Source organism: Marmota monax, unplaced genomic scaffold, assembly GCF_021218885.2.
Source record: "Marmota monax isolate L192 unplaced genomic scaffold, Marmota_monax_Labrador192_F-V1.1 WCK01_AAM20220418_F8-fsc00211, whole genome shotgun sequence".
Lineage (NCBI taxonomy): Eukaryota > Metazoa > Chordata > Mammalia > Rodentia > Sciuridae > Marmota > Marmota monax.
Window position 1 is genome coordinate 2,107,580 of NW_026694080.1, and position 139,759 is coordinate 2,247,338.

Sequence of the window (139,759 nt, forward strand, 5' to 3'; positions counted from 1 at the left end):
CTCTTGGCTACCTTTGCCCCCAGGTCATTAAATGACTAACTAACCTGATTCAAGTCCAGGCCCACACTTTTTGGTAACATATCCAGGTATTGGAGCCAATGAGTCTCTCCAGCTGAATAAGTTGAAAGAGGAAAAATCAGGAAATCGTGCCCCACAATGAAGCTAAGTATTTAATTCCTTTTTAATGTTTACATTATTAACACCAGCATTACAAAACGATATTTTTACTTTCGAGCGATTTAAATGTGCAATTTAGTGTCTCAATTACTAGGATCATTATAACTTAAAAAACGGAAGCAGCGCCTCCCTCCTGTCTCCTCTCCCTGCGAATGCCTCCTTTCTCTAAAGAATAATCAGGGCTCCAGAAAGCCCAAATACCCATTCCAAATGGCTAGGGAGGGGCAGCCCTGGTGGGGGTTTTCAATAAGCCAGAGGAGGCTGCATTCAGAGTGGAATGAGTGACAGCCTGCAGGTGGGCGTTAAAATGGTCATCAACTCCCCGAGGGGCTGGCACCACTGAGCAGCATTCCAGGCAGTGCCTATTAATGTGCCCAGAATGGCACTGGGTGATTGACAAGCTAGTGAGCCCAGACTCTGGCTCAAACCACCCACAGCACAGTGAGGGGAAGAGGGGGCCTGGGTAAAACAAGGCCAGGAGGAACCCAGGGCCCCTTGGAAATGACAAATAAGAGCCGTTATAATTTGTTGACCTACTCCTGGCCAGCAGTGGCTAAGCCCTGTAACAGGCTTAGAGACACATGCTGGTGGTTTGCAAGGGAACACGGCAAGACAGGAGGAGGTAAGGGTGCAGGCTCTGGAGCCACCCAGTCTGGGTTCAAATCCTGGCCCTGCCACCTCCCAGCTGGTGACCCTGACAAGTCCTTCCTTTTCCACCTCTATAAAAATGGGGGTAATAGTGGTCCTTGAGCCATCTTGAGGACTAAATGAGTCAATTTGTGTAAGGCATTTATAACACTAACTGGCATGGAGCGAATACCCGGTTTTAATTTATCATTATAAGTCCCATTTAAAAAACCCATTATGGCCCATTGGCCTATATATAGGACACCTATAAAGACCTATTACATTTTACGGGAGACCTATAAAATTGTTCAAATTAAGTTTTTATAGGTGTCCTATATGTAGGACAATGGGATTTAATGGGTTTTAAGATGAAGCAAGATGGAGCTTAGAGTGACTGAGACGCCCACCCACCCAAGGCTGGCTGCTCTGAGGGCCTCGGCTGCCCTCCACCTGGACAACCTCCCTGGCCTACCTTCACGTGGCTGTCTCCTTGGTGACTCAGGTCTCTGTCAACCACAAGCCCTTCTGGGATGACTTCCAGACCCCATCCCCATCTGTGTGGACCCGGCCCCCTGTCTTGATCTTCCCCTGGCACCTATCCCATCTGAAATTACCTTCTTCACTCAGTAAGTGAGTTAATATGTATAATGCATATTGTTATTGTATGTTTGCTTGGTGGTTGACTTTCTCCCCATGCTTCAAAAATCATATGGATGGTCCTAGATGGATGGATGGATGGATGAATGGGTGAGTGAGTGAGCAAGCCCACATTCCAACCCAGGCCTGTCAGATTCCAAAGCCAAACAAGCCTCCCGATGGGGAAAGACAGGTGGACAGGGTGGTCTGAACCTGAGACAAAATAAACACAAGCTGAAGCTGGGTGTGGGAGGAAGAGCTGGAAGGAGGCATTTGTCTGAGCTTCCCTGGCTTCCAGTCATTCTCTTCAACTTCTCTTGCACTTGTATCTCAAGTGGAGTGAAAACCATTGCTGACACCTCACGTTTCTCTTCCTGTTGCCTAAGACAGAGGAAACTGTCCCTACCTCCCAGGACAGCTGGCAGCCAGCCGGATGCTCTTCAAAGCCACAGTTGTGGTGAGGCCTCAGGCAGCGTAAGGACTCAGGGGCCCCCAACACAGCCCTAGGTGTCTGGTCTAACAGCAGATAGACAAATCCTTTCCCTGTGGGCCTCAAGAAAGCCACCAAAACTACTCTGTGGCTATAAATAGGGCTGAAGTGAGGCTATGATTGGGCTGGGAACCTCGCTGGGTGAGCAGGGCAGCTTCCTGGAGGCTTCCCCCCCACCACCCCACCCCCCCACCCACCCCCCCCCCCGCCACAGCACCTCATTTTCCATCCCAGAACTCCCTCGCCTTAGGTGGGCATTGTACACCCTAAGGCCTACAGGTTCTCTTTGTACTGCCTTCCCTCCTAACACCTTCAGATCAGTGAGAAGTCCTTCCCTGTTACAAACACCCATAAACTCTACCCTTGTCCTCTCTCCCAGTGCTCCACATCCAGGCCAGCCTCTTGATGCTCCTGAAGCCACCCCTGATCTTTGTCCCCCTATTTCCCTGAATAGCTAGCAGTAATATTTCTTTCTCCAAATTCCATGTGCCCGAATGTCACGTGCTACTTCACAACCGAGATATATTCTGTGGATCACACAGTGATTTCATAGTGTCAACATCATACAGTGCAGGTTCATGAACTAAGAAAGCTGTGACATCACCAGGCAATAGCACCTTACAGGACCACCCTTGTATATGTGGTATTGAAACATCATTATACAGACCATGACTGTACTAAAAAGAAACTGTCCCTTTAACTTTGCATTTTGCTTATGCAAAGATTCAACAGTTAACTCATTTTTTTTCCCCTGGTCCCTGGGATTAAACCCAGGTGTGCTTAACCACTGAGTGAGCTGCATCCCTAGGCTTTTTATATTTTATTTAGAGAGAGCCTAAATAGTTGCTTAGAGCCTTGATAAATTGCTGAGGTTGGCCTTGAACTCCCCATCGTCCTGCATCAGCCTTCCAAGCCACAGGATTACAGGCATGCACCACCGCACTCAGCTAACAGCCAACTCTTTGGAAGCAGGAATCTCCTAGATTCACCTGTACAGAGATTCAGGGGCAAGAAGGGAGAGGCCTGGGGGAGGCAAAGTGTTGAATGCATGGTCTTGGCTCACTGGAGGACAGTGAAGATGCAGTACCTGCTCGCTTTCCTGAGGAAAATCTGGATGGTGGGGCAATCTTTTGAAAAGAAAAATCAGCCCATGTGGGTGATGAAGCGAGAGACATATAAGACTTAGTAAAACAAATCTTAATGGGAAAAAGCATTGGCAAATCATATATCTGAAAGGGTTTAATATCCAGAAAATAAGAATTACTAAAACTGAATAACAACAACAAATTTAAAAAATGGACAAGCAAGGTGCAGTGGCACATGCCGGGAACTCCGGATACTTGAAAGGCTGAGACAGGAGAACTATAAGTTCAAGGCCAGCCTCAGCAACTTAGCAAGACCCTAAGCAACTCAGTGAGACCCTATCTTAAAATTAAAAAAAAATAAAAAATAAAAAAGGGCTGGGATGTAGCTCAGTGGTGAAATGCCTCTGGGTTAAATTCCAAGTATTAAAAAAAAAAAGGATAAAGGGTTGGGCAGGGTGGTGTGTGCCTATAAACTCAGTTGCTTAGGAGGCTGAGGCAAGAGAATGGTAAGTTTGAGGCTACCCTGGGCAATTAAGTGAGATCCTGTCTCAGACGAAAAAAATAAAATGGGATGGGAATGCAGCTCAGTGATAGAACACCCCTAGATTCCATCTCCAGTACCACAACAAACAAACAAAAAAATGGACAAAGGACTTGAATAGACATTTCTCCAAAGAAGATGCACGAATGACTAATAAGCATATGAAATCATGCTCAATATCACTAATCATTACAGAAATACAAATCAAAGCTACAATAAGATACCAACTCAGGGCTGGGATTGTAGCTCAGTGGTACAGCGCTTGCCTGACATGTGTGAGGCACTGGCTTCGATTCTCAGCACTACATATAAATAAATGAATAAAATATGCATTTATCAACAATCAAAAAATTTTTTTAAAAAAGATACCAACTCATACCCAAAAGGATGGCTACTACCCAAAACAAACAAACAAACAAACCCAAAATAAACAATGTTGGTAAGGATGTGGAGAAGTTGGAACCTTTGTGGACTATTGCTGGTGACAATGTAAAAGGGTGAAACCACTGTGGAAAACAACACAGAAGTTTCTCAACAAATAAAAAAATAGAACTACTATATCATCCAGCAAATCCACTTCTGGATATATTCTCAAAAGAAGTGAAAGTAGGAACTCCACAAGATATTCGTAGATCTACATTCACAATAGTATAATTCACAACAGCTAAAATATGAAAGCAATCCAGGTATCTATGGACAAATGAATTATCCAAGCAATATGACAAGCACACACACATATCCACATCTACAAATGAAATATTATTCAGCCTTAAAAATGAGGGGAATTCTGACATATGATACATCATAGATGAACTTTGAGGGCATTATGCTAAATGAAATAATCCTGACACACACAAAAAAGACAAATAATATATGATTCCATTTACATAAGGTACCCAGGGTGGTCAGAATCATAGACACAAAATAGAATGGTAGCTGCCAGGGGCCGGGTGGGGTGGGGGGAAGGGAGGAAATATAGAGAGTTATTGTTTAATCAGTATAGGGCTTCAACTCACAAGATAAAGAATTGTGGAGATGGACGGTGTAATGGTTGCACAATATTAGGAATCTACTTAATACCGTTGAACTATATATTTAAAAATGGATAAGATGGTAAATTTTATGTTATAGGTATTTCACCACAATCAAAATAATAGATTATTAAAAAAAAAAAAAAAAAGTTTGTCCAGACCTAAGCAACCTAGCTTACATTGCTCAGTTAGGAAACTTGTTCATTCCAGGAAAAAGCGCCTGGCTTGGGAGATGGGGCTGGCGGCGTTTTACAAAGGATACTAATGGGGCGGTGTGGGGGCGGTAGCTGAGATTCGCAGAAGAAGGAACTATGGCAGAGTTCCAAGTGGTATTGACCGATGAGGGGGCAGTGAGGAGAAGGGAAGGGGGACCAACAGCATGTGTGCGCTACGAGATTAAGTTCAAACACATCTTCATCCAATAACAACCTGTATTTACATGCAAATGTATTCGCTTATGCAAAACAGCAGAGGTCTCTGAGGACAGTTCTTTAGTCTCAAGCTTGTGCAGTCATTGAAAAAGAAAAGAAAAGCTGTCCCTAGGGTACTCCGCGTCTGCCTCGCCCCCGGGAGCTGGGCGAGTTCCAGGAGAACGAAGACTGAATTGGTTGAGTTTGCAGATAACAGGGAAGCAGCGCCCCTTCCCGGAGAGCGGCGGGCCACCGCAGAGCTGCGCATGCCCACCGGGGCAGACCGGCGAGTTTTAGTGCGCAAGCGCCAGCCGGCCTGCTGACTCCTGCCCTAGGGGCGGGGACAAGCGGCGCCCAAAATGGCGGCTAGCCGCTACCGCCGTTTCCTTAAGCTCTGTGAGGAATGGCCAGTGGACGAGACCAAACGGGGCCGGGACTTGGGCGCTTACCTGCGGCAACGGGTAGCACAGGCCTTTCGGGAGGGAGAAAACACTCAGGTGACCGGTCGGGAGACGGTTGGGGCGAGGGGAGGAAAGGACGAGCCAGGGGCGGGAGAGTGGCGGTCCTGCGCATGCGCGTTCCTCCCACTGAGCACACGTGCGGTCCACTGAAGCCCTGGAATTAGGAGCAAAGCTCCCCCTCTTTCCACTCAGCGCTCCCACCTAGCTGCACTTTGGAATTACCGAGGGAGGCTTTTAAAAATTCAGATGCCCTTATTGAATCAGAATAGTTGGGGGTAAGGCCTTGGTATTTTTCAAAAGCCCACCACGTGATTCAAGATGCTATCAGCTTTGAAACCCCATAGCACCTGTCTCAGGTGGTGATGCAGTTTTCATAATATGGTGCGGTTACTTCGTAATGTGTACATTTTTTAGCCGATCCCCAATGATCTCCACTAGACCTTTGCTGCCTTCCTGAGCCCTTGTACACCTGTGCAGCAGGTTTGGGTCCTCTAGTCAGGATCTTGTCTGTGAGTAGTAGGCCTTCTTGCTCTCATGCAGGTTGGTGCTGTGCTCTGGATTTCATTCATTCGTTCATTAATACAGCATGGAGCACCTACCATGTGCCAGAAACTATCCTGAGTGCTGGGGAGACAATAGTGAATTAGGTAGGATCTTACCCTCATGATATTACAATCTAGTTCAGCACACAGTGAACAAGTAGACCTAAATAAAACAGTTCAGACAAGTACTGTGATGGATATAAAATAGGGTAGCATGATAAAGGTAATATTAGCCTCCATAGGCCTTTCTGAGGAGGTGGCACACGGGTGAGACCTAAGGAAGGAGGATGAGCCATGGTGTGCACTTGGGAGGGAATGCCGTTCTAGGCACTGGGAAGAAGGAAAGATTAGACGGACATGTTAACAGAAAGAAAGCCCAGATGACTGGAGAGTGGTGAGTGAGGTGGAGTTTGGTAAAATTTTGAGGTCCAAAGTGATCAGGAGCCAGGCACTAGAGCTTCTTAAAGGCTCTGATTAGGAGTTAGGTCTTATCACAGGGAAGAGAAAATCATTGGGGACATTTAGTCTGGAATTGATTTGACCTAATTTACTTTTTTTTCTTCCAGTACTGGGGATTGAACCAGGGGTGCTCTACCACCAAGCTACATACATCCCCTAGTCCAGCGCCCCCCGCCCTGCTTTTTTTTTTTTTGTAATCTTTTGAGCCATGCCCTGGCTAACTTGATGAATCTGACCTTGAATTTGGCAATATTCCTGCCTCAGTCTCCCAAGTTGCTGGATTGTGGACGTATACCACCATACCTGGATCTTAATTTACTCATTTTTTTAAAAGGTCGATTTGTTTGTATGGGATTATAGAGAGCAAGGACTGAAACACTGAGGCTGGAGGGAAACCCACTTTGGGACTCTAGGCAAGAGATGGAGGTGGCTTAGATGAAGATGGCAGCCCAGGAAATGGAAGTAGGAGGATTCGGGTTGTAATGTGCAAATCATGTCAATGTGACTTATTCACTTGTTTATCTTATCCCATGTGAGGTAAAAGGAAAGAGAGGACAAGGGTCAACACCTAGATTTTTTTTTTTTTTTTTGGACTGAGCATCTGGGTGTCGTTTACTAAAGTGGGAAAGACTAGAAGAGGAACATGTGGGGTGTGGCAAGAACATCAACAGTTTGACGTTAGAACATAAAACTTGAGATGCCAAGTGGATTGACTTCCAATTGGAAATGTCAAGTAGGCCATGGGATACTTGAGCCTGGACTCAGGCAAGAGGTCAGAGGTATGAAGTGAGATATATAACACATATAATTGGAAGAAATGACTTGTGGAGCTTGGCCTGTCAAAACAGGACATGATTTTCTGCACCTTAGACCTATACAGATCCAAACCAGCCACCTAATGAAGCAAGAGCACACTGATTGAATTGTGGCATGGATGGAACGTTTAGCCCAGGACTTCTGGGAGGTGGGGAGGGTCATGCTACACTCAGGATCCTTACACCATCTAGGTTTCACTGGCTCCCTATATATTTTTTGTTTGAACTTCCTGAGAATAGAAAGGATGCCATTTTTTTTAATGTTTATTTTTTAGTTTTGGGTGTACCCAATATCTTTATTTTTATGTGGTGCTGAGGATCAAACCCGGTGCCTCACACATACCAGGCCAGCGCGCTACCACTTGAGCCACATCCCGAGCCCCAGGATGCCGTTTTTATCTCCCTTACCCTCAATGTGTAGAATGGTTTTTGGTACATTAAAAAAAAATCATTAAATGTCTGAATAAATAAATAATTGATTATGGCTCAAAACTAGATGGAAAGAAATAGTGAAGAGTGAGAAGGAATATTTATTTCTATGTCATGAGTATTAAGAATCAGTTTGGGCTGGGTGTGGTGGTGCACACCTGTGATCCCAGTAGCAGGGGAGGGTGAGGTAAGAGGATTGTGAGTTCAAAGCCAGCCTCAGCAAAAGCAAGGCAACTCAGTGAGACCCTGTCGTTAAATAAAATACAAAATAGTGCTGGGGATGTGGCTCAGTGCTTGAGTGCCCCTGAGTTCAATTCCTGTTACCCCCCCCCCCCCGAAAAAAAAGAATCAGTTTGGAACTTTCATGTGGAACTGCAGGAACTACATAAGAGGGACAGCCTAATCCTTAGGAACAAAGATCTTATAGATGGGCAGTCAGAGGCTAGATTCCTGGGGAAGCAAGAGTATAACAGTCATCTATTTGATTGTTAGTGTAAGAGCAGCCAGCAAGGAGGGGAGAGCTTTCTCTTCAGGAGTTAAACATCACCCAGGAAGACAGTTCCTGATCAGTTGAAGGCCCACACAGATTTGAGTCATAGCTCCAGATGCAAGTCATGGCTCCGCTGATAGTTCCTTAGCAGTTGATGGATGCGTTCCTGGTAGAGTGAACCAGTGCATCATGATGGCAGCAGGCACATTACTCAGAACTGCTGTCATAGTACCTCATCCTGATGTCACCTGAAAAATGCGCCTGGGCTTAGTAAATCTTTGTGATCATTTTTGGAGAAAACAGCCCCTTGCTGGAGTTGAGAACAGTACTGTGAGACACACTGACACCCCCCAGGTCGTATATAAAGACCTTGAGAAAGAAAGGTGGTTCTGGTTGACTCTTCATGAAACTGGCAGGAAGTGGAGGTATGTGTCCCCCCCACCTTGGTTATGCCACTTGCCAGGAAAAGACTTCAGCTGGGAGGGCAGCTCTGTTGAAGCAATCTTTTTGAGGAAAGAAGCAGGCAGGCCTCTTCTTGGTGCCCTAACTTCCTGAGTAACTCAGAGGTGCAGACATGGAAAGAGATTTAATTTAATCCTTCGTGTAGCCATCTGAGGTAGCTACTACTATTCCCATTCTATAGAGAAGGGAACAAAATCAGAAAAATAAACCACTTGGGGTCCCCCTGTAGCTGGTCAAATAAGAAACGGGCCAGGTGTCCTAGCACTGGTCTGGCAGTGTCTCCGTTGAGCTTGGCCATTCTTCAGCTGCCACTTCTCCTGAGTTATATCTTGCTAGAACAGTCTCTTGTTCCATGAGCAGCAGGCCTCTGCCTTCCCCTCATTCCCTGCTCAAATCATTTTGGTCCGCGGTTAGTTTAGACAAAAAAAATTCAACATCTCCCTGCTCTTGCCCACCTGCTTTTCTTTACCACACCTACTACCTCCCCAATGTGGATGAGAAGAAAGATGGACCTCAGTGGGACACCAGTGAAGAAAAGACAGGCCTACTAGAATACAATAATTCACGAATACCACTGCCTCCATTTATTCCACCTCAGATTGCCCTTTGGGGAGTCTCATGGTCCACCCTGACCCACCAGGAAGGGAGGTAGCAGTGGGAAGCAGGAGCACATGTAACACCTCTTACACCCTTTATCTTATTGTTCAGTTTTTAAAGTGCATGCTTATGGGTTTTGCCCCCTTTAAATACAATTTCCTTAAAAGAATACATGTTCCCTGTAGCACTGAGAGCATCATAAAAGAATCACAACATGGGGGAAGGTGGCAGAACAACTGTGATTGTTGACTTAACAACAGGGAAAGGAGCAGATCTTTCTAATGAGCTTATTATGTGCACAAGCAGCTTCCTGAAAGATCTTGACTGCACACCAACCTCAGCACGGGCCAGCTCTGGGGACAGCCCGGAAATACTGCTGTCCAGAGAGGGCGTGCCTGCTAGGTGAGCCATTGCAGTTGTATTGTATCCAGGATTAAATAATTGGTGCTGTTTGAAAGAAGTTAAATTTTGTCTTGAGTTTCTAGCAAAATAAATGATACTTCCACCTTTTCAAAGGAGAATTTAAAGGTTTTTCTGTAGCTATCCAATGGAAGCCCAGTCTTTGACATCTCAAAGTGGCAGGGAACTTATCCCCCAGCTGCTTGGCACGTGCTGGCTGTAGTGAAGCCATCTCAGTGTTGCTCACTCCTATATATTGGCCCCTGAAGTCAGGTTTTTGAGGAGTGGCCTAAGAACAGGTTATGCTGTTTGTAGTTAGATCTTGAGCCCACTACAAAGTAGGATTGTGAGAAGAATCATCTCTAGGAATGAATGGAACCATTTCCGTCATTTTTCTCTTCCAACTCTGGGGGCAGAATGAGTAAGATAATATTCAGACCAAGAAGCTCTGTTCATCTGTGCATCTTTAAAGATGCAGGTGCTCCTCCTAAAGGGGTGAATTCTTGACCGCTTCTAGTGGTCACTACTTTACTCAAAAGAGCTTTAGAATCTGCTTGCTGCCTCCCAGACAAGTGGCAGGCAACTTTGTGAGCCTTCAGTGCCCTCTGATCCTTAATGTCCAAGGGTCCAGACTGTTTCCAGCCCTGCTTCTCACCACCCCACCAGAAGCCCCAACAAAGGTGTCCTCATTGTCTCCTAAACTGGCTGTAACACAAGTGGTTCTTAACCTTGGAGACTCGTACCTGTAAGCCACTCTACCCCACACGCCAAAAACCCAAACACACAAAGTTTAAGAAGAATTTTGTGGCATCTCAGGCCCTTGAAGTCCTCCCTGGATTCCACTTAAGAGCCCTGCCTACCTTGGCCCTTGTCCTGAGCCTCTTTGTGCCTTGTCTTCCCAGTCACTTCTCTGATCCACAGGTCACTCAGGCTGAAGTCCAGAGATAAGGACTGCATACCCCTTATTCTATGCTGTGATCAAACTCCATCCCTCCCACCCACCTGCCCAGTCAGTCTGGCCTGGCGACAGCTCCTGTCCCACCCCCAGATATGCAGTGCCAGTGTTGTATAGCTGTACCACTTAGTTCCACATAACCAGGGCATGGCTGATTTTTTTATGTATATGCATCTTCTATCCTCAACTTGACTCTCAGCTTTCTCTAGAGCCAAGGCTAGGTCTTTTTTGTGTCCCCTACAGTCCCCAAGCAGAATATTTTCTCCATAGTAGGTACTCAAGAAATAGATAATCCAATTGAATTGAAAGGATTAAGCTCCATAACAGAATGAACTCATTTCAGAAGTTCATTACCAAGTCATGAAAACCTTTTTTTTTATAGATCCTCCTGGACCAAATCCAGCTCTACCTTAATTAGCAAAGCAATTTGCAACACCCTTTCCCAAAAGTGCTTATGTGTCCCTTTGTGTGACTAGAATAGGGTCTGCTGTACCAATTGCTGTCACCACCCAAAATTCAATTTTGAAAATCGAAATCAGTGCCTGCGGCACTGATGTAGATTTGTATGTATAAAAGTTTAATATGGTAAAGAGAAATTTACTGACGACTGAGCAGGGGAAATGCAAAAGGAGCAAAAATAGAGCTATAAAGGACACTTTGTCAGTTGAACATCTATTTTATTCACATTTAGGGAGCAGTGCTGAATTTTTCATAATGTTCCTACTGCTACCTTTTTCAGACCCAGCACTGCTATTAGTCCTAAAAATGTCTGTAATCTCATTAGGTGTGAATGCAAAACCAGGTAATTTAAACCTTGTCAATAAGACTACTTCTAAGAGTACAGAATATATCAGAAAACTGTATATTTCGAAATTCAGGAGTGTTTGTGCTAGAGTCTGAATAAAGTGTAAAATGTGTGTGTGTGGCAAGGCTTCTGGAATCGGGTGTCTCCATTGATAGCCTTTTAAGTAGGAAAGGAGACTTGTTTAGTTGCTGACCTGGGGCTAGTGTGACTGTGGACCCATGGCCATGGCTCCATCTCTCCTTAGGCAACAAGAACTTCTAGAAATTGGTATACCTCAAAGTCCCATCATCTCCTCTGAGCATCTTTTAAAGCTTCATGTAGGCACTTTCTGACCTCAAATGGTACATTGGATGACAAGTCCATTTTTAGGACTCGGAGGTGTTTAGCTCCTTCTCAGATAATGAGTTGAGCTCCAGGCATTATGTCAACTGTCAAGAAGATACTGATGGCCTTTAAGAGGTTGAGGGAGTCCAGAGGGTCCTCTATTTTTGCACTTAGGCCTTGCAGTTTTCTCTCACAGGAACAGCTATCTGTAAGGGTGCACCCCCCCCCCTTGCGTCCCTCTTGTCTGCACTGCCACCAGTTAGAAGTGGGAAGGATGACACCTTCTTCAGCATCCTGAAAGTGTGGAGGGAAGGAGCTAGGCAGCCCTCTGGCACCTCACCAGCAGAGCAGTTGAAGGAGGAGCAGAGGGGCACCTCCGCGGTCAAGATTGCTGAGGCACAGATCTGGTTTGATCAGGAAGCAGGGGATGGGAGCCCCGGAAGTGCTGGAAGAAGGCAGGCAGCGAGGGATGCCTTTCCTGAGTGCTGGGCTGGGACAGTGATAGGAAGGTGCATATGAGTGGCCATCAGAGAGCAGCTGACAGTTGCTCATTCAGACAACAGGGATCACGAGCCTCTCGGGTCTGACCATGGAGTACCCAGTGGCCCACCAGGAGTTGTCTGGGTCAGGTCCAGACGAGGCCTCCATGGTTCCTCCATCTTCACTCCCTCCTCCAGCGCAGTACTCTAGTGTGCACCAGCCACTCTGACCCACGCCCTGCTGCCTTGACCCATGACTGCTGCCTCCTGCTTCACCTGGTCCCTGCCTGGAGTGCACCCTTTCTTCTTGGTACCTTTTGGCCATTCTCTAGTACCTCTCCCTTGGCTCTCCAGCAGGATTGGTGCCCCCCTGCACAGGCTCACAGCACCCCATACACCCCCCCTTTATGCACCACCACCAGGGTTGTTCTGAACAGCCTCTTTCCCCTTTTAGTTTGTGAAGTAGGGACCTGTGTCTGCTACTACAGCTGTTTACTGCTAATGATGGTAACAAACACTACCCCATCACCAGTGTTCCAGGCCTGGAATTCGGAACAGTCCAGGCATTACCTCATTTACCCTCACACCACCCTGGAAACAAGGTGCTATTATTATCTTTTCTTTAAAAAGAAAGGTTAAGTCAACCAGCCTACCTCAAAAATGGCAACGTATGGGGACAAAGGAGGACTGAGGACCTGTCCCGGATGAAAGGAGGCTGGAGGCGCATGACAGTGGAATGCAGTAGGGGGCCCTCTGCTCTGCAAGAGGTGGATGGAGTTGTTGGCCACAATTGGAATGTGGACAGAGGATTAGATAATAGTGTCAGGTGTCCTCAGTATGATCATCCAGCTGTGGTCACATAAGAGAATGTCCTTGTTCTTAGAAGATATCATGGGGCCAATTGGCCTTATGCTTTTACTCTTAGTGGATTTGCCAAAGAAAAATACATGTATTCAGATAGAGAGCAATAAAGGAAATGTGGCAATTATTATTTTTAAAGTACGTGTTGGTGTTGAGGAAGTGGTGCTAGTGATTGAACCCAGGTCCTGCCATGCCAGGCAAGCGCGTTCCACTGAGCTACAGTACCGGCGCTGTTTTAAATTTTGAGACAGGGCTGTTAAATTGCCCTGTCTAGCCTCAAACTTGCAACCTCGTCTGCTTGTACTTCCCAAGCAGCTGGCTACAGGTGTGCACCAGACCTGGAGTTCTGTTGTCTGTAGAGGCCCTTGGCTGTGTATACTTCCTGAAGAATTAATGTGCCAAAGGTGTTCCTCCAAGGTGTGGCTGCCCACTTCTGTCTTCTTGGCCCTTCCCACCCAGATGCCTACTGGCAGACACTGGCCTCACACCTCGCTCAGTTTTGTACACCCAGATCCTGCCTTTGATTGTTATTCAATAGACACTGTCCAGTGCGCAGCCATCATCCTTCTTCTTGTCATGCAACTTCCTGGGCTTTCTCCTGACTGAGTAGCCTGAACCAAGGGTGGGTCGGGCGGAACGAAATGATGGGCTGTCTTTATTTGCTGTAAAGTGGAACCTCATTTGACATGCACACAGAGGCAGAAGCAGAGCGGCCTTATTAAAACACTTAATTCCTGACTTATTCATATACTGTCTTCTTCAAGAAAGAATGCAAGTTAGGAAAAATCCATCATTTGAATTCTGGGAAAAAATATAAAAGAAAGTTTTGTTTTAGGGAGTTTTCACAATTCTTGACCAAAAAAAAAATGTAAGGAACTATATAGATAAATAGGAGCAAAGATAGAGGAATGGGAAGATTAAAAGAGGTATGAGGGGAGAACCCTCTTTTCCTGAGTACATTGCCTATCTTTCCAGGAATTTCCAGCAGGGGCACCGCTGCCTCAGGCACCCAGAGGACCTGTAATTTCTCCCCTCTTACATTGGATCTCTTACATTGGATCTCTTACATTGGATCTCCTCAAGGCCTTTGTCCTGGACCATCTCCTTTCTGGCAGGGCCCAGCTAGAGTCTCCATCTTGGGCCCCCTCAGCTCAACTGTCCCATCTGAAATCCTGCCTCCTGCAGGTTTCCCTCATAGTTTCAGGAGCTCCACTTACCACCAATGGAAGTGAAGGTGATTTTTTTTTTTTTTTGTCTTTCATTAAAGAATCTCTATTTTCTTCTTTATTAAAGAATCTCTGTTTACTACATTTCATATTGAAGGTTTAATGCAAAAAGCTTTCTTTTTTCAGCCTAGACCTCAGGTAGACTGGACTGGTCTGCGGTATACCCAGCATCCTGCCTCCCTAACCTCCTCCCCTCCATCAATGAGGCCTCCCTCATTCCTGCTAGGCTCTCTTCAGGATTCCCGGAGTCCACACTGCCCCTGGCATTCCCTTTGTTAAGTTTGTCTTTCCAAGCCTAGGGTTTTTGTTGTGCTGGCCTAGGGGGTCACTAGCCACAGATGTTCAGCACATGTTTGTTTGCTGGTCGATTGATGGGGGTCTTCTGAGGTTGGGAAGTTGATGAGGTGGAGCCCTTCTTCCAGAAAGGTGACTCCAAACAACAGGAGCTATAGGCCAGGTGTGCTCCCCACAGAGCAGAGAGGCTGTGCCAACTGCAAGCAGCTTCCTATGAATACCTCATTACCTATGGCCCTCCTTCCAGGTACAGACCTGTGTGGGGCTGGACTCCTGTGCTCACTTCTCTGGGCCTCTTTGTCTTTCAGATTGCAGAGCCTGAGGCCTGTGATCAGATGTACGAGAGCTTAGCACGACTCCATTCAAACTACTACAAACACAAGGTGAGTAGGCTGCGGGCTTTTACATCCCAGCCTCTGTTGGTGGGCCAAGAACATTGAAAATCTGATTATACAATGTTTTGTAAAGAATGGTGGTTTCCCTACTTTCAAATGTAACCAGCAATTTCAACCAGGCTAACAAAGGTGCCTAGTAGAGGTTTTAGGTCACCTAAATAAAAGCTTTTTAAAATTATGAATAACAGCCATATATTTTATATGCCATTGTGTGCTCCTGGGAGTGTGTAACAGCCATTGGATCTCTTACATATTTTCCCATCCACGTTGATGGAACTGATACTTCACACTCTATGATGAAGATGGGGTGGCTGGGAAAGCCCCAGCAGACAGAGCTGTGCTTTTGCTCAGCCCTGATGTGACTACTGTCGAATTCTACTTAGTACGGTTTTCCCAGACTTGAAAAATATGTTCAGTAACTCCACAAATAGACATGGCCAAATGGAAAGCCTACATTCTTCTCTAAATCCTCTCTACTCAAAATGTGATCCGTGAGCAGCAACTTGAGCATCACCTGGGAATGAGTTAGAAAAGCAGATTCAGGGGCCCCACCCAGAACCCTGGGCCTCACCCAAGGAGGTGAATGCATTTTCTAGGGGATTTGTTTGTACATTCAAGCTGCCTGCTCAGGACCCTGCTGGTTCTAGCAAGAACTAGTGTTGACCTCAAGATGGCGCTGCTCTTCTTGCCTCTGGATGTCCAGGGCCCTGATGAACTGTGGTCAGAGAGCAAAGCTGGTGTGCTGCAGAACTAATCTTCTCCCTCCATTCTTTCTCCTGCCCCTGTGCCAGTACCCCCGCCCCAGAGACACTACCTTCAGTGGCCTGTCCGTGGAAGAGTACAAACTGATCCTGTCCACAGGTATTGAAAGCACAGTTACCCTTTTTGGTTGGTTTATAAGTGATTCTTTTGAGTTTGAGACGCCTAGAGGAATTATTTATAAGACAAAGCCAAGGTGATGGAAAGCCTTTGTGGAATAGCCCAGAGGAAATTCTGAAGCTACAGGGCCCACGCTTTTTGGCTATAGAATGTAAAGAAGGTCAAAGACATGATTTGGAAAAGAAAATCTATCTTTAGTGCTGTTAATTTCAAAGCTGGGCAGCAGAGAGCAGGGGAATACTTATTTGCCAAATGGAAGTCATTGAAATCAGGATGGAAGGAAAATAATTTTATTTTTATGGTCCTAAGGGGGTCTTATAAACAATGAGGGTTTTAATTAAAACAAAAAGCCATTCAATAAACGTGTATGGGGATATCCGCTTATGAGTTATCTGACCCAGGGGACACAATCTGTGGGTTAGATAGGGGTCCGACTATATGTTTTGGAGTTATTGATAGACCCCAGTTAACAAGAAAGGAAACCCCCTGCCTAGCCCAGCCCCTCCCTACTTCCCCATATCCATTGTCACTGAAAGGAGGTGGGGGCGGGGGAGCCAGGGTCAAAGTAGGCAGGTACTGGAAAATTACTATTTTTATTGCCAAGGATATTATATACAAAAATAGGCTAACCTTTTCTGGGAGGGCATGGCCCTGAAACATTTGCCATCTGGTACTCTAGAAATTTCTTTTTCCTTCTCTTCTGGCAGCTTTCAGAAACTAAGTTTTGGGGATTTGACCTTCTAGAAAACTCTTACCCTTTGCAGCAGATTAAAATTTGGCGGTGTCACCTGCTGTTTGTTGTGTGTTGACTCTCAGAAAAATCAGGATAATTTTGACCAGGCAGAATCTCTTTATTGGTGTGTTTTCCCCTAATTTCTAAATTTACTTCTATGTGTCTGTCCATATAATTACCAGGTGCCCACTGTCACTGTGAAGGCCCAGAGAGCTTAAGCAAAGTTTGAGCTTGAAATTAGGATGGGAATAAGTTCCTGAGGCCCTGCCTCTGCCCGTTAGCCTTCAGGAGGCCTCCGAGTGGGCCACAGGCAGAAACAAGGCCTGGGAGATGCCGCTTGCCGCTGAGCTGCAGCCTTTTCTGGTGGGGAATTCAGCCCTAGGAAATTTGCTGATAATTTGTTTTCAGACAAGCCTCATATTTTTGTTGCAACTTTTTAGAGTAAGCTTATCAGATGTTTCTTCTGATGGGACAAGAAGAGACCTGTAGCACCGAATAGTGATAGACTTTGAGGGCCCAGCAGCCATGTAGGTGGACAGGGATCCTGCAGTGTCACCAAAAGTCCCCGGGGGAGAGGCTGTACTCACAGCTGAAGTATAGTGCATGTCCCAATTTAGTCAAGAGCCCACTGACCACAAATGGTAATGAATATTTATGTTGCCTCTTTTGTTCAAAAAAGAAATTATTTTTCTCTGGAAGCTTTGTTAACAGATGAAAATTTGGACTATGAGAGTCAAAGCATACTATGGGAATTAGGTTACCTAAATCTAAAATACAGGTGAAACTAGTTATCATGAAACAGTCCTGAAGACACCATAGACCAGGGACCTTCTGCTGGGGGAGAATAGTTGTCACAGCTGGTGAGAACAGGGATACAATGGCGTCTAGTGAGTAGAGGTCAGGATGCTGCTACACATCTTACAACATACAGGACAGCCAGCCACAAAAAAAAATTACCTGGTTCAAAAGTCAACAGTGTGAAGGCCGAGACCCTGCTAGGTGTGAGTGTGGGGGTGTCTTCTCAAACAAGGGTCCCCCCAGCTCTCGCCAGCCCTCCTGCTTTTAGAATCGTTGCCTCCAGTATTTCTTTAATCCTTACAACTTTTGATGTTTGTGCTTTGTCCTCATTTTATAGATCAGGAACCTGAGCCTCAGAGGGTTCAGGAATTTGCTTGAGGGCAGTGACAGTCAGGGATTCGGGTCCAAGTCCACTTCCCTCCCCATGTTGCTCACTCCGCAGCATGCAGTGGACCCACACTTCCAGGGCTGGATTCAGCTGCCCAACTTCCTAGCTGTGTGACCTGAACGAGTTACTTATCCTCCCTCTGCCTCAGTTTCCAATCTGAAGTATGGCGATAGCAAGGTCTATGTGGAGTGGGCAGGTGTGGCAATAAAGTCACAGGCTGCATAGCTGACACTACGGTACCATTTCTTTGCCTTCTGTGGAACAGGCATGCCCTGCTTAGATTCTGAGGGTGAAGAGGCACAGGTGGCCACTGTGTGTGCTATGCTCAGTCACCATGAGCAGTCATTTCCTTATTAATCCCATGTAACCTGGCCTTCAGAGGCTGGTCCACACTTCTCTTTTTAGGAACACACTCTGGAAACAGTGTGTGCTTGTCGGGGAAAGCACGAGGGGCCATCCACATAGTCAAGTTGTAGATTTCAGCATCTTTCTCTCTCTCTTTGCCTCCTTGTGCAGACACTTTGGAAGAGTTTAAGGAGATGAATAAGGGCATGTGGAAGAAACTACAGGAGAAGTTTGCCCCCAAGAGTCCTGAGGAGAAGCACAAGACCTGGGCCCGGGTCTTATCTCGCCCACGTACCTAAGTGGAGTTTCATATGTCGCCATTGTTAATAAAACCACCCGACTTCCCCTGACCCACAATTTGGAAATCTCACTCAGCTGTCACGAAAAGGAAGACCCCTCCATAGTAAGGCAGGTTTCTGCCCAAGCAGAGATGCTGTGTGAGTGTCCACCAGAAGGGGACGGGGAGGGAGGGCTCCTGGGGAGAGGAAGTGCAGGTCCCTCATGGGCCTGGGAGGGGGTTGGCAAGGCCTCCACATAGGTGCTTCTTGACAGCCCTGGGAGCTGCACCTTGCCAGCAGAGTCTGGTGGCCCCAGTGGGGTTCTCAGTTTCCCTGTTGTTATAGGAGCTGCTGGGAGGAAGCCAAAACCAGCAGCAAATATCTAAAAGGGCATCGTGCTGCAGACACAGCAGCTGGGAGAGGGACAGCCAAGAGATGTGAATCCTGTGTGTACCCGCTGCTGTGTGTACGCTCTGGCTCAGAGAAGGACGGAGCACAAACCTCTGCCCCTGGCCCGCATACTCAGTCGTCATAAGGGACAGCAAAGTCTCGACACGCCGTGGCCAGGTGGAGCCTCAGGTTGTGATTCAGTATAGGACAGGTTCCGTGGAAGGCCACAGGAAGAGGCCCTGCAGGCTATGGACAGAAGGCTGTACTACCCCAGGGTATCTTGGCTTGTACTAGTAGACATTCTCATTCCCACTGCTAAGAGGAGGGGCGAGGCAGGGAGTAGCACCCCTCTAGGTACAAAACAGGACTGGGCTCCTAGAGACCTTGGGGTGTTTTGAAATACACAGAGTAAATTACAAAGAATCCCAGTGGAAACCAGAAATATAGTTTTGTCCAGGGAGCCCTTTTAGAAATCACAGATGTCGCTCAGAGCATCTCCTAGAAGCCCAAGAGAACAGATCATGTTCCTGTCCTCTGCCAGTTAATCCCCATAGTCCCCAAGTGAGTACAACAAACACATCCTTTTCAATGGACTAGATTTCTATTAATTTATTTAAGGAAATTAACATATTAGTTCTTGGGATAAAGGCTTTGTAAAACATTACACCAAAAGGAGAAAAAACAAGCAGTCAAAAAACAGCCACTCTCACACAGGTCCGACCTTGTCCCCTGCACACAACTTCCCCAGGAAGCTCAGGGTGAGGCCCAGGAGGAAGGCCGTCCATTCTTGAGTCATCAGGCCGCCCAGACAGGGTTGTGAGGTCTGCACACTGTCCCAGCAAATCAAGGCACAGGGGGAGCCGTGCAGCCACTTGGGCTGGACACACATCTGGAATAAGTTAAATAACAAAGCCCTAAAATTGCTAGGAATAGCACTGCTACCACCGCCTGCTCAGGCAGGCAGCAACCAAAATGTAGTGCTTGGAGATAAAGAGGTGACCCCACTGCTAACCCGCAAAGAGGACTACAAAGGAATGTCAGTTATTGCTTTGAGGAACAGAGGTCTCAAGGACTTCCCCTAAGGCATTAAGGTAAACTGAGTCCCGGTGAATTTCCGAGTCTCTTATGGGCTCTAGGCAGGACTGTCAGCTCTAGGCTCCCCTCCTGCTGGTCAAAGCCTGGGCTAGAGAGGGGGCAACTGGCGGAGAAGGAGCAGGAGGCTGGGTGGGCACCTCGCCTTGAGAGGCTGGCGGGCCCATCAGGCACCTGACCCAAGGGAAGGGGCAGTGTTGTTCCCAGTCACAGTCTCCAGTGACAAAGATCCCCTGTTGGGGCTTCCATGGCTCTCCTCAGCGGCTCATGCAGTTCTGGACGTCCACGAAGCCCAGGCGCTGCCTGCGTTTCCGCTGCTCTGTCATCTGGGGTTAAACAGATGCCTGGTCAGGCCGCCCAGCGCCCCTCCCACTGTGGGCCCAGCTGCTGTTCAACACTGGTGACAGGCCAGGGCCACTCAGGGTGCTGCACAGATGTCAGCTTTCAAACCCTCGTTCTCAATTAGTGTGTCACAAACCCCTGATTTGGTGCAGCTGGGAGACCACCCCACACTGGAGGAGGCGTTGCCTTATCGTGCAGTCACTGCCAGGTGCAGAGGAGAAAGCTTTGGGCGAGGGGACATCTAAGGTGCTTCAGACCCCTTCACCAGCTGACCCTGGGAGGAACTGGCTGCTGGAGGAGGAGGACGGACCAGGAAGGGCCCCAAGCTTCCACTTGGCTTTGTCTTCCAGGGGCGTGGGGCAGGGGTGACCCCAAGCCAATTCACAAAGGAATATTTGGGATCTACCTTCACATCCCAAGTTGGGGAGGCGCTGCGACACTTCGCTCCCCACCCACTTTATAGCTGGGCTTCCATCAGACCCCAGAGCTGGGCAGGGCAGATACACACCTGCTCCTTGAGCTCATTGAGCTGGGCTGTGAGGTGGGACACCAGTTTCATGGTGGAGGTGAGCTTGTCCTGGAGAATCCGGATCTCATTCTGCTCCCCCTCGCCCTCATTGCTCACCAAGGACATGGCCCGCATCCGTGGGAACCAGTCCAAGTTCTTGTTCTGGAAGAGACCACCAGTGGGGTGAGCAGGCTTGAGCCTGGTGCCGAGGCCTCGCCTAGGAAAACAGTGTTTCCACAGGAGGCTTTTGCCACACCCTGGACAAACTGTTTGCCAGGGATGTGTCACGGGAAAATATGAATTGACCTCGGTCCTCCCCAGCCAGAGGGAGCCAGCAGTGAACCTCTGCCACCATGACAGTCGGCCTTCCATTAGCCTTGTTGACAGTCTGAGTCCTTTGCTGATATCAGTGCCATCTGTTACCCGAGGGTACAGCAAAGGCCTCTGCACCCAGAGCCCGAATCTCCTTCCTTCCTTCCTGACATACACACCCCAGGCCCCAGGAAGACTCGAGTCAGACAAATGGCCAACTAAGGGAGCAAACGGCTCTGCTGAGGAGGGCTGGCATCAGACACGTGCCAGGCAAAGCCACATTTCCAGGACAGGAGAAAGGGGAGGGAGGGGAGCAAGCCAGTTTTCTGGCTCTTGTTGCAAGCTGTGAATTCTCAGCCTAACAGATAAACCTGTACTCCAAGCCCCCTTCAAACCATGGACGCAAGAGACAAATAGAACTCCCATCTTTGCTGTCTGCACTCCCCCGTGACTGTGGAAATTGAACAATATTGGATTCTTCCAAGCCTGCTATTTTGAGCTTTTCCCCTACTCCTTCATGACCTGGGGCCAAGGAAGCTGCCCTCCCTCTTGCCAAGCTAGAAAAGGCCCACTCATAATCCCAGCAACTCCCAATGGCTGAAGCAGAATCACAAATTTGAGGCCAGCCTAGGCAACTTAGCAAAATCCTATCTCAAAAAAGAAAAAAAGGGCTGGGGATGAAGCTCAGTGATAGAGCACCTCTGGGTTCAGCCTCCAGGACCACCCATAAAAAAAAGAAAAAAGTCCCCCTCAGAGTGACCCACAAAGCAGCAGCCCCAGGAAGTCTTCCCACTCCCACAGCTGCTCAATATCACCAAACCCCGGGCCTAGGGCAACACTTGTCCTTGTTTGGGTGGACAGGTTTGCCATGGAGTGCTTTCTCCTGACACCAGAGAGTGAGAAGGTCCCTCACAGCAGTGGGCAGCTGGCAGGGCTCTGTGCAGCCAAGGGCTGGCTCCAGCTGCTCCTTGCTCCCTGCTGGCCTTCCAACAAGTGTCTACAGCTGTCACCCTCCAGGCCTCCCAGCACAGTGCAATCAGATGTGGCCACTCCTCTCCAGGGCCTGGGGGCCATGGGAAGCCGTGCGTGGCCAGGAGGGCCTCTGGTGCACAGCCATTTTGACTCTAGAAAGCCTGGCTTGGAGCCCTGGGACAGAGACCCCTCGGCCCCACACAGCCTTCCTTCTCACCTTGATCATCTGGGCCACATAGCTCTCAGGGCCCGTGTAGTCCGTCCTGTTCTTCACACGGACCAGCACGATGAAGTACAGGTAGTTCCACATGTTGTGCTCCAGCTTGATGTGCTCCTCAAAGGACACTGTCTTATTGTCAAACTTGTCCCTCTCCAGACCTGAGGGAGGGTGCAGAGAGTGAGAATGAAGCCATCATCCTCCAAGAGCCATGGTGGGGCCACCTTGTGGAGGGGACAGGGCCTCTCGAGGCAGTGGGGACATTAGTTCTTTCTATAAACACTTCCAGCAGCCCACTCTGGACTATTTAGGTCACTCTATTTAAAGCACCAGCCACTCATCCATGGAGATCCTCCCCTGCCCAGCTGCAGCCCTCCAGCAGTGGCCGCTGGAGATTCGGAGCCAATGCCAGAATCCCTGAGCCCAGGGGAAGCAGAAATAGCTGGGTAAGGGATGTGTCCTGCAGGATGTGTTTTGCCCCTCAGTCTCAGGTGGCTGGTGAGGGGAAAAGCACTGGACTGAAATCAGAAGCTCAAGGTCACTGATGGCTTCAGGTTCCTCATCTGTTAACTGAGGTTTAAAGCAATGGCTCCTGGGGCCCCTTTTCATTCCTTTCTGACTCCTAATGCAGACAAGGCCAGCTCTCAGTTTCAGGATTAGCAGGCAGCCTCAGGCCATCCGCTCATGACAAGCTCTCCAGTGGCTACAGGAGGGGTAGAACTGAGGCTGCCAGCAGCCTTAGAAGACAACCCAGCCCCTGGGCCACCAGCTGCGCAACACCGCAGCAGGAAGCAGGCCTCACCACAGATGAAGCATGTGGTCTTGAGAATCTCCTCCTTCTTCTGTTTCTCGCTGCGCAGGTCAGCAAATGTGTCAATGATCACCCCAAAGATGAGGTTCAGCACGATGATGATGACAATGAAGAAAAACAGGAGGTCGTACACCACCCGGGCTGGGAAGAGAGACTCCTGCAGAGGCGAGACAGTGAGGCTGGGGCAGTAGTCCCCAAGTTCACCAGGTCAGGGCTGTGGTAGTGGAGGACCGACAGGGGAAATGAAGGCCTCTGGCTCCAGAGGCTGGACGTATGGCAGTGGACCCCCATCCTGCTCTGTGGAGTGAGAACTGCAAGTAGAAGCCCTGAGTTTGGAGTTGGGAAGAGCGGGCCCAGACAGGACAGCAGGAGGGAGCCCTGCAGAAGGAGGCTGGCATAGGGAGCGGGGGCTGCAGGTCTAGGCTTGTTTCTGCCCCTAACTTTTAGTGAGGGGAAGAAGCAGCTCCGCAGGGCTGGGGCTGGGGCTGGGGCTGGGGCTGGGGCTGGGGCTCAGTGATAAAGTGCTTGCCTACATGTGCAGGGCCCTGGGTTCCATGCCCAGCACTGCAAAAAAGAAAAATATCAGCTCTGCACTTCTCTGCCCCACCCTCAGGATGCCTGGCCTCACACATTCTAGAAAGCTCTTTCTGGCTGGGAGGTAGCTTCTCACTCCCAAGCAGCTGGGGGTGGACTGCATTCAGGGCTGACTGCCTGAGCCAAATCATGAGGCCTCCTGATGAAGCCGACTCAGCTTCCCTGTGTCCCCACCCGCCCCCACCCCTGCTGCTGGCCTGCAGTGTGCCCAGCAGAGGCCACAGCCTGACTCACACCTTCCCTAGCCCTGGGGCGAAGTCTGTTTGCCAAGGTCTTTCCTTGTGGCATCTACAGTGAGCTGGGGGCGGGGCAGAGGTGGGAACTGGACAGCTCAGGAACAGCATAGCTGGAGTTGGCGGCCACAGAAAGCAGAGAAACTGGCACAGAACTGGGCGGGGTTGGGGGCGGCCACCACTGGCGGTTCCAGCAGAGCCGGGCTGCTGACTGGCTGTAACCCAAAGGCAGGACTCTTCACAGATGCTGATCTGGACAGGATTTGGGCCTCATGGATTCTGGAGTGGGGCAGAGGGTACTCACATCTTTGGAGGGCTTGCGGAGAATGTCACCCACGCCACCACCATTGCGTAGCCCGTGGTTCATGACAGTGACAATGCACATCAGCAGAGTGTCACAGGCCCGCTCCGTGCTATCCAGCTCCTCATCCTCTGTGAGTGGAGAGCATGCTCAGACTCAGGCCACCTGCCTCTGCCCAGCCCCCACCCAGACTCCACAAACATACCTCCCTCACCTTTGAGGGCCTCAGGCATTGCCACCCCAGAGACACAGTCCACCTGGTCCGCATGACACGTGCCCATAAATGCAGCCGCTCCATGTGGCATCCCTAGGGGACTGGCTATAGGGGATAAGGACAACGTCATAAGGAAGTCCAAATGCCCAGCCTTATCAGCCCCTTGGGTCTGTCCCCAGCATTACTTCCTCCAGAAGACCTCCCTTGTTTCTGTGTGCTCCCTACTGTGTCTGGCCACGCTGCAGGGTCCTCATGCCTCTGCCCCGACTGGGCTGTTCACTAAGCGCAGGGAGGCATCTCTGTACCCCTGAGCCTGGCACACAGGGAGCCCCTGCATACAGGCCTAACACAAATGACAGGTCATAAGGGGCTTCAGCACTCAACCAAGTGCCTCCCAAGGCTATCCCCTGCCTCCATCGATCAGATTGGTGTGAGCTAGACCAGTTGGGAGGCTGACTGGTGTGAGCTAGACCTTCCCAGAATCCATCAGCAGGAAAAGGCAGGGAGCCTGGTGGGCATAAGCACCTCAGGTCTGTCCTTCCCTGGATGGCCCAGTCCCTTCACACATCCCTGCCCTCAGAGGAAGCCCCTGAGACCTCTGGAGTGGTTGCCTGGCAGCCGGTCCACCTCGAGGATGAAGTCATCCTTGAGGAAGAGGAAGCCCACAATGGAGAAGAGGTAGACAAGGATGAGGGCCAGCAGGGCAGTCAACAGGATGGAGCGGCCATTACGGGTCACACTCTTGATGACGTTGAACAGTGTCTCCTCTCGGTAGATGAGGTCAAAGAGCTGCAGGGCAGGGAGAATCTCCCTGGGGACCTTGCCAGACCCCCAAGGGCTGCCTGGGCTCTGGATGATTTCCCACTGGCTCTGCCAGTGGGGCCTGGGCTCAGGCAGGAGTAACTGAGCTGAGTGGCCTTGTCAGGGGAGACTTCTGGAAGGAACCTGGAGTCCTAAGACCATGAAAGTATAGTGGCCCAAGGACACTGTGAAGGTGGCACAGGCAGGCAGATGCCAGCCAGAGAGGGAGAAGGACAGCCACACAGAATACATTCGCCATGCACCAGGAAATACTCTAAGTGCTTTTCAAGGATTAATTTGTTTCCGTGCATTCTCACAGTAATTCTAGAAAGTAGAGGCTGTCACCTCCATTTTACAGATAGGGAAACTGAGCTATGGGCAGATAAGAAACTGGCATGCAGACACATGGTCTGGCTCCCAAGTCCAGGCTTGACCCTCCTTGTTCAGGAGAGTGGGGGCAGATGGGGGCCAGGCTGGAGTCGGGTGCAGAAGACTCTGAAAATCCTCCCAGCCCAGAAGCAAAACGGCTGACAGAGAGATGAGTGCTGGGGACCCCCTAGCAGCTCATGAGAAGCCCCTCAACTGCTCCCCACCGCTGTCCAGCCCACCCAGCAGGCTCACCAGGATGCTATAGAAGAGCTCATGGGCAAAGAGGCCAAGGACACTAGTCAGGATGTAGCCCACGTGGTAGAGGAACTCCATGTCCATGACCATGGCCTTATAGCCCCGGATGAAGGTGCCACGGTTGCCCACGAAGCTCACCACAAACACGATCTTGTTGGTCAGCTGGGGACAAGTGCAGGGGACAAAGATCAGTGCCCACCACCTACCTGAACTCTCTACCCCTGCCTCCAGCTCACCCCATGCTCAAATCAAAGGCTGGGCCTCCAGCGTGGTGAACGGGAGCTGACCCTGCTCAGCATGGGAGGCGTGGCATTAATGGAACTGTTTCCAAAAATGCATGGGATCCTGGGACTCAGAGCAGAAGACAAGCCCCTGGGTGCTCCAGCTCCAGGAAGAAACTGAGGTTCAGGTAAAGGAGGACAGGGGCAGAGAAGATCTCCCTGGCCTTTACAGGGACTGGGTTAGTGCCTTGCTTAACACACTTTATTTATTTATTTATTTATGTCAAGAAATTGACATAATATATAAATTTTGATGGCTATCTGTGAGCAGTGGCTTTGAGCTGTGCAGAGCCAGCACAATGCATGACAGCCCGAAGCCACTGCTCCAAAGTGCTTCCTGTCTGTCTGTCTGTCTCTGAGTACCAGATTCCCCCAGCTGCTGAGGGAGAGAGAAAAGGTACAGAATGGACCTAACCACTGGTCTGCAGTGAGCCTGGGACTCCAACAGAGAAGGGGCGTCGAGCAGAGCAGGCCAGCCCCCCGGGTCTGACTGAGGGAGGGGCTCCCTCGGGCACTCACGTTGAGGGCACCCAGGATGTTGAGCGTGGGCCCAATGCCCAGATAGTAGATGGAGCGCAGGATGAGCGCCACAATCAGGGGACGGACGCTGTAGCGCTTGGTGAACAGAGCCGCGATGGAGAAGCAGATGAGGATCCAGAAGAGCAGCGAGATGAGCGGGGAACCCAGCACACCTGGGGGCGCAGCAGGGGTGAACCGGGCTCGTGCACCCCCACCCCGGCCCGACGCAGGTCCCAGGAACCCAAGGCTTTTCGGTTCTGAAAACCTTTCCTTTTAGGTTCCCGTTGCCTGGTTTTAGCCTCCTTTACTCCTGCATCTCTGGGCCCAGGGGAGGTGCCCGATCCAGCTGCAGCCTCCACATCAGGCTCTGGCTCACATGGTTGTGTGTATGCCTGCATGTCCATGTGCCACCTCCCAGGAGACCAAAGATGCTGCCTGTCCCTCGGGCCACACCTGACTCTCCAGGATGGCCCACGAGCCCAGAGGGCAGTGCAGGGCGTTTCCTCCCGGTCTGCACCTGGTCCCCTCAGAGCCTGGCTGGCCCTGAGGCTCTGGCCTAGCCCGAGGAGGGCCATGGTGGACTCCCAGGCCCTGCTGACTGACCCCTGGTCCTCACCTGTGGATGCCCCCTCCACATAAGGGTAGAAGAAGGCGATGATGATGTTGATGAACACCGCCAGGTTAAAGGAAATGCTGCCCCACAGGGTCATGCGGCGGGAGAACCAGTAGATCAGCGGCATGCCTGGGGAGGGTGTAGCACGCTGGTGGAAGGGGGTCTCTCGCTGACACCTGCCCACCCCGCTCCACGGGGGGCCCTCCAAGCTCCAGACCCCACTCTGGAGAGAGCTGTGATTGGAAGAGCCCCTCTCCAGGGTGGGGGTGGGGTGCCAGGGGGGCCTAGGGAGCCTCAGCGAGGGGCGCGGGGGCCGCCTGCCCTGCTCTGCCCCTCCCCGCCAGGTCCTTACTGCGGAGCTTGCGCTGCCACTCCATCTCGTTGTGCAGGAAGGAGGACTGGTCGAAGAAGTCGCTCACTTTGCTGCCCTGCTCGTCCTGCTCCGTAGTGGTGAAGAGCCGATGCTTGGTCTCCTCCGTCAGGAACTGGCAGATGCCGGGCACTGGGAACACGATCTGCTCCATGCTGCGGTCCTGTCTCACGATCTGGGTGCACACAGGCCCCGAGTCACACCTGGGCGAGGCCCTCCCTCAGCCCAGCCCCAGTGCCCTCTGGGCTCACCTCAATCTGTGAGGTATGGTTCTCGTAATAGGCCAGGGGGTCCTCCTCCTCCTCCTGAGCAGGCGCTGAGGACTTGAGCATCTGTGACAGCTGCTTGTTGTTGAGGCTGAGCTGAGGTCACGGAGGGTGCCCTGGTCAGGCCCCACAGCTCCCACAGCCAGGCCTGGCACCGACCCCAACCTGCTAGGCCTGAGTCCCAGTTCCAACTAAACCCCAAGGAATGCCCCCTGCCCCTGCAGCAGCCCAGACCAGGCCTTCCCAACTAGGATCCAGCTCAGAGCATCTAGAGGTAAAAGAACCACAGCCAGAGACTCCTACAGGACAATGGGCACCTTCAGTCATGTCCAGGTGTGACCAGACCCACCCCAGATCCACCCTGGTATTACGTGCAAGTTTTTTTTTCCAGCTCTGGGATTGAACCTAGGGGTGCTATTCCACTGAGCTACATCTCCAGACATTTCTATTTTTTATTTATAAATTTCTGAGGCTGGCCTTGATCTTGCAATCCTCCTGCCTCAGCCTTCCAAGTCACTGGATTACACTGGTGCTCCACAGTGTCAGCTTGCTTCTACTTTTAAATCCAGGTTTTATCTGGCCAACTCCCATCCCAAGCCTTGACCCCAAGTTGTAGCCCAACTCGGCTCCAAGCTCCTCCCTAGTACCAAGCCTCTCCTCTTGGTTCCAGGCCCTATACCTTGCTCTTCCCAAATTCCCACCTCAGCCCTCACCCCAACCAGGCCCCCAGATAGAGGCCATCCAATCTCCCGCCAGGCCAACCTGCTAGGCCTGAGTCCCAGTTCCTAGGTCTAAGCCCCACCCACCCCTACTTTCCCAGTACACCCACCATTGAAGAGATGCCCTCAGCCTCCTCCTCTTGGATGCGCCTCACGGGTCTCAGCAGGTGCTGCAGCTGTTTGTTGTGCCTGGAAAGCTAAGAAGAGGGCAGCGTGGTTATTGGCAGGGTCTATGGGGGCATGGCCGCAGGGGTGGGGCCAGGTGGGGTCAGTACCTGTAGGGCCAGGATGTAGATGTTGTGGCCCACTTCACGCGGGCTCACCTCCGAATTCTCCCGCTCCTCTTCCTGCAGGTAGGCCTTCTTGATGACGTCCACCTGGAGGGGCAGCGCCTGCTTGAAGGCCCTCCTCCTGCCCAGCACACCCTGCCCAGGGCTGTCATCCCACCTGCCCCCCTCACCAGCTCCTGGGGCCGCAGGCTGATGAGGATGCGCTCGGCATTTTCACTGTCATGGCGGCTCTCCATCAGAGCCAGGAGCAGCTTGGACGCATTGTCCTGGGTGGGAAAGGCCAGGGAAGCAGGCCCCAGTCTGACAGCACCCTCCACACCCCCAACAACCTTTCCTCACACTAGCCAGTCCCCAAGATGTGCCATGCCCTTCCCATCCCCCACCCAGGCCTGTGCTCACCCCACCCTGTGAAAAATGCACACCAACCCCCAAACAGCCAGCACACAGGAAGTCCTTGGGTGAACCCAGAATGCACCTGCCTCTTCAGTGTGAACCCAGCATGTTTACTCACATGTACTCTTGAGGAATGTAAATGTGCACATATTATAGGCATGTGTGTGCACATCATGACACACTCACACACACACACAATGCCCCCACTCCACTCCACTATGCACACTCAATGCTAAGCCACACACACATGTGCACAGGCATCCACCTGGGCATGCTCACGTGAGCCTGCCACGGGCCTCACCTTGAGTTGCAGCACCAGATCCATCCGGTACTTGCACAGGGGGCTGATGTCATTGAGAATCAGTGCTGTGATGATGTCTATGCCATTGGACTCGTGCGTCACGATGCAGGTCTAAAGGAAGCAGTGGGAGACACAGGGTCCAGACCCCTAGGAACTATGGTGGCTTCAGCGGCCTCAGCCTCTTTCCCTACCCCACCGGCTCCGCCCACCTACACGTTCACCTGCCACCCCAACTGCCGTCCACCCGGCCAGGCAGCTCACTTGGTTCTCGTGGCAGGGGCCCTGGCAGTACTCAGTGAGGGTCTCCAAGGTCTGGATGACAAGGCCCACATTGTCCTCATTGATGTAGAGCCCCAGCAGCCCCAGGCCCCCAGTGGTGCTGCCGCACATGATGTCCAGGAACTGCAGCGTCTCGCACACCAGGTTGTAGTTGGTCTTGTTGTTCTGACAGCGCAGGAAATTCTGCAGAACACAGATGGGCACGGCGGGGCTCCAGCTGCTGGGGGAGGCCCATCTGAGGACCATGGTCCTGTGTGCCACAGGGGCAGGGGAATTGCCAGCATAGAGCATGGTGGCCAGCCAGACGATGGGCACCAGCCACAGGGCACGGCCAGGGAGCAGGCAGGGCCCAGGGGCTGGCTGGACAGAGGGCCGGGGCAGGTGCAGGTCAGGTGCTCACCTGCAGGTCGCGGTTGTGGTTCTCGCACAGCAGCTGCAGAAAGCGCAGGATGGGCTGCATGATGAGCACAGACAGGCCCATCTCGCTGCTCTGCACGCGCTCACCCGCCTCATGCCCCCGGCCCAGGCTGGGGCCCAGGGAATAGTGGTACGAGGAGCCAGGCATGGAGAAGGAGGCCACGCGGCCTGCGGGGGAGACCAGGTGGGGCTGGGCCTCTGGGAGCTGCCAACCCCTCACCCTCACCTCTGTCCCTTGCCTGAGCCCCCCGCCACCATGCACCCTGTGCCCCTGCTTTGCACCCCTGACCTTTGGCAGTGGGGTCTGTCGGCTCACGGTCCTCACGGGACTGGCTGCCCAGGTCATTCATGTTGACGGCTACTGTGGATTTGGTCTCCTGCTGGGCCCGCTTCATGCGGTCATGCAGGACCTTGAAGAAGCGCTCTGATTTCTTGTCGCTTGTCATCAGGTTGTAGAAGGACTTCTGGAGGTGGACAGTGGAGGGGAGCAGCCTCAGCACTGGGCCTGGCTCTCAGAGGCCAGACCCAGGGCCACTGAGAGCCAGGCCCAGTTCCAGCACACTGAAGCGGGGGAAGCAGAGACGCTCCTGCCCTGGGACTGAGGTAGGGGCATCAGAGGGGGACAGGGAAGGGCCCGACGGCTGCTCTGCTGGAGGCCTACACCCCCTCCTCAGCCCCTGCAGTGCCTGTGGCTCCTGCGTTTCCCAACCCCCACACCAGCCAGCCAGAGGGCTCCCCTTTGAAGTCTAAGTCATGTCCCCGCTGTGCTTGAAACCCAGCAGAGGTTCCATGTCCCCCTAAGAAAAGTCATGGCCTCCCCCATGTGATGGCCCCACCCTCCTCCTCCTCTTCCACCCTTGCACAGGTGCCCATTCACCCAGAGTCTCCCCAGGTATTCCCAGGCTCACCTCAGGTCCCCATTCCTGTGCCCTCTGGGGCCTGGCCTGCCACTCCCTTTAACATAACCCCATGCCTGCACCCCAGAGCCCCTGGCCTGAGCCACGCCCTCCATCCTGCATGCAGTTAACTCATCACCCATGTCCTCTCTAGGACTCGAGCACCAAGAGAATGCAGATTTTGTCTCTTGCTGGTAAACCCTCATTGTCTAGACCACTGTCAGGCACACAGATGGCGCTCACCAGTTATTTATCAAATGGTGAGTGTTGGGATGGTGAGGCTAAGTGGGGAGGGCCTGTGGAGGAGCCAGACCTGGAGGCTGTGGGAGAAGAGGGAGGCAAGGAGGCCTGGGAGAGGCTGAGAGGCCAGGATGGGGGGACACCGTGGGGATGGGCAGTGAGGAGAGTGCTCAGGCCTGGTTCAGGGAGAAAGGGGTGCACATGGGGGAGGTGGAGACATCCTGGGTGGCCACCAGCACCCAGGCCTGCAGCCAAGCCCCCAAGCCTCAGTGACCCGCCTCCTCAATTGCACATGCCACCCAGAGGAGGTAGAGGTGCGGTCCCTGCCCACTGCACACCTGGATCTCGGTGTTGCCCCCATCCAGCAGGCGGATGGCCAGACCAATGCTCTCCTGGAAGATCTTCTCATTCTTGGTGCTGGTGATGAGGTCACACACCAGCTTGGTGGCCCCCTCCTTGTCCAGCCGGCACTGGGTGGCAGCGATTGCTGACCAGTCTTGGTCCAGACCTGGGGTGGGGACTCACTTGAGGGAAAGCTGGTGGGCAGGGGTGTGGGGGGAAGGGCCCAGGACTGGGAGAACAGGCCACCCAGAGACACAGGAGAAGGCAGCACTGACCAGTGCCCATGGGGTCTGGAAGGTCCCCCCGAGAGCTGGACTTCCGGTTCTGGAGGTAGTTTTGTAGCAGCATCTTGCGTAGCTGGTTGCCCTGGGGGAGGACGGGAGTGAGGCTGCCCGAGGGTCCCCCCGCACCCCTGCACCCTGGGCCTGGCCTGCCGGTGTCCAGCCCCCCTGGTGCACCCCAGCCCAGCACTCACCCGGTCCCCATACTTGCTCTTCTTGAGCAGCATCTGCTGCAGGGTCCGCAGCACCTTGATGCACAGCTTCTCCTCGGGCTCCATGAGGTCCTTCGTGTGCTGGATCAGCCTGGACCAGTGAGGGCGGCTCAGGGGGCCTCCCTCTCTCCAGCCACCTCCCCAACCAGGGCCCATCCGGTCCCCACCAGACCCTCCCCTGGCCCAGGCCACCATGCCACGGTGTCCCAGAGTCCCACTCACTTGGACAGGAAGCCCCCGCTCTCACAGCGCTGATAGGCCTCACTGCCCTCCAGGAAGAGCAGCTCGGGCCAGTGCAGGACGTCGACCAGCACAGACAGCTCTGCCTGCACCAGCGGCTTCAGCCTCTCCTCCAGGGCCGTGATGATGTCCTGGAAGGGCCAGGCAGGGTCACCGTCGCTCAAGAGAGGGTCAGGGCCTGACCACCCCTCCCCCACCTAAACACCAAACAGCCCTGCAGACGGGCCTGCGCCTGTCGGAGGGCCCTGCACCTCCAGACTCCCTGAGAGCCTGGCTGAGATCCCCAAGACCCGACTTATCTCCTTCTAGTTCTGTGTGGCCTTGCATCAACTCCTTGCCCTCTCTGAGCCTCAGTCTCCCTCCATGTGGAAACAATAGCCCCCCCCACCCCACTCCCCATGCTCCCTCCACAGACAACAAGAGAGAACCGTGGACACACAGGAAGGTGCTGTTGAGAGGTGGTCCCGACCCTCCAGGAGCTCCGGCCCCACCCACTCGCCTCTGGGCTCTGCTGACACCTCAGTCCCTGGCCACAGGGTGCGGCCCTTCATAGGAGGCCAGGCACCCACTCCCACCTGCAGCTTCTCGATGATGTTCTTGTAGTCCCACTGGTTGGCGGTGGGGGTGACCCGGGGGAAGGCCCGTGTAGCCGACTTGTAGTTGGAGGCGTTCCGCTGGGCGGCGGCGGCACAGCTGGCTCCGCTGCTGAGCAGGGAGCTGATGTGGGCGTCCAGGTCCATGGGCAGCAAGATGGCCCGGCCCTTAGCTGGGGAAGGGGAGGGGCTGGAGGCCAGGCTCGGGCTGCCAGGAGCTGCCACATGGTGGGACAGGACAAACCAAACCAAGGTGCGAGGATCCCGCCCTGGCTCCCACCCGAGTGTCTCTGATTCTGCCCACTACTGCCTCTTCTCCACCTATTCCTAACCACAGACTGGCTCCCTCTGCCTGAGATCATTTGCACATGCGCACACACACAACTCGAGTTGGGGAATGTCACTGCGCTGTTCCTCTGGGGAGCTGACTCAAGGAGAAAACAGCTTCTCTTAATTGCTGGGATGCCAGGTAGACATCCAGAAGGACTTACAGAATCACCTGGGAGCAGGTGATGGGAGTGGTTAGGGTGAGGTGCTGTGAGGCAGGTGCCCCTGTGGTGAAAGGAGGGAACAGTGGCCTGGAGCTGGCCCGCGCCTGGCACACTCACCCACCATGGCGAGGGTGCGGATGCAGGCCTCCACGGAGCCTTTGTGTTGCTGCTGCAGCCATGGGCACTCAAGCAGCCGCGTGGTGGACTGCAGCAGCTGCACCACGATCGTCTGGTGTGTCTACAAGAGGCCACACGACCCCTCGCTCAGCCACCCTCCCCTGGGAAGGCCCCGGCCCAGTGGCCAGGGTCCAAGGACTGAGCCTTCATTAGCCACCACCTACATCTGTACCCAACAGAGTCATCCCCAATTCCCAAACCCCAATCCCTAAATGTTCTGGCCAACGTACACAGCAGCTGAGTTACTCCATAAGGTCCAAATCTGGGCTCACAGTCACATCACTTACTCTTTTGTACCTTTTTTTTTTTTTTTTTTACTAATTTTTACTAACTTAACTTCTTTTTTGGTGGTGCTGAGGACTGAACTCAGGGCTTTGCACATGTTAGGCAAGCACTGTACCACTGAGCTATATCCCCAGCCCCCCCCCCCGCCAAAATTCTTAAATAAGTTAATTAAAGGGGAAAAATGATGTATTTACATAGTTCAAAAGCCAAAAGTCATTAGAAGGTACACTTTCTTTTTCTTTTTTTCTTTTTTGTTTTTCTTTTTTGGTACTGGGGATTGAACCCAAGGGCACTAAACCACTGAGCCACATCCCCAGCCGTATTTTATATTTTATTTGGAAACAGGGTCTCCCTGAGTTGCTTAAGGCCTCATTAAGTTGCTGAGGCTGGCTTTGAACTCGGGATCCTCCTGCCTCAGCCTCCCGAGTCACGAGGATTATAGGCCTGTGCTCCAAACCCTCCATTCTCATCCGCACTTCCCTACACCCCAGCCAGCCTCGTCCACTGGCGCTAAGAGGCTCACCTGCAGCGAGGTGCTGTTCTCCGAGAACGGGGAGCTGAAGAAGGCGTTGATGGTATCCAGCACCACGGTCAGCACGTACTTCTCCAGGGTGGGGTCTGCCAGGCGCTTCTCACGCTTGCTGCAGACCTGGGAGAGGAGAGAGGGGTCCCAGTGGTCCTCACGGGGATCCCTTCACTCCCTGGTGGGAGGCTGCCCCGGCCCCCCAGCCCCCACTCACCCGTGCCATGTCCAGGGTGAAGCTCTCAAAGAGTGTCCAGATGTGGTTGCTGGTATAGATCTCCTTCATCTCCACCTCCGTGTCCACATAGCAGTGGTTCACGAAGTTCACGTAGGCCATCTTCACCTGGGCAGTGGGTGGGCAAGGGTCAGGAGCCAGTGGGGCTGGGCCCAGGACCTCCCGCTTATGCGATGCCCACTCCACCCCTGGCCTCGTGGTGGCTGTCTACCTCACCCCCTTCCTCCCCACCTCGGTGATGCAGTCCTCATGGGTCACCACGGACACCACGTCCTCCAGCGGCAGCAAGGAGGTGCACTTGATCTCAGTGTAGACGTTCTTGCCCTCGGCGCAGGCGGCCAGCAGGTCCACCAGGGAGATGTGGTACATGAGGGGGCTGTGGTCCTCCACGCCATCTCGGGCAGCCTTCATCATGTCCAGCAGGTGGGCCAGTGAGGCCTTGTCATTGTAGAACACGACCACGTCGTCGCCTGCATTCGTCAGCTGCAGGTGGGAGGTGGGCGGGCATCAGACCCCTCAGTCCAGCAGGCCCTGGCCCTGCCCCGCTCTGCGCTTTCCAGGGAGAAAACCCAGCGGTTTTCCAGGGACCCAGACCCAGCGTTTGCCCAGCACCAGGAAAACCCTCCCCTGCCTGCATTCTGGAAGCTCTGACTGACAGCTCAGGCCCTCAGTCATCAGAAGCACTCACCAGGACCCGGAAAGCCCCCCTCCCCACTGTGGGAAAGATGCCCCACCCATGCTGGTCTCAGAGACCACCCCTCTACTCTCACCCTGGGCTGACCCCTCCCTCCCCTGGGCTCCCACAGCGGGTAATCAAAACCCTCACAGAGCACACACTGTGTCCCTCTGTGGCAGCAATTATGTGAAATAGTAATGGCAATTAGCAGTTAGCACTGCAAACACTTCCAGCCCCCCAGCCTCATTTCTGACGTCTCTACTCTTGCTGCGGTGACTCCCTTCTTCCCCGTCCCACACTGCAAGATGCTCCAGGGCAGAGACCACGGCTGTCCCAGATGTAGACTCAGCCCCGCAGGCTGCATGCCTTCAGTGAGCAGGTATTTGTTGAGTACCCACTGTGCCTCAAACGCCTGAGTTCTACCAGACACGCAGCCTTAGTTCTCCCTCCAGCGCCTCCCAACCCTGTCGGACTCCTAACTCTGCAGCCCGCCGCCCCATTTCCCGGCACCTGCCCGCGCCCGCCCTCACCTCGGTCATGATCATGTCCTGGCACTTCTTGACGTACTTGCCCTCGGCCTTGATGACGGTGTGCAGGAAGTCCAGGTACTGCACGTGGCGCCCGTGGGTGGCCAGCAGGTGCACGAAGTGCTGCAGCACGGGCTCGCTGATCTCGGAGCACAGCTGGTAGTTGTTGAGGAAGATGTGCTGCATGGTCTCCGCCTCCAGGAGCTGTGCCAGGATGGGCAGGGGTCAGGAAGGGTCTGGGCACCGTGCCCCACCTGCCCCGGTGCTCCCCCCGTGCCCTCACCCCCGGCGTGAGGAAGAGGTGCAGGTTCTTGTGCAGCAGGGCCTGGTTGCCGGGGTTCCCCGCGCAGAACTTCTGCAGGAACTGGTGTGTGTAGCGCAGGATCTCCAGCATCTTGGTGTCGCTCTGGGCGTGGGAAGGGGAGAGCGTGTCAGAACTCAGGATGAGGCTAAGACTGGGGTCAGGGGCCCAGTGGGCCTGGGGACAGATCAGGGGAAGATGTCCAGATGATGCTGGGGTAGGAAATCAAAAGCAGGGTTTGGGACAAGATCAGAGCTGATATCACAGGTCAAGGAGAGGATGGGTCAAACCAGGGTCAATATAGTGAAGTTAAGGAGCTAAAGGTCAAAGGTTGAGATGGAACTGTGATAATCAGGGTTAGCCTAGAAGAGGGGAAGGAAATTGGGGTCAGATTATGAAGTGGGATGAGGCTGGGTCAAATCAACATCAAGGTGGATCAGGATGAGGGGTGAAAGGGCAAAGGTGAGAGGATACTAAGAGTGGACTCAGGGTCAAGGTAAGTCGGGGCACAGGACAGAGTCAAAGGTCAGGGTGAGGCTGAGTTAGGTCAGCAGTGGGGACCAGTGCACAACTTGGGCTGGGTCAGGGTTCAGGATGGAGCTGGGCCCTGGAGCCAGAGGTCAGAGGTCAGGGTCACCTTGTCATAGGGGATCTGCAGCAGGTCCAGCATGACCTTGTGGGCATCCATGTTCTTGAGGAGCCGCTGCTGCTTCTTCCTCATCTGCTCCCCGACCCCACACATCTTGTTCAGCCTCTCCAGGATCTGGGGTAGGGGGAGACAAGTGGGCCCAAAGCCCTTCTCCCCTCCCCAGGACCCGTCTGCCCAGCCCTCCATGACCAAGTCCCAGCCTCATCCAGGACAGGAAGGGGGAAGGAGGTCACAGCTGTTGAATCAGTCCATCACAACAAGCCAGGGAAGCACTAAAAACCCCCATTCCACCCATAAAATAAATAGAACAATATGACTGTGAAATGGAATTTCATTAAATTCCTTCGGCTTTAAAATAATTCCATCTGGACCTTGGCAGGGTTGTTTTGAACATGCCAGAAAAGCTGGAAGATATCTATCTGGAGGGCCAGGAGGGCGGAGGCGGAAGAGCCAACCAGCTGAAGCCTTGGGGCACAGAGGTCTGCAGAGCCCAGATCCTCAGGGACCCTCTGCCACTCACGCCCTTGACGATCTGATAGTTCTCACTGCTCTTCTCCCCTGGTGGATGCAGAAAGCCCTCCTCGTCCGTGGGCCGCTGGGGACACAGACAGGATCGGGGTCAGCCAGGCCCGGCTCTCCCGGGCTCCCCACCCCAGCTTCCCGCCACCAGGCTCACCTCCTTCTTGTCCTTGGCGGTGCCTGCCTCCCCCTCCTCGCCCTTGCCACTGCCCTTCTTGTCCACCCATAGCTCCGATTTCTCCACCATCGTCCGCAGCCGGTCCAGCTCTGATTTGATCACCTTGTAGTTCTCCACGTCCTGGGCCGAGATCAGCAGCTGCACCTGAAGGTGGGGGATGGTCTTGCCTGGTGGATGGGCACCTCCAGGTCCACCTGGAGAACCCCAGGGCCTTCCCTAGTGTCACCCACCTAGTGATGCCTCTCCCAGTGCCACCCACCACCACCTGTTCTTCTCCATCAAGCCAAATCCTACTCCCATTTGCCATCCTGCCACAAGCCCACCACCTCCAGGAAGCCTTCTCTGGAGCCAAGGGCACTCTGCCTGCACTGCCACGTCACCTGGCTTCAGCTGCTCTGACTCATGTCACTATTACTGTGGCCTGTCATTAGCTCACCAGACCTTCCACAGGCCAGGCAAAGTGTATCCGTATCGATGATCACTGGCTGAAAGAGGGGGGCCTGCGTCTAACTCCCGCCCCTCTCACTCTGGGCCAGAAGGCCAGGATGAAAGACTCCCTGAGCCTCGACTTCCACCCCCCTCAAAAAAAGGAATGACAGTGGTGCCATACTGTCAGGCTACTGTGAGAATTCCAGGACAGAATGAGACGTCAAGTGAGCACTTGTCAACCACCAACCCCACCTGGCACAGGTCTCTCACAGGGAGCTGTCAAGGGGCCGTGACGTCAGTCACAAACACCAGGCACTTGGCTAGGGCTGCCTGCGAGCCAGGCAGGGTTCGGCATCAGCACTGATGTGCGTAATAGAGTTTGCACACTATCAAGGGCTGCCCACAGCATAAGAAGGGGCAGGCACTGAGCCAGGCCGGGAGGGACAAAGGTGGCCACAACTCAGTCCTTGTGTTGAAGGAGCTCAGCAAGGCTGGAAACCCAAATATGTACCCCAAGTTCCCCTGAGCTGTGAGCTCCTTAATCACTGAACCCCCAGTTGCCCAGGTAGGCCCAGGACGCAGTGCAGGCAGGGCCAGGGGATCCTCCGTCACCTGCTTAAAGGTGTGCATGGCCTCCTGTCGCTGGCTGAAGTGCTTGAAGAGCAGCTGGAGGGCTCCCGAGACCAGCGGTGCGTAGTCGTGCATGGTCAGGTGGATGAGCACACGCAGGAACATGCGGCCACCCTCGTCGTCCACCTCCAGCATGCTGCTGGTCTTCCTGCGGACACCAGGGTGCCGGGGCGTCGGTGTGCTGGCACACACCTGCCTCCCGAGGGACCCAGGCCTGGCACAAGCACGCTTTCTACCCCCATTCAGCAGACGCAGCACCCAGTGTGACATTTGTTCAAGATACTGATGTTTTTCCCACCTGTGTGCAAACAGCCCCTGGCCTGAGGCCCTCGAGGGATCTGTGTCCCCTGGGCTCCCTCAGGACCTCCCTGTATTAAGCAGGGAACCCTTCTAATGGGACCCACAGACCTCACCACCCCACCCAAGAGGATTTAGATGGAACAGAAGTGGGAAAACATGATCTTTATTTTTACCAATCTCTAACCAAAATGGAACACTTCCTTCCATGAGGAAATACTAGCCGTATTTCATGAGTTTGTCACCAATGAAAATCAACAGATGTTTTCACATCACCTCAGAGTTGTTAACAGAAATTGTGAAATATTGTTTACATTCACCACTGCTTCGAAGTGACGGCGCTAATTACACCCACCGGCGCAGCGTGCTATTTAATGTGTTAATAAAGAGGCCCATATATAACTGTCACTTCAACTTGGTTTGCTTCAATATTTTGATAACTGCTTCTCAACTGCCATAGGTTTCCTTTGTAATTTAATGTGCTTTATTTTATGAATGTAAAACACTGTCCTGAGAAGGGGCCCGCGGGCTTCACTAGACCTCAAGGAGGGTAGAGCTCACAAATGGCAGGAGCTCCCCGTGTCCCGGCCCATCCCAGACCACCAGCATGGGGGTGGGGCAGGTTGCAAAACCCCCAGAGGCCCTCCCTGCTAAGGGACAGGAGGACATTTGCCAGTCACCCGACCCAATTCCTGATGCACAAGTAGAGGCACAGCAGCCCTGATGGGAGGCAGGGGAATGACCAGGATGACTGAGACCCAGGTGGTCCCTACATGGCTGGGGCTGGGCAGGCAGGGGAGGGTCAGAGGGTGCACACTGGTGAGGGTCTGCAAAGGAAGAGGGAGCAGCCAGCACCCAGCCCCAGAAACCCTGACTGCCCCAGGAGCAGGCATCAGGCCTGAGTCCTCATCACCCACCCAACTCCCACCCAGCCCCCCACTCAACCCTCGCCTCACCCTACTCCAAACATGGCCTCCGCCTGCTCCCCAATGCGGTCCAGGTTCATGTTGGCAGCTGAGGGGAGTAAGAGGAGCAGGTGGGGCACAAGTCACAGGGGTGGGGAGCAGAATCACCCCCTGGCTGCACTGGCTGGCTGGCGGCCCCCCGCCTGCCCCTTCCCAGGCCAGGTGCAGTTCCAGGGTTGGAAATCATGCAGGGGAGGACCACAGCAGCTTGTCGCCCAGGGAGTGAGGAGACTGGGATCTGACCGGGCTCAGTCCGATCGGCTGTGACTTTAGGCAAATCCTGCCCCCCACAGCCCTCGTTTCCCCACCTAGGAGTAGGGAAGGATCCCTGCCCTTCCCCTCACGTGGCAATCAAATGGGACAATGGAGAGGAACCACCTGTTTAGGCTGGGAAAGGGCGGGGAAGGGAAGCTTCCCAGTGTCTGCGCTACCCTGTGTGTCCCTGGGCCACTGCCTGCAGGTGGGGCGGAAGCCAGGTACGCACTGGTGGAGTCGAAGGCTGGTGCTGTGCCATCGGCGCCACTGTCCTGCATGGGAAATACCTCCACGAACTCCTTCTTGAAGACCGACAGCAGGTAGGAGATGCGGTAATCCAGGCGCACGTTGAGGATGAACTGGAGAAGGGCAGAGGACGGAGGGAGGGCCGGCCTGGGGTCAGGAGGCCTGCCTGCTCCGTGAGGGGTGAGGGCGACCCTGACTGGCCTCTAGCACTCCAGGGCTTCTCGGATGTCACAACAAAAAAATCAAGATCCCTCTCCCAGGGATGCTCTTGCCCAAGTGCACAGGCATGTGAGACGGTTGGTACCTCCCCAGCACGAGGCAGTGAGTGCCCGACCAGCCCACCCAGGCCCTCCTGCCAGGCTGGACACTGACGGGAAAGCGAATGAAGCTCCCCAAGTCCAGGGCCGACTCCTGCACTCCCATCCTGCTCAGCCAAGCAGACCTGGGGCTCCCTAGCAGAGGAGAAACTGAGGCACGAAGACAAGATTTGAAGGTTCACCTGACTGGACTCTATCCCCAAGATGAAGAGTCTCTGGCCACACCCCTGATACAGACAGCCCCAGCTTCCAGAATGAGTCAGAAGCCCCTCCTCTGACTCCCCCAGTCAGATCCTGGCCAGAATAGGTCCCCCATGCCGATGACTGCATTACCCTCCTGTCCTCTGGGGGCCACAAGACCTCAGAAACCCATAAGCCCCTTCCCCTGGGGTGGTTGGGGAGTCTCAGGCAAGACCCAGAATAGACATGACCATATCTACCTCACAGAGAAATGGGCTCTCCCACCTCTACTCTGCTCCAAAAATCCCTGTGACCTTGGGAAGGTCGCCTTCCCCTTTACTTTCCTCATCCATAAAATGGGAGGATTGACCTAGATTTAGGCCCATTGGAGTCACCTGAAGGGCTTTTCACAATAGACCAGGGCCACACCTCCAGTGTCCCTGATTCAGTAGGTCTGGAGTGGAGCCTAAGAACGTGCACTTCTAGCAAGTCCCCTGCTGATGGTGATGCTGCTGGTCCAGGGCACTAACCCTGAGGACCACCAGGCTAGACAGCAATCACTGTAGAACCTTCCAGCATGAAATACTGAGATCAAAAGGGTTCCTCTGCATCTCCTTGCATCTGTCCTATTCCCAACACCTCCCACCATGGTCTTGGCTCAGCCACCTGCAGGATTTCCAGAATCTTCAGCTTGGTCTCCATCACCACAATGTCTTCATTCTCCTCAAACTTGCTTCTGTCCAGAGGTTCAGTGGCCCCGGCCCCAGCAGGCAGGTTGGGAGTGCCAAAGACAGACTGCTTCCGGCTCAGCACCATGGTGGACATCATGTGTCCCACGCCCTGAATGGACCTCCGCACATTCTTGCCTATGGGTTACAGAGGGTGCCCAGGAGGGAGTCACAGGGTGTGCACAGCAGGGTCCCCATGTGACAGGAGAGGCAGAGCACACACACTGTTTATGACACCCCTCGAAAAGACAGGAAGCAGGTGGCAGCTGAGGGTGATTGGAGAGAACTTCCCACGCTCAGAGGGGGCTGAGGAACCCAAGGGCAGCGGGTAGCCCGCAGGCAAAGCCTCACCGCCTGAGTCCTCGTAGGCCTGCAGCATGGCCGGGGGCCCCTGCACACAGTCGATGATGCCGAGCAGCGTGCGCGTGAGCCTCAGCAGCTCGCTGAAGCTATAGAAGCCGAAGTAGATGAGATTGTGCGCCAGGCTGACCACCTGTGAAGGGGCGGGGCTGAGGTGAGGGTGGGTGGGGCCAATGCATGCAGAGGCGTGGTTTCACGGAGGGTGTGGCCAAGACAGAAAAAGGTTATAATGAGGGTGGGGTTCCCAGGAGAATGGGTTCTTGGGAAAGGCAGACCCTAAGCTGATGAGGTGAGTGGACCAGGAAGAGACAGCCCTCCCCCAGGCATCAGAGCGGAAGGCTCCCGCTGTGGGAGTCCCAGCCATCTACTGGGGCACTGAGGAAAGTGGGATCAAAGATTCTACAACCCACCTCTGGGTGCAGACTGAGACCCAGTGAGGATGCAAGCCAGAGCCCCAGTAACCCCCAACCCTGGGCGCCCCCAGCGCACCTCATAGGTCAGCTTGTTCTTCTCCTCGTTGGCAAAGGGCACAGCCTCGCTGACCACATTGTTGAGGTAGTCCTCCACGAACTCCATGGTGCTGGCGAACTTGTTCTTCTTGTCGTCCCGGGAAGCGTTGAGGTTGGAATCATAGCTGGGGATGGAGGGGCAGAGGCATCAGGATCCCTGACCCGCCCACCCCAGCCTCTGCCCTTGTCTGCCCCAACCACTCTCTCTCACTCCTTGATGGTGATGGCTGTGGGGATCTCGGTCCAGAGGCGAGCGAACTTGACAGGCGTGACCAGCTCCTGGGGGTCCCGGTCCACGTGCACGTGCAGCATCAGATGACAGAAGGAGGCACGCAGGTCGAAGGGCAGCATCTCATCAGCCATGCACAGGAAGATCAGGTCCACACCCAGCTGCTGGGAGATTTCGTCAATGGCCAGGTACTGCCGGTCCAGGCACATGCGAGCAAAGAGCTTCAGCTGGTACCTACAGGACAAAGAGATGGTGAGGACAGCGGGGACCGGGGCTGCTAGCACTTGGGCTTGGTGAGGACTCCGTAAAGTGGCTAAGGGACATTGGCCACTGTATAGAAAGGACACAACTTAAGATGGAAGGAACCCCATCTGTGATGATGAGGATTGCAATACCTTCTTGGCTAAGGAGGAAAAGGACTTTCTGGCTCAGCCAGGAGAGGTGCTTACAGGAAGTGAGTGGCTGAGAGATGGGGGAAGGCTGGAGAGCGTGGGGAAGTGCGGTGGGAGGAACCAGCTGGAGAGAGATCAGGGCAGCACTGTAGGAGGCTTGGCTCTGCCCTGCAGTGGGTGAGGTCATGGCCTCTGCATCCTCCTCAGAGACCACACTGCCTCCCATGGAGGCAGCAGCCTGGTGTGAACCGAGGCTCCCCACTTAACATCTATGTAAGCTCTGGAGAGTTCCTTTACCTCTCCACTCTTTCATTTCCCCATTGTACACTGAGCGCAATGACGGCACCTACTTCCTGTGCTGTGAGGCATAAATGTGTGCTCAGGGAAGTGCTCAGAACAGTGCCTGGGCTACAAACAGCCACTCAGAGGGCCACCAGCACCATGCCTTAAAGTCCATATGTGTGGGCTGGGGATGTGGCTCAGTGGTAGAGCAACTGCCTAGCATGTGTGAGGCACTGGGTTTGATAAAATAAATAAAAGAAAGGTATTGTGTCCATCTACAACTAAAAATATTTTTAAAAAATAATGAAGTACATGGGCTGGGGCTGTAGCTCGGTGGTAGAGCGCTTGCCTAGCGTGAACGTGAGGCACTGGTTTCGATCCTCAGCACAAATAAAATAAAGGCATGCTGTCCATCTACAACTACAAAAAAAATTATAAATAATAATAATGAAGTGCATATGTTTGGAGACAGATGTGGTTTCCCTGAAGTCTGGCCGCTGTGCCAAGCCTGGCCTCGAGGCCACCCAGGGCTACTCAAGAAGACAGCGGTCCTTCTGTCACCATCCTGGGAAGAAGGCTGTGTGCAGGGCAGGGGCGTGAGGGTAGGGAGGCACTGCTGTGGAGGCAGGAGAACCCCACCACCTCCCGCAGCCATCGCCCACGGGTGCAGGACAAGCAGAGGGGCAGAACACCTGTAGTAACTGAGCACGTTCTCGTCGTGGGCGTTGCCGGCCCGCGCCTCCTGCGCCAGCTGCCTCACGCTCTTCTCGTGGTGCTCGTTGTTCTTGTCGGTCCACGTGAGCCACACTTCCTCCTCAGAGTACTCGATGCTCAGGTACTCGTGCGACTGGGCCATCTCCTTCACCGGCCGGAGCCTGCAGACCAACAGCACCGTCATGCGGAGCCAAGCAGGGCTCCTGAGCCACACGGAGCTCTCTCCCCTGAGTACCAGCTCAGGCGCCCATTGCCACCTCCGTGCCCAGCACAGCCTGTGAGCTCCTCGAGGGCAGGGACTGTGGCTCATTCGCCTCTGTGCCCGAATTCTACCTCCCACAGTGCCAGGCACAGAGCTGGGTGTGGCAGAGCCGCAGAGAGCAAGGGGCCAGCTCTCGCCTGCACCCCAGCGGGGCCCAAGCTCTAAGGCCGCTGGGTGGGCTGCAAGGGCTGTGGACAGGGCAGCGAAGCCACTCACTCAGTCTGGATGAGAATGTCGCTGTTCTTGGGGTCCAGCACGCACTTACAGATGAGCTCCTGGGTGACGGGGATAGCGATGTGGTTGGACACACACAGGTCTGAGAGGTAGTCCAGGAACCTGGGGTGGTGACATCAGGGCGAGGGAGGGGGCTCAGTGGCCACAGAGAGAAAACCTTCCCCTTCCCCAGCTGGAAGCAGCAGCCTCTTTGGAGCCAGCTGACCACAGCCCATGAGCATCACCCTGGGGCAGAGGGAAGATGACATGGGGGTCTAGAGGGGCAGGGGGAGGCACAAAGGCAGTGGCAATATTCAAAATGTTTAACCATTAGCTCAGTATAGGCACTGGTGTCACTGGAGAAGGTATGGGGCCTCCTGCTGCACCAGGAGGCACTCCTCCTGTGGCTAGATTGGGCCAAATTTGGGAGGATCCCAGAGAGGGGCTGGGGAGGTCATGATTTACCAACAGTGCAGGAGTGTTTCAGTATTTTAACAACCAGCACCAGCCGACTTTCCACACTGGGCGGGGAAGGGAGAGAGGGCAGCAGGGGTGGAGGGGAGGGGTTCCACCTGGGCTCCCGGTTCTTCCGCACAAGGCTGACGAAGGTCTCCACCTCGGTCTTGGTGATGTGCTTCTCCAGCAGCTTGCGGTTGTTGTGCAGCAGGGCCGTGATGGTGTCCTCCGCCAGGATGTCATAGCCAATCTGGGACTGCATCATCCCAAACTGCTTGGCGATGTGCTCCTGGGGACAGATGAGCTAGGGGTCATGGGGAGCCACCAACAAGGCATGGGGTAAGAACACTGCCTGGACCCAGAGATAGGGACCCAACAGGCAGGGGACCTGTACCTTAGAAGGGGGAGGTGTGACAGAAATAGCCAGCCCAGGCAGAAGGGTGGCTTTCTACTATATCATTATTCAGCTCATCGACTGTCTCCCAGCCAGAGGGAAACCTCCGGGAGGGCAGGACCAGCACACAATTTGTGGAGCCCAGTGCAAAATGAAATAGTAAATACTCTGTTCAAAAATTAAGAATCTCAAGATGGGAGTTGTAGCTCAGTGGTAGAGCGCTTGCCTGGCATGCATGAGGCCCTGGGTTCAATCCTCAGCGATGCATATAAATAAGTGAACAAAATAAGAGAGCCACTGGCAACTTAAAAATTTTTTTAAAAAAAGAAGAAGAATTTCAAGACAACATATCACTGAAGCCAGAGCAAGGCCCTTTGATCACCTGCCAAGTCATATGCCCATGAAGCCAGCCCTGCCTGGCACACAAGTGTGCACCAGGTGAACACAGAGTGAATGAGCACCCAGGTGGGGGCGGGGCGCACCTGGTTCTTGCGGTAGTCCTCCTGGGAGTGCCGCAGCACGCGGTAGCAGAGGCGGAACATGTGCTGGTAGGGGGCATTCTTCTGGTCTGACAGCTCCTCCAGCCGCACCAGGGGGCCCTCACCCCCCTTGTCCCGGAAAGGGGCCTTCAGGATGCCGAAGATCTGGGGGACACAGAAGATGAGGAAGGATTCTCCCACATGGGCTCACACCCCTAGTCACCCCAAGAACGCCGAACCCCAACAGACAGTCCTCAAAGGCACCCTTGACGTTAACCCCAAATGATTCCAAGCTGAACCACAATCCCAAACCCTCTCCATCACCCCCATTTTCACCCTAACTCTCCCTACTCCTGGCCAGATCCCACTGCCAACCTCAGCCCCCCCGCCTCCTTGCCAAAAAGAAAACTAATGCAATTATTAAAAAATTTAAAAGTTGGGGGCTGGGTGGATGAAAACCATTTCTAGAAGAGAAATGAAGGAGACAACGCAGCTAAAGGGAATGCAAAAGGCCATAGTTGGATCCTGGGTAAAACAACACGCTTTCGAGGAAAGACAAGACATTTGATGTGGACTAGAAATCGTTGCTAACTGTCTCAGGAGTGATGATGGTTCTGTGATAGAGAACCACGTCCTCATCAGGAAACGCACGGTGCGCAGTTTTGGGGTAAAGAGCAATCTATCTGGAAGTGCATGGATGGAAAGGGGGCAGGATGCACAGCAGAGGCACATAAAGTCAAACTGGAAATGCAACGAGAGCCAGGAGTGGACGTACCGTGCTCATAGTACTTCGTACTATGTACTCATTATATTGTACGTTGTACTATACTTCCTCAGTATTTAAAAATTCTCATAGTAAAAATTTAGAAAAATATTTTAAAGCACAAGTTCTGGATCCAACATCCATTAAGTTCAAATCCTGGCCCTGCTGCCAAGCTGTGTGCTCAGGTCAAGTTACAGCCTGTGTGCTTCAAGTTCCTTATCAGTAAAATGGGGGTAATGAAAATAGCGCCTCCTCCAGGCAGGGAGGACCAAGTGAGTCCATACAGGAGGGCACTTGGGGAAGCACCTGGCGTGTGCCTGGTGCCTCCTGCAGGCCCCAAGCCTTGTGCAGGCCCCAAGCCTTGTGCATGTCAGGCAAGTGCTCCACCACTGAGCCACATCTCCGGCCTGATAATCAGTTTTAAAAGTGGGTGCTGAGAAACCACAGGTGGAAACAGGAAAAGGCACACTCAGCATGTGTGAAGGCATGAAGCAGGCATCCTGTCCCCACCACCCAGCCCCTCCCTGTCGGTCGCATGCACACAGCACCTGTTTGAGGATGTTCTGCTCTCTCATCAGCTTCTGCCGTTCCCGGTTGGGCTTGGTGACCATGATGTCCAGGACATTCTGCCCATTGTTGGGGACGTCGCTAACAAAAAACACCAGGTCCTCCAGCAGCTGGATGACAAACCTGGTGAGAGACAAGAGGGATGACAAGTGCTGTGGAGAGTCTAGGCAGCTTTCCCAGGGCCCACCTGCAGGCAACCAGCCCTGCCCAAGGCCTGCAGTCACCTGCCAGCCCTGCTGCCCCAAGTACAGAGCCCTCATCAGCCTGCAGCCTCTCTCCCCGGCTCTCCCCAACACCCCAGGCCCCACACACCCTGGACTCCCAGCTGCTCCCAGACCCTTCCCTGCAGCCCACCTGCGGTCGTTCTGGCTGATGAAGCCCTCGTTGAGCTTCTCCACGGCGCTGGCCAGCATGGAGCTGGCGTCATTGGCAAAGTCCAGGTCTCGGATCTCAGAAACGGGCACTGACACGATGGCAAAAGCCTCCTTGTCCTCCTTGGTGGGGCAGGTGCCAAGCTGCAAGAACAGGGATCAGCAGGGCAGCTGGGGACAAGCTCCAGCCCTGTCCCCATCCCCCCAGCCCCGGGCGGCCCACACCATGAGCCTGATGGGCCGCTCCTCCTCGATGTCAATGGGCACGTTGGTGCTCTGGATCCACGTGTTGGTGCAGAGGTGCCGCAGGCGCACGTAGGAGTTCCTGCAGGCAGGGGGGAGGGCGGGAGTGTGTGACAGTCACCTCCCACCTCACTCCACACCTCAACAGCCATGGGGCAGGGCCCACCAGTGACACTGGGGGCGCCTGAGGCCCAGGGAGAGAGGAGCAGGCTGACAGCCCCTCCTGCCCCTGTCCACCCCCAGGCCCACAGGCCTCACTGCACTCCCCAACCAAAGCCTTCTGGTAAACCTGGGACTGGAACTCACTTGGACAAATGAGGCTATTGAGACTATTTATCCCATTTATTGTAAGATGCATTTGATTCATATAACTACTCATGTCTCTGATTATGAAATGTAAGGTCATGCTTCTGAGATGAAAAATAATTTGAATTTCAAAATGCACCAAGCCCCAAAAGTTTCAGGTAAAGGATGTGAGTCTACTTAATTGTGACTTGATTAATTAAGTGATTAATTAATTAATTAATTAATCACTTAATTAATTAAGTGACTTAATTAATTCTCTCAGCAGCCTGGTTGACAGGTAGACCTGATAGTCCCACTTCACAGATGAGAAGACTGAGGCAGAGTGATGTGTCAGCTGCCTGAGGGCATAGAGCTAGGAAATACTAAGGCCTGAACTGGTGCTCTGGAAGTTTCTTAATGTTATGTCCTGTCATCTCAGGGGTGGCAGAATCTTGCAGGTCGGAAGCCTGACCTCCCCAGACAGTGTTTGGGTTTCCAGTGCTTCTGGGCCTCGGATGAACTATGGTGCAGCCTGTGATTGATCACCCAGACTGTCTGGGGCAGGCCATGGATAAGTGACACTGGAGAGGAGGCTTGGTGATAATGGAACCAGCCCAGGGCAGCACCCACTGTGTGCAGAGCCATAGGGTTGGGCACATGGCAAGCAATGGCGGTCAGAGCTGCACCCCCAGAGAGGCACGACCTGCCGGGACCCCAGAGGCCCCAAAGACCTCAGGACATTCAGAGAGTCCTAGGGACAGGATGGCCCAGCCAGCCCCCAAGCACATGGCGCGCACCCACCGGGGCACAAAGGAGTCAGTTTTCTGCAACGTGGTGGGGTCCAGCTCAAAGAGCGAGGCGATGTCGTTGCCGTGGGGGACAGCTACCAGGCGGTACTTGATCTTCTCCCCCGCATTCCTGCGGCCTGCACGACCCTGGGGCCCCTGGGGTGAGAACTCCGTGTCACCTGGGAACCCACCTGAGAGACCTCCCTGCAGCCTGTCGCCCAGGCTCCATGGCCTCTCCTGCCCCCGTCCACCCCCAGGACAGGCTCACGCTTGCTGGGCTCGGCAGCCCTGTCTTGGTCCTCACCATTCCTGCTGCCTTGGGGTCTGAGGCATCGCCTTTGTAGCTGGGGTTCTCCTGGACACAAGTACAAGATCGGGGAGCTACTGGTCACCAGGCTATACTCCCAGGACCTCACCCAAAACAAGGTCATCCCCAGAGGGCAGACAATGCCCACCGCAGCCCCAAAGCCCATGTCACTCCTGAGGAGCCACCCTGGGATCTCTTCATGGCCCCTCTCCACAGACACATGTGAAAACACACACAGACAACCAGCACACACCAGTGTCCCCTACACACAAGCATATGGACAGACAGTTACTTTTGCTCCCTGCGGTAGCCCCAGGGTCTAGAATGGTGCCTGGTTCGTGGCCGGCATACACCGGCTCACCTGTAGTTGTACATCTCTTTGATCATATTTGATAAATAAATGCATGATGCAGCCAAGCCAGGACCCACAGGCACAGGCGTCTGGGCACACAGAGGTGTGCACATGCACTCCCGCATGCACCCGGGGCACACACGCAGCCAGAGCTCCCAGAATGCCCCTGCCTCCCCGCTCACCTCAGCAGCCAGGTAGTTGCCCGTGGCCAGATGCTTGAAGCGATACAGGCCGTTCCAGTGGCCAGCTCCTCCTCGGCAGGGGTCATGGTGGACCACCTGGGGACATGCAGGGATGAGAGGCTGACCAGGGAGCGGAGCCCAGACCCCAGGAGGCCTGGAGGTTGCTGGGCAAGTGGGTGCCTCTTGCTCCAGAGGGGCTCAGAGGAGGGGTGGGGTGAGCAGCCCAGCCTCCAGCATGCGGAGGGGAGGGGAGGGGAGGGTCCGGGTGCAGGGCTCTGACCTCCACCTCCCAGAGGGCGTTAGAGCTGGTGGCCGAGGTGGCGGACTGGCGCAGGGTGGTGCGCAGGAACACCTGCAGCTTGCCCTTGTACTCGTCACACGTCAGGAACTTCTCCTGCTCTGCGTGGAACAGCCGCACCACGTCTCCCTGCAGGCGGAGCGGTGTGGCTTTAGGATAGACACAGCCCCTGCCTTCTCAGTGACTCAGGGCCCTTCTTCCTGCTTCCAGGGCCAGCGTCAGACCGCCCGAGCCCAGCGCCACACAGCCAGCACTGTCCACAGCCCCCACAGACCCCCAAGCCATGTTCAAACTCACCCCTGACCACATCCCTACCTATCTGTCCCCCTAGACGCTCTGTCTCGCCTCTAACAGCCATCTCCAGTCACCTCTCCAAGAAGGCAGGCGGAATCCCACCCCCTGGTGACCCCAGGCCATGGCTGCCCTCTCCTAGGGACTTTGCTGCCCTAGGAGAGGGCAGCCATGTCATCAGAGAGGCTCTGGGGAGAGGGGGGCAGGGGACGGGCTCTGACTGAAGTGTGGACTGTGTGCAGACTCAAGGGAGGGAGAGAGGGAAGGAGGGAGGCGGCATCTGGGCAGTTCATGCCCATTGTTTCCTCCTCCCCTGAGCAGCTAGAAGGCAGGGGGTGTGGCCTGTCCATCTCAATAGCTTTGGAAAGAGACCAAAGCTTAGATCCTGGCTCTGTTTTTATAAAAGCTGTGTGACCTCCTTAAACCTCTCTGTTTTGGTTTTTTTTTTTTGTTTGTTTGTTTTTCCTAAGTACTGAGGATTGAACCCAGGGTGCTCTATCTCTGAGCTACATCCCCAATACTTTTTATTTTTTATTTTGAGACAGGGTCTCACTAAGTTGCCCAGGCTGGCCTCAAACTTGTGATCCTCCTGCCTCAGCCTCCCTGAGTTGCTGGGATTTCACGCGTGTACCAACTGTACCCAGCAGCTTAACCTCTCTGAACCTCACCTGCCTCTTGTGTAAAATGGGATTATTCTGCTCTCCTTGCAGAAATTGTGAGGATTAGATGTTTAATGAAATAGTACTGTCCCTTACCATGCAGTCCCTGTGCAAACACTGTTGAGGACTTCCGTGCCTGAGTCTATACAACTACTGGGTAGTAGGACATCATTCTCCCCATTTTATGGGTAGGGAAATTCGGTTCAGAGAAGATAAATGCCCTGCCAAGGGCCCCCTAGCTAGTGGCAAATGAGACATGATTTTCCCTCCTGGGTTCCCGGGCTCACATCTCCATCCTCCTGCACACTTCCTCTTCCCGTGAGCCTGCCACCCAAGGTTCTGGATGATGGCCACCATGGCATTAGCAGCCTCCCCTCCACTGAAGGTGGCACTAAACACAAAATACTCAGTAAAACCCTGTGAGTGGCCACGGTAGGGTGGGGTGAGTGAATGGTGACAGTCACTGGGGCAGAATCCAGTGACCCTTGCCCAGGCAGTGCAGGGTGAGTGCAGGGGCGGGAAAGTCTCTGAGTTGCCTGGAATCTAGTCACAGGGTCCTGACGACTCCCCGCCCAAAGCTGCTAGGGAGGAGCAGCCCGGTGAGGCTGAGCGCTGCTCCACCTCCTGAGGCTATGGTCAGGGCTGGCGCTGGCGGGGTCAGTAGAGGGGCTCTGGGGAGAGGGGTGCAGGGGGCGGGCTCTGAAGGGCAGACTGTGTACAGACTCAAGGGAGGGAGGGAGGGAGGCGGCATCTGGGCAGACCACAGGTGGACAGGGACAGCCTGGGAGGGTGAGGAGAGCGGGCAAGTGGCTGCAGTGCCAGGAAGTCCAAAAGAGCATCCCGGCCGAGGAGGGCGAGGGGAGCCACCATGGGCATGCTCTCAAGACTGTCACTTGTCCCTTGAACAGGTGTCAGCCAGGAGTACCTGCCTGATTCCCTAGCTGGGCCCCCACACCCTGCTGTTCCCCAAATCAGCTCCTCCCATCTGCCGCCCACAGGTTGGCTGCACCCCTGCAGTTACTGAGACCCTGTGCACTCCCCTCCTTCCCCAAGTCTCATTTTCAGGGTTTCTCTGCCCTCAGAGCTGGCCTTTGTATGCTGAATGTCCCAGGTCGCCCTGACCCTGCAGGCCCATCCCCCTTGGGCCTGGCAAGCCCCTCCTCTCCTAGAGCCCAACCAGCCTGTCTGGGACCAGGGGACCAGCAGCCCCTCCTCCTTGCCAAAGAGGGACACAGGTGGGAACCCGAATGAATAGTGGAGCAAGGAAAGAGGAGGGGACAAAGATCTGGGCTGCCCCAAGGTCGGGGAGAGAGACTGCAGTCCACTGACTCGGCCTTAACGGAAGACTGAGGTCAGCCAGGGAGGAGAGGAGGGGAGGAGAGCTGTGGCCAGAGACCAGGGAAGGGATTCAGCTAGGCGCTGTGTGGGTGCAGGGAGGCTGGAGGGGTGCAGAGTCAGGGTGGCCAGGGGCCTGGGGCCTGGGGGTGCAGGAAGAAGGAAGAAGAGGACAGACAGGGAGGGGTTGGGCAGCAGGATGTGGGGGTCCGCATCCTTACCCCCTTCAACACCTCCTCCAGGTGGTCCCGGAACTGCATGAACAGGTTGATCTTCCAGCTGGTGTTGCAGTTCACAGAGTTGACCTGGGGAGCACAGAGGCGCATGACAGCGGGCCGGACCCCGCCGCCAGCAGTGGCCAATGCTGAGGACCCAGCCAGGCTGCAGGGAGGAACAAGCCAGCCCCCTCTACAGCACAAGGACAGGTGGCTTCTCCAGCCAGAGTCCCCCAGGGCCCAGCCTGTGGTGTAGAGGACAGAGCCAAGACTGGGAGACAGGTGGGGGCGCAGTGAGGCCCCTCCAGCGGCCAGCCAGGAGGCAGAGTGGAGGTGGGAGGGGTGGACAGCCCAGGGTTGTGGGGTCCCTCCCCGCTCTGCCCCACTCACCTCCTTGCAGCCTGCATTGTCACTGAGCTCATAATTGCTGGCGTGCAGAGGTTGCCCGGCGTTGACAGGATTCAGGATCACCTTATCCCCCACGACCACCTTGGGGGACAGGCAGAGGGTGAGGGTGGAAAGGGCAGGGGCATCTCTCAATGCCAGGCCCCCAGACCTCCCTCGGGACTTCAGTCTGTCCGTCTAAGAAATGGGCACAGCCTCCTCAGCCTCTCTGGGGTGGCCCAGGATCCTGCTGTCCCAGCCCTATGCTCACGTTGTCCCCATTGCTCCGCAGCTTCCAGAAGGGCTGGATGAAGAGCCAGGAGCCCTCGTTGCCCGTGGCGTCCAGGGTCACGCGCATGGCATTCTTCTCCAGCAGGGCGGGCAGCCGCTTGTTCACGGTCAGGTACTTGTTGCTCTTCATGTGCAGGAGCTGGGGGCAGGTGAGGCAGCAGTGAGGCCACCAGGCCCCAGGAGGCCAGCCCCTCAGAAAGGAGGGCGCCGGGGGGCCACTGGACCCTGGGTCACAGCCTCAATGCATGTAGAGTCAGACACACTGTCACTAACACAGACCGAGGCCAGAAACGAGCACATCCCGCAGGGCAGCCAGGTGTGCACAGAAGAGCCGCTGATCTGGAAAGCCGACAGGCAATAGCACATGCAGTCTTACGGCAGCCCCAGGCAGACGGGGAAACAGAGGCACCAGGAGGGTAAGCCACTTGCATGAGGTCACACCATTAAGGTGGCAGAGCCAAGATTTGAGAGCAGACAAGGGAGCCCCAGATGTGTTCCCTGGGCACAGAGCTCAGGCCACACACAGCCTCAGGTGCAGTCCCGGAGCCACCCACTAGGGCACACACACACCCAGAGGACACTGTCTGCTGGCACCAGTCCCCAGCCCCAGCCCTGCCTCTTGAGCTCGGAGGGAGGGAGGGAGGGAGGGAGGGAGCCCCCCGCCCCCCGCAGCCGCACCTGGATCACACTGCCGTACTTCACCACGTCCCCGTGCACCTTCTTGTTCTCAGTGTCGTTTTGCTTCTGCTCCATCTGGGCCGCGTGCTGGACAGACACACAGGGAGGTGAAGGGGGCACGTTCACCCAGGTCCGGGGGCCCCTTGAGACTCCTCCCCTAACTCGCGGTTGATGAGGACTTGGGCTCAGAGGGCAGAGGGGCAGCCCGAGGCCCCAGAGCACACCCAGCTCAAGGAGCCACAGCCCTCACCTGCGCCAGCCCTGAAGGGGCCACGCCAGCAGGCCCTTGATCCCCTGATGTCCCCTGACACCCCCAGCAACTTAAACTATACCTCACCACCACCCCCATCTCACCAGACTTGACCCTGGCAGGGGCATGTTTGGTGCCATTTCCTGCCCCCCCCCATTTCCACTCCACCAAGGCCCTGAAGGCTGAGTGGCTCCCAGGCCATTGCCTCTAGGGAGAGTCCTGAACTGGCCACATGCAACTCCAATGCGTTCAGCTCTGGTGGCCGGAGGGATCTGTCTGGCCTTCCATTAGAGATGCCTTTTTTGTTCTTTTTTTCTTTTTTCTTTCTTTCTTTCTTTTTTGTGGTGCCTGGAGTGAACCCAGCCCTGTGCATGGGAGGGAGCTCTCTACCAGCTGAGCCGTGTCCCCAGCCCTAGGGATGCCTTTTTAAGCACTTCTATCCCATTAAAGGGAAAGCTGCCTGAGGATAGGTGCTCGTCTCCATCAGACTGGCACTCTCTGAGAGCAGAGTCCCTCTGTCCCCTCCTCCCATCAGTGGGAGCCACGCCACACACCCTGTGACATTGCACATAGCCGCAGTGTGTCTGCGAGCACGTGTGACTGAGTATGTGGCTGTGCAGGTTTGAATGCCCTGCCCTGGCCAGACCCCGGGGCCAGCCCCAGCCTGCACCAGCGTCTGTGACAGTCCTGCTCCCAGAAGAGAGATGGGTCACTTGGGCCAGAGCTCAGGCAGCCCCTCTGTGGCCCTCTTGCCAGCCCAGGTCACAGAAGGGCTGCTTGAGGAGCCAGGAGCAGGGGCCTCAGGAGAAGGGGACAGAGGAAAACAAGGTCTACGTGACGCCAGGCCAAGGGAGGGTCTCAGGAGAGCCACAAAGTTCCAATCACAGCCATCAGCACTTGGGGGACTGGGGACTGAGCACTGTCCCAAGAAGCCTGCCCAGGGTGTGAACTGAGCCCATCAGGACCCAGCAGCACGCTGATACTGTCCATGCGTCCAAGAAACCCAAGGTGAGTCAGAGACCTGGAGACACTCTTGGATCTACTGAAAATTCATAGATGGCTGAGGACAGACAGGTCCCATCTAAGGGCCAGGATCCAGCTCTATAAAACATAGTGGGAGGTTAAGACCAGACACAGGATTCTCTGGAACTACATCTCCAGGAGCCACTGATAAGTCCATGTACAGCTGTACACGTTGCTCACTGCGCTGTGGTCTCCGCACCCACTACCTGAGCCATGTGCCCTGGCATAGGACTACGCCAGCCCAGAGGAAAGGGCACCTTCTAATTGGTACAAAGGAGCTATACACACTACTGGTCACCAGAAGGGCACTCCGCTCCCCAGCCTTCCCTCATTCACACCAGTCTCTTTCACTGGGGTTTTAAAAGCCACTCTGCATCCTGGGGCCCCCACTGGCTCTGACAATCAAAGGCCCTACGTGCGCACCCAGACTCCTGGTGCCACAGGGGCGCACACACCTGCAGCTTCTGCAGCAACACCACGTCGGCGATCTTCTCCTTGTCCTGCTTGGTCTGCTTGGCCTTCCAGTACTGCTTCTGGGCCGAGTAGCGGTTCATGGGGCACACCTTGAAGAGGCAGTCTGCGGGGATGGGGGGTCACTGGGTTCATCTGGGGCTCCAAGCCTCCCTGAAGAACCCACAGCCTGAAGCCCTGTTCTCCCAGCCCTTCCCACCCTCCTGCCCCCTGGGACTAGAGAAGTGGTTGGGAGAATCCCATAGAATATGGAGCATCCTGGATTCTGCTGAATATAACAGCCCAGCCCCTGGAGGGGACTCTCTGAAGGACAGGTCACACTCCAGAGCTCCCTGTGGCGTCAGGCTGGGCTTGTCCTCCCCTGAAACCAGATCCCAGCCTGAGCCTACATGAGAGAGTAAGACGCTTCCCACTTTGGTCTCCAGACCCTGCAGCAACTCAGCTTCTTAGGCTCTTGACCACAGCAGGGAAAATCAAAATTCCATAAACTCATTCACTCTGACAACTTTTATTTTGGCCAAGAGATGAAATGCATATCATTTTCATAATCCCAACCTCCAGAAAGGATGTCAGATTTTCCTGCTCATCAAAAGGAAGCACAGTTGGACAATCCCCAAGTGTGGTGGGAGAGAGGAAAGACTCTGGGTGCTGGTGACGAGCTGGCCCAGGCCATACGCAGACCTGACGAAGCCCGGCTCGGCTGTGAGCAGATCCCTGGTACTTGTGCAGAGGAATTTTGGTTGTCCTAACAATGATCACAGCTGGCACCTTACGGGCAGGACAAGGATGCTGGACACCTACACCACGAGGTTGTCCTGCCTGTGAATGTCCTGCCCCAGACACCTGCAGGCGGGTACCCGTGGGCGAGGCTCTGGGCTGGAGTGATACACAGAAACAAACACTGAATTTTCCAGGAAGGTGGCTTGGCTATAAACGAGGGGAGACTGTCCTTTGCGTTGTTTGAACTTTACCAGTCGTTTTTTGCTGTTTAGAACATTTTTACACATGTGCATTTGTGGGTGCCACCCACATTCATGACTCAGGCAGGGGTGTAACTGCTTCGCTGGGGCTTCTAGTTGTGCCCAACATTTACTTCTTTGGTTTTGTTTCCCCTCCAATGATGGGGATTGAACCCAGGGCTCTCACCCATGCCAGGCAAGCCACTGTGCAGTAGCCCTAGCCCTTCAACATTTATTTTTTAAATAAATATTATCCTACCTGGCACCATGGCAGGAAGATGGCAAGTTCAAGGTCAGCCTGGGCAAGGTCAGCCTGAGCAACTTAGCCAGACCCTCGGCAACTTAGTGAAACCCTGGGAATGTGGTAGAGTGCCCCTGGGTTCAATCCCCAGTACCTGGGATGGGAGAATGTTATCTTATTATAAATTGCTTTTTCTTTATTTTATTTTTCCTCCTCTTTTGTCACATCTAGGGCATTATTCTGGCCTCATTTCTCCTCTGGCTCTAAGCTCACCGGCCCTGGGCTGATATCATTTCATATTACATAAGCATGGACATCTTTTATCATTTATGAATTCCACTCCATGATTTTAAAGGGAGCTCTGGTTCTGACAGGCTGATCTGTGTTCTTTGATGCCCTCACCAGACTCAGGGGCAGCCAGACAGGTCCTTACTGAACTGCTGAGCCTGGGGCTCAGTAAATGTCTGCCAGATTAAATAGATAAATCTAGAAACGATGCCCTCATATGGATGAGGCAAGCCTGAAGTAAGCTTTTTTTTTTTTTTTTTTGTACTGGGAATTGAACCAAGGGGCACTTAACCACTGAGCCACATCCCCAGCCCTTTTTTTTTACATTTTATTTAGAGACAGGGTCTTGCTTAGTTGCTTAGGGCCTCATTAAGTAGCTGAGGCTAGGTTTGAACTCGAGATCTTCCTGCCTCACCTCCCAAGGTGCTGGGATTACAGATGTGTACACTGGACCTGGCTTGAAGTTAGCTTTTAAGAGAGAAAGATGGGTTGGGCACAGTGGTACATGCCTGTAATCCCAGAAGCTGAGGAGGCTGAGACAGGAGGATTGTCAAAGCCAGACTCAGCAAGTTAGCAAGGTCCTAAACAACTCAGTGAGACCCTGTCTCTAAATAAAATATACAAAAGGGCCGGGCATGTGGCTCAGCAGTCAAGTGCCACTGGGTTCAATCCCCGGTACTAAAAAAAAAAAAAAAGAGAGAGAGAGAGAGAGAGAGAGAGAGAGAGAGGCAGGAAGAGGGATGGATTCTACAACTGGAATAAGGGCCAAAGGTAGGGAAGAACATGGCGTGTCTAGGAACAGGACAGGGCCCTCCTGGCAGGAACGGGGGCACATATGGGAACAGGGGTCAGGCAGGGGAAGTGGCAGAAACTGTAAACCTCCTTCTGGTCATCCATCAGATTGATGACCTGGGCTAAGGCGGTGGGAGAGGTCCAGGCCCTGAGTCTGGGAGAACCTGGAGCCAGGGGAAGGCAGAGCCAGGAGCCCAAGGCCTTGACCATCAATCATCCCTCCTTGGTCTGCACACATGCATCCTCCCATCACCTCTGATCCAGAGAGGAGAGAAGGGGCAGAGACAGGTGAGGCTCCACAGCAGGGGTCTCAAGCTCTTTGACTTTGTCCCACCTAAGAAACACACTTAAGATCACTGTGCCACAGAACAGCGTGCAGATTCCCTGTCCTGGTTGCATGGGGTCCGAGTCTGAAAGGGCTAAGATCCATGTTCACGATCTGTCTGGACCAACCCAACCAGATCACTAAAACCACTGGATTTTTCAAATATATGTTATCTTAAGAATTCCTGGATTGACAAGTTAGTGGGGAACTCTCCAGACAGAAGTGATGATCAAAAGGGAACCAAAACCAGGAGCAGTGGCGCACACCCAAATCCAGCCACTCCAGAGCTGAGGCAGGAGAATTCCAAGTCCAAGGCTAGCCTGGAAAACTTAGCAAGACCCTGTCTCAAAATAAAAGTAAAAAGGGCTGGGGATGTAGCTCAGTGGGGGGGGGGGCGCCCCTGGGTTCAATCCTCAGTATGGAGGGCAGTGGGTGGAAGTAGGAAACCAGACAGAGAAAACACCCTGAGGATACTTGCAGATTCCAGAAAACATACTTTTTTTTTGGTACCAGGGATTGAACTCCGGGCACTCGACCACTGAGCCACACCCCCAGCCCTATTTTGTATTTTATTTAGAAACAGGGTCTCACTGAGTTGCTTAGCGCCTCACCCTTGCTGATCATGATCCTCCTGCCTCAGCCTCCCAGGACCCTGCCAGAAAACATACATTTTGACAGCTTTCCTCAGGGAGAAGGACCAGGTTCTAACAGGAGACCGAGACCCTAGGGGGCTGTGCTCACAAGCAAGGCTGAGCCCAGAGTCCAACAGCCTCTACCAGCCCAGGTGGAATCTCCTGGATGGCTCAAGAAACCCCACACTGGAGCTGGGTTTCAGGTGGGCTTAGATCCGTGATGCCTCCAGGTGTGTGGCAGTGGGCGGCCTGACAGACCTCTCTGGAGGACAGCTCCCTTGTCCTGGTCCACCACCACCCACAGCCGACTTCAAATGCAATAACAACAATCAGACAACCAGAGCCCCTGGAAGCCGACTCCATCAGGGAGACAATCCGCAAAGTAGACCCAGAAACAGACGTGCAGAGACTTCAGACAAGACGTCCTGTAGAGCAGAGAGGCCTTCTCCACTCCATCAATAAATGAAGAGCTTGAAGATCCCTGCAGAGCACAGGACACTGTAAAAGTAACACCACAGACTAAAAAAGAACCAAATGGAGTTTCTAGAAATAAAAAAGCTCCAATAACCAAGATTGAAAACTCACTGGACATATTTAAGGAGAATAGCCAGAGATGAAGAGAACAATTAATGAAGCAACAGCAACGCCGAGTATGATCTGCACATTCTAAATCCATCCTACCCGATTCTTTAAAGGCCAGTTGAGCCCCGTTAAAGGGACTTTATAAGCCACTGAAGGGTCAGAGCCTGTATTTGCACGCAGAGACTTGCCCCACAGCATGCCAGGGAGAGGGCTGAGGCCAGAAGGGACCCCTCCTGCTCCCCACCTCTCTGCACTCGCATGGAAATTCACTGCCTGAAAGCTGTCAGCTCCATCTTGGCCTCTGCACAGGTCCTCGCTCAGAGCCCTGCCCACCCACGGTACATGTCAGAAGATGCTTATGGAATAAATAAGCAAACGAATATCTCCACTCTTCTACTGGGCTGTGTGCTTTGCCCACAGGCAGCTCTGTCAGAACCCCAGAAGCTTCTTTCTCATCAAACTGCAGGGCTGAAGGGCAGACAGAGGAAAGGGGGAAGGGAAGCCAGGAGACTGGGCAGGCAGGAGCCGCAGCATCAGGCCAAGAGAAACGGCTGAGGACTGCATGTGCCTGTGAGTGAGAGGCACAGCTTGTGAGGCTGCGGCAGGATCCACAATCACCCGAAACTGAACAAGACGCGTTGTACCCCAAAAGCCCATGCCTACCACACAGAACCATCCCTGGGCTGGGGAGCGGCAAACAACACAAACTCCCTAGTCTGAGGGACAGGCTAGGCGTAGCTGAGGGGTGGCTAGGCATGTACTTCTCTCTCTTCCTGTGCTGGGATTGAAGCCAGGGCCTTGGGCATGCCACAGGCACTCGAACACAGAGCTACATTCCCAGCCTTTGGGAACGGGCCATTTTAAAGGGGGGTAAATGGGATACTTGGATTTATAAAGGTGATAAGGACGAATCAGGATACTTTTGAGAGGATGCAGGAGTGGGGACGGAGAAGTGGGCCACACAAGCTAAATCTTCATCTGTCTTAGAAGGACACAAACAGGCCAGGCATGCTGGTGCACACCTGTAATCCCAGCCACTCAGAAGGCTGAGGCAGGACGATCGACAGTTCAAAGCCAGCCTCAGGTTCTTAGCAAGGCCCTAAGCAACTTAGTGAGACCGTGATTCAAATATATATATATTGGGGCCTGCTGGAGATGTGGTTAAGCACTCCTGGGTTCAATTCCTGGTACCAAAAAAAAAAAAAAGACAAGAATGGATGGATGCTATTTAAAATTGATAAATCAAGAAATAGTGGAATGAGTGTAACATTTGAAGATATGGGGTTAGCTAGCAGAACAATGAAAAGAGTTCAGAGGGGTTGTTCTGTTGCAAAGCTGTCAGGGGATAAGATGGCACAACTCTTTGGGTGGAGGTGGGGGCAGCTAGTGGTGGTACTGATGGGAATCTTGAATCTCCGCTCCCACCCTCTAGCCATAGTATGACAGACAAAGGAAAAGCAGTGAAGAACCGGACAGTGATACAGAACAGGGCCTTTGTGCGAGAAAGAGAAGAAATGTGAAATACGGAAGCAGGGCACGGTGGCACGAAGCTGTAATCCCAGCAACTCGGGAGGCTGAGGCAAGAAGATTGCAAGTTCAAGACCAGCCTCCACAATTTATCAAGGCCCTAAACAGCTTAGTGAAACCCTGTTTCAAAATTTAAAAAGAAATAAAAAAGGGTTGGGGATGTAGCTCAGTGGAAGCACCTCTGTTTTCAATCCCCAGTACCAAAAAGGGAAAATAAACACTAGAAGACACATAAGAAACTAAAATAATTCCCTGAAGGGGCAGTGGGGGTGGGCAGGGACAGAGCGGGAACAAGATTTTCAATGTATATTTATATAAATGCTTTTGTTCTTTTGTGGTATTGGGGATTGGAACTAGGACCTCACATATGCAGGGCAAGTGCTCTACCATGAAGCCACATCCCCAGCCATTTTTATTTTTTTATTGTTTTATTTCAAGACAAGAGCTCACTAAGTTTCCCAGGCTGGCCTTGAACCTGTGATCCTCCTGCCTCAGCTTCCTGAGTCGCTGGAATTATAGGCATGCACCACTATGCCTGGCTGCATAACATTTTGATGCTTTAATCATATAAATAAATTACCTAGTCACATTTTCTAATAGGGGGCCCCTGAGGATGGGAACAGGTTGAGGTTGGGGACAATGCTTTCATCTTGATCTTACAGCATATGTTAATATGGTTTTTATAAAATAAATCAAAACAGGGCTTTTGTTTTGTTTTTCTGTTTTTGTCTTGCAGAGCTGGGATCACATATGCAAAGCATATGCTCTACCACTGAGCCTACAATCCCAACCAGAGAACAAAAATTTAAGTGGCCAGTACCCGTGTAAAAAGATGCTCAACCTCACTATTGGCCTCATAAATTCGAATTAAACCACAACAGGAATTATATTTGACTGGGCACCATGGCGCACACCTGTAATCCCAGCAACTTGAAGTCTGAGGCAGGAGAATCCAAAGTTGGAAGCCAGCCTTAGCAACTTAGCAGGACCCTGTATTAAAATAAAAAATGAAAACAGCTGGGGCTGGGGCTAGAACTGGGGCTCAGTGGTAAAGCACTTGCCTAGCATGTGTGAGGCACTGGGTTCTATCCTCAGCACTGCAAATAAATAAATTAAATAAAGGTCCATTGACAATATATATATATAATTTTTTAAGGGGAAGGGCTGGAGATATAGTTCAGTGGTAAAGTGCCCCTGGGTTCAATCTCCAGCAACAACAATAACAAAAAAGAATGCACTATCAGACCGGAGGTGTGGCCCAGTGGTAGAGCTCTTGCTTAGCAAGTGTGAAGCCCTGGGTTCAATTCCCAATACACACACAAAAATTCACTATGATGGGAAATATTTCATTCTCAAAAAATTAACAAATTCTCTTCTTGCTCTTCTTGATAGTTCTGAACATTAGATTAATAGCCCCTCACCCCCTGCCACTCCATGGAGCCTAAAGATACCTAAATGTATGATATGAGTGAACAAATCAAATAAGTGACAGAAAACAGGTATTGGGGGGGACTGGGGTTGCAGCCCAGTGGTAGAGCACTCGCCTTGCACGTGCAAGGCCCTAGGTTCAATACTCAGCACCACATAAAAATTTAAAAAAGAAAATAAATAAATCTATTGTGTCCAACTACAACTGAAAAATAAATATTTTTTAAAATTCAGGTGTTGGCATTTTTTCCATTTTCATTCATGGGTGAATTTTTTTTGGGGGGTGGGGTAGGGGTGAGACAGGTCTCACTGTATTTCCCAGGCTGTCCTCAAACTCCTGGGCTCAAGTGATCCTCCTGCCTCAAAGTAGCTTGGAGCACAGGCCACTACCACCCCCCTGGACGACCACATGTGAATTTTTAAAAACTATAAATGCAGGGATGTAAACCATTCATGCAAGCCAAAATGTTTCCATGAACAAGTTTCAGCAGTTCAACTTTATAACAACTGTAAATTAATCTGTTAGATTTTTCTGGACAATGCCAGTGCCTGGATTTTTTTTTTTTTAAACAAGTAAATTTCTTATTGATGGCAACTGGAGGGCGTCTGCAGCACTTTTACCCCACAGGAGATTCCATCCACGCTACAGATTTTTCTGCCTTGTCCTAAGGACAAGTACTTGTTTTGTCTGATTTCTGGGTTATTCCCATAAGTTAGCCATTAAAACTAACTTATGGGAAACTTCCATCCCCAACACTGAAAAAAATTAAACTATTTTTTAAAAAACCCACAATAAGATGCCATTTCACACCCAGCAGGTTGAAAGAAAGTCAGGTGGGACGAAAGCAATCCTGCCGAGGATGCAGGTGGAGCCTGGGAGCTGCACCCACGGCCTGCGGGGTGTGAAGGTGACAGCCCCTGCAGAAGGCAATGGGGTCATTTCTCACTAGATGGAGGGGCCTTCCTCCCACCCAGCACAACCCTCATGGGAACATACCAGAGAAACAAGCCTAAGGAGCCTCGTACAAGAACACTCCATGCAGCAATGTGGGTGATTGCCAAGAACTGGAAATGTGCTAAATGTCCATCATCACCAGGAGCACCTATCCATGGACTGAAGTTGACTCACCCAGTGGAGAGTCACCCAGCAATTAAACAGATGAACCACAGCTGCATGTATCAACATGATAAATCTCAAAAACCAGTGTAGAAAGAAGACTATCTTTAACAGGCAGAGTTCGAAAAATAGAAACTACCCTACATTGTTCATGGGTATTTCCCTCTGTGCTGATGGCAAATGCCTTGAAACAGGCCCACGATCCCTGAGCATTACTTTCCTCTGGAGAGGGTGGGGGAGAAGGGGAAGGAGGAAGGCACGGTGCACTTCCACTATAGCTATGTTATTTCTTTAAAAGTAAAAAGATCTGAAATAAATGTGGCAAAAAAAGGTTTATGTGGCTCAGTAGTGGGGCCATGGAGTGTGTGTTATTTTTCTCTTTACTTTTTTTTTTTCAAATATTTTTTAGTTGTAGATGGACACGATACCTTTATTTCATCTATTTATTTTTATGTGGTGCTCAGGATCGAACCCAATGCTTCCCACATGCTAGGCAAGTGCTCTAGCATTGAGCTACAACCCCAGTCCCTCTTTACTTTTGTATGCAGTTGGAATGTGTCTTAATAATAATTATAACAGCAATAAGCTGGGTTTGGAAGATGCTCTGTTAAGCAGAGGAGGAGGCTGGAGAAGAGGTGCCCATTTGTACAAACAGAGGGAGGCCACCTCATCACCTTCCCCAAGGTACATTTGGAGGTGAGGGCTGCCAAGTCCCTCCACACTGGGTCTCCCCTTGCCCCAGCATGGAGGGGAAGAGAAAGGGCCAAGGAAGGCAGTGTGCCCCCACCCCAGGCCCAGTCAGCATGCAGGACTCATAGCAGCCATACCCCAAAACCTGCAGCAGAGCAGAGTTAGGAGGCTGGGCTGGCATGGGGTGCCACACACTCAGGTACCAGCAGCCTGGGCTTCCCAGGGCCTTGCCAGGTCTGGAAAGAACTCCCTGAACATGCTGGGGCTTGGGGTGGCATCAGAAGGGGACAGAACTGAAACCACATGCCAGAAACTAAATAGGAGCTGATGGAGGCTTTGCCAGCCCTGCTGGGGACCTCCAGGGACATCAGGTACAGGGGGAGCTGGCAGAGCATTGAATGGTGAGCTGTGGAGTCCCCTGCAATGGCAGACTTACCCCCAAGACAGCAGGGACAGAACTTCTGGGGGCGGTCTCAGGGCAAGGCCATCTTTGATGACCACCAGCCAACTTCTAAAATTCCTGGCCCAGCCCCCTCAATCTTTCTGGGTCCTCCCCTCCAAGTCAGGGTGTTTATGGGAAAGACGCGGAAACAATGAAAGTGAGGCCTCCGGGCTCGGAACAGGAGGTTGGGATCCGTGTCTCTCTCTGGCCCCAAGTTCAGGCACTAGAACTTGTACCCACCAGCTGCAAGGGCTAGGACAGGAACCTGCCCAACCTCAGCTCCTCTCAGGACCAAAGGGGACCACAGGGAGTCTGGAGTGGCCACTGCACCTCATCAAAACACCAAAGCCTGGGGCAGACAAGAGGGAGGCGGGGACAGTGTAAATCCATCTCTTCTACCTCACTCTGAGGGATGGGCCCCCAGAGGCCACGGAGACCTTGACAGCCCAGGGATCCTTGGCAGGGGCTGGGGGTGGGGAGAACCTCACAGGCTTTGAGAAAATGGAGAGGAAGAGACAGGGGGTGTGGGAAGAAGCAATAAGGGAGGAGAGCAAGAAATCAAAGGAGCATTTGTTCTGCTAAGTGGCTTTTTGTTGTCAAAAATTGGCCCCAAACTCTGCCCACTGGAAGCCTAGGGCAAATCTTCCCCTGCCACACCCACCTCCCTGCCACCAGCCTGTCACTCCTCAACTCACGCACCACCTGCCCCTCTCAGCCCCAGTCCCCTCCAGACTGGCAGAGGCCCCCTGGGGACCCTCACCACACAGCCTCTGAGTTCTTCAGAGAGAACGAGGCAGCAGCCCCTGAATGAAACTGGGAACAAGAAAAGCACAGAGAGATCCCTGCCCCATGGAGCTCCACTCCAGCGAGGAAGACCCCTGACTTAAAAATTAGTCAAATACATGCAGCATGTCAGACTCAAGCTATGGACCAAAACAAAGGAGGTGAAAAAGACAGGTTGGGGCGCAGCCTCCTGCGGCTGGTCGGGGAAGGCCTCGCTGAAGCCATGAGACCTGAGGAGGCTGACAGAGAGCCCGTGGGAGAGGTGGGGAACGGAGTACAAGGCTGCAGGAGGCTGGCACAGCTGGAGGGACAGGGGGAGGTGCAGGGGGTGAGGCAGAAGGCAGTGGAGCCAGATGTGGGGGGCAGTGGGGCCGGATGGTGAGGAGTGAGCCGAGCCCGCAGCAATTCCCACATTCCCAGTCCAGCCACATCTCGACCCAGGACCCCACCCCGAGGCACAGCCCCCCCCCCCCGCTCAGAATCCCATGATGGTAGGAACAGAAGAGCAGATATGGGGGCCCACTGCGAGCTGGAGGAACCCCTCCATCTGTCCGTACACCCCAACAGATAGGCAAAGCCCCCAGCAGACGCCAGCCAAGGCTGCAGCACGACTGTCTCACCCCTGTTCCCTCCATCCCCTGCAGTCCCCTTGAAGGCATCCCAGCTAGCCTCCCCCAAGGGGAGAGGAGCAACCACATGGCAGACTGGTGGCAGCAATCGGCAGGCGTGTTCTTGCCTGCTCCCACCCTGCCCAACACGCCCAGGATTTGTCTGTCTGTCTCTCTGTCTGTCCCAACTCACAGGTAATCACAACAATAAGAGTTTGGCACGAGGACAGCCAGGACCTCCTTCCATCTTCACAAAGCCCTGAGGCCTGCTGGGCTGGCCTGAGAAGACCACTGACGGTGAAGGACATGGAGGCCCCCAGGCAGTCACAGCACTGAGCCAGGTCTGGGTTCTGGAGGCCCCTCCAGCAGGAGTCACCCACAGAGCTCAGGGCCAAGGCCCTAGGATACAATCAGGGTCAGAATTTCCTGGAAACCATCAGGTCTAATCCCTTTACCACACAGATGGGAAACTGAGGCACAGGGAAGGGCTGTCTCCCGGATCTCCTACTGCCTGAGGCGACTCTCTTCCACCTCTAATCCCTCAGAAAAAGTTCACTCACATAGACAAAGAAAGCCCTGTGGCTGGCAGGGACTTAGGGAAAGAATGGGCCCCTGTCCAGAAGTGGGTGTGCCTGAGAAGGGGGCGTGGCCGCAGAAACGGAGAAGGTACTGGGCCAAGCTGGCAGCACGCAGGCCGAGGGGGACTCCCCAGAGCAAAGGGTCCAGTCTAATCTGGCCACTGAGGCCAAATAAGGCTGAATAAATTCAAACCCAGGTCCAGGACTCAGGAGCCTGGAGGGACAAGGACAGTGGGAAAGGTGGTCTTACCTCGGAACTTCTTAGGGGGGTTGTCCAGGTCCCCAGCTGCAGGTTCCACCACACAGCGGTCATCCACCAGCCTGGGGGACAAGGCAGCTCAGTCAGTGGGAAAGAAGAGGTTCCATAGCACCCTTCCCTTGGGAATGGGGGATTCCAGGGCAACAGTGAGGGCTCCTTGAAACTCCCTCCACCCCTGACAAGCCTTGTCCCTGCACCACGTCATTCCCTGTCTGGAACCACTGTAAAAGGCAAGATCCCCTGGGTTGGAACAGAGACCCTCCAGGAAGCACTCAGAGACCCCAGCCCACCCCAACTCCCTGACTGGCACTGGAGCTTTCCTGTGAGGATCTGCCACCTGTCTGGGCTGTCACACACTGCAGACCTTATCCCTGAGACCCTACTGCCCTGATAGAAAGGCAGGGAGACAAAGGCGAAGGGAGACAAAGAGAGACAGGAAGGAAAATTAGAGCAAGACAGAGAGAAACAGAGACAAGACCCAGGAGCTGCAAGGGACCGGAGACAACCAATGAGAGAAGTCTAGGAGACTCCAAGCCAGGGGCGTGAGCCTTGCAGTCTCCAAGACAGGACAAGAAGCCTCATGCCTCCCCAGCCCAGGGTCCCATTCCAGACTGTCCTCTTCTATCTACCCTAAGGCCAGAAATGTCCCCCTTACAGCTGTGGCTGGGGTTAATCCCACAGCCCCTGAGGGCACCCATCCATCTAAGAACTTATCCATCCCTCTATCCGTCCATCCACGCACCCACCTCTGCATCCTTCTATCCATCCTTCCCTCCATCTACCCATTCATCTACTCCACTTCTGCATTTAAAATTCTTCAATGCATCTCCAGGATAATAAGATAGTCATCTCCAAGGCCCACTCTATCTCAGCACTTCATATCCATTGCCCCTACATTCTCAGCAACTTCCCAGCAAGGGGCTAGTCATTAGCACCATTTTACTTGAAGGCCTTGTAGGGTGCCAGGACGGCCTGTATTGGGTTCAATCCCCAGTACCAAAAAAAAAATTATATATATATATATATATATAAAATAATTTGCCTGAAATCACAGAGCTGAGACCAGGCTGATAGCCCATGTTCCTCCCACACCTCCCCCCTTGGGCTGGCTAACAAGGTCTTTTCTGATCTAACCTCCTTCCACTTCTTAGCTGGTCTTATTAGCTCTACTTCCTGAGGCAGCTGTACTAAACCTTCAGGTCATCCCAAGTCCCCTTCCTGGGAGCTCTCATGTCTCCACAGGCAGTTCTGACAGCCTACAAAGCCTTCATGCCCACCCCAACCCTCTAACCCCAGAGCCTAAGCCTAGAAGATCTCCTTCCTTCCCCCTGAATTCCTCCCTCCTACTATGTGAAGGTGTCCTTTCCCCTCCTGGGGGGCACCACTCGCTCCCTTGTTCCCTCGGCACTTGGTCCTGGCCTCTCTACCTTTCTACACTGGCTACTGAGTTCCATGCAGCTGGGACCACTGTATTTTTCCATCTGGAATCTTTTGCACAATACAGTCCTGGGGAATAATGATACAATAAAAAATAGACATTTGGGCTTCATCCCAGCTCCTGGCCACAGCTCCTAAGACCCTTTTAACTTCTTAAGTGATAAGACAGATAAGATTATCTTTTGTTATAATATTTGGATTTTCTGTTTCCCATTCTTGGAATAGTTCTAGAGCAGTAAGGGTGAAATGGTATGAATTTTGTTCATCTCAAGTGCCTTTCAACTACACCTAAATTTATGTTAATGAGGGGCCTTTTGGAAAGCCCCTAAGGATGGGGGTGAGGTGCTGATTGCCAGTGGAACTAACCACATGATTGGAGAGGTGGAAACTTTAGCCCCACCAGCCATCACAACCTCCTCTGAAGTGGAAGAAGGAGCTGGAGATTGACAGGAGGTTGACTTCATCACCAACGGGCAATGAAGTTCCAGGAAAATCCAAAAGACAAGTTCAGAGCACTTCCCAATGACCACAGAGAGATGCCAGAGGGTGGTAAGGCCCAGAAGGGGTGGAAGCTCTACCCTGCCCCTTGCCTCATCCTAGGCACCTCCTCCATCTGGCTGACCTGAGTGGCATCCTGGGATGCAGTTGGGATCTGGCACCAACTCCTGGCAGACAGTGTCAGAATTAAATTGAATGTGGAACATCCAGTTGGTGTCTGCAGAGAACTGGAAAGTTACCTAATGTTTTCATATATTGCTGTTTAGTTTTCTAAATCTACTTAGTTATTACCTACATTTTAAAGGCAGGGAAAGTAGAGCACGGAGAGGGGAAAGGATAGACTGCAGACCTCATGATGAGGGGTGGGAGGTGAGGGTCCTCAACCTCCTTTCCCCTTCCAGCACTCTTCCTTTCATCTGCACTCACATTCCAGCACATTTGGCCACACTCACGGGCTCAGAAGTGTTACTAATATTCCCATTGATGACTCCCAAGTCCATCCTCCCCTAAACTGCCTACTGGACATCTCTGCTCAGGAATCCACTAGCAGCTCAAAACCAAACTCCTAATCTTCCACCTAAAAGTGTTTCTCCTGAAGATGCCCCCATCTCTGTCTGGCAACTCCATCCCTCCAAGGGCTTGGGTCAGAAACCTCAGACCAATCCTCTACCACCCACACCTCACAGTTCAACCTGCTGGGAAACCCTGTGGGCTCTGGCTTCAGAATACATGAGAACAACTTCTCGTCACTTCCACCACCCTCCTGGGCCAGGCCCCACACTCTCACCTGCACTGCAGTAACTGCCTCCTCACTGGTCTCTGGGCTTCCTCTTTGCCCTCTAACCCTGAACCCCACAAAGTAACACAAGGATCCCTTTAAAAGGCAAATTTTTAAGTGGCACACGCCTGTAATCCCAGCAATTCAGGAGGCTGAGGCAGGAGGATCACAAAATCAAGAACAGTCTCAGTAATGTAGTGAGGCCCTAAACAAATTAGTGAGACCCTGTCTCAAAATATAAATAAATAAATAAATAAATAAAAAGGGCTGGGGATGTAGCTCAGTGTTAAAGAACCCCTGGGTTTAATTCCCAGGACCAAAAAATAAAAATAAAAAATGATAAGTCATAGTAAGCACTCGGTGGTGAAGCACTTGCCTAACAAGTGCAAAGACTGGGATTTGATCCCCAGCTCCAAAAAATAAAAATAAAAATAAATAAGGACAGCACTCTGCTCAGAAACCACCCATCTGAGAGTGACACCAAAGATGGCACATGATCCTCCCACTCATCTCAGTGACCTCATCTCCTCCCCTCCCCAGTCCACTGTGCCCTAGCCCCACAGCTTCCCCCAGGCTCCTCAAACCTCCCAGGTGGCTTGGACTGGCTCTTTCCTCTGCTTGGAACCTCTTCCTCTAGACCCCCTCACTTCCTGCACATCTCAGCTCAGATACCCCTACCCATGTGGACACTCCCTCTCTATCCCTTTTAAAATTGTGCTCTCCTTCCTCCACACTCCTCAGGCCCCTCTTGCTCTCTTGTTCTCCCAAAGCATCTACGTCACCACTCAGCCAGCTCTACAGAATTGTCCTTATTTTGCTTACTGTCCCTCACTCCCGCCCCATGGGATGTAAGTTCCACAAGGACAGGGATGTGTGTTTTGCTCCCTGCTGTATCCGCAGCACCCAGACCAGCAGAGGCGAGCGGCCAACACGAAATACATATTGAGTGAGTAAATTAATTCATTTTATTAGCTGTGGAGGGAAGTACATGAGAAGCAAAAGATAAGGTCCCTGCCTCAGGGAGCCGAAAATCTCATTGGGAAGACAAGTCACATACTCAGAAGAATAATGATATCAGGAATATGCATTGGTGCCAACTGGCAGTACCGCTGTAGGTTTTGTCCAGATTTGGGGATGGGAGAGGTCAGAGTATGACCAATCAGACAAGGCACAGAAGCAGCAGCAGCTCAGGGCCTTGAATAATGCATAGAATTTCCTGTAAGACATTAGTGAATCAGTTTTCTCTTGGCAAAATCTGAGAGGACACAAGATGAATCCATCTTGGTGGGGAGGAAAGAAAGCACTGACCAGGGTCTGGGACTGAGTCCTGCCAGGGGTGGAAATCCTGTCTCTGAGGGGAGACAGGGGTAACCCCACAAGCCCCCCACCTGGCCAGTGCACTAGGTCTTGTGGAGGAGGAAAGAGAAAGAGGCCGTAGTCCTCTTCCACAGAGATGTTCTGTCTTTGGAAAACCCATCCTAATCCAGGACCCCTCCATGCCTGCTCCTGTTGCCCTTTGTCTGGATCACTCCTCCTGGGAAAAAAAGACATGCAAATGTGGATATTCACCTGCTTTTCCTACCTCCCTGGCACAAACCCACCTGGTGGTTAGGTGGATGTTCATCAGCCACTGCCCAGATTGGCAGAGCTTCTGAAGTCCCCCTCTTCCATATCCAGTGCCAGAGTGCAAAGTGAACTCACTTAGAGAAGGGGAAGGTGTGGAAAGAGAAGTGAGGCCTCCAGAGTGTGCAGACAAGGCTTGGAAGAAAAATGCCAAGCTTGCAGCTGCAAGAGTCAGGCATGGCTGTATGAGGGAGCAGGGTCAAAAAGCAAAGCAAGCTGCAAGCAATGCGCAGGGGTAGATAGGACCCCGAGAGTATGGAGGTCAGTAGTGAAGACTTGATTTCTTGATTCTTTTTTTTTTTTTTTCTTCTTCTTCTTCTTTGCAGTGCCAGGGCTGGAACCCAGGGTCTCATACATGCTGGGCAAGCATTCTACCCTGAGCCCAGAAGTGAAGACTTGAGAGGCCAGAGAAAGGACCACCTAACCATCAGAGCTGCCTTCTGAGCAAAGTCACTACCACCTGGCCACACGGGGCTCCAATCTGTACTCCTCCCAAGACCTTCTCAGAGTGGCACCTTGCCTTCCTATTTTTATTCTCCACGTGGGACTTGGCACAGTCCTCCTACCCCCACCTAGTTGTGGCCAAAGAAGGTGGCCATTCAAGAGATGCTTGCAGGGTCCCAGAGTGGCCCTCCACAAGCCTTGCACCCATTCTTCTGTGCACTCATTAAGACCAATGCATACCCTGTAGGTGCGCCCTGGTGAGCGAGGGTGGAAAGGGACTAGCATAAAGCCAAAGGCAGATAAACAGGGAAGCCCCATCAGTTGGGCTGCCAGACCCCGGACCAGGAGGCCCGAAGACTCCAGATAGGTGAGTTCTGATGCAGGGGGGCCTGGGAGGACAAGGTCGCGGTCAGAGCGGCCAGGGACCCGCCGGTGGCGGAGCCCTAATCGGGCCGGGCGTCCCTCCCGCCCGCGCCCCGGCGCTGCCCTCGCGCGCTCTTCCCGGCCCGCCCTCGCCCCCGCGGCGGAGCGAAACTCGCCGCCCCACGTGTAGCCGCCGCCGAGGGAGGGCAAGCGCGGCCTCGCCCCGGCCTGCCTCTGACTGCCAGCAGCCGCCGGGACGCTGGGCCTCCGCCAGGCGCGCCCCGGGAGGGGCGGTGTCAAGCTGCCCGCGCCCGCGCTTTCCTCGGATACCCGGATACTCGCGGAGGGAGGCCCCAGGGGACCCCTCCCCACGGGGTGGCACAGCCCCTCCCGTCGTAATCCCCCCGACATTTCGCCTCCTAGGGAGCATCTGTGTTTATTAAAATAGCCCTGCCACAGGCGCGCACCTGGCGCTGGGGCTGTAACCAGAGCCGAGATCTCCAGGGTGAAGTGGCACATGCTTTATTCACTCCTGCAGGGTCCCTAGGCTCAAAGTCCCAGAGAAGGCCAACGCCCATCAGTCTCACCCTCTGCCTCTCGCCTTTCACTCATGCTGGGAACCCCAGATGCATCCTGCTCTCTTCAAGGACTCCCGCTAGGTTCCTGCAGGGTTTTCTGGCCATTCCCTCCACAGGTATGCTCCTGTTTACTGGCCGCAGGCACCCCACCAAGATCGCTTAGGAAAAACCCACGCCCTTATGTGTGGAACCCTATAAATCAATTTTACATCCAATATCTCATTCTATTCTTACTATAGTCCCATGTGAATCCCACAAAGTGGAAGGATCCACCTGGGCCACACAGAGGACTGGATGATGGCACTTAAACAACCCAGACTCCATCTATTCAATAAAACCTTATTCCAACTCAGCGATCCTGGGGCGCTGGGTGGGGTTCCCATCCTCAGAAAGCTAATGCCCACCAGGCTGAGTGCTCAGAGAACATGAGCCACAGGTCTATATCTGTGCATCAGGTTTTCCCAACTCGGGAACATCAGCCACTCAGAATCCTGAGGATAGTCCCTATTGTGAGTCCTTCATCTACTGGGAGGCACAAGACCAGTTGGAGTCTGACCTGTCCAGGCCCTGCTAGGGCATGGAAGTGGGGTGTGAGTGAGGTCCTGGAAGATCACCTGGGAGCAGGACCAGTCTAATGGTAAGGAGAGGAGCTGGCTGATAGCATGCTCTAGAAGGATGTGGAAGAGGGTGCTGTCCCTGAAATGGTCCACTCCCCAAGACCTTGATCTGAAGGAAGAAAGGAAGACAAATGCATCCCAGAACCTGGGCGGCCCCATTCCACCCAGGGTGGACTTTGATATCCAGGTAAAAGCCTGGGAAAGGAAGTGGGGCAGGTCAGTGTGTCTGGAAAGATTAGATAAGGAGGAGGAAGAAGGGAGCCATATAGAAGTGGGATAGGTGACTATAACAGAGCCTGACTCAAAACCTGCACCTACCAGCTTGGCCACCATCACAGCAGCCAAGGGAGGGGAAATCACAGACTGGGGAAATCCAGAGGGACCCTGAAAAGCCCCCTCCTCCATCTAGCTGTAGAAACTGGGACATGGAGATACTGACCAGCTGTGGTCCTATGGGTTGATGGAATAGCTATTCCAGATCCAGGTCTCCTGACTACCAGCCTGGGCCACTGGCCACTTCCCAGAGATACCAGCCACCTCCCACACATCTAGACCAGCCCTGAGGAAGGCCACTTCCAACAGAAGTGCACTAATGGGCTGGTGGTAGATAGGGGGGGCCCAAGGGACTCTCTCCAGATACTCAGAATATTGGGAAAAGGAAACATATGCACTGGCTGGTGTCTCTCTCTGGATCACAAGAGAAAAGAAATTAATTTCTACATCCCAATAAAAGCACCCTTTACCTCTACAAATCTTTACCCATCATCCACCCTGTGCCACCAGAGGGAATATATGGAATTTAAACAAAGGCATGGCTCATGCTTTCAGAAAGCTTAAAGCTCAGAAGGGCCAGGCATGGTGGTGCATGCTGTAATCCCAGCGACTCAGGAGGCTGAGGCAGGGGGAATCACAAGTTCAAAGACTACCTCAGCAACTTAGTAAGCCCTAAGCAACTCAGTGAGCCCTGTCTCTAAATAAAATACAAAAAGGGCTGGGGACGTGGCTCAGTGGTTAAGCACCCCATTGGTTCATTCCCTGGTACTGAAAAAAAAAAAAAGAAAGAAAGAAAAAGAAAAATGCTTAAAGCCCAGAAGATACAGTAAACTGCATTATACCAGAGAACCCAAGAGTCTCTCCAGAAGGACAGCAACAACAACCAAATTTGGCCCAACAGAAATAAAGGTCACCAGCAAGTGTATCAGCCAAGTCTGGGCCTCTGGCTCAGGTGGGCTATGGCAACTCCTAGGGTTTCCACAGTGCTGCTAGGGGCACAGGAAGACATATCCATAAGGGCAAAGGAGAAGGAACAGGAGGCAAGAGGGAATGCTGAGAAGAGACAGGAAAAAGAAGTGACCATGGGCCACTCAGCCTGCCCTTGCCTCACATACTGGCCTACGAGGCCCAGGCCTCTCCACCCAGAACTGGACACTCAACCTGTGCCACTTGATGGATGAACCAAGACTGTATGAGCCTCAGCAGGGCAGACCCTCTGGCCCAGGCCACCTGGCTCTAGACCTCCACAGAGCTCTCTGGGAAGCAGAGCAGCACAGTGACCTGACAGATCCAGAGAGTGAAGCAGCCTGGGTAGTTCCCACCTCATCAGGAACTCAGAATCATGGTGGGGGAGCTGGTGGGGGGAGCTGTTTTATATGAAAGGAGACTCTAGAGGTTTTAAGTGTCAAATGTAACAAATGGACCTTGACAGGGCGCTGATTTAAAGAAACCAGTGATCAAAAACAGGCTGGGGACAATTTTACCATGGATTGTGCACCAGATGCTATTAGGAAATGACTGGTATGGTCACAGCACTGTGGTTACATAGGAGCATACCTTTGAATGAAATATTTGGAGGTGAAAAAATGGAATGTATATAATTTACTATAAAATACTTCAGCAAAAAAAAGTATAATAATCATGGTGGTGCACGCATAGTGCCAAAAGGATCACAAGTCTGAGCAACTTAGCAACTGATTTTGTCTCAAAATTGAAAATATAAAGGGCTAGTGATAAAGCTCAGTGGTAGAATATTCTGGGTTCAATCCCCAGTACTACAAAAAAAAAAATGTAGCAACTATGGGGAAATGGGGAAAATTATTAAGACTAGGTGGTGGAAAAATGAGTGTTCTAAATAGTTCTCCGTCCTTTTCCTGAATTACACTTAGGCCTCAGCTGGTGGTAAGAAGTCCAAGGGACAGCATAGGTGAAGGCCAGAGCCACCTGTGAATGATCTGTAAACTCCAACGGCAGTCACCATCATCATCATTGTCATCTTCTCTGAGATGGACTTAATTCTCCTTGCCATGACCCATATCACTCCTGTCATCAAGGTCTGGACTCAGATGCTGGAGACTCAGATGCTGGCTCTCCTGCAGGCTGGAGGAAGGGCCATGGGCTGGCTGACGGAGGCTAGGAAAGGTATTTGCTAACCAAATATGCACAGGTGTCTGCCTCCAGCATCTGCAGCTGGTCCTGAGCTGAGATTTATGTTTGCTGCCCATTCTGGCTCTGCCCACCTGCTGGCCAAAAAAAAAAAAAAAAACAGCACCATGCTCCCTGTGACCATCTGATTTCCTCAATGAAGCACCTGCAATGAGTTCTTCCTGCCTGTCTCCCCAAAGAGAAACCCCTCTGCAATGTGGTACCACCTGATCCCATCCCCACCCCACATCTGGGGCTAGCTGTGGTGAAGCCCAGTCTCATTTCTGCTCAGACCATTTCTCTCCCACCTGCCCTGATCTGAAAGACCCTACAACCTCCTCTCCCTGAACCCCTGCTGTGTAACCCCAGGGGTCCTGACTGCAGGGAAGTGTGACTTCAAGCACTGATGCTGGGTACCACTGACCCCAGAAAGCTTAAAGCTCAGAAGGGCCAGGCATGGTGGTGCATGCTGTAATCCCAGCAACTCAGGAGGCTGAGGCAGGAGGAATCACGAGTTCAAAGACAGCCTCAGCAACTTAATAAGACCCTAAGCAACTCAGTGAGCCCCTGTCTCTAAATAAAATACAAAAAAGGGCTGAGTATATGGCTCAGTGGTTAAGCATCCCTGGGTGCTTAATCAGCCTGATACTGGGGGCTGGCGGGAGGGAGGGGGGCTCAGAGCTCCATATTCAGAGGCTTGAGATGAACTTAGTGAAGAGTCGGGCTTTGCTCTGCTCCCTTCCCCAGGACTCCTCCCCTCCCCTCTCAGCCCCACTCCCACCCTAACCCTAACCTGCGATAAGGTATAGAGAGCAGGGCTGGAGGTGGCCATGCAAGGATTCCAGAGTGTGCGAGAGCACTGTGAAACCCAGAAACCTCCCCTCAAGCTGAGCGCCAAAAGCTGGTGTGTCCCCACCCTAACCCAGCATGTTTCTCCCCACCCCCAACCCAAGCCACAGCCCCATGGGCCAAACCAGGGAAGGGATGTGGGGTCAGGAATGTAGGGCAGGGCAGAGTGTGGGCAAGTGACTAGAACAGGATTCTTTAAGGCAAGGAGTCCAAGGTGGAAGCTTGGGACCATTTTTATCCTCAGCCAACCCCATGCCCTCCTTCTCCCCATCTCTCCATCCTGCTGTCTGGAACCTCCACCACACCCAACCCCTAGGGCGAAGGCTGGTCTCTCTCCCCACCCCCTAGTGCAACACTCATAAACGCTGACATGAAATGGGTCAGACCCTCGGTGGCAAGAGTTCCTTCTCCGCCCCCCCCCACCACCAGAGAAACACGCAGCTTGGGAGCCTGTGAGGCAAAAGATGTGCCTCCTCCTTGATCTCCATCCTGAGATGTTACCCTCAGAGGATAACTGAACAGTGTCTAGACACATGTGCACCAGGATGTTCAGGGCGAATTGTCTACAACAACGCAAACCTACTCTGAATGAGAGTTGCTTAAATCAATTAAGGAACGCCATATCATGGATGCTACGCAGCCGTACAATGGTGAGTTGGCATGGGAAGAGACAGATTGCCGTATCCAAAAAAAGCCAGGATACGAAGCCGTATGTGCAGCTTGATATGTTTGCAAATGTTTATTTGGGTATATAAAAGACTAGAAGATCTATATAGGATATTAATTACTGTAAGTCACAGTGGTATTCTAGGTAATTTTTTTAATTTGAGCTTTTCAAGTTTTCTCCATGAAACATGAATTATTTTTTTAATCAGAAAATAAATACATATTTTCATAAAACGAGTTGCATGGATCAGGCTAGCCAAGGCCAAGCCTCTGCCTCGAGCTATAGAACAGAAGTCTAACATCTTGTTCCAGTGAAATCACAATTAAATGAAAGCCAAGGCAGGTCTGAAATCTGCCTGGGGAATGCGGTCAGCTTGGGAGGGGCAGTCCCTCCTCGTGGAATTAGATGTGTCTCAGAGACTTTAGGCTCAAAGACCCTTGTGAATCCTCTAACTCTCCCCACTGCACTGAATGCAACAATCTGGCACTCAGGTTGATTACTACTGATTCCCCAGTGCCTAAAACAATGTCTGGCAATAGTAGGTGCTCCATAACTGATCACTGAATAGCTTAATGAAGTCTGATGAGGACAGAAGTGGCTCTCTGGACTCAAAGGGCAGGAGACCCAGCAGGCTGGCTTCGTCATAGCCTGTCAGTCTGGGAAGACTTTCCATTCAGGGATCCAAGACCTGGGTACACATTAAAATCACCTGGGGAATTTTTAAAGAATCCAACACCCAGATCCTACCCCTAGAGATGCTGATACAGCTGATATGGCATGGGACTTGGAAGCTAAAATTTTCTGAAAGATCCCCAGCAGTTTCTCAGGTACAGCCGGAGCACCTTAGAGGATATACAGGATGACAGAAACATACTCTGAGGAGGCAGGGCCTTGTCAAAAACATCCAGCAAGTTAGTGATAGAACTGAAATAGACCCCCTTGCTGAGAGCCAAGCCCTGGGGCCCCCTATGTGAGTATCCTAACCCTGGGGACCCTGGGGCTTCTCCACATTTACTCCCACATTTCTTGGGTCCTGATCTCCAGCACCCACCTTCGTAGGAAGCAGGTCAGGATGGAAAAGGGACAGGGAACCCCATGGGAGGAGGCAGGGACCCTTCTGACCCTACGCATTAGTCGCCCAGTCTAGGTGATCCAGGTCCAGAGGCCCTGAGAGTGCCCCAGTGGTGCTCCAGGCCAGCCCTGGGTGGGCAGAAGCTCCTTGATAAGTGCTGGGCACTTACCTTCAAGACCAAGTTCACCTGCACTCCCCCAGCTCACTCCTTGAGGGTCTGGGGCTACCCCTCTAGCCACTCAACAGAGATCTTCAGGGGACTGGACATGAGATACTGAAGGGTCCACTCTATATTCCTATGACCAGTTCTCCTTAGCTGCTGGCCTGGAGCCACATCAAATCCTCCACCACTTGCTGGACCTGATTAGCTGTTCCAGCCCTGCCTCCACTGCCTCCACCTAGGTGAGGGACGAGGCAGAGCCCTGACCACACGTTCCTGCCAAGAACAGGTGTGGGCCTGCTTTCCCTGCCGGCCAGCAGTATCAGCCCACTGCAGGATCCACTCCCCAGACCCCTCCCATCCTCCCTCCAGAGTTAATGTACAATCTTCACGGAGCTCAAATTATCCAGGAGAATGTAACTGGTCACCTTCACTTTGCCCTGAAGAGTTCTGGTGGGAATCTGAAGGCTGCCTCAGCCTCCCTACCCCACCGAAGGTCACCAATTGACCCAGCCCTCTACCCACTAAGGTCACCCTTGTCCTCAACAAATCCATCTCACCCAACTCTTATGCAGTCTCCCAGACAGCAGGCACTGGGCACTGCACCAGCCCAAGACCTCAGTCATATCAGTCTCCCAGGTTCAAGACCCATGAATAGCCCCAGAAAAGGCAGCAGGGGCCAGAGTTAGGAATGGAGGCAGAAAGATTGTGGAGAGAACGGAGCAAAGAATCATCTACAGCATGCTCCTCACACTTTGGCCTACCAGTCCCCTGGGAATCTTATTAAAATGCAGGCTTTGATTCAGTAGGACTGAGCGCAGGGTCTGAGATTCAGTATTTCCCCCAAGTTTCTCAGTGATGGTAAAACTGCAAGGTATCCATGATTTACACCACTTACAAACCATTCCTTCATTGACTCTAAGTTTGAAAAAGGTGGGAAGCATAGCTTCCTATTCACCACCAAGTCTCTGGCACCCAGTACTCTGCCTGTCCCATAACAGGTGCCAAATGGATGGTGTAATTAATAAGTTAATTCTGGCATTAGTGCCCATCATTAGATGAGCCTACAGGGAACCCTCAGACAAAATCTGAATAACACCAGAGAGCAGTTTGTACAGAACAGTTTGAAAACATAGAGGAAAAGGGGTTAATTCTTCCCTGGAATGGGTGAGGAAGCTGATCTTTCAAGAGGCCACTTTGCAGTAGGTCTTAGAGGGTGGGACAGACTTACTCAGGTGGAAACTAGCAGCTGAATGGCATGGCAGAGCATCACAGGAGCAAAGGTAAAGAGAAGAGTACAGGGACAGGTTCCAGGAACTTCACCTGGACTCTCAGGTATATGCAGAGGGAGAAGAGGAAAAACCCAGAGTAAGTTGGGGCCTGCACGTTCTGGTGATAGAGGGCCAGGCTGGTAGAGTGGATGTCCATCAATGCTGGAGGTGTTTGCAGAGGGAGGGGTCCTGGGGTAGAAGGGCTCTCAGGTCACAGTACCTGCCTTGGGATAGAGGCGGACTGGAAAAAGCTGTTCCTGGTGCATGAAGGGTCACGGTAGGAGGAAGTTAAATCAGGAGGTAACAGAGGGTAACAGAGATAACAGAGGGAACCCCATATTAGAGGAAAATAAGATGTTTTCTTGGTCTCTGTTAAGTCTCACGGGTATTGGGCTCAGTGGTGCACATGTAATCCCTCAGGAGGCTGAGGCAAGAGGATTGTGAGTTCAAGCCCAACCTGAACAACTTGGTGAGACCCTGTCTCAAAATAAAAAGAGTTGGGGAATGTAGCTCAATGGTAGAGCTCCTACCCAGCATGCATGAGCCTGTGGATTCATGTACTGTTCATGCAGGCCCCAGTACTGCAAAATACATAAGGGGAGGGTATCCTCAAGAAACTTAAAAAACACCCACTGTGTGGTCCGCCCTGAGTCAGCCACTAAGCAACAGGAGACAGTGAATTCCCAAAAGTCTCCAGAGGTCCCCAGAGTCCTTCAGATGCTAGGAGGGGGGAGTCTTCCACCTCTGGCGACCACTCTCCCCCTCACCTCCCATGCACTGTCCTTCCCTCAGCATTCTCTGAGGTGTCGACTCTGTACCTAATATGTGTAGGCCCTGGCCTAGGGGCAGCCAGGGCCTGGTCATGCTCTTTGGGGGAGGCCTGCACAAATGCTGGCCCAGATGTGGCTCCACCCCTATTCTCCATGGAATTGAACAGGAGGAATCCAACTGAGTGGGAAGTGGGTAGATCACACCTGACCCAGGAGGGGACTAGGAGAGCCTGGGTAATGCAGAGATAAAGGAGCAGGATGTGCTGGAATTCTCAGTCGGAATTCACTGCGGGCAGAGCAGGCCCTGGAGGATTCCCTTTCCAGCAGCTAAAGCTAAACTCCCAACAACCCTGGAAAATACCAAGGGAGCTAGGTGCATCCCACCTCCCAACATCAGGTTGACCCAACCCAGTCCAGAGCCAGCCCTGGATTGAGGGTGCCAGCACTGACTTCAAAGCCCCCAAAGAGGAGGCATCTCCTGGGAGGCTGGCTGGTGTCCAGCAGAGTGGGGTCAGCAGAGTAGAATGGGTTGACTGTAAAGGATAGGTGGGTGTGGCTGGTAGGATGAGAGAACTGAACACAGGTCCCCAGACTGCAAATGGGACAAAAGAAGCAGGCCCTGCCCTGGAGCCTGGCAGGAGAGGGGGACAAACTGCTCTACCCCACCCAAGGCTACAGTGGACCAACTACTCTAAAGATAAACCCATTCTCTCTGCCTAATTCTGCCCCTGCATCATCCCTGCTACAGGTCTCCAGGGGCAAGAATTGATTCCCTGTTTATCCGGGACCCTAGGGGGTGGCGACCAGAATTAATTAATGTTTGTAAAGCGCTCTAGAGAACCTGGGATCAGGGACCCAGGGGCGCCAGATGAGCCGAACAGGAAATTGACGAGTAGAGGCGGGGAGAAGGTGGGCAGCCGGCCAGAACCTGGGTCGCCTGGAAGGGGAGGGCTGAGAACGGTCCTACAGAAAGAGGCGGGACGGGAGAGCGCGGGGAGGAGAAGGTGCGACCCCTCAAAGGCGCCACTGGATGGGTAGCTAGAGGATTCCGGTTTCCAGGGGGAGCCTGCGCACCCCCCACAGCTGGGCCCCACCCCCGAGCCGAGCACTCCAGGCCCGATGCCTTCCCCACCTCCCGTCCCAGCCACCCACCTGCTCGCCAGCGGGTCCACCTGAGAGCAAACCTTGGCCCCTCGGAAGAAAGGCGTGCGCCCGCGGGTGGAAGCTCCGCCGACCGGCCGCCTCCTGCCAACTCCCGCCGGGCCCCCGACTCCTACCTGAACAAACATTTCACTTCCTTTCTGTAAAAGGAGGCGAGCCCTTCCCTCGCTCCTTAAGGCTGGAGGAGTCCAGGTCCTCTGTTGAGAGGTAGCGGGCCGCGGCGGCAGGACACTCGCAGCTGGCACCCGGGCCCTCGGCGTCCCCTCCCTGCCCGCGCCCCACTTCAGCTCAGCTCACTCACCCCAAAGTGCTGATGAAGCCATTGACCGAGCCCTCGGCGTACAGAGAGACGATGTCCCCGATGTGGAGAAAGCTGGACATTTCGCTCATGGCTGCGGCCCTCCGGGGCCCGGGGCAGCAGGACTGCCCAGGGGCGTGCGGCCAGACTGGGTGCCGAGGACGGAGGCGTCCGGGGAGCTACCAGGGGCGCACTCCCACCTCAGAGCCCGGCACTCCGGGCGGCCGGGGCGGGCTGGGGGCCACGGGAGCGGGAGGAGGCGCCGCGTGGCCCCGGGTCCGGGTGAGGAGGTGCCCGCGTCTTGGCGCGCCCGCCGCCCGCCAGCCCGGCCCGGCCCGCTCGTACCTGCGGCGTAGAAGGAGCAGGAAGTCTAGGGCCGTCACACACACATGCAAATCCCGCCCGGGAGGCGGGGAGGCCACACCCCGGCCCCCCCGCGCCCCGCCGCGGCCCGCCCGCCAGCACCCATGTGCACCGGCCCGCCTCCCGGGCTCCGCGTCCCTCGCGCGTCCGGGCCCGGCCTCCAGGACCGCACCGCCTGCCTCCTGACCCCCAAAGACGTTCCAGAGACTCTGGGGAGTCCCGGAGCTCCTGCTGGCTCGGGGAACCTCCGTCCCCGGGAAGCCCAGCAGTTGTAGGGGGCTCTCCGCCCTCGGAGTTTCCCGAACTGACTACTCTTCGGCCCGCGGGTCGCGGAGAACCCGTGCAGGCGCCCCCAGGAGGGGGAGTTCAGCGCCCCCGCGGGCGCTGCCACGAGCGGCTCCCGGAGGACGCGCCGCAGAGCGCCCAGCTGAGGGGCGTCTAGCGCCTACGGGTGCGCTCATCCCTTTGCAGCGCAAATCGGGATTCGTTTTTCTCAACGTGAAAAGACTTTTCATTGCACAATAGAAAGTGCTCGGACTTGGAGGGGAAATTAAGCAATGGGGTGGGTTTTGTTTTTTTCTCTCCGCATTCCTGTGTACAAAGGGATCCAACTTCCGAATCAGTTCAGCCGCTCCCTCTCCAGGAGTTGGCTCCAAAACTGTTGGCTTCTTCTGTCTTTCCTTTAAAAAAAAAAAAAAAAATGGAGTTGAGGGGGAGAAAATTACCTTGGCTAGTTAATAGCGCACCCAAGCGCTGAACTGACAAGTCCGGCTGCCGGCCCTCTGGAAGTGACCGGCTGCGGCGCCTCCGCCAGAGGTCCTGCCCTCAAACTGTCGTCCCCAGCTCGCCTACTGCCTACTTTCTGTTCTGTGGTGCGGATGCTGGGGTGTTTGCTTCCTAGTGCTTTTATCTGAACTCCCGAGATAGAGTGCCCACTGCCACCCCCATTCGATCACATTTACTCCCTTCCGACCCCCCCCCATTTCCTGAGGGGGGGGCGTTTGTCCCTGGGAGAAAGGGAGGTGGGAACTCGAGACTGAAGCAGGAAGAACCGAGACCCAGGGAGGGGTGGAGACAACTCTGAGCCAAGAGCCCGCTGCTGACCCCGGCTGGAGGAGAAAAGCCCCTTGGGTGTGTATTTTTTCTAATAAAAAACTTAAAATGTAGGCAGGCAGCACACCTCCAGAATCGCTGAGTCCGGTGTTTCATAGCTTTTCCACCAGGGCCCACAATAACAAATCTATGTATATGAAAAACAATAGTTTCATAAAACAATACTTACCCTTATGACCTGTGATGCAGTCCGATATTTTCTACTCTTTTTCGATTGTTTTAAATGTTGGTTGTAATCCGCTAAATTGCTTTTTTTAAAAAAAAAAAAATGTATCAAAGAAGCAGGCCAAGTGTCCCAGGCCTGTAATCCCAATGATTCTGGAGGCTGAGTAAGGAGAACAGCAGGTTTGAGGCCAGCCTGAGCAACTTAGGGAGACCCTGTCTCAACATGAAAAATAAAAAGTGCTGGGGATAAGACTCAGTGGTAGAGCACCACTGGGTTCAATTCCCAATAGGGCAAAAACTTACTTACAAAATAAAATGTTTCAAAGAGCTGCAAACTGCAGTTTGAAAAACTTTACACATTCTACTCTACCAAAAAGGGATGACCAAAGCCCAGAGAAGGAGCGTCAACTATGGAGTTCACAGAAGGTTCCTCCCAACTGGAGGCAGAAGCCAAGTTCCTCTCTTGGCCCAGGACTCTCCACTAGCCAACACTGATTGAGCTGCCTCACCTGCCCCTATTCATCTTTGGAGCCTCACTGAGAAGGTGGTTTCCCTTGCTCCCAGGATTCAAGCCATCCCTTCTTTCCCTGGGGTTAGAAAGGGAAGGTATGCATTCACTCATGTCAGCATCTATTGAAGGCCTTCCACGTGTCAGACCTCTCTTGGGCACCAGGCTCTAATCAAGCTGCCAGCCTGGGCCTAACTGCCTTTTCTCCTTCACAGTGAGATGAAGAGAGATGAGTCAAAAATACTCTATTCAGTGGCCATACTCAGACTTGTGCCACCTTTGTGTCCCCATGTCTCCTGGGTCCATGTCCTTTCTCTCCTGAGATTCAAGTAGATGTTTCCATATTCAGCCAAGGTCTCAAGCCAGGAAGCAGAGGTCACTCCACTCTGGGCGTATGTGCCCCAAGCACCTCCCCTGGTTCTTCCCACCCCAGCCTCTGTGTTTGTGCCCACCAGGCCCATCAGAAGGACTCAGAGATGGAGAGCATGGCTTCCCTCCTCCCCGACTGAGAAGCCAGCCTCCTTCTTCTAGGAATTTTTCAGAAACACAAGAAGCCACCCCTGTGTTCTAGGCCCCAGTCACCTACTTCTGCCAAGTCAGCTCCACTGTAAGCTCTTATATATCTGGGTTCTGAGTTAGAGTTTGTTTAAAGAAAAGTTTAGTTGTTTAAAAGAAAAAAAGTTTAAGAAACAGATGGTAAGTCCGGGGGTGTAGTGCGTGCTTAGCATGTGCGAAGCCCTAGGTTCAATCCCAAAACCAAAAGGATTTTTAAAAGAAACAGATGGTACAACTCTAGTGAGTTCATTCTCTTGCTCTGCTACTTGAAGATCTCCTGCATCTCCTTGCTGCCCACAGAAGGAGTCTCCAGGCCCTACCCCAGCAGGCCAGACCCTCACAGTCTGCCTGTCTGTCCCCACCCCTCCCACCCCTCTCCCCTCTGCAGATAACAAGTCTTTCCCTCAGGAGAAACCATGCTGTGGGCAGATCAAGAGTGCAGGCATGAAGCCAGGCGCAGTGGCACACGCCTGTAATCCCAGCTCTTCAGGAAGCTGAAGGGAGGATCTCAAGTTCAAGGCCAACCCGTACAACTTAGTAAGAGTCTGTTTCAAAATAAAAAGGGCTGGACATGTAGCTCAGTGGTGGAGTGCCCTGGGTTTGATCCCCAATAATGCACAGTTAAAAAAACAAAACAAAACAAAACAAAAAAGTGCAGGCAAGTCCTGCTGTGTTCTAGTGGTAGTTCTTTGAACCCAGGCTTCCCCCCCTGTTGAATGGGGAGAGCATCACACCAACACTTAGGAGGTTCTAGAGATCAGCACAACAGCCCCAGGAAGGAACAGCTCAAGTTGCACACATACCTCTGCCCTGGAGCTCCTGTTCACTCTCTACCATCACCCCTTTCTACTCCCCATGGTCAGAACAAAGCCTCCTTTCCTGAAGCGCTGGACACCAATCTGTAAGTATTATCATGAATATTTTAAGATACAATACATTGGGGGCTGGGAATGTACCTCAGTGGCAGAGCACTTGCCTAGCATCTATGACATCTTGGGTCCAGTCCCCCAGGATGGGTACAGTAGGGGAAAAAAAAAAAAAAAAAAATATATATATATATATATATATATATTGGGCTGAAGGTGTAACTCACCGGTAGAGCACTTGCCTAATATGTGTGAGACCCCGGGTTCAACTCCCCAAAACCTCAAAAATAAATAAATAAATAAATATTATATATATGTATAGCCATATATGTATATATGTATGTGCATATGTATATGTGTTGCATGAATATATATTCTTGTACCTTTCCTCCAACTTTGTCCAAATGCTTGCATTTTGCAGAATTTAGTTCCAATGTTTTTTTTTTTTTTAAGAACTAAACCTTTGCAGTTCAGCTGCAGTTCCTTGCATACCCTTCTCCAGCTACATTCCCTCCCCTCTGTCTTCCCCCAGAGATAGCCATTGTCCTGATTTGGCTGAGTAGCAGTTGGTGTAGGTTTTTATGCTTGTCCCGAATACCAATGTACTAGAAACAATGCTTGCTATCACTTGTAGAGGCTACATTTCACATAAACACTATCACCCTGTGTACGGCCTTTGATACGTGTCTCTCCATGTGATAGTCCCTTTCCTGACCACATTACTGTTTATTAGTTCCACTGGTGATAAAGACTTATTTAAGGGCTGCAGATGTATCTCAGTGGTAGAGCATTTGCCCAGCATGCTCAAGGCCCTGGGTTCAGTCCTCAGCACCCCAAAAGAAAAAAGACCTATTCAAGTTTTTGCTACTCAACAATGTTGGAGTAAACATTCTTTTGTCCTTGTGTACATTCATAAGTGTCCCAAGGGTCCTTTTGTTCAAACTGTGGACTGAAGCCTAGTTTATGGGTTATGAAATTAATTGAGTGGGTGAAGATCAGCATTTTTAAAACTCAAAATTGATTAGAAAATATCAGCATATGTCAGGCATTGTTAGAGTCACTATTAAGGTGAACATTGTCTGTCGTGGGTGTATTGTGTGTATATTCTGGGTCACAGTTATTATATCTTACCGAGGATACCTGTCAAAAAGTTCAAAAGCCCCTAATCTAGAGTAAAATCTTAGAGAACGGAACTGTTGGGTCATAAGGACAGAGTATTGTCAACTACCTTGATGGCAAATTTGAAGCTGGCCTCAAACTTGCAATCCTCCTTCTCAGCCTTCCTAGTTTCTGGGATGACAGTGTCCACCACTGTACCTGGATATTTTCCAATTTTTGAACATGCAATTTCTTTTTTTATTTTTATGTTTTTTTCCCCTGGTACCAGAGATTTGAATCCCCTTAACCACTGAGCCACATCCCCAGCCCTTTTTATATTTTATTTAGAGACAGGGTCTTGCTAAATTGCTGGGGCTGGCTTTGAACTTAAGATCCTCCTGTTTCAGCCTCCTGAGCCACTGGGGTTATAGACATGTGCCACTGTGACCAGTTGAACATGCAATTTCTTTATTCCCCCACTATTAGAGTACAAGTCGTGGATCATCATGATTTATCTTCTTTCACACACTTCGGTTGACGGTGAGCTCCTGGATGAAGGAGGTTGAGTCTACTTCACTGTATCCCCAGGCCAGGCCAGGCACATAGTAAGTGTTTAGTAAATCTATGTGAAATTAAACTGTGGAGAAGAAAGAGTGGGAAAGTATATACATTCCACCAGGAAATAAATACACAGGGAGACTGCAGGAGCCCCAGCTTGAGGTGTCAGGTGCCTGAGTCCCCCAGGTAGGAAGTGAAGAGCTTCTGAGGATGCTCTAAGGAGTTGGAAGGGGAACCAATAGGACCCACCTCTCCTGAGTGGCTTGAATGGGACACTGTTAGGCTGAGGCCAAGTCCAGGCCCAGGAAGGAGGTCACCACCCTTCCTGTAGCAACTGGTGTGCCTGGCCCAGGCCCTAACCTCAATGGGTGGGTGTATCCTAGCACCCACTAACCCCATCTCCAGGGAAGCCTCTCCCAGAGAGAGAACAGAGAGGATAGAAAGCTCAGACCAGAAACCCCCAACTCAAGATCCCCCACAAAACAGAGGCTTCAGGGACTTCTCAGTAGGGGAACTGAGGAGCAGTGACTGGGTGAGGAGATTACTGTTCACTCTCTCTCTCTCCTTCTCACTCAATCCTAGGGGTTAAACCCAAGGATTTCCACATGCTAGGCAAGCAGTCTAGACTAACGAGCCCTTTTTATTTCGAGACACTCAATTTCCCAGGCTAGCCTCCAAGTCAGAATCCTCCTGCCTCAGCCTCCCAAGTAGCTAGGATAACTGGTGTGGGTCACCATGCCCAGCTCACCATATCTTTATTCAAATTTTGAATTCAGACAATGTGATATATAACTATAAAAATAAAGATGTTCAAAGCATCAACCCCAAGCTCTAAATACCATCAGAAAGACCCCCAAGAAACCAGCCCCTGCACTCTGCACCCAGCCTAGGCCTGGGGAGGCAAGGGAAGGAGGAGTGGTGGTGCTCAGACTTCTCCCTGGACTTGGAAGGGTACACGGGGATGGGAGGGGATATATGTAGAAGGGCCACCAGCTCTGAACCCTAGGCTTCCTCTACTGCCTCAGCCTCAACCTGGGGACAGGTCTGTTGTGTGACTTGCACAAAGCACAGACCTCTCTGGGTCTCAGGGTCCTCCTTATAAGTGGGGTTCACATCACAGTCCTAGTTCACCATTGGCTCTGAGTGTTCTTTAGGCTCTGACTGACCCTCTTCACGGACCCTCTCGGACTGGGACTGGGGAGGGCAGGAACACTTCCTCATGTTAGCTGTGACAGTCTGTGCTTGGGGGCTGAGGAGAGAGAGAGAGTTCCCAAGGGCTTCCTCTGCCCCTCACTCCTGATGACAACAGGGCCAGGATGGGTGGGGTGGAGTCAGGCAGAAAGGCTGACTCAGTGCCACCGCCACCCAGCCGGGTCACTACTGTGGGTGGGGTGCCAGCCCAGGCCCGCTGGGGTTCCCAGTGAATTCCTTCCCCATGCCATCAGCTGCCCTGGGCGGGCACCCCAGCCCACAGCAGCCACTTAGCCTCAGCCAGGAAGGCTGCAGGGATGCCTGGCCCAGGAGCCCTCTCACACCCTCCTCACACACGCCCGGCTCAGCACAGACACTTTCCCTCATCCTCTTACCACACACTGAGACGCCCTCTCAGCCTCTGGGAAGCCTAAAAAGGAGCCGGAACTGCCATGTTTTCTTTGAGGCCCGCACCCACACCCACCCATCGGCGATGCCGTATCTATCTATTTCAGACATTTGTTGACCACCTACCATATGCAAGGAGGGGAAACAGACTGTTGGAAAGCAGCCAGACAACCCGACCACATGGTCCTGGTCTAGTAAAGCAAGAGATGAAAGCAATCTGCCACTGAGATTCCACGGCTCACAGAAAAAGGCCTGGCTTCCTCGCCTTCAAACGTGGGCCTTCTTGGAGTGAAGCCCCTGGTTCTGGAAACAAGGGGCTTGAAACCAAGGGGACTCTACCCCGGGGCTTCTCCAGATGACATCCCATCACCTCCTCCCCTCCGCTGAGGTGCTGGTAGGTACCCTGTGACTTTTCCCACCCAGAACACCTTCTCAAGTCCCGGAGCAGAACCTCTGGAGACCCGGCTCTGACCACTTACTGATTGGATGGAAAAGCTCCCAACCTCTCTGGGTCTCAGTTTTATTATGTGTGAAATGAGAATACAGAGCAGCCCTGTCAGGTCCTGGCAGGAAACTGGCCACACCTCCCTAGTGAGTGACTGAAGAGGGGCAGGCCAAGGACCGGCCCAAATTGGAGTGGTGTGGGCAGGGTCAGAACTAGCAAGGATGGTGCAGTGCCCAGAGCTGGCAACTGTAGGGAGATGTCCCTACTCAGGCCTGGAAAGGTCAAAAAGGGCAGTAAGGTCTCCAAAGAGCAAGCCCCACCCACTGCCACCCTGGTGAGGACACTCATGGAACCAACATCACTACCTCTCTCCTCCAGCCCTCTGGTTTCTTGCCAGTGCCTCTGGTTGGCAAAATCTAATGGGAAACCCATGGCAAAGGAGCTCTGTGACTCAGGCCACACAGGCCAGCCTCCCAAGGTACAGAGCAAGAACAGAAGAGGGCAGTGGGTCTGCAGGGCAGAATGGAAACACGTAGCCTAAGGAACTACTTTGCAAAGCACTTGGCTCGGTCAGTAAATATTCTCCATGATTGTCCTTATTGCCTGGTCCTGAGTACTTCTGAAAAAGTACTAAGTACTAGTAGATCTGAAGAAATGGCAATCTAATGGTGGGATTTTGGTTTATATGGATGACCAAGGATAGGGCATGTATAACAAGATTTTTTTTTAAGATGGGGTCTCGAGATATTACTCATTCTGGCCTGGAACCCTTGGGCTCAAGCAATCCGCCCAGGCAGAAGATTATCAAGTTTTTCCACAAATGAGGCCTCCAAGTCCCCTCCCCACCATCAGTTCCTGAGAGGCTTTCCCATCACTGGCTGGGAGGATGGGTTGAGCTGAATCCCTGCCCCCAATATCCAGAGGGGGAGGGGCATAGGCTGCAGTGAAGGCTGAATGCTGTTCTGTCCCCCTCTGAGGTCACCTCAGCCAGATGCCCAGGTCAGCAGCTTGGCAGGAGCTGCAGGACAGGGGGTTCCCGACAAAGGGAGGCCTTGCCCCTGGAGGAAAGCTGTGCAGGCCTCTGCGTGTGTGCCCAGGCCGGTGCCTCACCTATTAACAAGAAGGATGGGTTAGAAGGTGGGGAGCACAACCCCATAATTTTGTGGGAAAGAGGGAGAGTGTGAAAAACCTCCCCGGGGCAGGGCCAGGCGGGAGCCGGCTGTCTGATGGGAGATGAAGAGGATGACGTCAAGTCTACCTGGGTGGGACCTTGGCCTCCAGTCACACCCACACCCACCTTGGCAGGCCTGAAGCCTGGTCAGCCAGTCCTTGCCCAGGCTGCCTGGCCGGAGCTTGGAACAGCTAAAACATGGGGGTTCACCCACCAAGCGTGACCGGCTCTCACGCTGGGTGGGTCAGGCTGTTTCTGGATCATTCAGAAGGAAGAGGTTGTGCATGGATGGGTGTGCCATGCCCTTCTAAGGGGGCAGGACGGGGTCACAGCTGAGGCACTCTGGAGCAGGGAGGGAGAGAAAGGACTGCTGTTTGCACAGGAGTGGAGCAGACACTGGGGCCCTTGTCCTGGGGCAGCGGGGGAGGCTGCTGGCCAGATGGAGAGCAGCCGGCCTGGATTGAGAGTCTGCTTCTTCCTCCCACACCCCCACCGGCTCTTGGGACAATCTAAGAGGAACAGAGGGGGCCTTCCTGAGGCCTGGTGGAGCGCAGCCCCCACCTCAGCCTACCAGGACAGCTGGGGCAGCCAGGTGCTCAGGCATCTATCTCTATGTGCTCAGCCAAGTGCTGCCTTGCTGAGGCCCAGACGCTGCAAAACCTCTCCAGGTCTGCACCAGCTTTTTTTTAGAAGGTACTGTCTGGCCTCAGACTTTGGGGGCTGGGCATGGTGGTGCAAACCTGTAACCCCAGTTACTTGGGAGACTGAGGCAGGAAGATGGGAAGTCGAGGCCAACCTGGGCAACTTAGCAAGACCCTGTCTCAAAATAAAATAAAAAGAGCCTGGGATATAGTTCAGTGATAGACGGATTTGCCTAGAACATGTGAGGCATTGATCCCTAGCACTACAAAAAAGAAAAGAAGAAAGAGAAGAAACAAGACACCGTTGAGGGCTTTCCCTGGGAGGGCTAGCTGACTGACTGGCACCCAGGTGCTCAGCATCTGAATGCAGCACTGCTTACAGGAGCTGCAGTGGGGTCCAGGCAGGAGGTGCTGGGCGCTGGGTGGGAGGGAGGGAAACAGGAGTAGAGAGAAACAGCAGCAAGAGTCCAGAGCAAGTGACAGCTGTCCTTGGAGATAACAAGATGTGGAAGATGAGGATGACTTCTCTGCTCTCAGGGTCCCCTAACCTGAGGGTGTTGTGGGACATGTCACAACATGGCAGCTGACAACCAGACAGGCTATTGTGAGTGGGGGAGGGAGCTTCCATCCCCTTCCACATTCGCTTTCCCTCCTCCAGCCTCCAGGGGCCTGGGATCTCACAGGGTGTCCACCTGCTTCACAGGAAGATTCTAAGCTTCTGGGTCCCTGCTTTGGCCCAACTGGACTCTTCTGGAATCCTGAGCCCCGGGGGTGGGGAGAGTCCAGGGGTTGAATCATTGCCCTGCTGACGTCCTCTCAGTCCTGACCTCATCCCACGGTGGGTGGAGCCCTGGGCGGGCAATTCCACAGAAAGTTCCAGCTCTGCTTTCTAGCCCATAGGTTGCTCCTTTTCTTTTTCCACTAATGGACTTCATTTTGGGAGAACGGTTTGTTTATAGAATAATTGAGCAGATAATGTAGAAGATTCCCATATACCCCAGCTCTCGGTTTTCCCTATTGTTGTTATCCTGCATGTGTGTGGCACATTGGTTACAGTGATGAACCAATACTGATAGATTACTAACTCACTGAAGCTCATAATTTACATCAGGTGCCCCTCTTTTTTTTTTCAGGATTAGAGTTTTATTCCATTACATGCATGGGAAAAGTAAATTGCTTATTATATATATTACTTCTACAGATTACCCTTGCTTTGGGGCTGGGATTGTGGCTCAGCGGTAGAGCACTCACCTAGCACAGGCAGGACCTGGGTTCGATCCTCAGCACCACATAAAAATAAAGGCATTGTGTAGATTACTCTTGCTTTAAATTTTTAAATTCTTATTTTTTAGTTGTTGATGGACCTTTGTTTTATTTATTTATATGTGGTGCTGAGAATCGAAGCCAGTGCCTCACACATGCTTGGCAAGCACTCTGCCACTGAGCCACAACCCCAGCCCCTCTTGTCTTAATTTTTTGAAAATAAAATAAAACTAAAATCCTAGATTTGGACTTCATCCATCCTCAGGCTCCCCTCTGAATGGTGCACATTTCCAGGGGTCGGGACGAATGCTGAAGGCCATGCGTTCCGCCATCACAGTATCCCACAGAAGGCTTTCACCACCCTGGGAGAGCGACTCCAAAGCAAGTTCCAACCAGTTCTCTCCAGCCCCCAGAGCGCTCTTCACCTCTTGGGAGATGTTATCCTCACCACCGTTGAGAATGGTCACCATGGAGACGCTTGATGGATGAAGAAATCAAGTCTCAGAGAGATTGGTCATTTAATCTGCTCAAGGTCACATGACGGTAGTGACCAAGCTGAGACCCTGGCTTCCTTTGGGTTTCCTTAAAGCAGACCCTGAGGCCAGGGCTTAGGGGAAGATCCCAGCAAGTGAAAGCCCCACGGGTACCTGTGACTTACCTGCTGGCGACACTCTGTGGGGAGCAGGTATTTACCCACTAACTCCTGCCCTCTCTGTGGCTCGGGACCATCCTAGGGATTTTACTCCCAGTATGTTTATCTCCCTGTGGAGAGTGAGGAGGCCCAGAGCACAGAACGCTGGAAGGGCCTGTAGAAGTCAGAGGTAGGCTGAGGGCAGCCTAGGTCCTCTGCTTTTTCCTCGAGGTGTCTCCTATCAGTCATTCATCCTTCAAACCCTTTTGGGTGCTTGCTGGGTGCCAGCCCAGTGTGTGACAGGCAACATGCTGTTATAGAAAACTCTAGAGCATAGAACCCCAGGGTCCCCAGAAGGAGAGTCCTGAGGCTGGGAGGACCTGTGATCTGCCTCCTCGAGGCCCAAGGGGTATGTTCCTGGAGGTGGATTGCCACGAGTACTGCCCTGCTCAGCCTATGACCAGGGATGAACCAATCCCTAAAGGACATTGGGACCCTCTTGCCACATCTCCCCACTGCTTCCCAGCTAAAGCAAAGGCGTGAAGATGAGGTCTTCCCAAGGACCTACGTGACCCTGGTTGCTTGGACCCCAGTCCCCACTCAGTTCCTGACCCCCTGAAGGCCTTTCACAGATCTGGGGTGGGCACCCAGTGAACCTCAGTGGCTCCTTCCTTTGGGTGGCACTGCCCTGGTCCTGTGCTCTATTGCTAAGCATAGCTACTCCCAGGAGTGGACCCAGGCACATCAGTGGGCCCTCTGGAGTTGTCCAGGGTTGCCTGGGGAGCAGAGGGAGGCTGCCCAAGGCCAGGTGCCTGCAGGGATTCAGAAAGGAGGAACCACCCATGGCCAACCCTGTGGCCACTCCTATGGCTATGTTAGAGCACCAGTCTTCACTCACCCTAGTCCCATTTTACAGATAAGGAAACTGAGGCACTCAGAGTCACTCGGAATTGCAAGCAAACCAGCTAATGAATCATTACATTCCATAGATGGGGGTGGGAACTCAGATACTTAACGGGTTGGTGAAGTTTGGGCAGCTCGTAAGGTGTTCTTGCTTTTCACATAAGGAAAGCTCACTGAGGTAAAGGGATTCATTCAATGTTTCAAATTAATTAGTGACAGAAGTGGGACTCACACTTGGATCCGCCTGACGGCAGAGCCCGCAGGTTTCACCTCCACATTGCAGAAGGGTGGCAGACAGGAAATCAAGGAGACAGTCTCACACACTCAGGGGTTATACCCAAAGACAAGGCAGAGCATGGTTCTCCTGCCCTTCAAGATCCTGCTCCAAACACCTCCTTAGCAGTGGCTGGGAGGAGCCCCAAAGTTGGGACAGGGATTCAGTCAAGGCCTGTGTCTCTATCCTCCAGCTACAGCCATCTAGATTTTTCCTTGGGCTCCACCTCCTAGGGGGGTGCCTGGCACACTCCCTCCGTCTTGGCCTCTGCACTCGGCGGTGGGCTCTCTGGGCACAGTCTGGGAACCACACACAGGTTCTACTTGCATGATTCCAGCAGATTCCAACACCAATCCCTGCAGTTTATACCTCTTCTTTTATCCCCAGAGACAAAATGCACAGCAGTAGGAAAGGAGGTTAGACAGCAAGAAGTTCTTTCAAGTTGTCAGAAACGGAGATGAAGGCTTGGGTGGCAGAAGTTGTGCAGTTCTTTAAAAGAGGACTATGCCCAGCTGCCTGTGTAAAATCCCAAATTTAGGGGCTCCAGACTGTAACTTTTGCTTTTTCCAGATCTCTGCTTTCAGAGCCTTGGTGTGGGAACACAAGCTGCAAGGTCACCTGTAGAACTTGTTTAGACCTCCAATCAGGACCACACCCCACAGCTCATGCTGTTCCCATTCAAGGTCAATAACAATTACTTTGTTTTGTTTTTGGTTTCTTTCTTTTTTTTTTTTTTTTTAGAGATCAGTTCTAAATTACCCAGGCTGGCCTTAACTCACAATCCAAGTTGCTGGGAATATAGATGCACCACCATGCCCAGCAACAATGAGCATTTATTGAACACTCACCACAGGCTCTTTATGTCTGTATCAACTCAGTTACTCCCCAAAAGCCCTATGGGAAGGGTGCTGTTATACCCACTTCACAGATGAGAAAACTGAGGCCCAAGAGTCTTCCAAGACTCTCCATCTCCCTGATGTTTGTTCATTCTTCAAGGCTTGGCTTAATGCCCCACATCCTGAGAGGTCAAGGACCTCTGGCCTACCTCTTTTCTGTTCCCCACAAGATGGTTAGCACATGGACCAACAGGCCACCCTGCCACTTCCTACCTCCTAATCTTGAACACACAACTTCCCTAAACCTCAGCTTCCTTATCTACCAAGTGGGGAGAGGAAGTAGCAAGTGTGGAGATGTGGTGCATATTCAGTGAGACAGCAGACATCAAACCCCACCATTGCACAGGGCTGGCCCTTAACAGAGGGTCACCATTGCTAATTTCTTACATATATTCTTTTTTAAAAAAATATTTTTTTATTTATACATGGGCCTAGTATCTTTATTTATTTTTATGTGTTGCTGAGGATCGAACCCAGGGCCTCACCTATGCAAGGCAAGTGCTCTGTCTCTAAGCCTCAGCCCCAGCCCCTTACATATACTTTCATGGGTCCTTCCTTATCATAGCTGTGTGGATTTCCCCTCCCCACTCGATTATAAGTGCACTGAAGACTTAACCTCATTAGCTTGGTCTTGGTTTAAGTTTCCCCAGATGCAAAGGTGGAGGACTCGGAGGGAAGACACCAGAACAGGCTTGCTGTCTAAGCTGTCATCATGGTGGTCAAGAAAGCCTGCTTCTCTGGGACCTGGTAGCAGGGTTACGACAGCCAGCCAGCCCAGGTGTTTGTTCACCAACTCCTGGTGACCAGTCACTGCTCGAGGGCTGCTTCTAGAGATTTAACTCATCCCTCGTCCCTCATCAAGGCTAATGGCTGTGACCAATGGACTTGCCATAGCCAGATCAAAGGCCTTCAGGCAGAGATTGCCAAACATCTTGGCAAACAGCCTTCCTGGTGGCTTAGAGAACACTAAGAGACCTTAGGTCTCCCTCCAAGGTCCTTCCAGTTTCCAATTTGGGTGCCAGAGCACACAGGGCCAGGCCTGGCCCCAGCACCTGTCCCTGCCCTGCCCTACCTGTTCAGGACAGTGAGGGCCATGGAGAATCGGAAGTGAGGGGAGGGACTGGGACTCTGCACCTGGTCTCGGGTTCAAGAGAGGCCAAGCCACAGCCAATCTTCAGGAACACTGGCGGCTTCCTGGCAGCCCGTGGTGGGCATGGAAGCACCCTCAGAGACTTCCCGTGGGGGACTTGGAGGACCAGAAAGGCCTGGTAACACATGGTCTGCAGTCCCCTCCTTGAGTCCGGGGGCATTCTGCAAGCCCTTCACAGAATTCAGCCTGCCCAGCTGTCTCCCAACTGCTCTAACCTCCCAGCCAGCCCAACCCCCAACCACATTAGCCCAGGGCCAAAGAGCCCAAGGCAGGCCAGTGTCCCAGTGAGCGGCAGCCAGTCACCCCTGACCCTCCAGCCCTCCCACAAGCAGTGACCTGTTCAGGTACACACAAGAGCTCTCAAAAAAGATTTGTTTATGAATGGGGGGGGGGCAGGATGTGTTCCAGCCCCTGCCCCTGGCTTCCCTGTGACTGGCCTCCATACAGAGTAGCTGCCAAGGTGACAAATGCCCAGCTCCAAGCCCATGCCCGAGGCCCGCCCAGGCCCTCTGGGTACTTCCTGAGCAGCAGAACACATCCTGTCCTTCAAGCCCCTGAAAGGAGCAACTTATCAAAGAGAAAAGGACACTTTGTTCAGGCCCGGCCACTGCCTCTGGTGGAGGTGCCATGTCCAGGCCCTGGCAAGGGGACCCCAGGGAACAGAGCCCCTGGGGGGGGAGATGAGAAAGGCTGTGCCCCAGGCCACATGAGGACCCTGCCCCTCCTTTCTACAATCCCACCTTCTCCGTCCCCCTCCCACCTGGGACTCCTGGTGGAGCTTCTCAAGACACATAAACATGCATTATCCCAAACTTGTCATCCTCCTGCCTCAACCTCCTGACTAGGCGGGTTTACAGGCATGCCCCACTATGCGCAGCCATTCAAGCAATATTTAAGGAATGCCTTGTAGGTGCCAGGTAAAGCTCTTGGCTCTGGGCCCACGGTAGCAAACAAAGCAGGGCACAACACTTGCCCCCAGGAAGCTTTTGTTCCAGTTGAGAGAGACAGAAAGAAAGCACAAGAGTAACAAACACCATGTGAGATAACAAAAGTGATCCAAGGAACAATAAAGCAGGGGAAAAAAATACAAAAATAAAAATTGCAGGGCACAGTGGAGCTCCTCTGGTTACCCCAGGAACTCAGGAGGCCAAGGCAGGAGGATGGCAAGTTCGAGGCCAGCCTGGGCAATTTAGTGAGACCCTGTCTCAAAAAAAAAAAAAAAAAAATTTAAAGGGCTTGGGATCTAACTCATCGGTAGAGTGCCCCTGGATTCCAAAATGAATCGCCAATACCTCAAAAATAAATTAATTAAAATTAAATTAAAAATAGAGCAGAAAAAACAGGTGCTTGCTTGCTTTCCTTCCTCAAAAGTGATTAAGAAATATCCTAGCTGGGCGTGGTGAGCACACCTGTAATCCCAGCAATTGAGGAGGCTAAGGCAAGGGAATTGCAGGTTCCAGGTCAGCCCCAGCAACATAGCAAGACCCTGTCTCAAAATAAAAAACAACAAGGGCTGGCAATATAGCTCAGTGATAAAGCACCCCTGGGATCAATCCTCAGTACCAAAAAAGAAAAAAAAGGAAAGAAAGAATAAAGAAAAGAAATATCCTCCTGAGAAGGTGACAGCTGAGAAGTCCAGGGGGGTGGTAGTGGGTGACACTGATTCCTACAGGAAGAGTCTCCAAGGCAGAGGGAAGAGCAAGTGCAAAGGCCCAGAGGCAGGAGTGAGCGAAGTATGCCCAGAGGACAGCCCAGAAACCAGTGTGCACAGAGCACGTGGAGTAAGAAGGAGTGCAACAGGAGACAGGGTTGAAGGGGTAGGGAGAGTCAGAGGACCAGGTTTCCTCCAGGGCGGCATGTCTCAGCACTGTTGACATGTTGAGCTAGATGACCCTTTGTGGGGGGGGGGGGGCGACTGTCCTGTGCATTGTAGGATGGTGAGCCACATCCCAGGCCTCTACCAGTAAATGTCAGCAGGACTCTCCCAGCTGTGACCCCAAACATGTCCCTAGACAATGATAAGTGTTTCCCAAGAGACAAAGTGTCCCTCCCCCACCATTTGAAAACCACTGCTCAAGTGTCCTGTCCACCCCATCTGCCACTGTCCCAAGTCAGGCTCCTCCGTCCTCCACTGTACACCTTACTCTGCCATGCTCCGATTGACAGCCCTCTGTGGCTCCCACTGCCCCAAGGGTAACTGCCAAGCCACTTAGATGGGCGGAAGTGGCCCCATGAAATCCAGTCCCTGCCTAATTCTCACCACTCACCCTTTTCCTTGAGCCCCCTCCTCCTGCTAGCCACTCTGCTCACTCATTCTAGTACCATCCATTGGACCTGCCACTGCGCTGGACAGGGCTATGCACTATGGAGCAAACCTGCCTTCCTGCTGTTTGTCCACACCGGGGGAGAGCAAGTAAACACATGCTGTGGGTCCTGTTAGCCCTGGTGCCAGGGAGCTTAAGGACACCCAGGGTGGGGGCGCTGCTGCAGCTGAGCTGCACAGGATGGGGTGCTGGAGGGGGAGCCCGGAAGAGAGCAAAGGGCATCCTGGCACCGGGCAGGGCGGATGTATGGGAGGACAGGGAAGCTCTGCAGGTGATTTAAGGCCCCAGCGAGGGCACGGAGTGGGGTGTGGAGCAGGATTGGTAAACATAAATAGGTGGACCAAGAAGGAGGCCCGGGTTGAGAGCCGACTCAGGGCTGGCTCTGCCTTGGCCAAGAAAGTGCGAAGTGGGGTCCTGGTGCAGCCTGGGCGCTTTCTCATAACATAGGCTCCCCTGGCAGGCAGGCCCTGCTGCCCTGGGCTTCGCCTGTCAAAGGTTCTGCTGCAAGTCCTCATGGCAAAGGCGCCTCCTCCTGGAAGCCGTCTGGATTCCCCCCTGCTCCCTCCTCTGCGCTCCCCCAACTTGGGCTCTAGCAATATCCCCGGCTGGTGTCCCCTGCACGGTCGCTCCCGGATCTCCTCCTTGGGATCCCGGCAGGTTCCATTAAGCCGCGGAGGCGCGGAGTCCCGCCACGGGCGGAGAGCGAGGCCGGGGGAGCGGAAACTGCGCACAGTTCAGCGAGTCCCAGGTGCGCACGCTCCGTGGGAGCCTCGTGGCCCGACTGGCGTGGCCAGGACTCATTTGCTGCGCTTGGGCGCACACAAAGCCAGCCCGCCTGCGGATGCCAACAGCCTGGTCCCGGCCTCCCACCGCGTGACCCACGCGTGACCCGGCAGCCCACAGGCCTTGAACCAGTCCTTCCTGGACTCCACGCTCCGGACCTCCCCGCCCCACCCTCTGGGTGGGAGGTACCACCACGAGGGGACCAGATCGTCACTTGAGAGGTGCGGACCCAGGGCTGCCCCCTAGCGATGAAGACCTCAGGGACAGCCCTGCACCCCCAACCCCTTTCCATACAGTAGCAACCACAAAAGAGCCGGCCAGCCATGCCACCCTAACTGGCTTCCCTATCCAGGCCCCGCCTCTGGCAAGGGAGGCTTTCAAAGTGTAAACCACATCGCCCTACTCTGATAAAATAAACCCCCAAATCACTGATTAGCAAAGTACATCAATCATCTCCTCACTTTCCTTCCAACCTCACCCCTGATTCCTCCCTCTCCCATTCACTCCCTTTTAGCCACAGGGATCTCCTTCAGGCTTCTCAAAGACATCCATTCCCCCCTCCTGCCTCAGGACATTTGCACTTGCTTTTCCCCCCCTTTACCTGTAATGCCCTTCTCCTGGATATTCCCAGGGCTCCCTCCATTGCTTCCTGCAGATCCCTCCCTATATACAACCTCCTCAAAGAGACCCTCTCATCCCATCACCCTCTCTAAAACACCATCTCTAAAGTCCTATCCCACTACCCCACCTCATCTTTCCTCCTAGTCACCTGTCTTTCCTCCTAGTCACCCCCTGACATATTAGTTTATTGTTTGTCCCACCAGCAATAACTGCAGGCCCTGAAAAGTGGAGGTTCCCCCCACCACAGGGCTGGGGACCCAACTCAGGGGTGCTAGGCAAGCTTTTTGCCACGAAGCTAAATCTCCAACCTCAAAAGTAGAGGTTTCTTATGCTTTGTTTAGTGCCCAGAATAAGATCAGATATAGTAGACGCTTAAGGAAAAACATTTTTTTTTTTTTTTGGTTCCATGGATTCTTTGGGAACATTCTGAGCCAAGCAGCAATTTTTGTTTGTTTTGTTTTTGATTTGTTTGGTTTTGGTGCTGGGGGATTAAAGAGCCAAGAACTCTTCATTCAGCCCACATGAGAAGCCTGTGATTCACCCATTTCGCAGATGTGGAAACAGATTCAGAGACTGGTCTAGAGCCTCCACTGAGTCTCTCCCCTGCCTTTCTACTCTCCATCTAACTCATTGTCCAGCTGTGGAATAGTGCAAGTGGCTTTGCCCTCCCTCACTCCAGGACAGGCAAGGCTGACCGTTGGCTGGGCTCCCACACAGGGCAGGAGGCACCGTCTCCCTTGTAGATCCTGGGTCCACAAAGAGAGGTCTCAGGCATCTCCTGGGGTGAACAGGCCCACCTTTGATCCCACCCATATTTCCCCAGTAAGACCCACCCTGGCCCTCGCTTCCAAATGCGTTCCAAAATATCCTTTCAGCCTTTCTTTCAGCTTCCACTGAGTCCCAAAAATATCCTCTGAGCAGACTGGGGTGGGGGGCGGCTTTTGTGCCCTCATTCCATAATACGTCAGGGGGTGAGGCAGTGAGAGAGGGCGACATTTGGCAACAGAGAGAAACAGACAGGAACACACAGATTCACGTAGACCAACAGAGAGAGGTGGGGGACGATGGGAGAGAAGGGAGGAACCAGGAGAGCGAGGAGGACACTCCTGTCCTCATGGACCTGACCAGGGCCACTGCCAACCCAGTTGGCCCTGGTGAGCAAATCAGAAAGGCACCACTCTGGAGGACACAGCCCTGTGCCAGGGAGCAGGACGTGGTGAGCTGAGCCTGGTGGACTGGGTTTCAGAGCCCCCTGGACCTTCAGCCAAGACCCTGGCACAAGGCCCAACCTACATGGTGTGCCTGGAAGACATCCCTGCTATCTGCACACCGGGGGAAGGCAACTTTGAAACTGACCTTGAACCTCTGCACTCACCCATGGGGTCTTCCCCCAGAGTAAGTCCTTGCACCAGGTCACCCCTGCCATGGTCCCCACGAGTACCAAGCCAGGTCATTCACAGAAAACTGCCCAGGACCTGTGGGGCTGGGAGGAGGCCCTCGTTCCTGCACCAGCACACAGATCCTTGTCCTGCAGCAGAGACAGCACCAGCGTGCCACAAGGCCCAGCCCACAGCTGGGAATCCCAGGAACTGAGAGGACGTGCCACAGTCTGCACCACAGACTGGGAGACAAGGAGCAGAGAGGAAAAGGGCTTCAAGGTTCCAGAGGACCCACCATCTGCCCTCCAGGCCCCCACCCTTCCCGAGAGCCTACACTCTGGGAGGAAATGATTAGCAGGGCCATTAGGGCACAGGTGAGTCATCTGGTCACAAGGCAGCCTCCTGGCTGACTCAGAGGCTGCAGATGCCCTTCCACCAGCCCTGCTCCACTCTGAGTCAAGGGCTCCAGGGTTCCTGGCCAAGAAGCCCGGGAGAAAGACCCCCACACACTGCAACCCATGAGAAACTAACCCTGGCTAACATCCCCAGCCCCCTGCAGGCTGCGGATGGGAAGTGGGATTTTGGACCCTCAGCAGGCTGGGTTGGGCCAGGACATCAGCTGCTGCAGTTTCCTTCCCCCCACCCTAACATGTGGCCACAGGGCCAGTCACCTAACAGCTGTTGTTCTCAATCACAGTGATTATTAAGGGTGGCCTGAAGCAGTGGCACAGGCCTATAATCCCAGCAACTCAGGAGGCTGAGTCAGGAGGATGACAAATTCAAGGCCAGCCACAGCAATTTAGTGAATGCGGTCCCCAAAATAAAAAGGACTGGGGATACAGCTCGGTGGTAGAACATCCCTGGACTCAATCTCCAGTACAAAAAAAAAAAAAAAAAAAAAAGAATGGTCACCTCGTTCTGTGTTGAACTTCAGTTCCACACCAGGCCCCAGACTGGACACCACGAGGGGACACACGGGAAACATCAGACCAGCTTCCTTGGATAACTGTCACTCTGGGAAGAATGGAGGCAACTGAGCTTTCTTATACATATATTGGGGTTGCTCAGAGCCTGGGACTGTGGAAAAGGAAGAGTTGGGGCCCCTCTGGGATCAGCAAGACCTCCTGGAGAACAGCACCCCCTGGTGTCCAAAAAAGGCCTGGCCTTCCTGCCCATGGGATCCTGGGAAGCCAGCCTGACCCTTCCATAGACCATTAGGACGCATGATTATGCACCCTCATCCCAAGCCTCCCCTCACTTCTGGAATCAGACAGCACTGGGCCCTCCAGCAATCTGGACCTCTCCTGAGGCCATGCCACACCCCTTTGACCTGTCCTGCCTGGAATACCCAGAGGTGCCCAGCCGTGAGCATGGCACAGCGTGGGCCCTGCCCTAACCCCATACCATGGGCTTGCAGGGGATGGGTATCCCAGCCTGAAGAGTCACCCCTCCTACATCAAACCCAGGGACTAGCCAGGTGCAGTGGGGGCACGCCTGTAATCCCAGAAGCTCATGAGGTGGAGGCAGGAGGATCGCGAGTTCAAAGCCAACCTTGGCAACTTAGCGAGGCCCTAAGCAACTCAGTGAGACCTTGTCTGTAAATGAAACACAGAAAGGGGCTGCAGACATGGCTCAGTGGTTAAGTGCCCCTGGGTTCAATCCCCAGGACAAAAAAAAAAAAAAAACCCAAAAAAATAAACCCAGGGACCCCCTCCCTCGCCTGCCCCCCAGCCCAGTCCTCCTAAGGCTGGTCCCCACAGTTCCAGGGCCCCTTTCCTGGCTTTGTCCCTGAGCTGGCTGGGCAGGAACTTCCTGTTGGAGAATTCCCGGATCCTCCCTGTGAGGCCACAGCATGGCTGGGAGCAGCGAGGGAGGGAATTCAGAGATGTTCCTCCTAACCGGGCCCAGGGCTAGGGGTCCTTCCCCACCCCGGGTCAGGCCTCCCTGCTCTCCCCACTCAGATGCTCTGCAGCCAGCACTGTGCTAGCATCTCTGGGCACAGACTGGGGACTCAAGTGAGACCCCAATAGACTGGTCAGGGATGAGGGGGCAAGGTCCAAAGACAAAAGCCACAGAGGCCAAAGGCAAACCAGGTTTTTATTAATAACATCATAGGCCCGAGTCTTATGGGTGGGGACAGTATGTTGGGCCACCCTCCAGATGCGTGGACACTGTTCATTCCAAAGCCCCCCCAGGCTCTAGGGGCTTCTTGGATGTGTCCTGGAAGAGCGACGTGTTCCTACTACAAGTGGGCCCAGGGGTGTGGGACAGGACAGACTCTGGCCAGCAGGGGCCTCACTCCGGAGGAGGCCAGTTTCCCATCTCATCCATCTCCTCGAGGAGCAGATGCTGAGGGGCAGAAACGGAGAAAAGGAGATGCCTCCGCACCTGTGGGCTCCTTCCCTTCCCTGCTCTGCACACCAAGACCCTCCCCTGCTCAGGAAAGAAGCACCCCAGAGCCACCTGTTCCAGAATCCCAAGGCTGGCTGGGTGCCACCAACCCGAGCTATACCTCCTTGCCATAAAATGGAGACTCCATTCTCTCTTCAACTTGGGGGGAGGGGTTCCCTGCAAATCCCAGGACCCAGGTACTCCAGCCAACCCCTTCCCTCCCTCACCTCTGCCCTGGAATCCACACCTAGGGGACTCTGCACCCTTCCCTCCCCCAAGCCCCCAGCATTCTCCAAAGGCCAGGAGGTGGGACCCTGAAACACTGTGGATGCAACTCTGGCCCCAAAGCAAGGACTGGATAGGACCCCACTTGTGTCACCCAGAATCTCCTCGGGGCCCTTCCATGCTGCTCTGCTGCTCAGGCTGCCCCAGGACCGGGAGCCCTGGGACAGGACAGTTCAGAAGAAGAGGGAAGGAAGGTGAGGGGGAGTCCCAAGATTAGAGCCTTTTAGCATGAAAGGGAAAAAAATGAGGGGCCTGCCCCTTAAAAGGGGAACTTGTGTGTTGTTCTTTTTTTTTTGGGGGGGGGGCGGTACCAGGGATTGAACTCAGGGGCACTCAAGCACTGAGCCCCATCCCCAGCCCTATTTGTATTTTATTTAGAGACAGGGTCTTACTGAGTTGGTTAGCGCCTCACCATTGCTGAGGCTGGCTTTGAACTTGTGATCCTCCTGCCTTAGCCTCCCAAGCCACTGGGATTACAGGCGTAAGCCACCGCTCCTGGCAAACTTGTATGTTATGGATGAGAGGACACAGGGCCTCCCATGACCTAGGCATTCAGGGAGGTTCGGGACAATGGGAGAGTACCCCAGTGCCCAGTGTTTATAGTAATCACTACCTCAGGAGGTGAGGCATATGCCACTGTCCCCAGTGTGGCAGGGCCTTTAACTGTAGACCCTTGAAGGCTTAGAGTCAATGTCACAGAGCAAGTAAATGCCAGAGTTGAGACTTTGCTTAGAGATGTTGGCCTCTCAACCTTGGGCTCATTCTTTCTGGAAGCCACATGGACATGGCAGGGGAGAAATCAACTCAAAAGGGCGCTGTTCCAACAAGAGATCCATCCAGGCTCGCAGAGGAGCTGAGACAGGCCTAAGCTTTCATGGTGGGTGTCAAGGAGGGAGAGCAGTGGCTGGTCCTTGGTCTGCCCGGTGGGGTTGCTCTCTAGAGCCTCTGGGTGCTTGTGAGAATGGGTGAGAACAGGGGAGAGAATAGAAGAAGAGCAATATCGCGCTCTAACATGATTTCAGCCTGTCTAGACAAATCCCCTCATTGTTCATGACTCTGGTTCAAGTGAGAGATGACTGAGGAAGTGGGGGGGGGTGAGGATGCACACATATGTGTGTCTGTGCCTGTGCATGTGAGTTCAGGGTCGAAGGGTCCTGAATTCAGAAATGCTACAACTAAAAAGGGGTCTTCCCCAACCCTACCCAGGCAGTGGGGGCTGAGCCCCGAGGAGGTGGGAAGCCTCTTTCACCAACGCCCTCAGGCAGGGGCCTTGGTGGTCTGGGGTGGCCAGACATACCTGGCCATCCACCATGCCAGCCTCCTCCAGGGTGATCTCTGGCCAGGTCAGCAGCTCCCGGCCCTCTAGGCTGCCCATCTTCCAGAGGCGAGCCTCTCGCTGTACTGCCAGAAGTTTCTTCAACTCCGACTCCACAAAACCTGAGAGCCAGAGAGATGGGCATATGTGAGATTGTGAAATATGTATTTGGTCTTCATCCTGTTTCCTGGCATGCAACTCCTGAAATCCTTGGCATCTTCAAAGTGGTAAGTGTCTTTGGGTATGTGGATGGATGACTGAGAGCTGACAGCCCTTCTACAGCTTGGGGATGCCAGCTGTCACCTGAGAGACCAAGGTGGCTTCAGAGGGTTGGGACTTTGACCTCTGCAAATCCAGCCTCCAGGGAGGGGAGAGGGGATGAAGGTGAAATGGATCACCAGTGGCCAAAGATTTAGTCAATCATACCTATGAAAAAGCAAAAGGATGGATCTTGGAGAACTTCCGGGTGGCTGAATTGCTGGGTAGCTGGGGTGCAGTGGCCGGTGGCCAGGAGAGGGTGTGAAACCCCCAGGCCCTGCCCTAGGCTTCATCTGTACCCTTTGTGATATCCTTCATAATAAACAGGTAAAGGTAAGTCAAATGTCTCCTCTGTTCTGTGAGCTGCTCAAGCAAGTTGAGCTTGGGGAGGGGGTCACAGGAACCCTGACTGGTAGCTGGTTGGTCAGAAGCACAGATAAAACAACCTGGCACTTGAGATTGGCATTTAAAGTGGGGGACATGCCGGGTACGGTGGCCTGTGCCTATAATTCAAGAAACCCAGGAGCCTAAGGCAGGAGGATCAGATGTTCCAGGCCAGCCTTGGCAATTTAGCCAGTGGCTGAAGTAAAAAATCAAAAGAGCTGGGGGTATAGTGCAGTAGTAGAGTACCCCTGGGTTCGATCTCCAGTATCGCAAATAAATAATGTGGAGGACAGTCTTGTGACACTAAGTCCTCAACCCGTGGGATCTGATGCTCTCTCTAGGTAAACAGTGTCAGAGCCAAATAGACTGGAGGACCCCGGGTGGTTTCCTCTGCAGAACCTGGGGAGCTGCTAGATGGCTTCGAGCGTGGGGATGTACTGCCACACATCTGTATCACAGTATTTTGTGTTATGACAGCGTAGGAGAAACCGAGTTTGCTATTCCAATATTCTCAGAGCATGAGAACACAGGAGCAGAGTGGAACCAGGTGCTGGGGACCCAAGGACCAAGAGAGGGAGGCTGCTCTTCCAACCTCACTCCAGCTCGGCCACCCAAGAACGCCCCCTCAAAGCTCTTCAGTTACTGGGAGGCAGCCAGGCCCTCCTACCCCAGGAAGGGGGGCTCCCTCTTGCAAAACAGAGATGTGCGGCTGCTCCTGGGCAGAGCATGGGGGCGTAGATCTCTTCACCCACATACTAAAGAGCTTGGACCCAGCCCCTGTGACAGGAGCCTGTAATCCCAGAGGCTCAGGAGGCTGAGGCAGAAGGATCCCAAGTTCAAAGCCAGTCTCAGCAACTTAATAAGGCCCTAAGCTATTTAGTGAGACCCTATCTCTAAATAAAATATTAAAAAGGGCTTGGGGGGCTAGGAATGTGGCTCAAGCGGTAGCGCGCTCGCCTGGCATGCATGTGGCCTGGGTTCGATCCTCAGCACCACATACAAACAAAGATGTTGTGTCCACCGAAAACTAAGAAATAATAAATATTAAAATTCTCTCTCTCTCTCTTTAAAAATAAATAAATAAAAATAAAATAAAAAGGGCCGGGGATGTGGCTCAGTGGTCAAGTGCCCAGGTACCACACACACACACACACAAAAGCCTGGATCTGTTAGTTCAATTCCAGCTCTGCTCATTATTAGCTGTGTGACCTTGGACATATTATCTAATGTCTCTGTGCTTCCCTGCTATAAGTGGTGATGATAACAGGACCTACTTCAGAGTTGTAATCTACCATTTTATGAAAAGTGCTTATGTGAGGGTCTGGTCACCCAGTGATGGCTAAGTAAATGTCAACAATGACTTTTTGGGTTTTGGCAGGGGTTTGGGAGGTGAACGTTGGTGCTGGAAATTGAACCCAGGGGCCTCATACATGCTAAGTACTCCCTCTACCACTGAGCTACACCCTGGCTCAACAATTTTTTCTTTCATTTGTTTTCTTTTTGTGGTCCTGGGTGTTGAACACAGGGCTTCATGCATGCTAGATAAGCCCTCTACCATTGAGCTGTATCTCTAATCCCAGTGCTTTGTTTAAATTTTATTTTGAGAAAGGGGCTCCATAAGTTGTCCAGGATGGCCTTGAACTTGTGGTCAATCCTTCTTTCAGTCGATTCTACCTCAGGCTTCCAAGCAGCTGGGATTACAGGCCAACAGTGATTTCTGTCATATATTCTTTTTTGGTTTTGGTGCTGGGGATTGAACCCAGGGCCTTGGGCATGCAAGGCAAGTACTCTACCAACTGAGTAGATCCCTAGCCCCTGTCATACATTCTTACCAATTTTGATCCAACTGTCCTTCATGTTTGGGGCTGTATTAGGAGAGAGGACTCTCCAGGGCTCTGACACAGCAGTGCATGAACCAGGGACTCCTCCCAAAGAAATAAAACCTCTGGGCTGGAGAAAGTACGGTGCTCGAGTGGCCCCACCCCAACCCTGCAGCCTCAGAAACCCTGAGGGACCCTTGCTGGACCTAGAGACCTCCAGCCCCATAACACACAGGTCCCCCCCATCCCTGTTGGTCATCTTAGGTCCTCTGATGCCATCTGGTGGTCAATGCTTATATTGTACTCTTGGACTGAGTGCAATATAAGGGGGGCTTCTTGGGTCTGGGAACAATCCGGGAGGTGAGGGGTGGGGTGGAGAGTCTTACCCACTGTATCTGTGGACCTAAAAGTCTTGTGCAGTGGTGACTGGAAGCCAATAATTCTTGGGACACAGAGCTTGAATGAATTGTCCTCTTCCTTCATTTCCTCTTCCTCCCCTTTCTCCTGGAGGGGCAAGCCTTCCTTGAGAGGAAACTGATGGCCTGCCAAGTCTCTGAGCAGGTGCAGAGGGCCAGGACCCGGAGCCTGCAGCCCCCACCCTCCCTCAAGAAAACAGAAAGTAGGAGAGAACAACAGTCCCCGAAGGTGAAGAAAGGGGACTGTTCCCAAGGGACCAAGCCACATAGCCTGGGCTCAGCCAGGACCCCACCCCCCACCCCCACAGACCTTGACAATGGCTGATTTCTGGAGCTGCTTGTACACACCAAGGAGGCGGTTCCAGGGAGTTCCTGCCTTGGAAGAGGCCAGCCTGAGGTCTCCTGTGAAAGGACAGCAGTCACTGATGAGCAGGAGGCTGGGAGGAAGGAGGGGTCCCGGGGCAAGGAGGTGGGGCAGGCTGAGCTGAGGGCAGGGTTACCAAAGGGTTCTTTACCAAACCCTTGTTGTGTGCCAGGCCCAGTTTTAGGCACCCGAGGAAGCCACCTTGGTCAACCCTTGCAACTGATTTATTCTCATTTTATAGATGAGGAAACTGCTGAGGTTAACAACACGCCACCATCCCACAGCCTGGCGGAAGTGGGCTTCGAACCCAAGCAGTCTGACTTCAGCATTCCTCAGAATGGGTCCTGTGGGCTGCCAGGCCTTCCCCCTGCACCCCTCGGCCTAGGGCCACCATTACTCACCATCAAGTAGGCACGCCTCCTCCTCCTCCTCCTCCTCCTCCTCCCTGCTGAAGGCCTCTGGGCTGACTTCCAGCAGCTCCGTGTACCTCAGGCATTCTTGCTCCTCCTCCAGGGCCTGGGCACAGTGGCTCCTAATCCCAAAGCACAGACAGCTAGGGGAGGCAGGTGGGCCCAGAGAAGTGGCAGTGACCTTCCCACCCCAAACCTCCTGGGCAAGGCTTTCCCACAGGCCTGCCTGGCCCCCTCCATTAGCCCTCTCCTTTGGGCCCCCTGGGGTCTTCGTCATGGAAGGAGCTATCCCCCCACCCCAAGAAAGTCAGTGTTGAGGAAAGGAGACTGAGAGAGGCGGTCCCCCTTTCTCACACAGAAGGCCCAGGCCCAGGGGGAGTGGGGAACCAGAAGGAGAGAGTCTGGAGGGCAGGCAGCAGGGAGGAGGGCCTGAATAGGAGAGGGAGGCGGAGGGAGCTGAGCCCACCCTGTGTACTCCCTCCAGCCCTTAGCCCATCCCCCTCTCTCATGGTCTCCCTAGCAATGCTGGGGTCCAAATCCAGGCCTCAAGTGCTAGGCAAGCCCTCCACCACAAAGCCACACCCCCAACCGCACCCTTCATCACCCTTTCATCCACAACCCTGTACTTGTGAAGGACCCCATGGGTCTCCCCTCCAAACCGTCATCTATAGACCTCCCCACTCTTTCTTTCTTTTGGTACCAGGGATTGAACTCATTTACCACTGAGTTCATCCTCAGCCCCTTTTATTTTTTATTTGGAGACAGGGTCTCACTAAGTTACTTAGGGCCTCCGTACATTTCTGAGGCTGGTCTCAAACTGGCGATCCTCCCTCCTCAGTCTCCTGAGTGGCTGGAATCACAGGCATGTGCCTCTGAAGCCAGATTTAAAGTTAGGTAGTCAGTGTAGTTAGGTAAATCGGGTCTAATATCGAGTGAAATCTAAAATGGAGGCCATGCTGAGAATGAATTTCCAGAAGAGTTGAGCAACTCTTGAAATGTTAATGAAGTCCCAAGAAAAGCCCTAGGCCCAAAGTCCATCCCAAAGAAATATTAATGAACGGCCCCAGCAGATTTGAAGATAGCCCATCCCAAAGAAGTGTTAATGAAGTCCTTCCTGCCCAGATCACTTCTTTGGCCCACCTGTGTCCCATGTTCAGGCCTCTTCCCGGTACCTCTACCTTAGGCTCCCGCCCCATCCGGGTCCCCAACACAACCACCCTCCTTGACCCCAGCACCTCACCTGTCTAAATCCCCTGAATCCCCCGAGGCCTCCCCTGCTGGCGCCTCTTCCTTCTCTGACATGTTGCCCAGCACCTCCAGGCTTCTTCCAGGAAGGAATGGCTTCACTTCTACGCACTGGGCTGTAAGCCTCAGGACCTCCTTGGGGTTAGTGGTCTGGGAGCCCATGTCCCCCATGCCCAGCCCAAAGGCCTCGTGCTGTAACAGGTGTGCGGAGCCCCTGGGCACGGCCACTGAGAAGGTAGAGGGCAGCGAGGCAAGGGGCCCTGGCTCCCTCCACCCGCAGTCCCCCTGGAGGCCCGTCTTCAGGGAGGTGGTATCCTGTTCTTGTAGCAGGCACAACTGGCCCCTGGCCAGGGCCTTGTCCGAGCTCTTTGGGTTGCCCTTGCTGCCTACCAAGCTTCGGAAAAAGCGGAACATAGGAGAACGGCCCAAAATCCGTGACCGTGATCTCGAGGTTGGAGCTGGGGCCTCCATCCTGAGAGGGACCCTGACTCAAGGAAGAGTTGCAGCAGCCCAGGACCAACTGCTTAAGAACAGGGAGTTTTCAAATTAAAACCTCCAGTTGGAGACTTCCAGGAGTTCTAGAAGGCAAAGATGAGGCGGGGGTGGGGTCTCAGTATGGGGTGGGGGACATAGAGGGGGATGTGTTAACTGGAGATGGAGAGGACAGAGTGGACGAAGCAGAGGAGAGGGCGCAGTCTAGCTGGGCTCCAGGTTGACGAGGCTCCAGGGAGCATGGGGGACAAGCTGGGGGTGGCAATGGGGCTGGAGTCCAGGTCAAGACTGGACGGAGAAGAGGTTTTTGAGAGCCCAGAAGGCCTGGCAGGGGATAGACAGGAAGACTGTGAGGGAAGGGACCCTAAGAAGGAGGCGGGGGCTGTTGGGGACTCTGCACACACTTCTGTCCTTCTGTAGTTTATTCTGTGCTTGGGAACATTCCTGAAGCCACACAGTTTCTGTCCTCCCTCTTGTCCCCACTGGCCTGCCCAGGTCTAGGTGGTAGCACAGACTCCAGGGTCTACATCTCTGCTTCCCTGCCGGTCACCTTCAAGATTTGGGATCCCAGTGACTTCCAAGGTGCCTTGTTGCCCAGATTTGAATGTATATTGAATCCCAGTTTAGTAGCAGTATTCCTCGTAGCACCCACGACTCTGACCATGAACCCAGGTCAGTGACCTTGGGACAGTTCCTCAAACCAGTAGAGCCAGCCTCACTTTGTCCATTTGTGAAATGGGCCTAGTCAACCATCCCGACTTCCAAAGGTGCAGAGAAGATACAAGGAAAGAATGGTTTCTAAACTGCATTGCTAAGTTGAGGTGCTTAAGAAACTTCTCAATCGTGTTTTTTTTTATTAGTGTTAACTGAGGGAAGAGAGGGAAAATCAAGGAGGACTGGAATAAGGGATGGGAAAAGCAGTGAGCCCCAGGAAGCCTCTCAGCCTGGCTGGGAAGTGGGTGGGGGGAGGGGGAGAGAGGAGGGGGAGAGGGGGAGGACCAGCTTCCCCCTACAGCCCGCCCAGCCCGTGCCTCCAGGCTATAGGCCTGTGCATCCGCATCCGGTGGCCACCAAGCAACTTCCTCTAGAGGGAGCTGATTGCAGCTGGGTGCTGCCGGCACCTCTAGGATCGGTGGAGCCGCGCGGGTCCCTGGGGCCGCACCACGACAAGCAAGAGCTGCATCCTGACACCAGGAATGCACTGACGCTGGTTCCTGGAAGCTGAGCCCAAAACCCTGCCGCTGGGAGCAGCCACCAGCCCTTGGGTATCTTCGGCCTTGGCCCTGCCGAGCTTTCCGGCTCTGGACCAGAGACTGGACAGGTAAGCCGGCAGTTCCCTCCATCTTCCCTAATCCTGCAAGTTTCAGCCCCAGCGTGAGGCAGAGAGCCCACCGAGAGCCAGGTAGGGAGGAGAAGTCTCGAGACTTGCCCAGGCAGGTCCCCATGCCCCGCTGGGGGTCTGGTCGCGACAGGCTACCTCTGGCTCCCCTCTCCCAGATAGCTCCCCCTCTAGCCTCGGCCCTGGATGGCCCTGAATGCCAGAGAACCAGGCAATTTAGCAATCTGGGGGGTTGGGAGAGGAGGTCAGAGCCAAGGTCAAGGGTAGGGAATAATACTTTCACAGAGCTTTCTGCTGCCCCGGGATCTCTAGACTGGGTCTGGGGCCAGGCCAGGCGTATCTTCCTGGGGAACATCTTTCATAGGCCCAGCAAGCCAAGGAGATGGGGGTGGAATGGGAAGTTAGGCCACTGGGATGGTGGGGGTAGGCGGAGGCCCTGGTGAGCATAGGCTGCCGGCTTTGGGGGCTGTTCTGAGACTCTGTCTGCTCTCCAGCAGTGAGCCCCTGGGGAGGAAGGAGTTAGAGGGATCTGGTGATTCCGTCAGCATCCCCTGGCAGTGCTGTCCCAGGGGGACCAGATTTTGGAGACCAGAGAAGAGGAAAGAGCATCTTAGGAAGAGGCTGGGGGGTGAGGTGTGCAGGCAAAGAGCTGTACAAGGCCTGGCGCCCAGGGGTGGGGGAGGGGAGGGTCTGCCTTTGCCTCATCCTTGTCCCTAAGAGGGTAGAGGTAGGAAAAACTGAGTGTACAGGTGGTTCAGTGCTCCGCTACCTCTTCTCAGGGAGCTCTTAGGTAACTCAAAAATGATCCCAGGCCTAAGCGGAAGGAGGGTGAGTGAGGGAATGTGGGCCTGGGGCCAGGTAGGGGTCTGCAGCCCTTGTACAGGGTGGGGCTGAGTCCTCTTCAAGGACAGGAGGAGGGGCGCTTCCTGCCAGGGTGATGGAGGACACTTGGAAAGAAGTGGGGCTCTGGAAGGGGCGCAAACTGAAAGTGAAACCGTTGAAATCAGGAAATACTCCCTCAGCCGGAATCGAGGCCATGCTCGGACTGGGCAAAGAGGAAAACTGGGGCTGGGAACCAGAGCACAGGTGTGTGGCAGAGTTGCGTGGTGTGAGGCAGGTTGGGGGCTGTGTCACGCTGACTCCTGAGGTCCTTCTGAGGGCAGGAGTGGGGAGGGCACAGACAGGGAGTTGCCGGATGGAGAGAGCTGCCCCGGGAAAAAGGACACCCTCTGAAATCCCAAATCCACAAACTGGAAGAGAAGATAAACGGTGTGTGCACTCCTGGAGATCAGATAACTGTCCTGACCTGCCCCGACTAGCTGTATGGCCTCAGGCACTAACCTCACCTCGCCTTCCTTTTCCCACCTGTCCATGAGGGTGGTGATGCTTTATCTCACTGGGGTAGGTGGGTTTTCAATACTTCAGTGGTAGGAGTACACAGCAGGCTCTCAGGAGGTGTTTGCTGAAAGGCCTGAGTTGGAAAAAAAGTATGTTTCTGCCAGCCAGGGGGAAGTGGGCCCTTGAGGAGGGCCTTCAAGGGTCACCGGCTGGGAGGGGTCAAATGTGGTAGTGTGGGCTGGAGAGCCTGCAGGTAGCCCTAGGAGTAACTGAAAGAAACCTCAACCTCTGAAACTAGTGATGTGAAATGGGACACAAGAGCCACCAGGGCATGGCTGTGACCTTACCCCTCCAAAAGGTCCTGATTGCCAGTACAGATACCTAGATACCTTGGTCTCTCCCTAACCGCCTCACCTTTCTTTTCTTTTCTTTTTTTTTTTCCTTGGTGGTGCTGGAGGTTGGACCCTGGGCTTGTGCATGTGAGGCAGGCACTCTACCAGTTGAGCTGTATTCCCAGCCCCAACTGCCTCACCTTTCTGACCCCATCTCCTTAGAAAGATGGCCAGTGAGTCATTCAGTGAATTCTCTTTCCTCTTGGAAGATACCGCTGGGACCCAAGGTAGAGGCAGCCTCTCTCGGGTCCCTGGTCAGAGCCCATACCTATCTCTGCTTTTTCTCACCCATTCCCACAGGCTGACACTGTCCTCTACTAAGACCTGAAAAATGGCATCCGGGCAAGGCCCAGGTCCTCCCAGTGAGGAATGTGGAGAGCCAACCTCCGATTCTGGTAAGGGTCTTCTTGACCATGAACTCCCGTAGACACAAGGGTTATCTGGAGGCTGCAGGGAGCCCATGTGGGTAGGGCCGAGAGGACTAAGGGCTGAGGTCCTACCTCAGCTCAGCTCCTTGAATAAAGGAGGAAAGTATCTCCCAGCCCAAGGCTGGTGGCCCCTTGGGCTCAAAAGCGGGAGCTGGAGTTGGAGCTTGAGTCAAGCTTGAGTGGGCGGAGCCTGGGCTGGGAAGGTCCAGAGGTTGGGAGAGGCCCAGGAGCCAGCATGCAAGAGGGCACAGTGCCCTCCCTGCGCAGAGGGCGGGATTGAAGGTGAGGGAGGAGGGCAGGAGGATGGGGCCTGGCTGTTGTATCCCTGTAGTAGGAGAAATAAGGAAGTGAACTGGCTTATCACTGAGCGGAGTCCACCGAAAACGCAATTGTTGTGACTTGGGGGAGGAAGTAAGATGGCCGCCTGCCTTCTCTCTTCCAAGTGGATGGCAGGGAGGCCAAGCTTAAGGCTCACTAGAGGCTGTTCCTTGGACTTGGGGTTCAGGTCTCATGTCTCTATCTCCCTTTGTGACTTTTCTTGGCCCAAAGCTACCACTTGGAATTCTGTTTCTCCCCAAGGCCTCATGCACACAGAGGTAAACTCGGGAGCCCACGTGCCTGGAATTACTCCCTGGCTCCACTGCTTGTTCCAGTTGTGTGACCTTGTATGCATTACTTGGTCACCCTCTGCTGTGGTTTCTATAAACTGGAACTCTCTCCCTTCCCAGCTGATTGTGAGGACTGAGTGAATATACCAGCAGAGGACTCCACAGTGAGCACTAGGTGTCCACCATGGGGCCGGGGTGGGAACATTTCTATCTCGGGTGAGGACAGTCATGGCTTTGAGGAACACAGAGTCCCCCACAAAGGATGCACTGCTAGGGTCCAGTCTTCCCTTGCTGACTCCCAGCTTTGATCTCAGAGCAGCAGGTAGCCCGGGACACGGAGGAGGTTTTCCGTAGCTACGTTTATTACCGTCACCGGCAGGAGCAGGAGGCTGAGGGGGCAGCTGCCCCTGCTGACCCAGAGATGGTTGCCTTGGCCCTAGAACCTACCAGGTAAGCCCTAGCCCTGTAGGGACATCTTTAAGGGGACAGAGGCTCATATGGGGCTATGTGTGGGTCCTGGGAGCCAGAAAGGCCTGGGGGGCTTCTCTCCTCCCATTACCACTCCTTTCTCATTTGGGTTCCCACTCCCATATAAGATCATGCACCCTTTTTGACACATGCCTTCTCCTTATCCCTAAGCCCCGCCTTCACGTCAGCTAACACTGTCAGGGACCTCCAAGGAGAGGTACACAAGGCCAGGGCCCCTTGGGCGGAACCCCTCTGCTATAAGCCCATTTTCCACTGCCTCCTACTCCTGCAGTACCATGGGGCAGGTGGGTCGGCAGCTCGCTGTGATTGGTGACGACATTAACCGGCGCTACGACTCTGAGTTCCAGAGCATGCTTGAACAACTACAACCTACAGCTGCAAATGCCTATGAACTCTTCACCAAGATCGCCTCCAGGTACCCGGCTGTCACTCTGTTCTGCCGTCTCGTCACCACTGTGCTGCACCCTGCTTATGTGATGGTCTCCCCAGCATGGTCAGGCACACTCTTTCTTGTCAGTGTCAGGGGACATGTGTACACTCCCTGGTGTCTGTTAGCTCACATGTGGTCTTGGCCTCTCTCTCTCTCTCTCTCTCTCTCTCTCTCTCTCTCTGAGTTCCAGATTTGTCTTTGGGGCATAAGCTCACAGCTCTTATGAGTTCTGACACCAAGGACTTGACCGGTTAGATCAGGACACTGTGGGGGGCCCTGGGTTGGGAGGGTAAGATGGGCCATCTAAGGATGGCCCAGAGATGCTAAAGGTACTAAACCCCCCCAGGACCTGGAAATGGCTCCCAATAATCTGGTACCTAAGAGGCAATCTCACATAGAGAGCAAAGCCACCAAAAACTCAGTGGAAGAGTGCTTGCTTAGTATGTGTGAGGCCCTGGGTTCAATTCTTAGAACCTCAAAAAAAGAAAAAAATCCTGATTCAACTCTCAGTTTTTTTGTTGTTGGTGGTGGTTTTTTGTTTGTTTGTTTTGGTTTGGTTTGGTTTTGGTACTGGGGATTGAACCCAGGAAGCTTTACCACTGAGCCACATCCCAGCCCTTTTTTATTTTTTATTTTGAAGCAGGGTCTTGCTAAGTTGCTGAGGGCCTCACTAAATTGCTAAGTCTGGCCTTGAACTTGTGATTCTCCAACATCAGCCTCCTGAGTTGATAGGATCACAGGCATGTGCCACCACACCCAGCCTCATTCTAGCTTTGTCTCTAACTGCAGTTGTGAAACTTCTACCCCTCAGTCTCTTGATCTTTGAAGTAGGAAAAATACACTTAGAACAGTGTCCTCTTTTGCAAAGTATCAGCCATCATTTCCACATAAGTTAGGGAAACAGTGTCAGGGAAATTTGGTTTTTTGTTTTGTTTTGTTTTGGTTTGGTTTTGGTTTGGTTTGGTTTTAGGGGAAACTCAACCACTGAGCCATATCCCCAGCCCTACTTTATATTTTATTTAGAGACAGGGTCTCACTGAGTTGCTTAGAACCTCACTGTTGCCGAAGCTGGCTTTGAACTTGCAATCCTTCTGTCCCAGCTTCCCAAGCCGCTGGGATTACAAGAGTGCACCACCGCACCTGGAGTGTCAGGAAAATGTAAAGGTGGTAAAGGTGCGAGTAGGTCATAGACTTACAATTAGTGCGCAGAGCTAAAATGTCTAGCCACCATGCCCCCATGCTGCTGTAATTCTGGGACCTGTCCTAATCTCTCTTCTGTCGTTTTCTCTCTGCTGTCCCCTCGGGCTGCCAGGCCAGCAGCAACACCCACAGGTAATCTCCCTACTTCCTCTGTCCGCTCATCTACCCTCTGCCCTTTCTGTGCCTTGTTGGCCTGTAGCCTTGGGAAGCTACACCCCAGTAGTAGCTCCTATGCCCTCTGAGATTTCTCCTTTCACAGAGACCCAGGCCCTTCCCAAATCAAGGCCAGACTAAGGCAGCCTCTGTGGCCCTGATTCGCAGCTAAGCCATTTAGCTTCCCATCTGGGAGAGGGGTGGGGTACAAGGAGGCAGGAGAGGGAGGGCAGGTGGAAGGGGCCCTCAGGAGCTCTCCACTGACCTGTGGCATGCTCTGCTCACAGCCTGTTTGAGAGTGGCATCAACTGGGGCCGTGTGGTGGCTCTCCTGGGCTTTGGCTATCGCCTGGCCTTACACGTCTACCGGCATGGCCTGACAGGCTTCCTGGGCCAGGTGACCCACTTCGTGGCCGACTTCATGTTGCATCGCTGCATTGCCCGGTGGATCGCACAGAGAGGAGGTTGGGTGAGTGCCTGGGGGTCACCCAATCCTTCCTGCTGCTGGGGTTGCCCTGGGGCCCGGTATCAGCCTCTCTTTGACCACCTTGTCTCTTCTGGCAGGTGGCCGCCCTGGACTTGGGCAACGGCCCAATCCGGAATGTGCTGGTGGTTCTGGCTGTGGTTCTGCTGGGCCAGTTTGTGGTACGAAGATTCTTCAAGTCATGACTCCTGGGGGGCCCTTTGGGGTTCAAGTGGGGACCCCTGACTGGATTTTAGCCAAAACTCCCTCCCCTCTCCCCTGCAGGGGTTCCCCCCAAGAGTACAGAAGCTTTAGCAAGTGGGCATTCCAGCAGTGGACCCCGTCCAGAGGTCATTCAGGCTACACAGGTGCCCCAACATTGCATGGTGCTAATGGGCCCCTTCTCTGGGCACTATCCTGTCAGAGAGAGGCTGTAGTCTCTTTCCTCAGTTCTCTGGGACCCCCTTAGTCCTGTCTTTAGGGGGCTTCAGAGATTGATACCTTAGGGAGGCAAGAGGCTAGGAACCACTTCTTCCCAGGAAGTTCTAATGGTTTTAGCTTTTTATATACCCTTGGGAGGACCCATCCCCTTTCCCACCACTCTGTCCAGGGTCAGGATATCTAGGGTATGCTGGTCAGTGGATCAATCCTGTGCCCCCAGGACTCAGTTATTCTGGAAAATCAGAGCCTGAGAGGTGGGACTTGAGCACAGTCCTGGCCCTCCCTAAACATGGCTCCCAGGAACAGGACTGGTTGGTGTAGGGGGTCAAGGACCTGCTCAGCTCCCCTCCTGCTCCCACTCCCCCACTCCATGTTGGCCTTGTGGTTGGACTCTCAGGGATTCTGGGCCTGGGGTGTGAGGCAGAGGTGGGATTGGAGGTGGCAGTGCAGACTAGAATGTTCTGAATATATCCATCAGGACCCTCCAAGCCTGCCACCCACTCACCCCCAGGTCCTCTCAGTTCTTCCCCTTCCCCTCACCTGAAACCACTTGCTTCCAATCCAGTCACTACACGTAAAGACCCTCCCTTGGGTTCCTGGGTAAGCAGGTGTGCTGAGGCCCCTGCTTGCCAGTTGCAGGGCCTAGGGCTTGGTTTATTTTAAGAAAAAGGAGAGCTCAGAGGCAGTGTCTGAGTGGGAGAGGGTCTTTATCATCAGGAGCCATCCTGAAGCTGGAATTGCCTCATGGCCTGGGCATAGTGTAATCTGAATGGGAGAACTGTGAATACTTGAACTCCACCCCCACCCCACACTCCATGCTCCTCGCCTGCCTAGGCTCCTCCTGGAGGCAGTGGCAGTACCTTCTCTATCTTGCACAGCCTAGGGACTTGGGGACAAGGGGAGGGAAGTTGTTGATTAAGCCAAATGCAGAGAGGGGATGCAGATGCAGACTGCTGGCCACCTAACACCCTGTCCTCTGACTGTGTTTGGAAATAAACTGTGCAATCCCCCACCTGGTATTTCTGTATCCTCTGCTACCTCTCTCCATCAGGCTGGGGTGCAGGAAGCTGAGCATGCTGACAGGTACCTGTCTTATTATTGAAAAAGATCTCAGTAAGCCTCCAGAATTCTGAGATTTGGTGTTATTCTCCACCCCGTGGACTAGAAGACCTTGGTCCCTCCCCACCAACCTTAGGCCCTTCTCCATGGACTTCCCATTCCTTTGGGTTCCAGGTCATTTCTCACCCCTTTAAGAAGCCAGAGACCCTTTGACTACTGAGTAGGTATAGCAGCTACACAAGACTGAGGGCTCCCTAGGCCACCCCAAGTCTGGCCTGAATTCCTCTCCCTCCCTGGGCCTGCTGCCTATGCTGGCTCAAAAGGCTCTTCTCCCCCACGTTAGTTCTGCCTGGGACACAATGTCCCAGCTCCCCCTTCCTGATGTCGCCACAGACACACCACACACACACACAGAGCTTTTTTTCATTCTAGGAGTCTGATTCTGCATGGGAGTCCCTAAAGGGAGGCAGTCAGAGGTGATAAAAATAACAAGCATGGGGGCGTTGAAATGTTCCAAAATCTACCAAGTCTTTTCAGTCCTGGGCACCCTGGTCTGTGTTTCTGACACCCTTCCAAAACTGTCACATGTGAGTCCAAGAGGACCCATGACCTTCACTTGCTTCTCTTTGCCTCTTGGCGCTGGCTTGCCAAGCCCCTTTCCTCTCCATGAGGGCTTAAATAGTCTGTACGATCAGTGGTGAAAGGAAAAAGCAGAGGCTGGGGCAGTAGTGGCTGGACGGATGGTTGCTGCAAGACCTGCTACAACCAGGAAGAGCTTATACACAACATGTTACTATGTGCCAGGCTTTATGCTGAGAATTTATTATCAATGCCCAAAATTAAAGTTATGGGGGGTAGGGGGTCTGGGGTTGTGACTCAGTGGTAGAGCGCTTGCCTAGCATGTGCAAGGCACTGGGTTGGATTCTCGGCACCACATATAAATAAATAAAGGTGCATCAATAATTAATAAAAATATATTTTTAAAAAGGTATGGGGCAGGTTGCACACGTATGTTCTCAAGTGTCCACAGATCAGGAAACAGGTGCCTCCCCAGAGTCACCCAGGAGGGAAAGGACAGGCAGCTAGCATAGGCCATCTGAATAATGGCTATAGGTTTTACTTGGAGACAGAAGGGCAAGGAAGCCCATGGTCTCGCGGGCATGCACCCGCCGTGGCAAAGGGTGCCAGGTGGCCTAGCTATCCCTGTGCAGCCGCCGAGCCACACTCAATCTCACAGAGTGAGGCTCAGGGTGCGCGGCTGCCCGAGGCCAAAATGGCCGCCGCGGCGTCGAGCACGCAAGCGTACCCTTTTGTGGGCGGGGTCTCCGAAGACGAGTCCCTTTCCGCTTGCTTTTGCGTTTTGGGGGATGATAACAGCGTGAGGCACTGAAGGAACAGCTGCGGATGACTTCCGGTGGGAATGTAGCCAGGTGGGCAGTGGCAGGAACTATGTGGTCTTCTCTGCTTCTTTAAGAAAGGACTTGGAACACTATCCTGGCCTTTTGGCCTTCACCTAATTGGGTTGGATTTTTTTTCCTGTGGTGCTGGTGAGCGGAAACCATGTTCATGCTTCTTGGGACTCTTCCTCTGAGTTCCATCTCTAACCCCCACCCTACCATTTTATTATTTATTTATTTTTATTTTTTATTTTTTTGCTTTTGTCTTTGCCTAGCCTGGCACCCTCCATACCCTTTATTCTGCTACCAAGAAAAAGTTTCAAAAACCTAAATCCAATGCATTCTGGAGTTGTGAAAACCAAGGGGGTTAAAGTTAGGTTAGCCAGAATAAGCCAAGGGCTAGGGGACAGAAGGGAGCAGGAATTAAGGCTATTGAATCAACGAAACTTGTGGGTCGGGAACCCAGTGAGGCACGACTGTGATCTGAGTGACTCAGGAGACTGAGGCAGGAAAATCACAAGTTTGAGACCAGCTGGGTAGCTTAGCGAGACCTGTCTCCAAATTAAAAATGAAAAAAATCTGGGGATGTTCAATCAACATTGCAACAATAACCCCCCACCCACCTCAAAAAAAAAACCAAGTGAACTTACTTTATTCCTCAAAAGTTGTAGTTGTTCTGAAATTGGGACTTATTTCCACCAATATGTCTGATTCCTTGAAGTTTGGTACCCTTGAGCTCACAGGGAAGCCATGGGAAAGGAGCAGTGTTCAGCTGTCATCTGCTCAGTTCTACAGTTTCAGTATAAATACCTCTCCTTGTTGACAGCAGCCTTGCATTTTCCTAACCCCCACCCCCAAAGTTTCACCTTCATGTGTTTTTTGTTTGTTTATTTTTGTTTTTTGTACCAGGGATTGAACCCAGGGGTGCTTAACCACTGAGCAACATCTCCAGCTTTTTTAATATTTTATTTAGAAACAGTCTTGCTGAGTTGCTTAGAGCCTCACTAAACTGCTAAGGCTGGCTTTGAACTTGGGATCCTCATGCCACTGCACCAGGCATGTATTTGTTTTATCTGCTCTGAAGAAAGTAGATTTTAGGTCACTGAATGTCCATTCAAATCCTTTAATTTGAAAAAATCCTTTTTCTAAAACCACTCAGTTTATTTGAACAAGTTTTTATCCTAGCCACCTGGATACCATAAAAATAAACTAAAATGAATTATTTAGTTAATTAAATAAATGGAAACACCATATCCTGTTCCAATTATACACACATCAAATGCAAAGGCCCCTGATTCCAGACACTTGTAAAATGCATATTTAATTCAGTTTGAGCAAAACAGATACTCATCATCTGGTGTGTGTGTGTGTGTGTGTGTGTGTGTGATGTGTGTATATGGAGTTACCAAAGATTGCTGGAGGTGTTCAAAGTCAGGGATCAGAAGATCAGCAAAATCCAGTTTCTGGGGTGTGCTCACCAACTGCTGGGACATGTTAAAAATAAACATAAGGGGGAAAGATGAACACAAGGCTACTGGGATATAAAAGTAAGATGTGGACACCAGGAGGATTCAGTTCACCGGGTAATAGAACAAAAAGTAATGAACTGGGGCTGGGGATGTGGCTCAAGCGGTAGCGCGCTCGCCTGGCATGCGTGTGGCCCGGGTTCAATCCTCAGCACCACATACAAACAAAGATGTTGTGTCTGCCAAATAAATAAATAAATAAATATTTTAAAAAAAAGTAATGAACTAACCTACTGAGAGAGCTGTGAGTAGAAGCAGATCCCCTGGAAATTTTGATGAATGATGCATTAGAGGGGGGATTTCGCATGACCAAGATCAGGTGATGGAGTATAACAGGCAAAACCCAGACTTGAGAGAAAAGTCCCTTCATAACTATGAGGACTGGCCTCAGAGTGCTCTGAGACCAAGAAAGGCAGACAGTTCCTGGATTGCATAGTTCTTGGGGGACTTACTGATGAAAGTGTGGCCTTGGGCAGCAGAGAGACTAGTTGGAGCCACACAATTTGGGTTAGAAAGAGAGGCATATTTGCTTTAGGACAAAAGGTAACTTCATCTAGGTTGGAATGAACCTGGTGTATCTTAAGCAGTCTCATACCAAGAGTTAGGGTTCGATTAAGTCCCACATATGACCCTAATGGTTTTATCTATTTATGGTTTGCTGAGAAACTATGCAGGAAAAACCAGGTAGGGTTACTTGGGGGATTGATGGCTATGACTCAAGATGGCTGCAGTCATGTCAAGATGAAGTCATATAATGGTTGACACAAATATTGAAACCACAGAATCTCCCTATACCTGGAGTATGTGACTTTGCAATGGATGGGGTAGGCACCAAGTGTATGCATGTGAGGGTGTGAAAGTTAGTGTGTGACATTTGGTGAGTAACACGAGTAGGGATTGATGGTTAGAATCAACGTAGGAATCAATTCAACTCTTAGCCCCATTTTTCTCAACACTTTCTTTGCAATCTTGGAACTATCCTTGGTTCCCAGTGCCTCAACCTTTTCCAGTCAGCTTTGGCTAAGGACACAGCATAAAGACAGCTCAAAGCTGTGTGCTCCAAGACATCACCAGGTGAACCTATTCTGTGAAGTTCATGGCACAGACTTATGTGATAACTGGCTACATGGAAGCTGGACTCACCAACCTTCTCATGTTTTGACTTAATTCTCTCTAACCTGACCTCTGATCCCATTGAAGGCTGTGGGAGACCAAACTTTAACGTGACTGAGTCACTCCCTGCCTGGGTGATGAGGCTTCAGGCAGCAGCTGCTGCTAGACTGCCCTGTCCTTCTTGGGTTCCAGTGACAGTGTCTTGTGCATGGTGGGCGTGCCTTCCTACAGCCCCATGGGTGGAGCTACGCTCACCTGTTCCTTTGTAATATCACCCCTTTCCCTGTTTGGGATAGAATGTTCCATGAAAACACCCTTTGAGTGTCCCCTTCTCTTACTGTGCCCTTGGGTGTGGCCTACCTAGATGTCAGTCAACCTGCTGACAGTGGACATCATCTAGACTCAGCCCCCTGAAACCTGACCCCTTGCCTCATTTGAATGGCTTCTGCTCAATAAAAGGGGTCAGCACGTACAGGCTCTCTCTCTTTCTGAGGACCCTTAAGGTCAGAGGAGCCGTTACAGCAACCCCAAAGAAACAGGTATTTCTGTCTCTTGTGTGGTTATTTCATGCAGCCCAGTTAGCCCAGTTCCCCTGGAGTAACCCCTGCGTGTTTTAGTCACGAAGAAAACCCAGCAGAAGGCATCTTTTCCAATTTATTTCTAGTGGATGGTTGGGCTGCCTTAAGAATATGAACAGTGGGCTGGGCATGTAGCTCTGTGGTAGAGCACTTACCTAACATTCATAAGGCCCTGGGTTCAATCCCCATCTCTCTCTCTCATACACAAACACAAGAGCCCGGTGTTGTAGCACATACCTGTAATCCCAGCAACTCCAGAGGCTGAGGCAAGGAAGATCTCAAGTTTGAAACCAATTTGGCAATTTAGGATAACCTCAACATAAAAAAAAAAAGGACTAGGGTTGTAGCTCAGTGGTAATTCACCCCTCAGTTCAATCCCCAGTACTGCAAAAAGAAAACAACAACAAAATTTAAAGAAGGGCTATAGGTAGCACTAAAACCCAAGTGATACCCTAGTAAGGGACTATGAGAATTCCCCTGGTGATATGTGTAGTAAAATGTGTAATGGGAAAGATTTTTTTTTTTTTTTTTTTGGTACTAGGGACTGAAGCCAAGGGCATTTAACCACTTAACCACATCCCCAGCCCTTTTAATTTTTTTTATTTTGAACTAAGTTGCTTAGGGCCTTGCTTAATGTGTGAGGCTGGCCTTGAATTTACAATCCTCCTGCCTCAGCCTCCTGAGCCACTGGAATTACAGGTGTGCACCATCACACCCAGCAAGACTGTCTTAACATGACCTTGGACTTTCATTCTGGGTGGCCTGAACAAGGGCCTAACTCTCCTGGTGAGAGGAGCCACACCTAGGCTCCCAAACTCAGCTTACCACAGGACTGGGAACTGTTCTGAGTATCCCACACATGGCTTTGCCTTCTCTGAGCATCATCCCTACCCTCATGGAACACTATAATATGCACAGGCCTACAGTGTCCAGGCTGGCATGGAAATCAGCTGAGGCCTAGACACATTTGACATAAATTCCTTCAATAACAAAGTTCTTAAGCTGTCTTCCAGGAAAAGCCTCCAGGCTCTTACTAAGGATTCTTAGGGTTTGGGGCTAGGAATGTAGCACAGTGATAGAGTGCTTACCTAGCAAGTACGAGGTTCTGGGTTAAGTCTCCAGCACTGCAAAGGGAAAAAAAAAAAAGATTCTTAGGGGTTTGAAATTAGCCTTTCAAAAATGGACACGAGCAGATGCCAGTTTGTCCTATTTAATGACATCACAAACTCAAAATCCCTCGTGCAGGGTTGAGGATACAGCTCAGTTGGTAGAGTGCTTGCCTTGCATGCGCAAGGCCTTGGGTTCAATCCCCAGCACCACAAAAAGGTGAAAAAATAAAAAAAGAAATCCTTCATGCTAAACATAACCTTCCCAAGAAATATGTACCTTCTTGTCATTCAACCAATAAGCTGCTTATCCTCCCTCCCTTCCTATAAATTCCCCCACTACCGACTAATCCAATCTAGGAGGGAGAGTTGAGTTTATAGCTCCTGCTCTCCTTGCCAGTAAGCCACACAATCCCTCTTTGGGCTGGACATACAGCACCTACCTAGTATGTACAAGGCCCTGGATTCAATCCCCAGCACTGTAAAAATTTAAAAGGAAAAAAAAATTTTTTTTGCAAAAAAGAAAAACCAGTGTGCCATGGTATTGATTCCTGTGTGCATCTGACAGTGAGCCTTGCTCAATGACAATAGCCTCAGACAGTTCTTGTAGTGGGCTGGCACCCTACCCCAGACTGTGTGGGGGGGTGCCAAGCAGCCTGATGTTCCTAGGTTTACAAGGTCACTCTCTCAGGCTGGCCCTATGCACAGGTAGAGGGATGGTAGGAAGGCCCTTTGTGGACCCAGTTGCTGCTGTGTTGGTGGCCTCCCACAGGAAGAGAGCAGGGTCAGGGACCCATGTACCATGCAGCCCCCCTTCCTCCTGACACCGTGTGTGTGTGTGTGTGTGTGTGTGTGTGTGTGTGTGTATCTCAGAGGATTAAACCCAGGGGCACTTTTGTGTGTGTATATGTGTATGTGTGTGTGAGAGAGAGGATTAAACCCAGGGGCACTGTACCACTAAGCTACATTCCCAGCCCTTTTTCTTCTTTATTTTGAGATGGGTCTCACCAAATTGCTGAAGCTGGTGTGAACTTGTGATCCTCCTGCCTCAGCCTCCAGAGTTGCTGGGACTGCAGGCATGCACCACCACGCTTGGCTGACCACTTGTTTTCTCTTTACCCAATATAGCCTATTACCAGGTTGTGTGATGCTGCATAATTTGTCTCAAATCCAGTGTGTGACAGGGAGAGACCTAGAACAGTTTATTCTAAGTGAAAAGTAACTTGTAGAAGATGATGGAGAGAGCTGGAGCAAAGGGGGTCAGGGGGTGGATGGGATCTCCTATTACATTGGACTCCTAGCTTCTCAGGGGCCACCCTGGCACCAAGGTTTCTTGTCATTGTGCCTCTTATGCTTCTGGCCTCCCTGAGGCAGATGTACGTTCCTTACTCATCTTTCTATCTCTGACTTCTCATTTCCACTTTTTTTTACTGCAAAGGCCTTGGGGTGTATTCTCTGTTTTATTTTATTTTATTTTATTTTTTGGAGAAGGGGATTTTGCTCTGTTGCCCCAGCTGATCTTAGACCTGTAGACTCAAATGATCCTCCTGAGTAGCTGGAACCACAGGCATGTTTAGCATGTGCCACCACACCTGGCTTTTAAGTTAAATGTTTTATGCCTGTTTTTGCCAGGTGTGGTGGAGCATACCTGTAATCCCAGCTATGCAGGAGGCTGAGACAGGAGGGTCACTTGAAACCATGAGTTCAATCCCAGCCTGGGCTGGGGATGTAGCTCAATGGTAGAGCTCTTGCCTAACATCCACCAGACCCTGGTTAAACCCTAGGTTCAATCCTCTGTACTACAAAATAAGGTATACCTGACTGGGTGCAGTGGCACACAATTCTAATACCAGCTACTGACAAGGCTGAGGTAGGAGGATTGCAAGTTCAAGGCCAGCCTCAGCAATTTAGTGAGATGTGTATCAAAACAGAAAATAAAAAGGATGTAATTTGGTGTTCAAGTACCCCTGGGTTCAATCCTCAGCAGCAAAAAAAATAAAAAAAGCTTTTTTTTTTTTTAATTTTTTTAAAAAATAATACTAGGAATAGAACCCAGGTCCTCACACATGCTAAGCAAATGCTCTACTACTAAACTATACCCCAATACCCCAACCCAGAGGTGTATTTTCAGTGTTCCAGATTTTGGTAATGGGCCCACCCAACTCAGCTCACCCCACCAGACCAGTAGAATTTGCATGTCATCCTTGGGCAGGGGCTATGCTAATCATCTCTGTATCATTCCAATTTTAGTATATGTTCTGCTGGAGGGAACACTTATTTTTTATTTTGAGATAAGGTCTTGCTAACTTGTTTAGGGCCTTGCTAAATTGCTGAGGCTACCCTTGAATTTGCAGTCCTCGTGCCTCAGCTTCCAGAATTCATAGGATTACAGGCATGCACCACCATGACCCAGCTTAAGGTGTCTATTTCTTAATTTGCTATAATACTTAAGAGAATCTGGTATATTGAAGAATCTGACAGATGAGTCTTGTGATATCAAATTGAATTTAGTAATTTATTTTAGACTTGTGACTGGAAGCTGAACGTTGGAGATATTTTGATTATGTTTGTAAACAATATTGGAATCTTTAAGATGACTTGATTTGCCACATTTGAAAGCTTGAATTATTAGGTTTATGAGAATTATTTACACGTTTAACATTTTTTTGTTTCTCGTTTGACTTGTAAATCTGTCCTTTGAGGAATTTGAAGTGCTTGGGAAAAAAATCAAGTATGTTAAATTTGTAAGTGTAGTTTAAATATTTAAGAGAATTTAATTAACTAGGTTTGTAAATAGTATGAAAAATGTTCAGCCAAATTTAATATGTCAAGCCCATGGGCTAATTGAACATTAATCAGGGAACAAGTTATTGCTCTTATTTTTATACAAAATTTATAAGATTTCTAAATAAATCAGGGTATGCAAATTAACCTTAAGAATTTAGGAAAATCTGGGCTGGGGATGTGGCTCAAGCTGTAGCGCGCTCACCTGGCATGCGTGCGGCCCGGGTTCGATCCTCAGCACCACATACAAAGATGTTGTGTCCGCTGAAAACTAAAAAAATAAATATTAAAAATTCTCTCTCTCTCTCTCTAAAAAAAAAAAAAGAATTTAGGAAAATCCGCTTTAAAATTTACAAACTTAAGAAATTGAAAATTAATTTCAACATAAGCAACTGTGAATAGTCCTTTTTGCTCTCAAATATCTGTCCTAGGATGTTCACCCACCTAGACATGAGTATTCTGTTATCAAATATTTTCCTTCCTGAGAACTCTTTTTATCATGTTAAATAACATTTCAGGAAAAATTGGTTTTGGACTGGGCTCCTGCACAGGGCCCTATAAACTAGGCTGAAAATCAAAATGGAGTCACTCCTGCTAAAATTTCCTGTCCCTATAACTGAAAGCTGGGTTCCTGTCCCCAATGAGACTCAATGACAATTTAATAATGAGGATACAGATTTGAGAAAAAGGAAAAAAGAAAATTTGTTGCTTTGCTAGCAAAGGAGAAACACAGGGGACTCCAGTCCCAAAGGCTGTGACTCTCCCAATCTGGAGGGACTGGGGGGGGGGGGGTGGAGTGTTTAAAGGAACTCTTTCAAAGTTTACATTCCAGGTGTGCTCTGGTAGGGGGTCCCAGGGCACCTTGATGGCGTGTTAGAATTCACTTGTTAATTTGGGAGAAATTCACTTCTTCTGCAGGCTTCTCCTTCTCATAGTGGGTGTTTATCAAGGGCAATAAACTTGGGAAGAAAAGATAACATGATAAGATTGTCTTCCTAATCTTGTTAGGGAGGAAAAAAAGGGAGAAGAGAGGGGAAAAAAATTTAAAAAAAAAAAAAAAAACCTTAGAGCAATGAGGTTATATTCAGAAGGCAAAGAGTCCACTGTCACAACCCCAAACCTAAACTAAGGTTTTTGTTTGTTTGTTTTGGTTATGGGGACTGAACTCAACGTTTACAGCCTCGGTAAATTGCTGAGGCTGTCATTGAACTTGTGATCCTCCTGCCGCTGGGATTACCTGTGTGCTCCACTGCCACCGTGCCGAGCACTCTAAATTCTTATTTGACCTTAAGGAAATCAGGAGTGATAACAGCCAAAGTTCGTCAAAAGGCTAGTTTCAATTGACATGATGATGAAGTTTCCTCTGCCTTAATCCTTACCAAAAAAGCTAACCTGAAGTAATCTGATGTTAACCATTTTGCTATTTTTTGTTGTTTTCTCTGTTCCCGCCTTCAAAGGAAAGTAACTTTGAAAATACCCATCTGCTTTGTGTTTATGTTTCTGCTTTCATTTTATTTATTTAGTTTATTTTATTTAGCCTTCTGTCTTATAAAATAACCTCAGCTGGGCTCATTAGAACATTTCTATGCGATGAGGGTTTTGCCCCATTCTAAAACGGATAATAAAGCCCAGTAGCCACTTTAAATGTGTCATTTTTTCCTTTGACACTGGAAGAAGATTCACTAAACTGTAGAAGTAATGATTTCCATTCTACTGGAAGAATTGCTTTCTTTTCTTTTGACACCTGACAGAAAACACTGGGAGATGCTTGGGGAAAAGGTATTTTGACAGTTCACATGTAACCTGAGCACCGAGGAGACGGCGCTTCCTCAGCCGCGGAGAAGGTGCTCATTTTGGTCGGGGACTGGGGCCCGAGGTCCGGGGGCCCCTCCGCGTTCCATGCGCCTAGACGGCTATACCCAGCTTCGCTGGGAGCGGCGCACAGAGACGCAGGTCCTCCGCGCGCCTAGAGGGGACGCGTACGGCGGCGGGGGCGGGGCCTGGGGCTCTGGGGCGGAGTTGGCAGCTACCGCAAAGTTTCACCGCTGCAGAGCGATTGGTGGGAAGCTGTGCAGCGGAGCGTGGTTGTCCGGCGCTGTACCTCCTGCCAGTCCCTTCCTCCTCTCCTAGCTGTGTCGCTCGCGCCCGAGCGCCAGCCGCCGGTGCTTCTCCCGACGCTCGGTGCCGTCCGGGCCCTGAGAGCCTAGGTGCCGCTTGACCGCTTCTGTTCAGACCTTGTGTACCGCGCTAAGCCCCCAGCCCTGTGTGTCTTTGGAAGAGCAAGGGGGCGTGACACCAATCATAGCGGACAAGCCTCGTGTCCCAGGGGCCCGTTACCTTAGAGTCTGCACCTTGGGCTTCGGATACGAAGGGTGGAAGCTTCGGTACGGGTCCCGGCAGGGATCGGTGCTGTAGAATTGTGGAAATGTCATCGCACCGAGGGATGATGACCCCGAGCGGCTCGGACCGGAAGGCTCACCATTTCTTACTAACTGAGGAGGGGGTTCTCCCATACCCCATCTCGCTTTTGGTGAGAAGTGTCAGGATCTGGAGAACTTCCAGAGTGTCAGAATAGATCCTGAGCTGTCTATCGTAGTAAGCAGTTTGTCTCCACCTTGTATTCTTTCTTTCTTTTTTTTCTTTTTTTTTTTTTTTTTTTTGTGGTGCTGGGGTTGAACCCAGGGCCGTGTGCCTGCGAGGCAAGCACTCAATGAGCTGTATCCCCAGCTCTACTCCTCCACCTTCTCAGTATTTATTTGTTATTTAAAACTATTTTTATGTCATACAAAAGGCTTGGAATTTGCCCGTGTCCCCTATTGATAGGGCAAGTCCTCTTGACAGGGCACTGCTGAGTAGAGCTGGAATTGCAGATCCCCTCGAGGTCTAGCGGACTCTGAGGCAAGATACTTCTGCGCTCAGACTCATCCTGATTTTTTTTTTTTTTTTTTTTTTTTTGCATCGGCTATTGAACTCGGGGGCAATCGACCACTGAGCCACTTCCCTAGCCCTATTTTGTATTTTATTAGAGACAAGGTCTCACTGAGTTGCTTAGCGCCTCGATAATTGCTGAGCCTGGCTTTGAACTCGCGATCCTCCTGCCTCGGTCTCCCCAGCCGCTGGTATTATAGGCGTGTGCCACCGCGCCCTGCTAGAACTGGGTATTTTGATAAGAATCAGGATGAGTCCCTGCGCGGTGGTGGCGCAAGCCTGTAATCCCAGTGGCTAGGAAGGCGGAGGCAGGAGGATCCCGAGTTCAAAGCCAGCCTCAACAATTTAGGGAGGCGCTAAGCAACTCAGTGAGCCTTTGTCTCTAGTAAAATACAAAATAGAGCTAGGGATGTGGCTCAGTGGTTGAGTGCCCCTGAGTTCAATCCCTGGCAGGAAAAAAAAAAAAAAAAAAGTCAGTTCTAAGGGTTTGTACAGCTGGAGTTCTCTGGAGCTGGTCCCACAGCAGGATTCCAGACCTGGGGCTGATCTATAGTTCTAGGGTGGCCAGCCCATGACCAACACACAGGAGGAGTTTCTACCAGGACCATATTACTTTCCAGGCCTCAGAGTATACACCGACCCCAGAGAAAGCATATTTCTCTAACTTCCTCAAATATGTGAAATGTGATTTTTTTTTGCTCTTTTATCATGATAATCTTGTGTTAGAATGACTTAGTTAGATTTAAATGGGGGGGGGGGACATTGGGGTGGCAAACTTCCACTTAGTGTTTGCTAGTTCTTTGTACTCTTATAGTTACAAAAAGGAAGTCCCCTTCTCTCCAAGCCACACCAGGTGGAGCATACCTGTGGTCCTGTAAGCTGGTCCACTTCATGCTCTGAGTACAAACCTTGCTGCTCCACTGCAAGTGACTGACTTGTTTATGTACTGAGGATTTAACTTGGGGGCTCTACTGCTGGACTGCAGCCCATCCTTTGTATTTTTTACATTAAGACAATGTCTCACTAAGTTGCTCACGGTCTCTCTAAATTGCTGAGGCTGGCTTCAAACTTGGTATCCTCCTGCCTCAATCTCCACTGGATTTATACATGTGTGCCACCATGCCCAGCCAGTTGACTTGTTTTATTTAATTAATTAATTTAGGTATCAGGGATTGAACCCAGGGCACTTAACTACTGAGCCACCCCCAACTCTTCCTTCTGTGGGTGGTTTTTTTCTTTTTTTTTTTTTTTTTTTTTTTTGTGGTGCTGGGGATTGAACCCAGGACTTTGTGCATGCAAGGAAAGCACTCTACCAACTGAGCTATATCTCCAGCCCTGAGCATGTGTGGGTTTTTTTTTTAATATTTATTTTTTATATTTTTCAGTGGACACAACATCTTTATTTGTATGTGGTGCTGAGGATCGAACCCAGGCCGCATGCATGCAAGGCGAGCGCGCTACTGCTTGAGCCACATCCCCAGCCCCCTGTGCATGTGTTTTTGTTTTTTTTTTAATTTAGTTATAGATGGATACAATACCTTTATTTTATTTATGGGATACTGAGGATCAAACCCAATGTCTCATACATGCGACACAAGCACTCTGCCACTGAGCTACAACCCCAGTCCTCCTTTTGTGTTTTATATACAGACAGGGTCTTGCCAAATTGCTTAGTGCCTGGCTAATTTGCCGAGGCTGGCTTTGAACTTGCCATTCTCCTGCCTCAGCCTCCTGAGCCATTGGGTTTACAGGCATGCACCCAGCCAAGTGACTGATTAAAAAACTGACTTTTTTTCTTCTTCCCTTTTTCCTTCTCCCTCTCAACCAGAGACATGACTGACCTTTATACCATTGCCTGGAAGAGTGTCATTGCCCAACAAAACAAAACAAAACCGGAAACTGGAGCAATGACTGTCTGAAGGACATCCAATGGACACTAATTAATTATATCTACTGATAATATTTGGATTCCAGCCTTTGTATTGCTTTTTTTTTTTTTTTTTTTTTTGGTACTGGGAATGAATTCAGGGGCACTTGACCACCACATCCCCATCCCCAGCCCTATTTTGTATTTTTATTTTAGAGACAGGGTCTCACTGTTGCTTAGCACCTCCCTGAGTTACTGAAGCTGGCTTTGAACTCCTGCCTCAGCCTCCCCAAGCTGCTGAGATTACAGGTGTGCACCACTGCACTCAGCTGTATTCCTCTCTTCCCCCTGGCAGGGAGAATCACAACCTCTAGGACAGAATTCGCATGTTTCTCTTTTGCTGACAAATCAATAAATATGTTTTTCCTTCTTCTCAAATCCTTTTCCTCTTTACCAAGTTTGGCAATGGAGACAAGAACCAAGCTTTTAGTATCAATCCCACTGACTGGAGGCTGAGACAGGAGGATCTCATGTTCAAGGCCAATTTCAGGCGACTTAGTGAGACCCTCAACAACTTAGCAAGAGCCTGTCTCAAAATAAAAAATTTAAAATGGCTGGGAATATATATAGTTCAGTGATAAAGTGCCCTTGGGTTCAATCCCCAGTACCAAAAAAAAGGTCCCCCAACCAAAGTGACAAATGTTTAAGTGTTGGAGACAATTATGAAAGGATGGCGTACAATTTAATTCAACACTTGATATGGAAGTGGGTAGAAAGGAGATTCCCAGGAAATACAGACCAGGCTGTAGGTACCCATTAGTGACTAGCAAAAAACCTTAATCTGAAGGGCGGGGGATATAGCTCAGTTGGTAGAGTGCTTACCTTGCATGCATAAGGCCCTGGGTTCAATACCCAGCACCACATATAAATAAATAAATAAGCACCTTGACGTGAGAAGCCATTTCAAGTGAGCTTATTAACTCTTAGGAAGAAAATGGAGTGCTGGAGAGTGTGTAAGTAGTCATGGAGAGGGTATGTCACAAGATTATCTACTGGGGGAGCTCTGGTCACAGAAGGAAACAAATTAGGTATCTAAAGCCCCTGGGAAGGAGCCCAGGGGTAGGAATCAAGAGGGGCTAGTTTTTGTGGAGCCATATTAGAGGGATTAATGAGCAGGCAGTTTGCTCAATACCCAATTTGTTAACACTTATAAATGTGGCAGTCAGCTGGTTGGAGAGAGTTCTTATGTATCCATGCTGGACAAAATGGCAACTAGTTGTACCAAGAGAGCCAGGCAGGTGAGTGTAGAAAGGATTTGGGGCTCCTGTTTGCTCTGCTTTCACGTGGAATTTAAAGTGAATAATTCTAGCTGAGTGCACTGGCGCATGCCTATAATCCCAGCAGGTCCAGAGGCTAGGGCAGGAGGATCACAGTTTGAGGCCAATTTAGTGAGACCCTGTCTCAAAAAAAGTAAAAGAGGTGGAGCTGTAAGTCAGTGGTAAAGTGCTCCTGGGTTCCACCACCAGTTCTGGGGGTGGGGAATGAATAATTTTATTTTTTTTAATATTTATTTTTTAGTTGCAGTTGGACATAATACCTTTATTTTATTTATTTTTATGTGATGCTGAGGGTTGAACCCAGGGCCTCACATGCGCTAGGCACACGTTCTACCACTCAGCCACAAACCCCAGCAGGGAGTGAATAATTCTAAAAGTTCTGAGTTATATATTCATTTGCTAAGATTATAAACTTATTTTCATTATTTTTTTTCCTCTTGATTTTTATCTTAGATCTTGCTCTGATTTGGGATTACTGTGAAGGTCTTCTTTCTTCTTTCTTTATTTTTTATTTTTTCAGTGTTGGGGATTTAACCCAGGGTCTCATGTATGCCAAGCAAGGGTTCTACCACTGAGCTACAGAGCTACATCCTCAGTGCCCCACTCCCATCCCCCCACCTCTTTTTTTTTTTTTTTTTTTTTTTTTGGTGGTGCTGGGGATTGAACCCAGGGCCTTGTGCATTGGAGTCAAGTACTCTACCAACTGAGTTACATCCCCTGCCCCACCTTCTTTTTTTGATACTGAGTATTGAATCCATGGGGCACTTTACCACTGAACTCTTTCTGCAGTTTTTTTTTTTTTTTTTTTTTTTGAGATAGGGTCTTGCTAAGTTGTTGGGAGGGTCTTGCTAAATTTCTGAGGCTAGCTTATTGAACTTGTGATCCTCCTACCTCAGCTTCCTGAGTCTCTAGGATTATAGATGTGCACCACCATGCTTGTCAGTAATAAGTTTTGTTTTATTTTTTGTACCAGGGATTGAACTGAGGGGCACTCGACCACTGAGCCACATCTCCAGCCCCTTTTTTAATGTATGTTTTATAACTTGCTTTTTATTTTCTAACCATAGAAGTAATTATAATTATTGTTCATTATAGAAAATTTGGGAAATATAGAAAAGACATAATTTTTACAGAATTACAAAATGAAACATGTCATCTCTAATACTATCCTGAGCTGTAACCCCATGTTTTATAAGAGTTCTGTCAGTATTTTTTTCCCTAAGCATATATTTAAACTTAGCTGGGATCACTTGATACATCTGTTTTGCAACCTGATTTTTAAAATGTCTTCTTGTGAGGGCTGGGGTGTAGCTCAATGTAGAGCACTTGCCTAACATTTGCAAGGCCCTGGATCCCATTCCTACCTCTGAAAAAAGAAAAGAAAGAAGGAAAAGCCTATTGTGAACATTTTCCCATGGCATTTTCTACTCATTTACATAGTTTTTTAATGGCTGTATAGTCTTACATTATACATGAGCACTATAATGAATTTTGTTCTTAACCGATTCCCTATTGTTGGACATTTATGTAACTTCCAAGCTGTTCTGATTAACCAGCATGCCAATTTACGATCATATATCTGACAAGCAAATAAGACTATTCTGCAAATTTGTCACACTTCTCTTCTCTATGAGAGTATGTAGGAAATCAAAGTGTATAGAATTCAAAAAAGGGGTATTGATTGAGCTCAGCAACTGAAATCAGCAAGCTATATGACAGCGTGTTGATGTATCTGGACTATTTCAATAAGATTGTCTACATTGCAGCTTTCCAAGTTACATTAGAGACAATCCCTGAATCACATGCCAGATCTCCTCAACCATACATCTAGAGATCCCTTGAGGTGAATGGTTCTACAGATGATAATCTTCTCTTCCCTCCGACTTTCAGGGTGCTGAATGCCCTTTACCATCATCCCATGGACTGGCATCTGAGTACATCCCATGGTTGACCTTCCTGAGTACATACTGCCCTGCAGGCTCCTCGCCATGACTTACATCTCATTTCCTTGTGTGGAAAGAATCCCTATCCTGTATCATCTCAGTAGTCAATTGACAAACCGTGTAGTGACATTGTGCACTTGTGGATGAATACATAGCTAAGTGAAAATCTGTTCAGTACTCCTTTTTGGGGAAGACATTTGCAAATTTATTTAACATGTGTTATTTTTTCTTACTTTCATTTTGTTTTGAGATGGAGTCTCACTATGTTGTCCAGGCTGGTCTCCAACTTCTAGGATCAAATGATCCTCCTGTCTCAGCCTCCCAAGTGGCTGGGACTGTAGGTGCATGCTACTGCATGCCCTTGTTATGTGTTATTTTTTTAAAACTATGCACAGTCTTTTTTTTTTTTTTGCTATATATATATATATACTCGTTTGTTTAACATTTTTTCTTTGCACACCTGTATGTGCTAGTTACTGTTCTAGATGCTTGGGATCATCAGTGAACAAAACAAAATCTTTTCTCTCATGAGTTTATGTTCTGGTGACATGAGTACTGTTTAATTTTACAGTATAGCATCAATTACTACTATGTACTTATCTCTCTTGTTTCAGATTTAGTGTGAATTCTGCCAGTTTTGTTTTGGGTTTTTTTCAATTGTTGTTGTTGTTTGTGGTACTAGGGATTGAACCCATGGATGTTTCACCACTGAGCTATATCCCCAGCCCTCTTTCTTCTTCTTTTGGTTTGGGAATTGAACCCAGGGTTACTATACCACTGAACTACATCCCAAGCCCATTTTTTAAATTGTATTTTGAGACAGGTTCTTACTAAATTTCCCAGGCTGGCCCTAAACTTGTGATCTACCTGTCTCTTGAGTTGCTAGGATTACAGGCATGCACCATTGCTCCCAGAAAGTTCTCCTGGTTTAGATAATTTAATAGACATTAACTTAGCTGGTGTGTTGGTCAGCTTTCCATTACTGTAACAAAATACCAAAGACAATCAACTTATGAAGTAAAAAGTTTTATTTTTGGCTTATAGTTTTGGAGGTTCGTCCCATGCTCCTTGGCCCTGTGTTAAGACAGTACATTACAGTGAGGAGCATATAGATGAGCAAAGTTGGTCACCTCGTGGTGAATAAGCAAAAAAGAAAAAAGGGGTTGGAGATATAGCTCAGTGGTAGAGTACTTGCCTGCCATGTCTGAGACCCTGAGTTTAATCCTCAGGACTGCCAAAAAAAGAGAGCGAGATGGCCAGCCAGTGTCCTACTTCAAGGAAATAGCTCCAAGGACTGGAACACCTCCTCAAACATTTATTTTTTAGTTTTAGGTGAACATAATGTTTTTATTTTATTTTTATGTAGTGATGAGGATCGAACCAAGTGCCTCACGCACGCTAGGCAAGTGCTCTACCTCTGAGCCACACCTCCAGCCTCAGCCTTAGCAATTTAGCAAGGCCCTAAGCAACTTAGTGAGACCCTAATTCAGAGTAAAAAGGGCTGGAGATGTGCCTCTGTGGTAAAGCACCTCTGAGTTAAATCCCCAGTACCAAAAAAAAAAAAAAAAAAAAGATACGAATTATGATAGCTGGATTCAAAAGATAGTTTAAGCTGGCGGGGGTGACACACACCTGTAATCCCAGCAACTTGTGTAGCTAATGCAGGAGGATCACAAGTTCTAGGCCTACTGGGTATCTTAGTGAGATACTGTTTCAAAATAAAATAATAAGGGCTGGGGACATAGCTCAGTGGTAGAGTGTCATGAGTTCAGTACCCAGTACTGGGTGGTGGGGGAGAGACAGATTAAATAGTGGTGTTTTGTTTTGTTTTACTTAAAATTTTTTTCTTATAACATGTGAAGAGTGTGAAAGTAGAGTAAACAGGAAAAGGACAGAGTAGTGTGTTGACAGGCTGCAGCAGTATTTCATAAATATGAGAGAAAACAAATGTGTATTGAACATTTTCCTTTCAAAGATAGGATCCTGGAATCCTATAAACTTGATTGAATTTTGCTGTACTTGTTTAAAATGTTTGCAGAGTTGCCTTTGAAATTGATAAATATATATCAGTTTCTATTGGAACTGCATAGGTTTGGTTGTTTTTTTGTTTTTTTTTTTTTTTTGAGGAAATTGACATCTTAGAAAGTTGTCCAGCCAAAACATGATATGCCTTCTTCTTTATTTAAGTTCTTTTGTTGTTTTTGTTTTCTTTTATTTTGTGATGCTGGGGATTGAACCCAGGACCTCACACATGTGTTAGGTAAGTATACTACCACTGAGCTCTATCTCCAGTCCTTTTTAATTTTTATTTTGAGACAAGGTCTTGCTAAGTTGCTTAGGGCCTCACTGAGTTGCTGAGCCTGGCCTTGAACTTGCAATCCTCTTGCCCTCAGCCTCCTGAGTTGCTGGGATTACAGGCATGCACCACCATGCCTGGCTACATATATTGTTTTTAAAATTTTTTATTTATTGCTGAACTGGAAAGAAGTGCTATTGGTTGATATTATATCTAGCTTCTTTGATGAAGTCTCTTATTAGCAATAACAGAGTTTTTCTTTAATAGTTTTTTGATTGATTCTAGTTGATTTTTCATGTGGATAATTAAATCATCTGCAAATAGTGAACTTTACCTCTTCCTTCCAAAACTTTATGCCTTTTAGGCAGGAGTTGTGGCTCAGTGGTAGAGCACTTGCCTGGCATGTGTGAGGCCCTGGGTTCGATCGTCAGCACCACATACAAATTAATAAATGAAGTAAAGGTCCATCAACAATTAAAAAAAAAAAAAACTTTGTACCTTTCATTTGTTTTCTTTCCTTATACTACTGACCAGGATTTCTAGTACTATATTAAGTAGTAACAGTCGTAGAGGTTACCTTTTGTTCCTGATTTTTCCTTTTCTTTTTTTTTGCAGCACTAAGGATTGAACCCAGGGCCTCATCATATTAGGCAAATACATCACCAGCACCTCCTAATCTTTTTTTTTTTTTCTGGTATCAGAGATTGAACTCAGGGGCACTTGACCCCTGAACCACATCCCCAGTCCTATTTTGTATTTTATTTAGAGACAGGGTCTCACTGGGTCGCTTAGCACCTTGCTTTTGCTGAGGCTGACTTTGAACTTGATCCTCCTGTCTCAGCTTCCCAAGCCACTGGGATTACAGGTGTGCACCACCATGCCTGGCCAGAAAATATACATTTTGACAGCTTTCACCGCACCTGGCCTGATCTTTTTTAATTTTATTGTTGTGCGTGCATGCCTGTGTGTGTGTGTGTGTGTGTGTGTGTTGGGGATGGAATTTAGAGCCTTATGAATGCTAAAATGAGCTGTACTTCTGAGCTGCACCATAACCCTTGTTCCTGATCTTAAAGAAGTATGTCTAGAGTTTTTCCATGAAATATATTTTCTGAAGATTTTTGATAGGTAATCCTTACTAAGTAAAGGAAATTTTCTTCTGATCTTAGTTTGCTAATCTTTGGGAGCATTTCTAAAAATAGAGCAGTACATTGTTTATTCAGTATGTCTGGAATCTGACCTATTGCAGATTACCTCCAGGGCTTAGCTATCTGAACTCCAAAAGGAATGCAGTGATTTAAAAAATTTACATATTTTGGGATATATGTAAAGTTTATAATTTGGGACATAAGGTACTGTTGGAAATAAACAAATTTTAAAAGCATAATGTCTCCAGAAAACTTTATATAAGTATGTGTGACTCATTAGGACATTTTAAATAGCTGACATTCTGTATAGATGAAAAATATGTCCAGGTTTACCTAAAATTAGAAAAAAATAATGTTACATAAAGTGGGAATATTTAATAGTTTAAAAATAATATATTTTACTTAATATCAATTCTCATATTGGGAAACACAGCTGGGAGTAATAAAATGGCATCTGAATTTTCCTTTACTGGCTTATTCACGGGTATGATACAGGAGTGGGAGGAAAGATCATATTTCACATTGGCTACAACCCAAGGAGTAAGTAGAGCCACAGTTAATTCCACAGGATTCTCTTTTGTTGTGTTTTGTTTTTGTGTTTGGTTCTGGGGACTGAACCCAGCGTGCTTTACCACAGAACCACCTCCCCAGTCCTTTTTATTTTTTATTTTAAAGCAGGGTCTTAGTCAGGTGTGGTGACACACACCTGTAATCCCCGCAGCTCTGGAGGCTGA

General features: G+C 51.7%; 4 protein-coding genes and 1 pseudogene across 11 annotated transcripts; 2 read left to right on the plus strand and 3 right to left on the minus strand.

The window, feature by feature from the left end:
* Window positions 1-5,310: 5,310 nt before the first annotated feature.
* LOC124106770 (ubiquinol-cytochrome-c reductase complex assembly factor 2) lies at window positions 5,311-18,483 on the plus strand. The gene is made up of 4 exons (XM_046464555.2): window positions 5,311-5,494; window positions 14,904-14,978; window positions 15,782-15,851; window positions 18,305-18,483. Exons 1-4 carry the CDS (start codon window positions 5,357-5,359, stop codon window positions 18,430-18,432), a joined length of 411 nt encoding a protein of 136 aa, XP_046320511.1. The 5' UTR covers window positions 5,311-5,356; the 3' UTR covers window positions 18,433-18,483.
* Window positions 18,484-19,383: 900 nt separating this feature from the next.
* Itpr3 (inositol 1,4,5-trisphosphate receptor type 3) lies at window positions 19,384-83,183 on the minus strand. 7 transcript variants are annotated; one of them, XM_046464370.2, is made up of 59 exons: window positions 83,069-83,183; window positions 81,984-82,325; window positions 66,968-67,038; window positions 55,710-55,831; window positions 53,982-54,068; window positions 53,284-53,442; window positions 53,019-53,117; window positions 52,635-52,718; window positions 50,111-50,257; window positions 49,831-49,926; window positions 49,294-49,344; window positions 49,003-49,145; window positions 47,899-47,998; window positions 47,657-47,817; window positions 47,284-47,425; window positions 45,976-46,137; window positions 45,216-45,388; window positions 44,647-44,766; window positions 44,147-44,329; window positions 42,763-43,014; window positions 42,532-42,676; window positions 42,034-42,175; window positions 41,621-41,820; window positions 40,441-40,570; window positions 39,948-40,005; window positions 38,677-38,842; window positions 37,615-37,779; window positions 37,459-37,533; window positions 36,927-37,052; window positions 36,272-36,394; window positions 35,992-36,192; window positions 35,017-35,268; window positions 34,768-34,893; window positions 34,551-34,676; window positions 33,683-33,803; window positions 33,057-33,247; window positions 32,464-32,612; window positions 32,224-32,332; window positions 32,024-32,114; window positions 31,745-31,914; window positions 30,560-30,734; window positions 30,254-30,438; window positions 29,836-30,036; window positions 29,575-29,685; window positions 29,051-29,146; window positions 28,866-28,967; window positions 28,701-28,787; window positions 27,857-27,967; window positions 27,588-27,780; window positions 27,239-27,364; window positions 26,623-26,795; window positions 25,820-25,984; window positions 24,994-25,186; window positions 24,389-24,502; window positions 24,187-24,314; window positions 23,047-23,212; window positions 22,245-22,405; window positions 20,744-20,905; window positions 19,384-20,219 (listed from the first exon to the last, which is right to left on the minus strand). In XM_046464370.2, the coding sequence occupies exons 2-59, from the start codon at window positions 82,070-82,072 to the stop codon at window positions 20,151-20,153; spliced, it is 8,025 nt and encodes a 2,674-aa protein (XP_046320326.1). In that variant the 5' UTR covers window positions 82,073-82,325; window positions 83,069-83,183; the 3' UTR covers window positions 19,384-20,150. The 7 variants fall into 7 exon arrangements, 5 of the variants coding, with proteins under 5 accessions (XP_046320326.1, XP_046320328.1, XP_046320327.1 ...); XM_046464372.2 differs by lacking the exon at window positions 83,069-83,183 and having other exon boundaries at window positions 24,398-24,502; window positions 81,984-82,334; XM_046464371.2 differs by lacking the exon at window positions 83,069-83,183 and having other exon boundaries at window positions 81,984-82,334.
* A 20,223-nt stretch (window positions 83,184-103,406) lies between these two features.
* On the minus strand, window positions 103,407-110,645 carry LOC124106743 (gametogenetin-binding protein 1-like). The gene is made up of 6 exons (XM_046464495.2): window positions 110,170-110,645; window positions 108,917-109,051; window positions 108,466-108,592; window positions 108,126-108,243; window positions 105,260-105,399; window positions 103,407-103,635 (listed from the first exon to the last, which is right to left on the minus strand). The coding sequence occupies exons 1-6, from the start codon at window positions 110,643-110,645 to the stop codon at window positions 103,582-103,584; spliced, it is 1,050 nt and encodes a 349-aa protein (XP_046320451.1). The 3' UTR covers window positions 103,407-103,581.
* Window positions 110,646-111,740: 1,095 nt separating this feature from the next.
* Window positions 111,741-118,965, plus strand: Bak1 (BCL2 antagonist/killer 1). Of its 2 annotated transcripts, none has more exons than XM_046464552.1 (6): window positions 111,741-111,987; window positions 114,036-114,130; window positions 115,086-115,221; window positions 115,532-115,675; window positions 117,331-117,511; window positions 117,607-118,965. In XM_046464552.1, exons 2-6 carry the CDS (start codon window positions 114,067-114,069, stop codon window positions 117,709-117,711), a joined length of 630 nt encoding a protein of 209 aa, XP_046320508.1. In that variant the 5' UTR covers window positions 111,741-111,987; window positions 114,036-114,066; the 3' UTR covers window positions 117,712-118,965. The 2 variants fall into 2 exon arrangements, with proteins under 2 accessions (XP_046320508.1, XP_046320509.1); XM_046464553.2 differs by lacking the exon at window positions 111,741-111,987 and adding an exon at window positions 112,947-113,091.
* A 7,945-nt stretch (window positions 118,966-126,910) lies between these two features.
* Window positions 126,911-126,997, minus strand: LOC124106778 (U6 spliceosomal RNA; annotated as a pseudogene).
* Between the last annotated feature and the right edge of the window lie 12,762 nt (window positions 126,998-139,759).

Excerpts from the sequence above, each read along its gene's own strand:
- LOC124106770 (XM_046464555.2), top strand. The coding sequence starts at position 5,357 with ATGGCGGCTAGCCGCTACCGCCGTTTCCTTAAGCTCTGTGAGGAATGG. Across the intron at positions 14,979-15,781 it reads CAAACTACTACAAACACAAG|TACCCCCGCCCCAGAGACAC; the intron begins GTGAGTAGGCTG and ends CCCCTGTGCCAG. Across the intron at positions 15,852-18,304 it reads CAAACTGATCCTGTCCACAG|ACACTTTGGAAGAGTTTAAG; the intron begins GTATTGAAAGCA and ends CTCCTTGTGCAG.
- Bak1 (XM_046464552.1), top strand. The coding sequence starts at position 114,067 with ATGGCATCCGGGCAAGGCCCAGGTCCTCCCAGTGAGGAATGTGGAGAG. Across the intron at positions 115,222-115,531 it reads TTGGCCCTAGAACCTACCAG|TACCATGGGGCAGGTGGGTC; the intron begins GTAAGCCCTAGC and ends CTACTCCTGCAG. Across the intron at positions 117,512-117,606 it reads TCGCACAGAGAGGAGGTTGG|GTGGCCGCCCTGGACTTGGG; the intron begins GTGAGTGCCTGG and ends CTCTTCTGGCAG.
- LOC124106743 (XM_046464495.2), bottom strand. The coding sequence starts at position 110,645 with ATGGAGGCCCCAGCTCCAACCTCGAGATCACGGTCACGGATTTTGGGC. Across the intron at positions 108,593-108,916 it reads GCGTGCCTACTTGATGGTGA|CCTCCTGCTCATCAGTGACT; the intron begins GTAATGGTGGCC and ends CCTTCCTCCCAG. Across the intron at positions 108,244-108,465 it reads AGAAATCAGCCATTGTCAAG|GAGAAAGGGGAGGAAGAGGA; the intron begins GTCTGTGGGGGT and ends TTGCCCCTCCAG.
- Itpr3 (XM_046464370.2), bottom strand. The coding sequence starts at position 82,072 with ATGAGCGAAATGTCCAGCTTTCTCCACATCGGGGACATCGTCTCTCTG. Across the intron at positions 49,345-49,830 it reads GCAACTACCTGGCTGCTGAG|GAGAACCCCAGCTACAAAGG; the intron begins GTGAGCGGGGAG and ends ACTTGTGTCCAG. Across the intron at positions 47,999-49,002 it reads ACTGACTCCTTTGTGCCCCG|GAACTCCTACGTGCGCCTGC; the intron begins GTGGGTGCGCGC and ends CCCTGCCTGCAG.